We start from the raw sequence: 134,019 nt of genomic DNA, 5'->3' as shown, positions 1-134,019 counted from the left end.
GCTCCGGGAAGCTGGAATTCCAGGAAGGCTCCCTCTGGTCTTCTTTTGCAGACGTTTGCTCTTCTTTCATTTGAGATTGATTGGGATTTTTTTTTAATTTCTGAATGTGTAGGTGTAGAACTCTTCAGTTCCATAGAGCGTTTTGGGAGATTGTGAGTTGACTTTAGATATTTTTTTCCTACTGAAATTAGGGTGTTGCAAAGTGAGTTGAACTTAATTTAACTGTTTTTTGGGGTTTTTTTTTTGTTTTGTTTGTTTTTTTTTTAATGTTGCACTATTTTGGGGAAGCATTTTGCTAAACATATTTAACGAAGTTGCAGATTTGCATGTATTTAATTTATTTTGTATTTTCCAAAGTTTTATATTTTCTTTCGTTACGTGCATGTGCACTGCCAGAAGAATGAACTGTGAACTTGCCATATGCAATCTTTAATAAAATCACTAACTCAGAACTACTCTGTGCTATCTTACCAGCTGGTGAGAGCTGAGCTTTCTACTATGAATTAATAATCCTTGTTTTGGTTCTAGGAAAAGATCCCAAGCTTATTTGCTGTCAACGATTTTTGTACTGCAGGCAAACTTTTTGTTGTGTCTCTCAGAGTTTGGTAGGGAATTCTGTTGTAAATGCAGCATTCATGACCACAGAAAGGTCTGGATTCCTCAAGGCATCTCCAGGAATTTTCTGGGGACAGTTCTGCCAGCTCCCTGCAGCTTGAGGGAGAAGTGAACTTGGACATCTCTTCCCCGTGCTGGTGCTGATCAGCCAGTCAGTGCCACCAGCAGCAAAACGATGAAGTTTCTCCAAGCTCCCTTTTACACCAACGCTGCAGGAGGGCTCTCAGCAATGCCCCAAAGATGCCTTAGGCTAAAATCCTCAAAATGAAATACCTGAGATATTTAATAGTTGGAAATTACGAATTCTCGGTTGAACATGCTCTGCTTGTATCAATTTTTATTTTTGAAGCCTATTTTAATTAGGCAACTTCAGTTTGTACTGCGTGTTGTATATGCAACTTTTGTACCATTTCTAAGGCTTTCACATTTTATATCTGGAAAGGAAAACCACACATCTGCTCTGCAGAGAGCAGAACCTGTCTCTTGCTGTTTCCTGAGCCCATCTTCCTTTCTTTGCTCTTTGAGTGTTGTGTTCTATTTATTCCAGGCTCATTTATAAAGTTGTGGTTTGTACAGCGCAAATGAAATTTCACATCCACAAATGTCATGCATGGGACAAATTGGGGTGGAAATACCATTCCCAAATGGAAAACGGATTTCAGATGGAACTAAAGTGCATATTGTTCTTTTTGCTAGTAATTGAAAAGTATTTCTGGCTCACTTGAGCTTCTCTTATTGATATGTTCAAGTATCTTGTGTTTGTCCTTGAGTTCACGTTTCATCGACTTGTTTTCTGGAAAGCAAGGAAAGTTTTAAGCTTGGAAAGACCTTGGCTGATGCATTTTTAAGTTTTGTATTAAACTCAACAAGGGTGAGAGTTCGATTATCCTGAAGATGCTGAAAACTTAACAATAAGTCACCAAAAAAATTTTGCTACAACAATTCCTGCCCACAGAGCCTTGAGTAGCTTTTCAAATTCACTTTGTAAAGCCTAACAGACTGAGATGCACATTTGTCTGAAATCTTTATAAATTATAGGATCATGGAATGGTTTGCTTGGAAGGGATTTTAAAGATCAGCTGATTGCACTCCCTGCCATGGCAGGAACACTTTCCACTATCCCAGGCTGCTCCAAGCCCTGTCCAGCCTGGCCTTGGACATTCCCAGGGATCCAGGGGCAGCCACAGCTGCTCTGGGCACCCTGTGCCAGGGCCTGCCACCCTCACAGCATTCCTTCTCAATATCCCATCTAACCCTGCCCTAAGGCTTGATAATAAACGAAATCAAGAATTTTAATTAGAACACAGTTTGATTCGAAGAACTGTTTAAATAACGGCGATGAAGGTCCGAAAGAAAAGGGCTCATCAGATCCCCCTTGCTGGAGGAGAAATACCTCACCTAACCATGACTGAAGTACTCCTCCACGGGGGAAAAAGGAGGGAAACAGACGGGCAGGATAATCTGAATCTCCCCTTGCTTTGACTCGAGCCCTGCGGGTGCCTGCAGGAGCCGCGGCGTGCAGCGGCGCCATCCGCTGTGCGGGATGGAGCCCCGGGCTGAGGCACGCTGTAGATTTAGCCCTGTCTAGTTTGTAAAGTGTGTAACGTGTGCTGCAGATGTGTATTCTCTGGGCTCTATGTATCTTTACAGTAGTGTTCCATTTAGGAGAAAAAAAAAAAAAAGAGAAAAACAAAACGAAAAAAAAAAAAAAAGAAATAAATGGTGGACACGTTTTGCTGGTAACAAGGGGAAATTTCTTTTTTTTTTTGCCATTGCATCAAATGATGCTGAACTGTATTAAACCCTTGATAGTAGACCTGAACCCTCCTCCCCGCCCCCAGCCCGTGGAGAGAAGTCTTTTATCTTCGTGCTGAAGTTCTGTCGGAGATGGATGGATACACTGGCAGACTGCATGATGTATCATTCGAAATCCGTTACAGTGGAAAATAAAACTGAACTGAACTCTGCCGTGTGGGCCTGGTGTGACACGGGACAGGGCACTCCGAGCAGCAGTGACAGCTCCCTGAGACAGGCACAGGACTGAGGGAATGGCTGGGCATGTTTAGGGTGGGTGTCAGGGCAAGGCTCTTCCCCCAGAGGGTGCTGGCACTGCCCAGGCTCCCCAAGAGCTCCAGGAGGGTTTGGACAGCGCTGCCAGGGGTGCCCAGGGTGGGGTTTTGGGGTGTCTGTGCAGGGCCAGGAGCTGGATCCATGATCCTTGTGGTACCTTCCAGCTCAGGAGATTCCCAGATTCCCACCCAGTGGAACCACACTCCAAAGTGGGCTGAGTCCACGCTCTGGATTTCAGCTTTCCTTCTGAAACTGTACAAAGGCATTCACAAAATGATAAAATCCCAGACTGGTTTGGGTTGGAAGGGACCTTAAAGCTCACCCCATTCCATCTCTGCCATGGGCAGAGACTCCTCCCACTGTCCCAGGGTGCTCCAAGCCCTGTCCAACCTGGCTTTGGACACTGACAGGGATCCAGGGGCACTAAATAAAAGATTTGGGTGACTGGGGAATGAACACAGCAGAGTTTTAAATCTTTTAAATAAATAATTTCATCATCTCTACTTCCTCTCCATGGATATATTCCTTCTTCCTGCTCTTTTTCATCAGCCTGGAGGATGACAGGGAGACTCTTCCACTTCCCTTGTGCATGTATTTCCATTTTTATAGGAATATTACACTCACTTTATGTAAAATTCGTGTGTCCTTGCCACTTCCCTGAAGTCATACTTGGGAGCTTTAGAAACAGCTTATTTCCAGTAATTATAACTCTGAGCATTTCACAATTAAGTCATTACTTTTCTCCTCAGCAATGCAAATTCCCGTTTCTGTAGGAATGGATTGCTCTCTTTTTTGTTGCTGAGTAGAGTCCTAATGAGGATTATGTGGGTTTTGCACCATAAAAACATGAGCAGACATGGAAATGAGTCCAGTACAATTTGGAGTCGGTTGTTAAAAATGATGAATAAATTGTGGATTGTGATAAATGTTGGTTTTGGTGCGTAAGAGGCACCTCCTCACCCTCTGAGAAGCTCCTTCAGGATGAGGATGGCTCCACCCGGGAAGAAGAGGCTTTCCAGTGGAGATGGTTTGTATTAAGGACAGCAGGTGGGAAGTTCCAAACATTCCCCAAAAGTCCTGCAGAGGAAGGCAAACATTGCAGGGTGCCAGAGCTCTTTCCATGAGTCAAAAACTACTCGCCCTTCAAGATCTCCTCGATAAAGCTCATGCCTGGAGGATGAGCTCAATTAGAGAACAGACTGTTTGCAAGTGTATCCCTACAATTTCGTTTTCGGAATGTGGGATTGCAGCAGTTAATTAACTCTGTGAAAACACAAATTACTGTATCCATTTCCAGGATCCACCTTTCGCAAGAGCGCAGGGAAAACAAAGGAATGGGAGTCGCATCCCTAGAAAAAGACCCACCGCAACGCTGCCGCTATTGATTCAAAGCGAAACCCTTTAAATTCACCTTCCCGCAGAGCTGATCCCAAGGGAAGCTGTATTTACCCTAAAATGAGAATATTCGCTAGTTCGGGATCAAGATCCCTAATGAGCTCTGATGGAAAACCGATGCGTGGCTCCCGGGGCAGGGGGTGTCGGGGAGGTTGAAATTCCAAGGACCCCCGGGGAGGTTGGGGAGCCGCCCCCTGTCCCCGCAGGTGTCCGGGTCCCGCCCTGCCCGCAGGTGCCACCGCCCCGGGGGCGGGCACGGCGTGTCCGAGCCGCCCGCTCCGCCCCGGCCTCGGCCCCGGCCCCTCCTCCGCCGGCGCCGCCCGCACGGCCAGGGGCGAACAACCCGCTGTCCTGCTGTCCTGCTGCTCCCGTGTCCCTCTGTCTCGCTGTCCCGCTGTCCCGGTATCCCGGCGTCCCGGCACGGAGGGTGAGTGCGGGGAAGGGGCCCGGGAGGGGAGCGCGGAGCGGGACGGGCTCGGGGCTGCGGGTCCCGCTCCGCCGCCCCAGGTGATGCTGAGCCGCGTCCCAGCCCCGGCGGCACGGCCAGGTGGCACCGGAATGTGGGTGTCCCCAGCTCCCGGGGACTGGGAGGTGGCACCGGAATGTGAGTGTCCCCAGCTCCCGGGGACTGGGAGGTGGCACCGGAATGTGAGTGTCCCCAGCTCCCGGGGACTGGGAGGTGGCACCGGAATGTGGGTGTCCCCAGCTCCCGGGGACTGGGAGGTGGCACCGGAATGTGAGTGTCCCCAGCTCCCGGGGACTGGGAGGTGGCACCGGAATGTGAGTGTCCCCAGCTCCCGGGGACTGGGAGGTGGCACCGGAATGTGAGTGTCCCCAGCTCCCGGGGACTGGGAGGTGGCACCGGAATGTGAGTGTCCCCGGCTCCCGGGGAGTGGAAGCTGGAACCGAAATCTGGGTGTTTCCAACCCCCTCCGGGAGCGAGAGGTAGTACCAAAATCAGGGTGTCCCCAGCCCCACTGGAGCACGAAATGGCACCAAAATCAGGGTGTCCCCAGCCCCACCCGAGGGCGAAATGGCACCAAAATCTGGGTATCCTCAGCCCCACTGGAGCACGAAATGGCACTGAAATCTGGGTGTCCCCAGCTCCCGGGGAGTGGAAAGTGTCACTGAAATCAGGATGTCTCCAGCCCCAGCGGTTTTGGGGAGTGGGAGGTGACACCAAAAGGGAGTGTCCCCAGGCCTGCTGGTTTCGGGGAACAGGAGGGAACACCAAAATCAGAGTGCCAGCAGCTCTGGTGGTTGTGGGGAGAAGGAGGTGGCACTGAAAACAGGTGTCTCCAACCCTGGCAGTCTTGGGGAGCAGAACGTGGCCCTTAAACCAAGGTGTCCCCAGCCACACAGCAAGCAGGAGGTGTCACCAGAACCAGGGTGTCCCCAGCAGCTGTGGCAGTGGCAGGAAGGAGCCCGGCTGTGGGAAGCGCTGGGTGTGCAGCGTCAAGTGCCTGGGACCCGGTTCACAGCCTGTGTTTAACAGGTCCCTTGTAAAAGTGCAGTTATTACACATCTCCTGATGATTATAGAGCTGTAAAAAGATCTGGGCTCCGTGTTCCACAGGTGTGGACGCCAACCTCGGGCTCTTTAGCAGTGGGGCTTCACCGTAGGAAGTGACAGAACACCATAAAAATTTACTTAGTGCAGCAAAAACTGTGAGTGAGAAATACAAGCTGCCCACCGTGAAGGCTGCTAAGGAATTTTGGATAAGGGCCTGGAGTGGCAGGATAGAGGGAATGGCTTCTCACTGCCAGAGGGCAGGGATGGACGGGATATTGGGAATTAGGAATTCCTGGCTGGGAGGGTGGGCACGCCCTGGCACAGGTGTCTGGAGAAGCTGTGGCTGCCCCTGGATCCTTGGAAGGGTCCCAGGCCAGGTTGGAGCAGCCTGGGACAGTGGAAGGTGTCCCTGCCCATGGCAGGGGGTGGACTGGGATGTGTTTAAGGTCCTCCCAACCCAAACCATCCCATGATCCTATAAGGGCCCATGGGCAGGTGCTGGGGTGACTCTGGCAGGTTGGAAAAGGATGGACACAGGCTTCTGGTCCCTATTCCCCACATCCAGGTGCTTATCCTTGTGCTGAATGAGGCTGTAAATCCCTGGGAACAACACCCAGCAGTGCTGTGGGGATGGTGGGCACCGAGGGCTCGGCTCTGCTGATGCAGGGAGTGAAAACACCTCTGGGGTTGAGGAGTGCACGTGGTTCACGCAGATAGAAGTGGTTTGCAAGACCCAGCTGGTTGATTGCTGAGGGCAGTGTCAGGAAAATGGGATTGTGTGATTTCCCATCTGTCAGAGGCTAAGGCAGCGAGCCGCCAAGGCAGAGATCAGAGCAGCTGCAGAGCCATGTGCTGCAGCCTCCTCCAGGAATGCCGTGCTGCTAATCCCAGATGCTCAGAGAATGAGTCAAGTTTCTCTCCCTCAATCAACATGTTTTTGTCTAAAATCACAAAAATATGAAGTGTTGAGATCTCTGTTTCTCAGGTCAGTTTTGGACCTCTGAGTTTCCAAGCTTCCTCTGTGCCTTCGAACCTCCCCACTGTCACACCTCTGCTTGGATGAGTTTCCAAAAAAAGGACAAAGAGATTAAAATGTTTGTGATGACAGAGAATAAAGTGTGAGAGCACCAAGACCAGCTCAGAGAAGGAGAACTCAGAGCTGACTGTGTCCCTGTTTTGTGTGTCTGTGTCCCCTTGCCCAGCCAGGCCCTGTACCTGCAGCGCAGGTGAATTCCAGAGGTAATTGCAGAGGGATGTTTTATGGCACGGAGCAGGGGAGTTGTCCAGGTTGTTCCACAGCTTGGTGATTCATCAACCTTTGCATGGGGATGTTTTACTCTTCAGTCAGCCCACAATTAACTGGTTTACCAGAGCTCCCCCTCTTCCTTGCTTTAAGTCAATTAGTGCTTCCCAGCGTGATAATGGCTCTGCTCCCGGCCAGCCCCATCCTCTGGTGACATCCCTTCCAGAGGGACAATCTGCAGCCTCTGTCTGGCCTCAGCCTGGCTCTGCAGGGCCCTCTCTCTGAGCTTTGACATCTGGGTGGTGCTCGCTGTCAGGAGCAGGGACATCCCATCATCGGCTTACACGGGATGGATCCCTCCTGCTGATCCTCTTGGGATGAATCCCCTTGGTCTGGCAGGAGGAGGAGGAGGAAGGAAAGCATGGCCAGGGTGGGGGGGATGTGGTCTCTAGGTCAGGGAGGTGATTGCCATTGGCAGCCTGAGATGCTGCAAGGAAAAAAAAGGCACCTGTGCCTTGTTAACTCAAGGTCGAGGCACGTTATCCCAATCTCTTCATGCCTGGTTTTGCATTTTCCCAAGTTTCAGTTGTGGGAGAAGAAAGAGGGAGTATTTCCTTTTTATATGGTTGTGATAATCACGCGGCAGAGCCCTGTTTGGAATCAGGAGTTACAAACTCAGAAGTCACCAAGGGGAAGATTCCCTGCCTGTGGAAGATCCCCTTCCCATGGCAGGGGCTTGCAACAAGATGAGCTTTAAGCTCCCTTCCAACCCAAACCATTCTGTGATTAAAAACTCTAAAAAAGAATACTTCTGACACTTCTGAAAATTCCCCCCTTTTTTTCCCCCCCAAGTCTGTGTTCCTCCATACTTTAATTCCTTTCCCCAGACCTGTTGGCTGGATCTTGTGGACTCAAAGGAAAGGAATGCTTCGGTTATTCCAGTGTGTGCCTCAAAGGCCTCCTGGCTGAGGTGCATGTCCAACAGTTCAGAAGTGGTGAAAAGGCACCTTTGAGAGTTCCCTGCCAATAAACTTCAGAAGGAATTTCGGGTGGCAGCTTTCCTGAAGGATTGAGGCGGATTGAGTGATGCCTGAGATGCTGGCAGCTATTTTTCCAGTAATTGCTGGGAGAATCTTTTAGCCTGAATAAGGAGGTTTCAGCTGGGCTTTGCACGGGATTTCTGCAGATGTTGGATCACCAGGATGCTCATTCCAAGGGCCAGATGCTGAAGGCCAGCTTGGAGCAACCTGGGGCAGTGGAAGGTGTCCCTGCCCGTGGCAGAGGGTGCAGTGGGATCAGTTTAAGGTCCCTCCCCACCCAAACCATCCTGGGATTCTGTGATTTTCAGTGAAGGCTCAGGATAACCTTTGGCATTCCTTGTTTTCTTGCTGTGCCCACGAGCAGGGAGCACAAGCTATGATCCAACAAAACAAGACTGGGATTTCTTGCCTGGAGCCTGGGGCTTTTTGATGTGTCTGGGTTGAGCTACAGGCTTTGGCTTTGGGTAAAATGGTTTTTATTTGGGTTTTGCTTTGATGTTCAAACAAATCTGAACCGTTGTGTGAAAGCTGCTTGGGATAAACTTACAAACCCCATTGCTGGTATCATCTTATAGGTCTGGACATGGTAAAGGATCAGAACCTGAGGGTTTGTCTTAAAAAAACCCCAGAGAATCATCCTGGAATGGTTTGGGTTGGAAGGGCCCTTAAAGCTCATCCCATTCCCAGAGATTCTCCAGAGGCAGAGGTAGAACCCAGTCCTGCCCTCACTGCTCTGCAGGGAAAATTGTGATTTCTTAAATTTAATGTTTCAACTCCCCAGCTCTCAGTCCAGGGGAAGGCCCACTCCACCCTTCATTTTCATCCTTCCTGATCCTGCATTTTTTGTAACAGGAGTACATGACAAAAAACACAGTGGGAAGAGATCCTTGCAGCAACGGGGTGAGAAATCAGGTGTATAAATAGATTGGACATTCTGCTTCTTCAAAATGTTGAAATAGAGTTGTTCTCACACTCCTAATTAGTTTTGCCTACAAATGAGTGTGTCTGTGAGAACAATGTCAAAATGCCTGTGTTTTCCCATAAAGAAATGTGGTTTTCTTCCTTGATGATTATTTCCAAATGTTAGGGGAGCTAAGACTGAAATCCTTCAGCCTACCTTGATTTATATGGATGGAGAGTTAACAAGCTGTAGGAGCAGCCTTGCCTAAGTTTAAATGCAATTTTTGTCTGTTCCTTCAAATGTAACAGGCAAAAAACCTGTGTGAAAAACCATCTTTAGTGGCATCATAACAATTCCTTCCCTGGTGGCCCCATGGAACTTTTCACCCCTTCAATCCCTGCCACAGAGTGCAGGGTGGATGTTGGAATTGTGAGAATTTTAGATTTTTTTGTGTTGATAGGTATTGATTTTTAAGAGAATATTGCATTTGATTTGAGGTTGTAGAAAAACCAGTGTAGAGAAAACTTTTAAAAATACATGTATGTGTTAATTACCATCCTAGTTCCCGTAGTATTTATACCTTGTCTACTTCAGTATATCCAACAAATATTTAACAAAGATGGCAAAACAATGTTCATATTTCAAACAGGAGGGGTTCTGTTGGAACCCTGGCTCCTGCTGGGAATTTCAGATTTCTGTGCTGGCAGGCACTGACCCCAGGAGAGCACTGCACTGACCTGAGGGCCTGGAGAAGCTTCCAGAATGGAATGAGAGAACTGGGATTGTGGGTGTGGAGTGTGGATAGAAGTGTGTGATATCACAGGGTGGGAAACTCAGAGTTTGAGGGTTTAGAATATAGGAATGGATAGAGAGGAAGGTGGAGGGTTTGGGGTGAAGGCTCCTTGTTCTTCTCCTTGTTCTCCTCCTTGTTCTCCTCCTTGTTCTCCTCCTTGTTCTCCTCCTTGTTCTCCTCCTTGTTCTCCTCCTTCTCCTCCTCCTTGTTCTCCTCCTTGTTCTCCTCCTTGTTCTCCTCCTTGTTCTCCTCCTTGTTCTCCTCCTCCTCCTCCTCCTCCTCCTCCTCCTCCTCCCTGGGTTTGGGTGGTTTTGTGTCATTGGATAAAAAGTCCCCATTGCAGCCATGGGTGGTTGGTTTTTGGGTTAAACTGGAAATAATTGAGGTGTCATTTCTTAATGGGACAGCTGATCCTTCAAAGGCCTTGCAGAGAGAGACAGAGCTGCATTTCAGTGTGTCAGAGTGAAGTGCTGTGAACTCAGGGTTTGTGGGACTGGGACAGAGACAAGAGCTGATAAACACCTGAGTCCCAACAAGAAAAAATCTCTCACATATTTCACCCCAACCTCACAAAAAACCCCAAAGAATGCACTCAGGCTGAAGCTGTTTGGGGTTGGAAGGAGCTGCCATCCCAGCCTGGCTCCTCCAGGAGCTGCCTCTGGCTCTGCTGAGCTCCTGGTGCTCCAGGGCGCTTTTCCACCCTCCCTTCCTCACCTTCCCTCTGTCAGAAGCAGCAAGGCAGACAGGAGCTAATCTCCCCAGCCCTGGGGATGTGCCCTGGAGGGTGGTGATTACCTGCTCAGGAGTCTAAACACGCAGATGGAAGCACTTAGCACTTAGCGTCATCTAATCCCTTTTTTTTGGGGAAAAATGCTGCCCCGGTTTTGTCCTGATGTGAAGAAACCTGTTGTGGCAAATTGCACTAATTCAGAGCTCAGCTTAGAGCCTGAAATGGAGCTAAAAGCTTTGAGAGAAGCACAGCCAGGGGCCTCGTGTGCTTCCAGAGTGCCTCAAACCTCATTTTCAGGGGCTGGTTCCGTTTAAATGTCATTTAAGGCTGGGCTTGAGGCGTTTTGGTGCTTGGGATGTGTTTTCATGTGTTAGGTGTGGGCTTGGACAGTGTGGCTGTTCCTTCTTTCAGCTGGCAGCTAAGGAAATCTATTTTATGGAATATACAGAGCTGGAAGGGACCCACAGGATCATGGATCCAGCTCCTGGCCCTGCACAGACACCCCAAAATCCCTCCCTGGGCACCCCTGGCAGCGCTGTCCAAACCCTCCTGGAGCTCTTGGGAATGTGCCATTCCCTGGGGAGCCTGGGCAGTGCCAGCACCCTCTGGGGAAGAGCCTTGCCCTAAAATCCATCCTAAATCTGCCCTGGCCCAGCTCCAGGTGTTCCCTGGTCCACAGAGGTGGGAGGTGCCCCTCAGGAGGAGGCTCCAGGCTGGGATGAGTCTCCCTCCCCTCAGTGTTCTCCCCAGGCTGGACACACCAAAGTCTCTTTGTGCTTTGTCTGATAACATTCCAAATCCTCAGCACAGGAGGGAAGAGTTCTTTCTGTTTCAGGAATGGCTTTTGCTGTGGGTTTTGATGTTTTTTATGGCTTTTCCTTGGCCTTTACTTTCAGAGCATCAGGTGCATGCTCAGGTCCCAGCACTGTTGTCTGGCTGGGATTGGCATTTTCCCTTGGAAGTTCTCTGTCTCCATCTGTTGTGCCTGGCTGGAGAAGTGAAACATCTTCCCAGGCTCATCCTTGTTCCTGTCATTCCCACCTTGGACTCTGTGGGATAATCCCCTCCTTGGCTGTTTCAGCAGCAGCTGCTGGGTCCCAGCTTTGCAGGAAAACCTGGCTGCTCCAAAACTGGAGTTTGCTCCCAGGGCAGCTCCTGTGCCCATCCTTTAAAACTAAGCCTTCACCTCAAAAACCCCAAAAATTAGGATTACAGTGGTACCTGCCTCTTTGGGAAGGTTGAGGGCAGCTCATCTGCCTCCCGTGGATGTAGAGTCAAAGCAGAGGGTGTTAATAGAAATACATAAAAATGAATTTTAATATTAATGAGAGCCAACAGCAGAGTTTCTGCAGCAGTCAGGGAAGCAGAATGTCCCAGCAAAGCCAGGAGATCCTGGCACTGCAGCTGCTCCTCTGGGATGTCAGTTTGTAGAACACCATGTGGGTGTCAGGGCTGGGGAGTCTCCCCGTGCAGACCTAATTCCAGCCCGGGGCTGCTTTCTGTTCCTCATAATTATTTTATTTTTCTCAGATTGTTGCGACACTGCCTGATATCAATCTAGTCTGATAACACTGAAAATCCACAGCACAGAAGGGAAAAACTCTTTCTGTTTCAGGGAGGGCTTTTGCTGTGGGTTTTTATGTTTCACTTTCTTGTTTCTTTATTTCAGCTTTTATTTATTTGTATATATACGTATATATATATATGTATATATATATGTGTGTGTGTATATATATTTGTGTGTATACATAGATAAAGTCTCTATAACATCTCAGAATTTACTATTTGGCTTCATTTCTTCAAATGAAGAAACAGAAATTCCTTCAAATTGAAGAAATTTGAAGAAGTGAAGAAACAGAAATTCCTATCTTTCCTTTCCTTCCCTGCAATAATTCTCACATTTGGAGAGATTTGTGAAACCATGGCTAAAAAACTGACACTGGCACCAATGATCTCTAGTGGAGAAAACCTTAAAAAAGGTGTTCATAAAATCCATGAGGTATCAAAGAGCTGCAGATTTACAGCTGATCTGCACAGACTTGAAGATCTCTTTTCTGTGAAGCAATAAGTGGAGTTAATAATTACAGTCCAATTAGACCAGGAGAGTGATGTGTGGAGCCAGGCAGGATTTCTCCTTCAGTGGTTCCAGGAAATGAGAGATTTGGGGTGCAGGGCTGTGAGTGTCCTTTGACCTGCACTCTCCACTGCAGCTGGATGAAATACTCAGAGTAGTGAGGTTTTGGTTGAATCATCCTGCTAATTTAGCTAAAATCTGCATTTTTTTGTCCTTTAGGAGGCAGAGATGAAGGGCTGTCATTGCCTCCCTGGAGTGCCCCAGGCTCTGTGAGCTCGGTGCTAAATCAAAGTGGAATTTGGGGCATTCAGCACCCAGGAGTGGCCTGGGCTGGAAGGGACCTTAAAGATGATCCTACCCCACCCCTGCCACGGGCAGGAACATCTTCTGCTGCCTCAGGTTCAGCTTTTCTGTGTTCCAGGCTCTGTGCAGCTCTGAGCTTCCCATCCAGCGCTGCTGAGCTCTGTGCCCAGAGCAGGGAGACAAAACAATTCCTGCTCCAGCTGGGCACCAAGGACAAATGAGCCAAATCCCAGCCCAGGAGCACAAACCCCGTGGGCTGGAGAGAGAAAAACAAGCAGGGTGGGAGTGCCTGGGCTAAAGCTGGGCTGGGACAATGAACTGCAAGGTGGGAATGGAGCAGAGCTGATCCCAGGGAGAGACCCCGGGAGCGCTGGTGCATTTTGGGGCCATTTTGGGTCATCTTGGGGGCAGCCCTGGCTGGGCTCTGGTGCTGCCCCAGGTGGGTCCATGGAGGAGATCCTTGAATCAATCCCTGCTTTATTCTGGGACTCTGCCCAGCCCCTGCTCTGGGGCAGCCTCTCAAGGTGTCACTTCCACTGTCCCAGGGTGTTCCAGCCTGGCCTTGGGCACTGCCAGGGATCCAGGGGCAGCCCCAGCTGCTCTGGCAATCCCAGCCCAGCCAGGAATTCCCAATTCCCAGTCTCCCATTCATCCCTGCCCTCTGGCAGTGGGAGCCATTCCCTGTGTCCTGTCCCTCCATCCCATGGAAATCACCTCTCTCCATCTGTCCTGCAGGGCCACAATGAGGTCCCCCCAGAGCTTCTCCTCCCCAGGCTGAGCATTCCCAACTCCCTCAGCCTTTCCTCCTGGGAGAGGTGCAGGATGGTCCCTGTGGGTCCCTTCCAAGTCAGGATATTGGAACCAAACAGATGAAATTTTCGAAACTAGGACACAGCAGTTTATAATATTTATGAATTTGCCTTGTAGAGAATCAAACCACAGCTCATTTGTTTTTACTGTTTTTGTCCCTTTGTGTCCCTCCCTGCCAGCTGCAGTCACTCCTGGCTGCGGCATTGATTGCTTTGAACCAACTCCTCACATTTATTTATCCCTCCCACCCACCTGCCAGGACGGGGAGCCTCAGTTCCTGAGCTCTTGTGAATTCCCCAGGGAATGCTGGAGTAGCCTTGACTCCCTTTCCTGACCAGCCCTGACTCAGAAATGCCCTGCTGGTTTGACAAATGGTGGTTGGCTGCTGGCAAAGGATTGTTTGCTGTGGTTTGAAGCCACATTTCAGAGGCAGAGAAAAATATATCCCTTAAAATTCCCAGCAGAGGAGGGAAAGACCTTTGTTCATGTATTTCAGTGCCCCAGGATTTATTTTTCCCTGGCAGAACTCAGTGAGCCCACCAAGGGCCAGCTCTAAAAAAGGATAATTATGAGATTTGGGTTTTTGATGCAGAGAAGTTCCTTTCCTCTTCTGCTTTTTACCAGAAGGCACACGGGGTGGCTGAAGTCACATCAGATACTGTAAATGCAATTTACTGTAAATGCATTTCTGCTGGGCTATGTGACATCTGAAAGGAGCAGAATTTGTCTTTCTGCATCAGAATTTGGTTCTGTGCATCGACTGGAGCCAGCTGGGACAGCAGATCTGATCTGATCAAAGGCGTTTTCCACTTCATTTCCATACCTTGTCATGTCTTCCCCAGCAATAAAACCTGGGGGTTTGGTCTTTCCAAAGAGGGCTTTTACTCAGGGAATGGTCAGGCATGGATGTGCTGGTCGGAGAGCGTGAGTGATTGCCTTTGCTTCACTTATTAAACTGCTTTTTCTCTTTTTTTAAAAGTTTAAATAATTTTTTAAAATATAATAATATTTATAAAAATTATTAAAAAATATAATAATATTTATAAAAATAATTTAAAAATAATAATATTTATAAAAATTAAAAATATAATAATATTTATAAAAATAATTTAAAAATATAATATTTATAGAAAAAATTTAAAATATAATAATAACTGATCACCCATAATATTATAATCCCATAATAACTGATTATTATTCCATAATAACTGATCGCCCAAACCTCTTGCTTTGTGTTTAGGCTACTCTTGGCTTTTCAGACCTCAAACTCTCACCCCTTCCTTGCAAAAGGCCTTTCAATCCTTCAGGAACTGCAGCTGTAGGGTGGGATGGTGCCTCCCCAAAAGCTGGATGACAGCAGGAGCCTGGGATTGAAAGGAGCTGTGTTTTCCCTTCCCTCCCAAAAAGCCCAGGGCAAACAGCAGCTCCTCTGATGAACTCCATCAAAAATACCCCCAGAGCTGCAGCCTGGCTCAGGTTTTAACCTCAGGTCAGCAGCTGAAGGCAGAGCTCTGTAAAATCCGTGCAGGAATCCCACAGGAGTGGGAGCAGAGAGCCAGGAAGGAGCAGGGACACCTGGAGCTGCTTTTAGGGGTTGTTGTGCCTTGGGAACACCTGTCCTGTGGTGTGCAAACCCAGAAAATGTCCCTGGGCACGGGAATTGATTGAGGAGCACCCTTGGTGTGCCAGGGCAAGCACAGTCAGGGCCAGCCTGGGATTTGCAGGATTTGCTGTCAGGGATGCAGAGAGACAGGGAAGACTGACAGGGGATCAGAATCCCAATTTATTGTGGCCTGCCAGTGCTGATACCCTGCTTGGGGAGACTGGGAATGGTTACTGCAAGGACTGGGGTAAAATCACATGCACCAACTCAGGCATTTTAAACATCTCCTGCTTGCAGAGTTTGATGAAATTTTCTTTTTCTGGCAAACCAGTCTGGTTTAATCTTCCTGCACTCTTGATCTCATTCTCACAGTTCTGTTTGCTCTTGCCAAGGCATTTTGTCCATCAAATCTCTCATCTTAACCAGGTCCAAAGTCCATCCTCTGTCTGCTGTCCCAAGATCCCAGCAGAGTGCACAGATTTTACACATTTTACACTCAATTTCTACATGAATTTTAAACAATTCTTCAATCTGTGGACACAGCCATCTATTTCCACTTGGAGCTGCTTTTAGGGGTTGTTGTGCCTTGGAACAAAAACCTGTCCTGTGGTGTCCAACCCCAGGAAATGTCCCTGGGCACGTGAATTTATTGGTGAGCACCCTTGGTGTGCCAGGGGAAGCCCAGGCAGGGATTTTGCAGGCTGGGTGGGTGCACTGTGGGCAGCCCAGGGGTGCCCAGCAGGTGATTTTTGGCAGCTCAGAGGCAGCAGGAAGAGTTTCCTCTCCTTTCCTTGCCTGGGGCAGCCCCGCTTGAATTCTGGGACAGCTCTGAGAGGAGAATTTGGGAATGAGGGTCACAGTTGGGTTTGGGGTTGACCTCAGGGCCTGGGGGTCCTGGGAAGGATGAGCTGTGGGGTTGTTCCAGTTGTTATCAGGTTGTGTTTAATCCAAAACTCCAGGATATTTCAGGGAAATCACTCAGGCTTGTTGTACATAATATTGCAAAGTGCTTTTTATCTGATTTTATGAATGGTGTTAATATTCCACCTGGGCACTTTAACTGTGGGGTCCTGTGGATGCTTGGTGACTTTTCAGATTAGATAATGTCATTTTTAGGGTCTGGGGATTTTAAACCCACATCTTTTCTTTAATATTGCCAAAAATGTGGTGCTGCCTCTGTGAGGAGGAGAAAATCCAATTTGTGGCTCTCTTCCCACAGAAAGTTTCCTTTATTCTGTGTGGATAGAAACCAACTTATTTCTTCTCAGTTAATACCCAGCTAAGTGCAAAGGGTATATTTATTCAAAATAGAAAAAGGATGTAAATGTATAAAAAGCAGAAAAAATACATTTTATATATTATATTTTACATCAGATGATATGTTATAGATAATATATATTATATAATTATATATTGCATAGTATATATTGTATAATAGGCAATCTATATTCTATATTATAATTATATATTGTATAGTATATATTGTATAATAGGCAATCTATATTCTATATTATAATTATATATAGTATTGTATAATAATAATATTGTTAATATATAATAATAATATTAATATTGTTAATATATATTACAATATTAATATTATTATTATATTATTATAATAATACCAATATAACTATTATATAGTACATAATTCTTATTATTAATATATAATTATACTTATTATCTCTTACCCACTATTTCTATTGTTATCATATAATACTAGTCATATCATCTAGTATGTATATATTGTATACTAGGACATATCTATTATCTCAGCCACATCTATACAAATATATATAATATTGTATTGTCTTATATTATACAATATTATCTATATTTATCTATATTGTTTATATATAAATATATATTTATTCGTAAATATAATATATATTTCTATCTTATATATACATATATATTATATATTTTAAATATATTATCTATATTTATTTAACATGTGTTTCTCTATGTGGCTTTGTGAGCAGTTTAACCACCACAGTGAAGCAATTACACGATAAACCCTTTTAAAAGGAACGTTTAATTGCCAAAGGAATTTTGACTTGTGTGCTCGGCTGCCAGAATAAAGGGAGCTGAGATCTTCTCTGGATTGTCAGGATTGTCTTAACCGGTTAAATGCATGTTTACAACCTTGCCTGTGGTTAACCAGCCCTAGATAAGATCATGGACTGTCTCCCTGTGCTGGAACAGGTTGATGCTACAATTCCCATTTAAATCTCTTTGTGCTTTATTGTTTCCCCCTGTGCCTTTGAGAGGGGTTTGCTGTGCCTGAGGAATGTTATCAGAGTGTGGAGCCTTTCTCCAGACAATCCACTGGGGCTGGGCAGGGAATGCTTTGGCTTCCCCCGTTTTTTCCTGAGGTGCTTCCACTAAAAAAAAAAAAGGCTGCAGTGCTTGAGGATAATGTGTTAAACCACATGTCCGGGCACATGCGGGAGGTGAAACCTGAAACTTGGCACTTCAGACACTGTTAAAGTCAACACAGCCAAAAGCAGCCACAGCACAACTCTTGAACTGCTCCTTAGTTATACAGAAAAGCTGAAAAAAAATGATTTAAGCACTGCTTTCAGGCCAGGTGTTGGTGCAAAGCTGCTTCAGTTGTGTCTGGAGTGTGTCAGGTGAGAGTGAGATTTGAGCTGGGCTCTGCCAGCAGGGTTTGTGTTCTAGTGCTGCTTGTTTTACACCAGAGCAATCACTGAATTCATTCCCAGCTCTCATCCCAGGGCTGCCCCAGGCAAGGAAAGGAGAGGAAACTCTTCCTGCTGCCTCTGTGCTGCCAAAAATCACCTGCTGGGCACCCCTGGGCTGCCCACAGTGCACCCACCCAGCCTGCAAAATCCCTGCCTGGGCTCCCCCTGGCACACCAAGGGTGCTCACCAATAAATTCACGTGCCCAGGGACATTTCCTGGGGTTGGACACCACAGGACAGGTTTTTGTTCCAAGGCACAACAACCCCTAAAAGCAGCTCCAAGTGGAAATAGATGGCTGTGTCCATAGATTGAAGAATTGTTTAAAATTCATGTAGAAATTGAGTGTAAAATGTGTAAAATCTGTGCACTCTGCTGGGATCTTGGGACAGCAGACAGAGGATGGACTTTGGACCTGGTTAAGATGAGAGATTTGATGGACAAAATGCCTTGGCAAGAGCAAACAGAACTGTGAGAATGAGATCAAGAGTGCAGGAAGATTAAACCAGACTGGTTTGCCAGAAAAAGAAAAAGAAAATTTCATCAAACTCTGCAAGCAGGAGATGTTTAAAATGCCTGAGTTGGTGCATGTGATTTTACCCCAGTCCTTGCAGTAACCATTCCCAGTCTCCCCAAGCAGGGTATCAGCACTGGCAGGCCACAATAAATTGGGATTCTGATCCCCTGTCAGTCTTCCCTGTCTCTCTGCATCCCTGACAGCAAATCCTGCAAATCCCAGGCTGGCCCTGACTGTGCTTGCCCTGGCACACCAAGGGTGCTCCTCAATCAATTCCCGTGCCCAGGGACATTTTCTGGGTTTGCACACCACAGGACAGGGTTTCTTCCAAGCACAACAACCCTGAAAACCAGCTCCAAGTGTACATAGATGTCTGTGTCCATAGATTGAAAAATTGTTTGAAATTTACATAGAAATTGAGTATAAAATCTGTTAAAAATTAATTACCAGCAGTCAGATCAGGTAGGCAGAGGAGTCTGTGCTCCCCCAGAATGGAGCTCATTGCAGGTTGTTTGCAGAAGAAATCTGAAAAATACCAAACTTTGCAACTGTGGAGTAAAGCTCTGATGTATTTCCATTTGAAGGTAGCATTTAAAGGAAGGATTTTGTTCTGAGCACCTGCAGGATTTGATTATCCCCCCAAACAAAGGCAGGAGTTGGAATTGTGTGGATTGTGGCAAGTGTCTTTCATTTCCATCCCTCCACTTGCTTGGAGCTTTTTGATGTTTTCTTCGTGTGCTTTGCCAGATAATTTGATTCAGGATTTGCATTTCTTTGGTCAGCCTCAGCACCTGATTTCTAAACAGAGGAGGAACAGCTGGACTGGGATCTGTTCCAAAATCCCTGGATGGAGAACGCTCACTCCCTTGGGATGGGGATAATCTTGGGATTGTCTCTGTTTTTAAAGGTGCTGCCCCACTGGAAACTCGAGGTTCAGACCTGCAGAAAATTGACTTAATTGGAGCTACTGAAAGGGGAGGTCCAGCTCTCCTGGCTGGAGCAAAATTCATTTATTTCTGTCTTAATATGGGATAAAGCAATCCAAAAAGCACAAATCTTGGGAGGAGCAGATGGGAGAGCTGGGAAGGGGCTGGGGAATCCCTGAGGGAGCTGGGATGGGCTCAGCCTGGAGCAAAGGAGGATCCCCAGGGATCTTTTCCCTCTCTGGAATTCCCTGACAGCCCCAGGTTGGGCTCTGCTTCCAGGGAACAGAGACAGGAGGAGAGGGAATGGCCTCAAAGTTCTCCAGGAAAGGTTTAAATTGGATTTTGGGGCAATTCCTTCAGGAAAAGGTGCTCAGGTGGAGTCCCCATCCCTGCAGGGGTTTCACAGCCCTGTGGATGTGGCACTGGGGACAGGGGCAGTGCTGGGGATGGCTGGACTTGGTCTGAGAGGGATTTCCCATCCTTAATTCCAATCTTTATTCCACATCACTAAGATTAGCCTGGATTTCCTGGAGCACCATTCCCTTGGTGGCTTCTCTGCTGTGCCTCATTCCCATCCTATTTTACTTCTCTCCTCGATGGATTTGGACCCAGTCCTTGTGGGGTTTGGCTCCCTGCTGGGAGCATTCCTGATGGGAGATGCCTGGCAAATTCCCAGCTCCTGCTGTTCCCACAGCCAGCCTGGAAATGGGTGGGGCTGAGCAGAGGAGGAGCAAAGGTACAGAGCTGAGATTGCCTGCTGGAATGGCAGCTCATCAAAGGGAAATCCATAAAATGGGCTGTAAAGTTCCTCTGAGAGTTTCAGGTTTGCTCATTTTACTACTGCAGGAAGATGGAGATACACATAAAGCATGGCTTGGTGTGGGGAATCTGGGATTTATTCTCTGGAAAAGGAAATAAGGGGAAATCCCTCCAGGATTTTTCTGACAGCTGTGCCCCTATAAATTGTTATTGTCTTCTGGGAGAATGTTAAACTCCTGTTCATTTGGGTTTCCTTACCTGAGAATGTTAAACTCCTGTTCATTTGGGTTTCTTTACCTGAGGATGTTAAACTCCTGTTGATTTGGGTTTCTTTACCTGACAATGTTAAACTCCTGTTCATTTGGGTTTCTTTACCTGAGGATGTTAAACTCGTGTTCATTTGGGTTTCTTTACCTGAGGATGTTAAACTCCTGTTGATTTGGGTTTCTTTACCTGAGAGTGTTAAACTCCTGTTCATTTGGGTTTCTTTACCTGACAGTGTTAAACTCATGTTCATTTGGGTTTCCTTACCTGACAATGTTAAACTCCTGTTCATTTGGGTTTCTTTACCTGAGAGTGTTAAACTCCTGTTCATTTGGGTTTCTTTACCTGACAGTGTTAAACTCATGTTCATTTGGGTTTCCTTACCTGACAATGTTAAACTCCTGTTCATTTGTGTTTCCTTACCTGAGAATGTTAAACTCGTGTTCATTTGGGTTTCTTTACCTGACAATGTTAAACTCCTGTTCATTTGGGTTTCCTTACCTGAGAATGTTAAACTCCTGTTCATTTGGGTTTCTTTACCCGAGGATGTTAAACTCCTGTTCATTTGGGTTTCTTTACCTGACAATGTTAAACTCGTGTTTATTTGGGTTTCTTTACCTGACAATGTAAAACTCCTGTTTATTTGGGTTTCTTTACCTGACAATGTTAAACTCCTGTAAATTTGGGTTTCTTTACCTGAGGATGTTAAACTCCTGTTCATTTGGGTTTCTTTACCTGAGGATGTTAAACTCGTGTTTATTTGGGTTTCTTTACCTGAGAGTGTTAAACTCGTGTTTATTTGGGTTTCTTTACCTGAGAATGTTAAACTCGTGTTCATTTGGGTTTCTTTACCTGAGGATGTTAAACTCGTGTTTATTTGGGTTTCTTTCCCTGAGTTGTCCCTTTCTGCACCAAGGCTGCAGTGGTTAATCCATGGTGAGTCTGACTGGAGGAGGGTGAATTGTTAATCAGGGTCAGAAGTGCTGAGCTCATGAAATGCATTTTCCCTGCTCTGACAGTCATTGATTGCCCAGCTCTGAGCCCCTGAAAACTCTGACACATTTGAAAGCAGCCCTTAACACAGCAGGGAAATCCAGGGAAGGCCACGTTTTAGGGACCCTCAAATCCGTGTTTGGGATTCTTTGCTGATGGCAGGGAATTCACAGCAGCTGCCAGGGGCCTCCTCCTACCTGTGGGAAGCTGCCTGGGGCTGTGGAGAGGGAGGAGAGGGAAAAACAACCTTTAAATCCACCTCTCTCTGGAAATGGGGAGCTTTGTCCTGCTTTACCAGAGGCCTTGGTGCTGCCTGGGAATGCCAGGATGTTTTATGTGCCTGGGAATGCCAGGATGTTTTAGGTGCCTGGGAATGCCAGGATGTTTTAGGTGCCTGGGAATGCCAGGATGTTTTTTAGATGCCTGGGAATGCCAGGATGTTTTAGGTGCCTGGGAATGCCAGGATGTTTTTTGTGCCTGGGAATGCCAGGATGTTTTAGGTGCCTGGGAATGCCAGGATGTTTTCTGTGCCTGGGAATGCCAGGATGTGCCTGGGATGCAGGATGTTTCTGTGCTGGAAGCCGGATGTTTATGTGCCTGGGAATGCCAGGATGTTTTTTAGGTGCCTGGGAATGCCAGGATGTTTTAGTGCCTGGGAATGCCAGGATGTTTTTTTGGTGCCTGGGAATGCCAGGATGTTTTATGTGCCACAGTCCCTGGAGAAAAGAGCTGGGAAAGGGAACCCAAGCCTGCAGTGCAGGTGCTGCTCCCCTGCCAGGGGATGCTGGGCTCTCTGTGCAGCCTGGAGGCTTTTTGGGGTGTGGGGGGGGTCTCTGTGTCAGTGTGGGGCTTTTCTGTGGGTGAGGGTGGAATCTCTTTGGGGAGGTGTGGAGACTTTTCCTGTGTGTGATTTCTGTGTATGTGTGATTTCTGTGTGGGTGTGATTTCTGTGTGGATGTGTGATTTCTGTGTGTGTAGAATCTCTGTGCAGTCTGTGTGAGTGTAGAATATTTTTTGGGGGTGTGTGGAGCTTTTCTCTGTGTGTAGAATATTTGTGCAATCTGTGGAATCTTCTTAGGGGTGTGTGGAGCCTTTTCCTGTGTGATTTCTGTGTGTGTGTGTGATTTTTGTGTCTGATTTTGTGTGTGTGTGTGTGTGATTTCTGTGTGTAGAATCTGTGCAGTCTGTGGAATCTTTTTAGGGGTTTGTGGAGCCTTTTCCTGTGTGATTTCTGTGTGTGTAGAATCTCTGTCCAGTCTGTGTGAGTGTAGAATATTTTGGGGGGTGTGTGGAGCTTTTCTGTGTGTGATTTCTCTGTGTGTGTGTGTGTGTGTGATTTTCATGTGTGTGTGATTTTCATGTGTGTGTGATTTTCGTGTGTGTGTGATTTTTCGTGTGTGTGTGATTTTTCTGTGTGTGTGATTTTTCTGTGTGTGTGATTTTTCTGTGTGTGTGATTTTTGTGTGTGTGTGATTTTCGTGTGTGTGTGATTTTCTGTGTGTGTGATTTTCGTGTGTGTGTGATTTTCGTGTGTGTGTGATTTTCGTGTGTGTGTGATTTTTCTGTGTGTGTGATTTTTCTGTGGGTGTGATTTTTCTGTGGGTGTGATTTTTCTGTGGGTGTGATTTTTCTGTGGGTGTGATTTTTCTGTGGGTGAGATTTTTATGTGTGTGTGTGTGATTTCTGTGTGTGCAGAATCTCTGTGTAGTCTGTGTGAGTGGAGAATATTTTTAGGGGTGTGTGGAGCCTCTTCCTGTGTGATTTCTGTGTGTGTGTGGGTGGGTTTGTGATTTTTGTGTGTGTAGAGTGTGTAGTCTGTGTGAGTGTAGAATATTTTTGGGGGTGTGTGGAGCTTTTCTCTGTGTGTGATTTCCGTGTGTAGAATCAGTGTGCAGTCTGTGGAATCTTTTTGGGGGTGTGTGGAGCCTTTTCCTGTGTGTGTCTTTCTGGGAGTAATTTCTCTGTCTGTGAGTCTGTGTGAGTGTGAGCCTTTTTGGGGGGTGTGTGAGGTCTGTGTGTGAATCTTTCAGAGTCTTTGTGTGTGTGTGTCTGTGTCTGTGTGCCTGTGTGCCTGTGTGGGTGTCTTGTGTGACAGGGTCATTTTGTGTGTGTCTTCCTCTGTGTGTGTGAGTGTGTTTCTGCATGCGTGTTTCTGTGTGTGATTTCTGTGAGTGTGTTTGTGTCTGATTGTGTTTCTGTGTTTGGGTGTGTGATTTCTGTGTGTGAGAGTGTGTTTGTGTCTGTTTGGGTGTCTGATTGTGTTTGTGTGAGTAATTTCTGTGTATGAGTGTTTCTGCATGTGACTTCTGTGTCAGCTTCTGTGTGTGGTTTCTCTGTATGTTTGTATTTGATTGTGTGTGTGTGTGATTTGTGTTTCTGTGTGTGTGCTTTTTCTGTGTGTGTGATTGAGTGTGTTTGTGTCTGTGTTTGTGTGTGATTTTTCTGTGTGTGAGTGTGTGTGTCTGATTGTGTTTCTGTGTGTGTGATTTGTGTTTCTGTGTGTGATTTTTCTGTGTGTGTGATTGTGTTTGTATCTGTGTTTCTGTGTGTGTGCTTTTTCTGTGTGTGTGATTGAGTGTGTTTGTATCTGATTGTGTTTCTGTGTGTGTGATTTTTCTGTGTGTGAGTGTGTGTCTGATTGTGTTTGTGTGATTTTTCTGTGTGTGTGATTTGTGTTTCTGTATGTGATTTTTCTGTGTGTGTGATTGTGTGCGTCTGATTGTGTTTCCGTGTGTGTGATTTCTCTGTGTGTGTGAGTGTGTTTGTGTCTGATTGTGTTTGTGTGAGTGTGTCTCTGTGTTTCTGTGTGTGTGATTGTGTTTCTGTGTGTGTGATTTTTTTGTGTGTGAGTGTTTGTGTCTGATTGTGTTTGTGTGTGATTTTTCTGTGTGTGAGTGTGTGGTCTGATTGTGTTTCTCTGTGTGTGATTTGTGTTTCTCTGTGTGTGATTTGTGTTTCTCTGTGTGTGATTTTTCTGTGTGTGAGTGTGTGTGTCTGATTGTGTTTGTGTGTGATTGAGTGTGTTTGTGTCTGATTGTGTTTCTCTGTGTGATTTTTCTGTCTTTGTGTCTGTGTCTGTGTGATTTCTGTGTCTGTGTGATTTCTGTGTGTGAGTCAGTGTGGGTGTCATTCTCGGAGTCTGTCTGTGAGTGAGTGAGAGGTTTTCTGTGTGTGTGAGTCCCTGGGTGTGTGTGAGTCTCTCTGTGTGTCTCTCTGTGTGTTTTCCTCTCTTTCTCTGAGTGTTTGTGTGGATCAGAGCTGGGAATGGCTGCATGTGATGATCTGAGGAGGACTTTCCATCCTTGACAATTCCAGTCTTTATTCCACACCACTAAGATTAGCCTGGGTTTCCTGGAGCACCATTCCCTTGGTGGCTTCTCTGCTGTGCCTCATTCCCATCTGTATGTGAGACTTGCTCTGTGTGACTTTTTGTGGGTGTCTTTTTGTATTAATTTTTCTCTGTGTGTGATTCTCTCTGTGTTTCTGGGCCCTTCCTGTTTGCAGGATGGATCTTTGTTGTTTCCTACAAGTTGTCTCAGTTTCCATAAATAAAATCCCATAATTATATTATTTATTTATACTCCTATAAATAGGAATTTATTCCGTGGTGTTTGATAGAACACTGCCTTGGAGAAACCACACAAATCCAGCAGGAATTCCCTGACATCTCCCACACCTGAGTGTTGTTGAACTCCTTTGGGTGGAGCTCCCAGGAGGGACAGAGCCCCTTCACCAGTTATTCCCTCAGGTTCAGCTTTTCCTAATTTTCAGGCTCTGTGCTGCTTCAGTGGAAAAGGGATCATGTTTGAGGGATGGTGAGCTCTGTGCCCAGAGCAGGGAGACAAAACAATTCCTGCTCCAGCTGGGCACCAAGGACAAATGAGCCAAATCCCAGCCCAGGAGCACAAACCCCGTGGGCTGGAGAGAGAAAAACAAGCAGGGTGGGAGTGCCTGGGCTAAAGCTGGGCTGGGACAATGAACTGCAAGGTGGGAATGGAGCAGAGCTGATCCCAGGGAGAGACCCCGGGAGCGCTGGTGCATTTTGGGGCCATTTTGGGTCATCTTGGGGGCAGCCCTGGCTGGGCTCTGGTGCTGCCCCAGGTGGGTCCATGGAGGAGATCCTTGAATCAATCCCTGCTTTATTCTGGGACTCTGCCCAGCCCCTGCTCTGGAGCAGCCTCCCAAGGCATCTCTCCAGCCTGGATCTGTCCCGGGGCCATCGGGATCAGCCCCGATGGAGCCCTGGAAGGGCCTGTGAGCACAGGCAGGAGGCTGAGCTGGGAGAGGGGTGGGAGCTGCTCAGACCTGCCAGCTCTGGGTGTGCCTGGGATCTGAATTTCGTGTGATTACAGCATGGAAAACTTCGAGGTGCCTGGAGAATCCTGGTAGGAACTGAGAGGGTGAATGTGGAGTTGGCACTTTTTCGTTGCTCTGAGTTTTTTCCTGTTTTTTAAAAACATAAATTCCTTTTGTGGATATAAACCCAGGTGCTTGTAAAGAATTGCTGTTTAATATCTGTAAAAAACCATCCTGTGATCGTGGGTCACTCACCTGAGAGCTGGCCCTGATGATCCTGGTAGGTCCCTCCCAGCTGAGAACATTCTGTGCTCTCCAGACCAGCTCCACTCCCCAAGTCCAACCCCAGCAATAATTCCTGCTGCTGGATTGATGTCTGGGAATGCCATGGAGGTCAGGACTCGGGTCTGGAGTGGTTCCACTGCAGTTCAGGGGTTTTTCAGCCTCTCTGCTGGTGGGAAAGGACTGGAATGGGAAGGATTGGCAGCCTGGCTGCATTTTGCCCTCCTGGGTGTGCACAAAACCCCCAGAGCCCTCCCTGCCAGAGGGCTGACCTGTCCCTGCAGTGACCAGTGGTTTGGAAAGCTGGAATTGTTATTTTCTGGTTCAATGGGAGAGCCTGAGGCTGTGAATATTCACTGTGCACTGCAATCCCCCAGTGCAGCAGGCAGAGAACATTCCCTGTGCCTGTAGCTATGCCAGGCTGGTAAATGCCAGGGTTGTTAATCTTTCCTCACCTCAGCAGCTCTTAGGACACAATTAATGTGTTTTCTGTGGGAGATTTAATTGCTCAGGCTTGTAACAACTCAAAACCTTAAGATCCTGTTTCCCCCTGTGACTTCAGTGCTGAGAAATTGGCTCTGGAAAATTGGCTCTGGAAATTCTCTGGAAAAGCAGCAGGATGGTTGTTTGGACTGAATTCCATTTTCCGTGGCACAGGGAGGCTCCTCTGTGGGTGATGGATCAGTGCAGGGCAGGGCTCAGGCTGGGGCAGGGGTTTTCCAGAAGCAAACAGCAGCCAGGAGTGATGCTGGGCTGGGAATTCCAAAGCCAGGCCTTGCTGTGCTCAGCCTGAATTGTGTCAGCTCCACGTTGGCTGTCTTGGAGGAATTACCACAATGAAACACCTGAATGTTTACATTAGCCTAATGAAAAAAGGTGTTTCTATAAATAAAATCAGATTACACCCCTGAAATAAGAAACAAGAGTTGCTAAATAAACCTCAGATGAAAGCCAAGTGTGTTTTGGATTCCAGGGCTTTGGCTTTCACATTGCCTAAGCTCCAAGCAGCCAAGCTTATTTTTAAGAGTTTTTTTAAAAAAAATTAAATAGTTAGGAAAAAATGTAAAAGGTCTTGACATCCAATCTGTCATCGTTGTCTCCTCAAGAATGTTCAACAGAAAAGGCAAAAGGTTTTGTTGAATGACATTGATCTTTGGAGTTCTTGTTTGGTTTTCTGCTCATTAAGCTCCTGACATGGAAACAGATTTGAAAAGGCCAAGAACTGTGACAGGGGTGCAGATTTTAGCCTGTCAGCAGGAATGGCAATAAAATGTGCCCTGAAATTGATTTTATTGCCTTTTCTTTGAACAGCAGGGACCAATATTTGGAAATGATAGACCTCAGTGCAGTGATGGGAGCGACAGCAAGGGGACATAAATCAAACCCTGTGGATTTTCCTGTTTAAAAAGGGCAGCTTTGGAAGTATTTGGGGATTTTATTTGTGGATTCCAGGCCTTCATTTGTATTATGGGCATGGGAGCAAATTGGGGCAATTAAAATATTTTAAATGTGCACCTGCTTGTTTTTTTGGAGGGCAGGGAAAAAAACCCAAGCCAAACCAGCACCAGAAACTTTTCTTTGTTTGGAAAATCTGGGAAATCTTTGCCAGAAATGAAATTCCAGGCGATTTTTATTCTGTGACAGAGTGAGACCCAGCCAATGTTTGCAGTGAAATTTATTTCAGAGCAGAGGAAGGAGCAGGAGAATTCCCTGGAAGCTGCCAGGGGCAAATGGGGCCTCAGCAGGTGCCTGGATGGAACCTGGGAAATGAGAAGAGACACCTGAGAACATGAGAGGTTTAAACATTATTTTAAATTTTTTAAATTAACTTGTTCCATCCATCCATCCATCCATCCATCCATCCATCCATCCATCCCTCCATCCATCCCTCCATCCATCCCTCCCTCCATCCCTCCCTCCATCCCTCCCTCCATCCCTCCCTCCATCCACCCACGGTGGGGGTTCTGGATTTGAGGCTGAATGTCAGTTGGAGCTGGGAAGGGAATGATGCCCTTTTCACTCCCTGTTTCCAGCTCCCTCACCCCAGCGGTGCTCCCCAGGTTTATCGTGTCCATCAGGGATTATTTTCCTGCTGAAATCATCTCCTGGGCTCGGTGCACTCAGACACCTCCCGTGCCAGCATCCTCCCCCGAGCTAAAACCTCACTTCTACAAGATCTCAGATAAGGAGCTCGGTAATTTCTGGTGATTGAGGCCAAATTTTCCTTCCAAACGGGGCTCTGGGTGCAGCCAGAGGAAATTGTGGTGCTCAAAGATGCCGAGGGTGAGTTCACTTGGATTCTGTCGCTGCTGCTCCTTGCAGATGTCTGTCAGTGGGATGTCAAATCCATTTTCTGGGGTGTGTTGTGCTGATGATAACGTGCTGGGAGGCAAGAGGTGAAAAAAAAATACAGACTTAACTCAGCAGGGGGAAAAAAAAAGATGAAACTTCTGTGGCAAAGAGTTTAAAAATTTGCAGGTCTGCGATAATTTTTGGGGTGCTTTAATCTTTAGTTAATTATTTAATTATTAATCTTTATTTAATTAAGTCCAAATATTCACTTTTCCCCACCTTTTCATTTTTAACGTGTCTGCTTGTTTCCTAAAGAAGATTTGGGGGTTTTTATAAATTTGTCTTGAGCACTTGTTTTCTGGCTGGGTTTTCAGGAATTAAATGGTGTCCAGAGGAGAACACGAGGTCGGGGCAGCCAGGGAGCTCTTTGTGCCCTTTCAGCCAAACTGAATTTCCTCTGTGGCCTTTGGGATTTGTGGCAGAGCTGGGTCAGGTGTTGGGTTTTACCTCTCCAGCCCCAAAGAGAAAATTCCTTTCTGCCTGTGGAGCTCCCGTGTCCTGAAATGCAATTTACCAACCTCAGCAGAGGCGTTTGCAGTTGTCTGACAGCACCTGAAAACTGCTCACCTCTAAATGCCAGCAGGAAGCTGCATTTGCATTCCATATCTGGTGTTCCATCTGCTAATCCTCCACCGAGCCTGCCAGCAAAAACAGGCTGGAATTTTTCTGGGATGCTGCTTCCCACTTTTCCATCCCACCCTGCATGTCCCAGACCTCTGGAATATTTGAATTCCTTCAGCCACTGCACTCCTGGTGGTTTTCTTGAGCTGGGTTTTGGTCAAAGGGGTTTTTAGAGCAGCCAGCCCTTCCCTTTTGGGTCGTGTTCCCTCCCCCAGGAAAGCTGGAGCTCCCTGCTTGCTCCTGTTTATATAAAGTTAATCTTCCATGTTGTGACATCCCCCCCACCCCTCATTAATGAGAGCTCCTAATTGGGCCTAATGAAACATTTAATCACTCTGCTAGATAATATTATCTGCCAGCTCGACAGAGGTAAGGTTTGGGGAAGAAAATAAGCTTTTGGAAGGTCCTGGGGGAGAGGTGAAAGCCGTTTTTGGGCCAATATTTCCTTGTTTGCCTGTTTGTGGTGCAGCTGTGTAACCAAGCCACGGCAAACAGCATCCATAATTTATTGGCCTGCCTGGCAAACAGGGACACCTCTGACTGCAGCAGGTTGGGAGCTCGATTTACTGAGCCCTGCCCCCAGCCAGAGTCACCTTTTTTGTGTTTATATTCCCTCAGATTTTCCATTTGGCACGAGGGAAAGCCAGAGGAGCCTCGGGGAGGGAGCAGGGGGGAGCAGCAAACTGGCCCGAGTGGAATTGTGCCTTTTCTTCTGCCCAGGTGCTTCAGATCCCGTTACAGCCCAGAAAGGCAGAGTTTCCTCGAGCCAGCAGCAAACACAGGGCAAGGAGAGAAGCCTTGGAAATGCTGGGGTGATTCAATTCCCTCCCTTCCTGCAGAGTGAAATGGGAATCATTTACAAACGCTCGAAATGTGCTGTAATTTTGGGAAGTTCTTGATCAAACTGGGTTGTTTGAGCTGTTCCAAGGATATAATCAGGATATTCCAAGGATTTAAATGTCCCAGGCCAGGTTGGAAGGGCTTGGAGCATGCTGAAGGTGTGGAAGTGGAAGGGAAGTGGAACTAGGTGAGCTTTAAATTCCCTTCCACCCCAGACCATCCTGGAATTCCAGGATAAACAGTTGTTTGCAAGGGCTCCAGGAAGGAGAGCGAGGACTTGAGGCACAGAAGAGACTCCTCTCCTCTGGTCACCAGCATCCCTCGGGCATTTTTAAGGTTTGGAGCCCTCTTGGAGTCAGGAAATCTGCACCCTGATGGTGCAGGCGCACGAGGATGAGGTGATGGGGATCAGGAACGTGGCTCTGGAGATTGCAGCCTTGGAATTACCTGGAATTCCAGGAGTTGGGTCAGCTCCACACGCTGGGAGGACCAGTTTGTTCACCAGCCTCTCACTGGTTTGTGTTCACTCCCTCAGGTTTCCCTTGCTGCCGACCTGTGCTGCTGTTTTGGGCAGAATCCTGGGGAAAGTTGGGGAATCTGTGGAATGGGAATGTTCACTGCTGTGGTCCCACCCAGGCCACCCCCTCAGTTGTGGTTTTCCTGGAGGAAACTTCACTTTTTGTCTTCTATTTGTCTTTTATGGCCCTGGACTGTCCCAGGAAGGAGGGAATCTCAATTTCTGCATTGCCACAGCGCTCAGGGAGAGCCACATTGTGTAGCTCAAGTGCTTCTGCAAATATTTCATTGTAAAATCCTGATTTTTACCTAAATCTAATGCTAGTTTGTGTCTTGAAAACGGAATTTTGATGATCTCTTGCTGTTTGTTCTCCACAGATTCTTCTGCCTAATCCTTCTGATCCTGGGCTGCAGCCAGAGGAAATCTGGACCATCCTATGGAAAAGAGAGTTGGAAGTGCACAGGGAGCAGAGGTGGGCTGGGACTTTGGGATATCTCCTGAAATATATCCACAAAGCCAAGGTTTGATTGAGCAGATCTCAGGCAGTGTGGTTAAATTCACAGTAAAATTCAGAATTCCTGACATTCTGCTGTTTGCTTGGCTGGCAAAAGCATCTCCACTGGAAAAGGAAAAACCCCAACCAATCCAAAAAAACTCAAGGAAAAGAGGGAAATTCCTGGAATTTCCTGCTGAGCACCATTTCCAGCCTGGCCAGGCTGTGCCTAGAAGTTTGGAGGGAATGCCTTTGGCTCTGGTTTGGCAGGAGCCTCCACTCCAGCTTGTTTGTCCTGCTGGGAATTTGCATGGGAGGAGCGAGGTTGTGGTTTGTAATATCTGAACCAGGCTCCAGGGTCGCTGGGATTTGCCACAATTCCCTGGTTTTGTCTGGAGGTGTGGGAGTCTGAACACCAACCTGAGCAAAATGTTCAGTTCTTCTCTCTGAAGCCTTGGCAGAGCAGCCGGGGGGGCCCCAAATAAATTTTTGGGTGTTTGCATCTCATCCCTGTGAACTTTCCACCCTGCCCTTGTCCAAAACGTCTGTGCCACCTTCCTCGGCGTTCCCTTGGGATGCACTTCAAAGGAAATAAATTGAGTTTACACTTACAAATTTTAATGGTGTGACAGTGCCAAGTGCACTTAAAATTCAGGTGATGCAGCTTGAGTGAAGTGAAATTTGTTTATCTCGGGTGAGGGGTTGGTTGTTGGTGTTGAAATTGAGATTTCTCTGCGTTTGGTGCTGTTTGTCCCACGCTGTCTCAAGCTGGATCTCAAGGTCCTCAATCCTGCTGGTTTTTGAGGAATTTTCAGGGCTCAGGAGGACAAATAGGTGAAAGGAATAAGCTTGAGTTTATTGTGCAAGTCCCAGCCCTCGGTGAGGGGTTCTGGCCAGCAGAAGGCACCACCAGCTCAGCTTTGCTCCGCTCGCCGGCGCTCCCGGCTGCATCCCCACGCTCCCGGCAGGATTGGGCAGCAAATCCATCATCCCACAGCCCAGATCCTCACCGTTCCCACTGAGCAGTGCCCACCATGTGTTCCCTTGCTGTTGCAGGCCTGAGGGCTGGGGCTCTCCCTGTGCAGCGATGGGCGCGGTGCGGCGCGCGCTGGCCGCAGCCCTCCTCCCGCTCCTCATCCTCTCGGGACCTTGGGCTGCAGCTGAGAACATCAACTTCTACAACATCAGGCCTCCACCAGACCGTGAGTGGCTTTCTTTTTGTGGAATTCTGGCCTTTTCTGTATTTTCTACCTCAAAACTGTCATTTTTGCCCCCTCCTACCCAAGTTCTTTGCGTTTCAGCTGTTTGGTCTCCACAGGAGCTTTAAAACAAAGATTCTCCTTCTCACCCCACAGCGCTTTGCCCTTCATGTTTGACAAGCTGAATAAATGGAAATAAATCAAATCCTCGCCAAATTAAAGAGTGCACAAGGACTTTGGCACTTTAAGGGCTTTTTTGTATTGTTTTCTGTCTCCCTGCCGAGGAAACGATTTCCTTGTAAATAATCCAGAGCAGGTGGTTCTGCTCTTTTATCTTGCTGGGGGTTTTGTAAGGGGAGGAATAGGTGTTGCTGCATGCAATTAATTCACTCTGAAGGTAATTAAAAACGCCGTGGGACCTGTGAGGCCAGTTGGCACTAATGGCATCATTTATTTATTTATTTATTTATTTATTTATTTATTTATTTTTTGCCTCTTATCTGGCATCACCAGTGTTCCATCCCTTCATTTGCATTACCTGCACGGTTAGAGCAGCCAGGATATAACAGCTGGAATTAATAAAAGTGAAATACCTGCCCCTAATGAACCCTGCACCTTCCAAGAATCCACTGAAATGATGGAAATGAGGTTTTAAAAGAGCTTTTGTTTAAAGGATCCGACTTCTCCTTCCGAGTGGGAGATCAAGATCTGGGAATGCAGTTTTTCCATCAAAGGAAAATGTAGATTTATGTTTGCTCCACGAGGAGGGAGATAAACTCTTCCCTCTTCCCTGCTTTCCTCAGCACTGCCTCAGTTTTGGGTTATGAGAGTGAAAACACGAGGAGATATTTCGAGTTCAAGCCCAGAGAGAAAAGAAAAATCTTTCTGCAAAGCTCGTTTTATTTGTCTAGCAGTGAAAAGATGTAAACATCTATAATTTATTCCTGTAAACACCTGCCTGCACAAGCACGACTTGGAACATTTTGGTTTTTTTCTCAGTGCTTCCCACCTGGCTGTATTCTAATGCCTTTTTAACCCTTTCCAAGCCACCCCATTCCCAAACAGTTTCAAGTGCTTCACCTGTGACAACGCCGTGGACAACTACGACTGCAACCGCTGGGCTGAGGACAGGTGGTGTCCTGCAAGTGAGTACGGCTGGACCAGGAACATCCTGATCCTGATCCCCACTGAAACACTGGGACAGTTAAACACTGGGACAGTTAAACCTTTCCCTCCCTCCCCCTTGGAGAAGTCTGGCTCAGGCATGGCGTTGGTGACATCCAGGTTTTGTTGTTGGGAATGCTGAGCCAGGAATTTTCTGCTGGCGTGACAGTTTTGGCCATTCCAGAGTGTAAAGTGACAGGGAAAAGTTATTTATCTCCATCTCTGTCTGTTTTATATAATATATACCAAAATATTGATATACAGGCATTTAAAATAGGGATAGTATTTTATTATTAAATTCAATACTAATATTGAATTTAATACTAATATTTAATATAGCATTTTTAAAAATAATTGCAATATTTTATAATACATCAGTGTTAATTACCTATTATTAACATATTATTATAAATATAATATAACATAACTAACATAATAATATAACATAATATAACACAATAAATCATATCATATCATATCATATCGTATAAATATATATTTCCCTGTGTATATATAGATAATGATGTGCCTCCCAAGAGTTAATTTTAATCTTGTTTAAAACATCTGAAGAATTTCCTCTGTAGCTTTATTCTCTTCAGAGTGTAAAGCAACAGTGAAAAATTATTTATTTCCATCTCCCAGTTTTATATAACAACAAAAAAAATTAATATTCGAGCAGATTTTTAATAATACATCCATATTAATTCCCTCTGTCTGTTTCTCTGTGTATGTTCACATCATTTTGTGCTTCCCAGGAGTTAATTTAAAGATGTTGTTTAAATAAACCTGAAGAGTTTCCTCTGTAGCTTTATTCCCTTCCCTTTGGATGCCATCCCAAAATTTCCTGTTCTTGGGGAGCAGCAGGACCTGCCTGACTGGGGCTCCCACCCGTGCTGGGGAGGAGAGAGCTCAGAAGGATGGAAATGGTTCCTCATTTTTCACCCGGTGACGGGAACGGTGGGAAAGGGGAAGAGGCAGAGCAGAGGAATGAGGAAACCAGCCTGAAACCAAGCAGGAACCTGCTGCTGAAAGAGGAGAGAAACAAAAATACACGGGGGGATGATGCTGCTAATTAGGAATTCCAATCAAAGCAGCCCTGCTGGGGGTTGGGAGGGTCAGCTCAGTTTCACAGGAGTTAATTTCTTGCCAAATGCTCTTTTCATCGAGCAGCAGGTGATTCTGTAGGGGCATTTTCTGGGATGGTTTCCTGAGCTGTGTGTGGGTGTGAGAGGCTGTTCTGAGGGATCACTGATGGCAGCCAAATTCCAGATTCCTTTAATGATGCCAGTCAAACTCCAGAATTGCTTTTAATGATGGCAGCCAAACTCCAGATTCCTTTAATGATGGCAAACTCCAGGTTCCTTTAATGATGGCAGTCCAACTCCAGATTCCTTTAATGATGGCAAACTCCAGATTCCTTTAATGATGGCAGCCAAACTCCAGATTCCTTTAATGATGGCAAACTCCAGATTCCTTTAATGATGGCAAACTCCAGATTCCTTTAATGATGGCAGCCAAACTCCATGTTCCTTTAGTGATGGCACTCAAACTCCAGATTCCTTTAATGATGGAAGCCAAACTCCAGAATTGCTTTTAATGTTGGCAAACTCCAGATTCCTTTAATAGCGCCAGTCCAACTCCAGATTCCTTTTAGTGATGGCAGTCAAACTCCAGAATTGCTTTTAATGATGGCAGCCAGACTCCAGAATTCCTTTAATGATGGCAAACTCCAGATTCCTTTAATGATGGCAGCCAAACTCCAGATTCCTTTATTGATGGCAGCCAAACTCCAAAATTCCTTTTAGTGATGGCAAACTCCAGATTCCTTTAATGATGGCAGCCAAACTCCAGATTCCTTTAATGATGGCAGCCAAACTCCAGAATTGCTTTTAGTGATGGCAAACTCCAGAATTGCTTTTAGTGATGGCAAACTCCAAAATTGCTTTTAGTGATGGCAAACTCCAAAATTGCTTTTAGTGATGGCAAACTCCAGAATTGCTTTTAGTGATGGCAAACTCCAGAATTCCTTTTGCAGGCACCCGGTACTGCCTGACCGCTCACCTGTTCACGGCACGCGGGGAGAGCACCTCGGTCACCAAGAGATGTGCCACGGGCGAGGAGTGTCACCTGGTGGGCTGCCACCGCAGCGGGGACAGCGGCCACACGGTCAGTGCTGGCTGCCTGCTCCTGCTCTGCTCCTGCTCTGCTCATGCTCTGCTCATGCTCAACTCATGCTCTGCTCATGCTGTACTCCTGCTCTGCGCTGCCTGCCTGTGTCCTGCTCGTATTCTACTCCTGCTCTACTCCTGCTCTGCTTTGCCCTGCTCGTGTTCTATTCATACTCTGTTCCTCCTCTGCTCTGCTCTACTCCTGCCCTATTCATGTCCTACTCCTGCTCTACTCCTGCCCTGCTCCTGCTCTGCTCTCATCTGCTCTGCCCTGCTCCTGCCCTGCTCCTGGGGCTGGAGGTGGCCATTCCAGGGCTGGTTTTTCCAGGAGAATGTGCCAGGAGCTGCTCTGCACTGGGAACAATGGGATTTCTGCATGCTCTGCACTGGGAGCAATGGGATTTCTGCATGCTCTGCACTGGGAGCAATGGGATTTCTGCATGCTCTGCACTGGGAGCAATGGGATTTCTGCATGCTCTGCACTGGGAGCAGTGGGATTTCTGCATGCTCTGCACTGGGAGCAATGGGATTTCTGCATGCTCTGCACTGGGAGCAATGGGATTTCTGCATGCTCTGCACTGGGAACAGTGGGATTTCTGCATGCTCTGCACTGGGAGCAGTGGGATTTCTGCATGCTCTGCACTGGGAGCAGTGGGATTTCTGCATGCTCTGCACTGGGAGCAATGGGATTTCTGCATGCTCTGCACTGGGAGCAGTGGGATTTCTGCATGCTCTGCACTGGGAGCAGTGGGATTTCTGCATGCTCTGCACTGGGAGCAATGGGATTTCTGCATGCTCTGCACTGGGAGCAATGGGATTTTTGCATGCTCTGCACCGAACACAGAACCTCGAGGGGAAAGCTGAGTGGGAACAAAGTTTTTAGAGTCAGAAGTTTTTCAGCTTGAAAAAAGCTGAAACCTGAAAGGTTGCAGAGCAGATTTAGAGTTGAGGTGTTGGAAGCTCTGTTTTCTGCAGTGCCAGTGTGGCTCTGTGACATCCCACCTCCTCCTGGGGACACACCTGGGGATGAGGACTCCAGGAAAAACCTGCACTCCTGATCTGGAGAATTGATTCATGGATAAATTGGAATTTAGGATGATTTTTAGCATACCTGCTCCCCCTTCTGCCCTGGCCAGGATGGGTCTGTTGAGCTCAGCTTTGCGAACCTAATGGCGCATTTCTCCCTTAAAACCGCCGTGAATTAACTCCCTTGCATTAATTACCGTGGGTTAATGACCCTTTTGTCCCTTTTGGCAGGAGTGTGTTTCCTGCTGCGAAGGCATGATCTGCAACGTGGAGATCCCCACCAACGCCACCAACGCGGTGTTGGCCGTGCTGCAGGCGCGCAGGACGGCCGCGGGCAGCCGCGCCCTGCCCCGCCCGGCGACACTGCTGGCACTGCTGGCACTGCTGGCACTGGTGACACTGGCACTGTCCTGACGGAGCTGCTGGGACAGCCCCCGGGCCGGGAGCCTGCAGGGTCTCCAAGGAGAAGTGGCTGATGTTCCCTGATCCCGGCAAATTGATGGGAAGGCGCATCCGGCTCTCCCTGGGTGTTTAGTGGGAATCCTCCCCGTCAGTACCCCACAGAAACCCCCCAGTGAGGAGGACTCAAGTTTAATCCCCCGTTTTCTGAGGAAAATGAACATTTTTTTTGGATTCTGGGACAGAGCTGTGACAATCACAACCAAAAGGAGCTCTGGGTGGGTGATGTGGAAAGGTGGGAACTGGATTTAAACCTTTAATGTGCATAAACAGCTCAGAGTTTCTTACCAGGGTGTGTTTGAGCTTGTCTTGGTTCCATAGAGAGCACCTCTGGTTTTCATAGGGAACAAACATGAGGTTGGGTTTTTTCCTGCTTGATCAGAGCTCTTATTTCTGCTGGCAGTTATACAAAAATAATTCTTTTCTTTCTATAAAATGCCTCACCCTCCTCCTGTTTTGAAGCTGTTGGAAATGTAGAATTCCTAAAAATGCTGTTGGAGCACCCAGAGCAGAATTCCTGATCTTGCCAAGCAAAGGGATTGTTTCCTTGCAATTGAGTGTCCCCTCAGAATATCACAAAAATATGATTTTTGTGTTATTGGGATATTACCACTTCCAAATCACAGCTATGGTTAAGGAGCTTCATTGTCCTAAAAATTCCAGGTGGGCTCTTGGAATAAATAAGAAGGGAATTCTGCTGTGTTCTCTCTTGGTTTGCACAGGTTTTTTTCCAGGATTTTTATTGCCTGATGGATGTTTTCAGGCAGGATGGATCACTTAAACTGCCTCAAAAAAGAGATTTGGAGCTGTTCCCTGAAGAATTCGAGTAGCTCAAATTTGGCTTCCTTCACACCAACATTGCCTTAATTATTTGCTGGTTTGTGTCACTAATTGTATTCAGTTGTAAAAAATACTTTGAAGTATTTCCAAGCTTGTTGACATTCCCAGATTTCCTCCACAATGTTCTTAGAATGCAGAAAGGTGTCTGAATTCAGTCTGTGGCTCCTGGACGGGCGATTGTGCAGCGACAAAATTTGGATGGAAAAGATTTTACCTTGGTGAAGGAGAACAGTTCTGGATGTCTGAGTCAAGGTTTTCCAGGATCTGGATTCCCATGGATCTCTCATCCCTCAAGATCTGGATTCTCTCTTTCCATATCTGGGTTCTGTGCCATCCAAGAGGGCTGGAATTCTGCTCTGGAGCCAGGCTGGGAGAGCTGGGAATGTTCCCCTGGAGAAGGGAAGGATCCAGGGAGATCTCAGAGCCCCTGGCAGGGCCTGAAGGGGCTCCAGGAGAGGACAAGGGATGGAGGGACAGGACACAGGGAATGGCTTCCACGGGGAAAGGGGAGATTGGAGTGGGATATTGGGAAGGAATTCCTGGCTGGGAAGGTGGGGAGGGGCTGGGCTGGAATTCCAAGAGCAGCTGTGCCCTGGATCCCTGGCAGTGTCCAATGTGAGGTTGGATGGGGCTTGGAGCAGCCTTGTTCAGGCTGCCCCGGAGCAGGGGCTGGGCAGAGTCCCAGAATAAAGCAGGGATTGATTCAAGGATCTCCTCCATGGATCCACCTGGGGCAGCACCAGAGCCCAGCCAGGGCTGCCCCCAAGATGACCCAAAATGGCCCCAAAATGCACCAGCGCTCCCGGGGTCTCTCCCTGGGATCAGCTCTGCTCCATTCCCACCTTGCAGTTCATTGTCCCAGCCCAGCTTTAGCCCAGGCACTCCCACCCTGCTTGTTTTTCTCTCTCCAGCCCACGGGGTTTGTGCTCCTGGCCTGGGATTTGGCTCATTTGTCCTTGGTGCCCAGCTGGAGCAGGAATTGTTTTGTCTCCCTGCTCTGGGCACAGAGCTCAGCAGCGCTGGATGGGAAGCTCAGAGCTGCACAGAGCCTGGAACACAGAAAAGCTGAACCTGAGGCAGCAGGGGGACAGTGGGAAGTGTCCCTGGGTGATCTGGGTGGGCTTTGAGGTCCTTCCCAACCCAAACCATTCCAGGATTCCCTGATGGTTCCATAATTCCCTTCATCCTTCTGCTCCATGAAGGATCTTTCCAGGTGAAATAATTTTTTTTTCTGGTGGACAAACCATTCCAGGTTTCTCTCTGCTCCGCAGGGAATTCCTTAGTCAGGTGGAAGTTGGCTCCCACAGTTTGGGTCATTGGATTTTTCCTGCACAAATTGCTCCTAAATTCAATTTCTGGGAATAATTCTTGCAATCCCAACGAGGCCTCCAGGAGCTCTGTGCTCTGGTAGGAGTTGCTGCCAATAATCTGCAATAATCTCAATTTGCATTAATTTTTATAGTGGAAATGCCATTCCAGAGCTTTTGGGAATGGCAGGGAGCCCCTAAAGAACTGCTGCAGCAATGAAAAATGACATTTCAGGAGGGAAAATCTGTGGGTTTTTTTTTTTTTTTCCTTGGATGAATGATTTATTTTTCCCCCCTGACTGGAAAGTGAAGAAATTCTGAAATGAAGATTTTAATCCTCATGAAATGCCTCTGCTTTTGGGAAAGGATGGTTTGGGATAAACCCCAAAAATCACCTGAAGGTTCAAGGGTGCCACCTGGGCACGGGAAGGGATTTGATCTTGGATTTTATGTTTTAAAATCAGAATTTTAGAATGCCAAGAGTGGGGGATGTTGATGGTGAGTTGTGATGGTTTGGATGCACCAATCCCTTTGGTTTTGCCAATCCTGGGATTATTTTTAATGGGGAATTCAATATGCAAATGCTCTTAATGCCAAGCACAAAGAGGCACCTGCTGGATGAAATATGGAATTTAAGAGGGAATTCCGGTTTTTCCCTTTGCTTCATCTCTTTTTATGGAAAACCCTGCTTGGATTTGATGGTAAATGCTGATTTTGTAGGAAAAACCTGCTGAGAAAAGAGTCTTAAAATTCACTGTATTTTTAGCAGGATTAATGGCTGTGCAGAAATCCGACCTTAATTTATGGCAGAGGTTTTATATGAAATATTTTCAGGTATCAGAATTTTCAGATCTCTGTCTGAAGAACTTAAAAAAGTATTATTTGATTTGATAAAACCAATTTTCGGTGGTGTCCTTGTCTCAGTTTGGGTTCAGATGTTGTAATTTAAATTACAGATGTTGTAGTTTAAATATATTCATCTTTTCATTTGATAAACCCAATTTTCAGTGATGTCTTTGTCTCAGTTCAGGTTCACAGATGTTGTAATTTAAATATATTCATTTTTCTTTTGATAAACCCAATTTTCAGTCACGCCTTTATCTCAGTTTGGATTCACAGATGTAGTAATTTAAATATATTCAATTTTTCATTGCCTAAATCCACCCCAAAACTTTGGGAATGCTGTTTCTGTAAATCCATAAATCTTTGAACCTGAAAATAATTCAGAAGTAATGGCAAATCCACCCTTTTGTGCAGTTAAATGTATTTTTTATGATATATAGATGTGTGTAAGATGATTTTTATTTCCTTTGCACTGGCCAGCCTATAGAAGGTTTATTTTTAAAACTTAACTCCAGATAAATTCTTCATTATTCAGTGTTTGGATGTTTTCTTATTGCTGTGTAACTGCTTTAAATCTTCTCCAGAGATGGCACTTTTAATAAAAAAATATTCAAATATTTTCTGGTGGGGAACGTTTCTGGTGACAAATGTTGCTCAGTGAAATCTTAATTTAAATTAAATTCTGCCCTGACTCCAGCATAATTTAAATTCCATCTTCTCTGCTGCATTCCAGGATTATTTGGGGGAATATTTACCCTCCCTTTTTGAGGATAATTTATCCTCTTAGAGACCCTCAGTGCCCAGGGATACATAAGAAGCTTGAAGGAATATTAATTTTATTTGCTTTTTTAAAAATTTCTGATTGCTGAAATCATGGCTGAAAGAATTTTAATTGTAGTTTTGTGGTGTTGTAATGAAAATAAGAAGAAATCTGATTTATTCTGCTGTTGGCATCGAGGAGAGGCAGAAAAAGCAGCTGCAGGTTGGGGGGAGAGAGGGGGAAAACAAAAGAAAAAATATATTGAATATTCTTTTTTTTTTTAATATTTAAAAGGGAAATTCTTTAAGGCTTTAAAGTTCACCTCAGAAAGTTCTTTTGGGGTAATTTGTCCCAATTTCAGTGTGAGTTGTTGGGGACTTTTGAGTTTTGTGAGGGGAGTTGCAATCTTTGTCTGGGTGCAGGAATTCCCAGGGCTCAGCTCAGTGACAGACACCCAGCTCAGGATTGATTTATTCCTTCTGGAGTTTGCTCCTTTCTGGGTGCAGGAGTTGATGGCTCAGTTCAGGATTTATTTATTTATTTATTTATTTATTTATTTATTTATTTATTTATTTATTCATTCATTCCTTTCTGGAACCCTGCTCAGGGTTGATTTATTTATTTATTCCTTCTGGAGTTTTTGCTCCTTTCTGTGTGCAGGATTTGAGGGCTCAGCTCAGTGACAGACACCCTGCTCAAGGTTGATTTATTTATTTATTCCTTCTGGAATAAATAATAAATAAATTTCTGTGTGCAGGATTTGAGGGCTCAGCTCAGGATTTATCTATCTATCTATTTATTTATTTATTCCTTTCTGGAGCTGGCTCCTTTCTGGATGCAGGAATTCCCAGGGCTGAGCTCAGTGACAGACACCCTGCTCAGAGTTGATTTATTTATTTATTCCTCTGGAGTTTGCTCCTTTCTGGATGCAGGATTTGATGGCTCAGCTCATGATTTATTTATTGATTTATTTATTCCTTCTGGAGTTTGCTCCTTTCTGTGTGCAGGATTTGAAGGCTCAGCTCAGTGACAGACACCCAGCTCAGGGTTGATTTATTTATTTATTCCTTCTGGAACTGGCTCCTTTCTGGGGAAGGATTTTTGAAGCTCAGCTGAGTGACAGAGACACCCTGCTCAGGATTGTTTTATTTATTTATTGATTTATTCCTTCTGGAATTTGTTCCTTTCTGTGTGCAGGATTTGATGGCTCAGCTCAGGATTTATCTATCTATTTATTTATTTATTCCTTTCTGGAGCTGGCTCCTTTCTGGGTGCAGGATTTGATGGCTCAGCTCAGTGACAGCCACCCACCTCAGGATTTATCTATTTATTTATTTATTTATTTACTTACTTACTTATTTATTTATTTGTTCATTCATTCCTTTCTGGAACCCTGCTCAGGGTTGATTTATTTATTTATTCCTTTCTGGAGTTTGCTCCTTTCTGGGGAAGGATTTTTGTGGGCTCAGCTCAGTGGCAGATACCCAGCTCAGGATTGATTTATTCCTTCTGGAGTTTGCTCCTTTCTGTGTGCAGGATTTGATGGCTCAGCTCAGGATTTATTTATTTATTTATTTATTTATTTACTTATTTATTCCTTCTGGAATTTGTTCCTTTCTGTGTGCAGGAGTTGATGGCTCAGCTAAAGATTTATTTATTTATTTATTCCTTCTGGATCTGGCTCTTTTCTGGGTGCAAGATTTGATGGCTCAGCTCAGTGACAGACACCCACCTCAGGATTTATCTATTTATTTATTTATTCCTTCTGGAATAAATAAATAAATAAATAAATAAATAAATAAATAAATTTCTGTGTGCAGGATTTGAGGGCTCAGCTCAGGATTTATCTATTTATTTATTCCTTCTGGAGTTTGCTCCTTTCTGTGTGCAGGATTTGAGGGCTCAGCTCAGTGACAGACACCCTGCTCAGGGTTGATTTATTGATTTATTGATTTATTGATTTATTCCTTCTGGAGTTTTTGCTCCTCTCTGGGTGCAGGATTTCCCCCCGTGCTGCTGCAGCCATAAATTCCACCCAGCCTGTCAGGATTTCCCAGCCTGGCTCCTGGCAGGCAGCAATTCCCCTTTTCTGCACTGTTCATCCTGATGACTGAAGGCTCTAAATCACTGCAGCTGGAATGTGCAACTCTCAAATGGAAACCTTTCAAAATATCAAAAATGTCATGGAACACACAATCCCAGAGTGGTTTGGGTTGGAGGGACCTTAAAACCCAATTTAGTCCCCTCCCTCCAGGGCATGGACACCTCCCACAACCCCAGGTTGCTCCAAAATGTTGAATTACCCTTAATTTATTAATATTTATTAATTAATTTATTAATATTTACTAATATTCCTCAAATTTTAAGCAAATTATCCAGGGATTTTCCACTATAATTCCTATTCTAACTTGTCAGGCCGTTAGGTTTCTCTGCCTCCAGCAGCTCTGTTTCAGTTTTATTTCAATTTCCAAAAGCTCCTGGGATCCCCCCTGTGAACATTCCTGAAAAGTTTTGTGTTCAGCCAAAATGTCACCATCAGTGACCTTTGTAATTTCATTTCATGGGCTTTATATTTTTAATTCAAATGCTCCATTTCCTTATCCATTTTCCTTATCCTTTATTCTTAATCCATTTCCTTAATACCTCTTTATATTAAATTTCTTTCAGGCCAGACAGGGAACTTTAAAAAATCCACAGAAAAATATTGGATGCACTTTTTTGCATCAAGAATTGGCCTCAGCCTCTGTCTGTAAATTAAACTTGAAAATCTGTGGGCTTCAGAGGAGAATTGAAATAGAGATTTTTTTTTACTGGGAAATGGGAAGATTAGTTTTGTTCAGCTCAAGTTAGACCTAAGAAAAAAAAATCTAAAATAAGTGTGAAAAGAAGGGAAATCCTGCTGAAAAAGGAGGATTGGGAAAGTGCAGGAATTAGGAGAGAAGGAGCAAGGAATGAGCTGTCCCTGCACAGCCTGGGGAGGAGGCTCTGGAAGAGCCAATGCCAGGGAAATTTGGGAATTCTCGGGGAGAGGAAAGGAAAAACACGTGAGGAAACTTGATTTGGGGAAATGTTCCTTAAAGCCAGTGTGGGGAATGGAAATGGCCAGGGATTCATCCTGGAATCCCAGGGTGGGAGCTGCTGTGGGACCTGAAACTGGGAGGGAAGAACTTTGGGAAGGGGAGAGGATGGAGGGCCCAGCTGGGACTGGGATCTGGCTTTGCCCATCCCAGTTTGGGATCTGGCTTTGCCCATCCCAGTTTGGGACCTGGGTTTGCCCATCCCAGTTTGGGATCTGGCTTTGCCCATCCCAGTTTGGGATCTGGCTTTGCCCATCCCAGTCTGGGATCTGGGTTTGCCCATCCCAGTTTGGGGTCTGGCTTTGCCCATCCCAGTTTGGGATCAGGATTTGCCCATCCCAGTTTGGGATCTGGGTTTGCCCATCCCAGTTTGGGATCTGGCTTTGCCCATCCCAGTTTGGGATCTGGCTTTGCCCATCCCAGTTTGGGATCTGGCTTTGCCCATCCCAGTTTGGGAACTGGCTTTGCCCATCCCAGTTTGGGATCGGGATTTGCCCATCCCAGTTTGGGATCTGGCTTTGCCCATCCCAGTTTGGGATCTGGCTTTGCCCATCCCAGTTTGGGGTCTGGCTTTGCCCATCCCGGTTTGGGATCTGGCTTTGCCCATCCCAGTTTGGGATCTGGCTTTGCCCATCCCAGTTTGGGATCTGGCTTTGCCCATCCCAGTTTGGGATCTGGCTTTGCCCATCCCAGTTTGGGATCTGGCTTTGCCCATCCCAGTTTGGGATCTGGCTTTGCCCATCCCAGTTTGGGATCTGGCTTTGCCCATCCCAGTTTGGGATCAGGATTTGCCCATCCCAGTTTGGGATCTGGGTTTGCCCATCCCGGTTTGGGATCTGGCTTTGCCCATCCCAGTTTGGGATCGGGATTTGCCCATCCCAGTTTGGGATCTCAGAGGAGCAGAGTGCAGCTGCTGCTGCTTGCAGGGACACCTGAATTCCCAAATCCCTCACTCAGGGGAATTCCTGCTGGCAGCAGGGAGCTGGCAGGGGCAGCAGCACAATTCCCATCTGTCAGCAGCCATTCCAGGGCTGTCATTGCCCCTCAGCTCCTGCAGCTGCTCTGGAATGTGCTGTCCTGGGGCCAGGAATTCCAGAGCTCCCCCTGTGACCCCCAGCCCTGGCTGCCATCATCCTGTGAATCTCTCTGCCCTCAATCCAGATGATTTTGGAGATAGTAAAAGTGCCTGCATTTCTGTGGGCTTGGGGCTTTTTTTGGTGTTTTACTGTTAAAAAAAGATAAATAAAAAAGGTGAGGAGTATCTGTTTGGAGAAGGGTATCAGTGGTGGATGAAAGGATATTCTGATGGATGGAAAAAAAGGAAAAAGCTTCCATAAATATGCAGAGTGCTGCTGAAATGGAGCCTAAACACCATTCCAGGCATCTTGGGGTCCATCTGGGAGCCTGATCCCAGAGCAGCTCCATCCCCCTCCTCCTCGAGGCTCCCCACCTCTCCCTCTCCTCATTCCCTTCGTTTCTGTGCCTCATTCCCAGGTGAGGATTGATTATTCCAATTTTTGATCTTTTGTTGTTGTGGTTGTCGTCAGAAATCCTTGCAGGGTTATTCTGGGCTGGTTTTTGGTTCTTTTTGGGCTGGTTTTGAGCTCTTTTTGGGCCCTATTCAGGCCTTTTTCACTCCCTTTTTAGACTTTTTCCAGGTTCTTTTTATGCCCTTCTCAGCCCCTTTTTAGGCTCTTTTTGGGATCTTCTTAGATTCTTTTCTGCCTCTTTTCTGCCTCTTTTCTGCCTCTTTTCTGCCTCTTTTCTGCCTCTTTTCTGCCTGTTTTCTGCCTGTTTTCTGCCTCTTTTCTGCCTCTTTTCTGCCTCTTTTCTGCCTCTTTTCTGCCTCTTTTCTGCCTCTTTTCTGCCTCTTTCTAGGCTCTTTTTATGCCCTTCTCAGCCCCTTTTTAGGCTCTTTCCAGGCTCTTCTTAGATTCTTTTCTGCCTCTTTTCTGCCTCTTTCTGGGCTCTTTTCAGGCTCTTTTTATGCCCTTCTCAGGCTCTTTTCACTCCCTTTTTAGACCTTTTTCAGGTTCTTTTTAAGGTCTTTTCAGGCTCTTTCTATGCCCTTTTCAGGCCTTTTTTAGGCCATTTTTAGGCCCATTTTAGGCTCTTTCCAGGCTCTTTCCAAGCTCTTTTCAGCCTTTCTGGGCTCCTTTCAGGCTCTTTCCAGACTCCTTTTAGGCCCTTTTTAAGCCCTTTTTAAGCCCTTTTCAGGCCCTTTTTAGGCCTTTTCTGTCTCTTTTTAGGCTCTTTTTAGGCTCTTTTGGTGCTCTTCTTATGCCTTTTTTAGGCTCTTTTCAGCCTCTTTCTAGACTCATTTCTGGTTCTTTTTAAGCTCTTTTCCAGGCTCTTTCCAGGCTCTTTTTAAGCTCTTTTCAGGCTTTTTAAAGGCTCTTTTTGGACTTCTTTCAGGCCATTTTTAGGCCCTTTTCAGGCTCTTTTAAAGCTTTTTTTCATCCTCTTTCCAGGCTCTTTTTGGGGTCCTTTCAGGCCCTTTTAAGTTTCTTTTTAAGCTCTTTCCAGGCTCTTTCCAGGCTCATTTTGGACTGGTTTTAGGCCCTTTTAAGGCCCTTTTTAGGCTCTTTTTAGGTTCTTTTTGGGCTGTCTTTAGGCTCTTTTTAGGCCCTTTTCAGGACCTTTTTGGGACCTTTTTGGGACCTTTTAAGGCTCTTTTCAGGCTCTTTTGGGGTTCCTTTTCAAGCTCTTTTCAGCCTCTTTCCAGACACATTTCTGGTTCTTTTCAGGCTTTTTTAGGCTCTTTCCAGGCCCTTTTCAGTCATTTTAGGGCTCCTTTTGGACTATTTTTAGGCTCTTTTGGTGCTCTTCTTATGCCTTTTTTAGGCTCTTTTCAGCCTCTTTCTAGACTCATTTCTGGTTCTTTTTAAGCTCTTTTCCAGGCTCTTTCCAGGCTCTTTTTAAGCTCTTTTCAGGCTTTTTAAAGGCTCTTTTTGGACTTCTTTCAGGCCATTTTTAGGCCCTTTTCAGGCTCTTTTAAAGCTTTTTTTCATCCTCTTTCCAGGCTCTTTTTGGGGTCCTTTCAGGCCCTTTTAAGTTTCTTTTTAAGCTCTTTCCAGGCTCTTTCCAGGCTCATTTTGGACTGGTTTTAGGCCCTTTTAAGGCCCTTTTTAGGGTCTTTTTAGGTTCTTTTTGGGCTGTCTTTAGGCTCTTTTTAGGCCATTTTCAGGCCCTTTTTGGGCCCTTTTTGGGACCTTTTCAGTCTCTTTTCAGGCTCTTTTGGGGTTCCTTTTCAAGCTCTTTTCAGCCTCTTTCCAGACACTTTTCTGGTTCTTTTCAGGCTTTTTTAGGCTCTTTCCAGGCCCTTTTCAATATTTTAAAGGCTCTTTTTGGACTTCTTTCAGGCCATTTTCAGGCTCTTTTTAGGGTCTTTTTAGGTTCTTTTTGGGTTCTTTTTAGGCCCTTTTCAGGACCTTTTAAGGTCCTTTTCAGGCTCTTTTTATTCCTTTTTCAGGCCCTTTTCAGTTTCTTTTTAAGCCCTTTTCAGGCTCTTTCCAGGCTCATTTTGGACTGGTTTTAGGCCCTTTTAAGGCCCTTTTTAGGTTCTTTTTAGGTTCTTTTTGGGCTGTCTTTAGGCTCTTTTTAGGCCCTTTTCAGGCCCTTTTTGGGCCCTTTTTGGGACCTTTTCAGTCTCTTTTCAGTCTCTTTTGGGGTTCCTTTTCAAGCTCTTTTCAGCCTCTTTCCAGACACTTTTCTGGTTCTTTTCAGGCTTTTTTAGGCTCTTTCCAGGCCCTTTTCAGTCATTTTAGGGCTCCTTTTGGACTATTTTTAGGCTCTTTTGGTGCTCTTCTTATGCCTTTTTTAGGCTCTTTTCAGCCTCTTTCTAGACTCATTTCTGGTTCTTTTTAAGCTCTTTTTCAGGCTCTCTCCAGGCTCTTTTTAAGCTCTTTTCAGGCTTTTTAAAGGCTCTTTTTGGACTTCTTTCAGGCCATTTTTAGGCCCTTTTCAGGCTCTTTTAAAGCTTTTTTTCATCCTCTTTCCAGGCTCTTTTTGGGGTCCTTTCAGGCCCTTTTCAGTTTCTTTTTAAGCTCTTTTCAGGCTCTTTCCAGGCTCATTTTTGACTGGTTTTAGGCCCTTTTAAGGCCCTTTTTAGGCTCTTTTTAGGTTCTTTTTGGGCTGTCTTTAGGCTCTTTTTAGGCCCTTTTCAGGACCTTTTTGGGACCTTTTTGGGACCTTTTCAGTCTCTTTTCAGTCTCTTTTGGGGTTCCTTTTCAGCCTCTTTCTAGACACATTTCTGGTTCTTTTCAGGCTTTTTTAGGCTCTTTCCAGGCCCTTTTCAGGCTTTTTAAAGGCTCTTTTTGGACTTATTTCAGGCCCTTTTCAGGCTCTTTTTAGGCTCTTTTTAGGTTCTTTTTGGGTTCTCTTTAGGCTCTTTTCAGGACCTTTTAAGGTCCTTTTTAGGCTCTTTTTAGGTTCTTTTTGGGTTCTCTTTAGGCCCTTTTCAGGACCTTTTAAGGTCCTTTTCAGGCTCTTTTTATTCCTTTTTCAGGCCCTTTTCAGTTTCTTTTTAAGCCCTTTCCAGGCTCTTTTTGGGCTGTTTTTAGCCCCTTTTAAGGCCCCTTTTAGGCTCTTTTTGGGTTCTTTTTGTGTTCCCTTTAGGCTCTTTTTAGGCCCCTTTCAGGACCTTTTAAGGTCCTTTTCAGGCTGTTTTTATGCCTTTTTCAGGCTGTTTTCAGGCTGTTTTCAGGCCCTTTTCAGTTTCTTTTTAAGCCCTTTCCAGGCTCTTTTTGGGCTGATTTCAGCCCCTTTTGAGGCCCCTTTCAGGCTCTTTTTGGGGTCTCTGTTCCCCAAATCCCAAGCCCTCCATGCACCAAGGACACGTGGCCTTGCTCCTGCTTTATTCCCTGGCCAAAACCTGGGGCCAGCATCTCTCAGAAAGGGGAGAATTCAAATGTGGGGCTGGGGCTGAACCCTCTCAGGTTTCCTTCTGCCTCCCTCCGTGCAGCAAAAGGATCCACCTGCCAAAAAAACCCCAAATTTCAGAGCAGAAACTGGGAGGGTTGTCATGGAAACCACTTTGGAGGGGGGGAAAAATTCTATTTTAGTTTTATTCTCATGGCTTGCTTTTAAATTGTAGAAATGCTATAAATTATAAGAAAAGAAAAAGAATGTAAATGAAATATAAATATGAACAACACACAATATTTTGTTTTATATATTTATATTATTTACATATAATTTATATATAGTGTGGTTTTCCTCCTGCCCAGACACTCCAAATCTGTATTTTTAGTTCTCATTAGAGGTTCAATAATTATTCTTTATATTATATATCATTTTATTTATCTATTATTATATGATATAGATTATTTTATTTATATATTATTATCTTATATAATAATAGAAATAGTTATAGATAATAAATGATAATTATTATAAATATTATATAATTTATTAAAAATAAAGCTATTATAAATAAAATATAAATATAATCAACACATACTATTTTTAATTTAATTATTTACATAATTTATATATAATTTCTATATAGTGTGTTTTTCCTCCTGCCCAGCCACTCCAAATCTTTATTTTTAGTTCTAATTAGAGGTTCAATAATTTTGGTCTCTCTTATTTATTATTTTATTAATATATTATTATATAATAATATAGAAATAATAATAATAATAATAATAATAATAATAATAATAATAATAATAATAATAATAATAATAATAATAAACATTATAGAAATTATATCAAGTATATAAAAATAAAAGTATTATAAATAAAATGTAAATATAACCAACACATACTATTTTTAATTTATCTATTTATGTAATTTCTATATAGTGTGTTTTTCCTCCTGCCCAGCCACTCCAAATCTGTATTTTTAGTTCTCATTAGAGGTTCAATATTTTATTTATCTTATCTATTATTTTATTTATATAGTATTATATAGTAAATAATTATAAGTAAAGAAAATAAATAATAAATAAATATTGCATAAGTTATAAAAATTACATAAAAATAAATAGATATTATACATTAAATAGAACTATAAATGATATAAATAACAGGTAATAATAATGAATAACATAAATATAATGTGATGCTTTACATTGAATAATATAAATATATATAATGATATTATAAATATATATAATGTGATGTATTGCATTGAATAATATAAATATATATAATGAATAACAGCAATATATATAATGTGATGTATTACATTGAATAATATAAATATATATTATGAATAACATAAATATATAAAATGTGATGTGTTGCATTGAATAATAGAAATATATATAATGAATAACAGAAATATATATAATGGGATGTATTACATTGAATAATATAAAGATATATAATGAATAACATAAATATATATAATGTGATGTTTTACACTGAATAATATAAATATATATAATGAATAACAGAAATATATATAATGTGTTGTATTGCTTTGAATACATTCAATATATATAATGAATAACACAAATATCTATAATGTGATGTATTACATTGAATAATATAAATATATATCATGAATAACATAAATATATAAAATGTGATGTATTGCATTGAATACATTCAATATATATATATAGTGAATAACAAATATATATAATGTGATGTTTTACATTGAATAATAGAAATTTATATAATGTGATGTATTACACTGAATAATATAAATATATATAATGAATAACAGCAATATCTATAGTGTGATGTATGGCATTGAACCCATTCAATATAAATAATGAATAACAGCAATATCTATAGCGTGATGTATGGCATTGAACCCATTCAATATATATAATGAATAACAGCAATATCTATAGCGTGATGTATGGCATTGAACCCATTCAATAATCTGCTGGAGCCATAGGCATTGGTGTTGATCCTCTGTGCTTCCAAGGAGCTTTGTGGGATGTGATCCTTTGGGATGTCCCTGAGCCAGACCTCCTGCTGTCACCCTGCCTGGTGGCCCCACCGCTGCCTTCCCTCCCCCTGGGAACCCAGGCTGGATCCCCACGCTGTGAGTTCCAGGGTTCCCTGGGAATGAGCATTTCCTGCTGCTGGCAGGCTGGGGGCTCACACACCTGCAGAAGGGGAGGAACATTTTCCCCCCGGAATTCCTTGCCACGGGAAGTTTGTGCTCAGCTCAGCCCAGCTTTGCTAAGCTCAGGCTCTGGCTCTGCAGGAATTGCTTTGCTCAGAGCCTGATTTGCAAAGAGGGAAGAGTAAAACCCTCTTTGACAGCTCTCTGGCAGTTCCCAGGGGATTTTGGGAGCACCAAAACCTTCACCTCTAAATCAGCTCGGGCTGAGGGAAGGATTATTTTGATTTGCAGGTGCTGCAAATGTTGATTATGGGACAATCTCTCCCCTCTCTTAAAATGCCCCTCCCTTTGTGGCCCAGGAAAATAGGATTGACTCCTAAACCTCGCAAGAACACCTCCATAAATCCCCCCACCAATATAATATCAGCCATAAATCATTTTGCAGGAGCAAATTGCTCTTGGAGGCATTTTTGTTTCATGTTCCCCTTCCCCCCCTCCAGTTTCTGCCATCAATCTTGAAGACAGTGATCTCTTTCCAGCCTTTCAGATTAACAAGATAAATTATTCACTAATGTGTTGGGAAAACAAGTCAGAACTCCCAAACGCTGCTTGGAGAGTCCTGCACTCCTGCAGAAGGGCTGGCACTGCTGATCCCTGTCAAGCTGCTCCCAAAGTCGGGTTTGAGGAGTTTTTGGGGTGTCCAAGTCCGGCCTGGACGGGGTTTGGAGGAAGCTGGGGTGGTGGAAAGTGTCCCTGCCATGGCAGGGGGGGACTGGGATGAGCTCCAAGGTCCTTTCCAACCCACCCCATTCCATGGATCTGCTGTGCCCGGGCTGAACTGATTGTCCCTTTGGGGGGGGGGACAGCTTTAAGGACCCTTCCAGCCTTGAGGGGGCTTTGATTGTGGCAGGGAACGTCCGTGGGTCGAGCAGCTCCACCCTTGGCCCTCTCTCTGATGTTGTGGGGCTGGAGCTCTGCTCTCTCTCCTCCCTCCCTCCCTCGGAGCTTTTCCCTTCTCTGCTGGCTGAGCCCCTTGGTCCCTCTCCCTTTCCCGCCCCAAATCCCTGCTGTGGGAGGGTGGGGGGGCTGCAGGGGGCTCTGGGAGGCAGGACAGGGAAAAGCAGGAGGAGGAATGTGAGGCTGAAGGGCTTGGGGAGGATCAGGATCCACCAGAGCTTCTCTCCCTTTCCAGTGAATCCATTCCCATTGAACTGGATTGAATCCCAATCCCAAACCACGCTGGGAGCATGGAATGGTTGGGTTGGGTTGGGTTGGGTTGGGTTGGGTTGGGTTGGGTTGGGTTGGAAGGGACCTAAAGCTCATCCCAAGCCACCCCTGCCATGGCAGGGACATTTCCACTGTCCCAGGCTGCTCCAAGCCCTGTCCAGCCTGGGACACTTCCAGGAGACCTGGGAAGCTTCATCTGATCCCCATTCCTGATTAAAATCCTTGCCTCTCCCACTCCTGAGCCACGGCTCCTGCTGTCTGCCAGAGCATTCATGAGCCTTGAACAGGGAATTATTTCCTCAGCCTTTCTGTTTTTCATGCAATGAAGTCATCTTGGTGATGAAAATTTTTCTGGGATGAAAATAGTCTGGAGAAAATGAGTTTCCACCGGGCTATTTTGGGAACAGGATCATTGGAGTGGCAGCTAATGAGCTTGAAAATGTGCCAAAAGAAATTATCAGCAGGAAAAAGTGCAAAAAGGGGCTCGACTCCCACAGGTTTCCACTTCCAAGGAAGCAATAAATCATACTCACCATTTGAGATCCGTGGTGAAGATTTGAAAAAAAAAAAAGAAAAGTAATCTGAATTTTTAATTTTGCAGGAAGAACCGCAAAGGCACCTTTAGAATTTTTTCAGGATATCTGTGCATTCCAAGAGGGGGAAAAAAAAAAAGAAAAATAATTGGGAAAGCAGCACTTTTGCAAATGCTCTGCAGGGCTGGGGCTGGATTTCAGTGGGTTGTGCAGGCTGTGTGTTGCCCAGTTACTATCGGGGAGCGTTTGTGGGAGATCTCATCTCGCATTCCTCCTGCTCCTGGGCATCCCTGCTTCTCCCAGCCCAGGATTTATCTCTGCCCTGATGCAATTTTCCAGCTCCTCTGGTTTCTGTGAGGAGCAGACAGCTCGGCTCCGAGCCTGGGACACGGAAGGGTCCTGGGGAGGGAGCAGAGAGCAGAAATTGTGTTTATTCTTTGTAGAAATCCTTCCACGTGTTGCCTGCTCGGCTGGCAGATGAGAGGATTCCTTGGGACAGCTGGAATGCCACGACTCTCCTTGGAAATTCCCTGGGAATTGCTGTTCATTGAGGGAAAAATGAGAAGTTTGTTGTTATAAATGGTTTACATGGTATTTAATATTGTATCTTTGAAAGGGGTGGAGGGGCAGGACCCAGGGAATGGCTCCCACTGCTGGAAGGCAGGGAGGGGTGGGAGATTGGGAATTCCTGGGTGGGATGGAATTCCCAGAGCAGCTGGGGCTGGCCCTGGATCCCTGGAAGGGTCCAAGGCCAGGCTGGAGCAGCCTGGGACAGAGGGAGGTGTCCCTGCCATGGCAGAGGGGAGGGATGGGATGGAATGGGATGGGATGGGATGGGATAATGGGATGGGATAATGGGATGGGATGATGGGATGGGATGATGGGATGGGATGGGATGGGATGGGATGGGATGGGATGGGATGGGATGGGATGGGATGGGATGGGATGGGATGGGATGGGATGGGATGGGATGGGATGGGATGGGATGGGATGGGATGGGATGGGATGGGATGAGCTTTAAGGTCCCTCTGAACCCAAACCAGGAATTGTGTTCAGAGCCGGGCTGGCAGCAAGGGCTCAGTGAACTCTGGAATGAATGAACCCTGCCCTCCAGCCTGGTTTGGTGGCAGTGCCAGGAGCCAAGGGGACCCACAGGGGACACTGGAGCTCTGAGCCTGGGATTGGGAACAAGGAGCACGTTGGGCATGTCCTGGATCCCAGGAGTGAGCGAGGAAAAGGGAATGGCCACGGAATCTGGGGTCAAACCCTGCTGGGGGCGCTGCTGGCAGCAGCTCAGCCTGGATTGCATCACTTCCACCACAGAATGTTCCAGGCTGGAAAAGCCCTCTGAGGTCATCGAGCCAAGGTCACCCCTTGTGTCCCCAAGTGCCACGTGCACCTGGCTTTGAGATCCCTGCAGGGATGGGGACTCCAGTGCTCCTGGATCGTTGGATTTGTGTCCCAGGAGCTCTCTGCTCATCCCAAAGAGGGGCTGGAACAGCAGGAAGGAAGCACAGCTGGGCTTTCCAAACTCTGCCACAGTCAGTTCCCACCCCAGGAGGGAAAGAACTGCATCAAATCTGCCCAGGCCACCTCTGCCTTCAAACTCCCAAAGTTTATCCCACCCTCCCCCACCAGGATTCCTTTTCAGCCAGCTTGGGAGCAGCTCAAGGGAAAATGAAGGAAACAAAGATGGGATCTTGGAGTGGCATCTCCTAAGGAGACCTCTGGAGCTTCCTCATTATCCCACAGCAAATGCAGCATCCCAAATTCCACCAGGAATTCCTCCTGGGCCCACCAAAGCTCTGTGCTCAGGTCCCCCACCCTGTCTCCACCTTCTTGGCTTCCTCCCAGAGCAGCTTCTCTTGGCAGGCTGGAGCTGCTGGGAATGATCCTGCAGGGAGAACAAAGTGCATTTTTTTTCCCAAAGGAAATAATAAATCTGCTGTGGGCTTTCAAAGCCAGCTGATAGCATCAGCAGGGGAGGCTTTGTATGTGTTTTGGGAATGCAGGAAGAGCACAGGTGTCAGTTTGGACACCTTAACTCTAAAGAGGTGCAAAGATTTCCCCAATGGATTTTCCTCTTTCTTTTGTTTCTTTTCTTTTTCTTTTTTTTTTTTAATTAATCTCAAAAAAAAATGTGGATGGAATTTAATTATAGGGAAAAAATGGATTTATTTATTTTATTTTCACAGAATCCCAGGATGGTTTGGGGTGGAAGGGAAGTTAAAGCTGATCCCATTCTATCCCTGCCATTCCCACTATCCCAGGTTGCCCCCAGCCCTGTCCAACCTGGCCTTGGAGACACTTCCAGGCCTGGAACATCCACAGCTGTGGGTGATAATTGAATTTTACTGGAAAACCAGCAAGAAATCCTCAAAAGCTGCCCAAAGCCCCTTAGGAGCTCTCTGGTGTTTCCAGTTTCTGCCAGTCTGAGAGGAAAGAGTGGCTGGAATACAGAGCCATTGGATTCTGAATTCTCCAGCAGAAATTCCACAAAGCCTCCAACCCCACCTCTCCTTAGGCTCCTTCTGAGTTTCCACTCAGGAATTAAAGCCCTGGTGCTCCTGGCAGACAATCAGAGGCAAACAGGGTCTCTTGCATTCCTGACATTTGGCAAAAAAAAAAAAAAAAGATTGTGGGGGAAAAAAAAATTAACCCCTTTTTACACCATGAATTAGCTTTTTTTAATATTCTTCATTCCACGTTTTTCCAGCTGCTGCTGCTCCAGGAGTGCTCCTTCTGGGGAGCATTTTCCATCCAGGAAAAGGTCTCACAGCTGGAGTTTCCACATTCAATCCCTGCCTCTGGAATTTTCTGCCTGGCCCAGCCAAGCCTGGCAGAGCAGGAAAAACACCCTGTGAGTTGTTGGCTGAAATCTTGTTCTCCTTGGGCCCATTAAAAGCGGAGTTTGGAAATTGTGGGGTGTTGTTCAAACAGACCACACACCTCCAAACCTCCATCCCTGAACGCTGCCACCTTCCCACACCTTCCCTGGGCAGCCTGGAATTGTTTCTCCCTGTTATGTTGCCCCTTTGCCTTTGAAATATTCCTGGTTTTCCCCTCCACCTTTCCTTCACTGCCCATCTTTCTTACCTCACTCTTCCCTGGAATTGATTTATCTTATTGTCTTTTTTGTCTATTTTATAGTTTATCTTACTGTCTTCCTTATTTATTTTATAATTTATCTTATTTTCTCCCTTGTTCATTTTATATTTTATCTTATTGTCTTCCTTATTTATTTTATAGTTTATCTTATTTTCTTCCTTGTTCATTTTATATTTATCTTATTGTCTTCCTTGTTCATTTATAGTTTATCTTATTATCTTCCTTGTTTATTTTATAGTTTATCTTATTGTCTTCCTTATTTTATAATTTATCTTATTGTCTTCCTTATTTATTTTATAGTTTATCTTACTGTCTTCCTTGTTTATTTCATAGTTTATCTTATTGTCTTCCTTATTTATCTTATTGTCTTCCTTCTCTATTTTATAGTTTATGTTATTTTCTTCCTTGTCATTTTATAATTTATCTTATTGTCTCCCTTGTTTATTTTATATTTTTTCTTATTGTCTTCCTTGTCTATTTTATAGTTTATCTTATTGTCTTCCTTATTTATTTTATAATTTATCTTATTGTCTTCCTTGTCTATTTTATAGTTTATCTTATTGTCTTCCTTATTTATCTTATTGTCTTCCTTGTCTATTTTATATTTTATCTTATTTTCTTCCTTGTTCATTTTATAGTTTATCTTATTGTCTTCTTATTTATTTTATAGTTTATATTATTTTCTTCCTTGTTTATTTTATATTTTATCTTATTGTCTTCCTTGTTTCTCTTATTGTCTTCCTTGTTTATTTCATAGTTTATCTTATTGTCTTCCTTATTTATTTTATAGTTTATCTTATTGTCTTCCTTGTTCATTTTATAGTTTATCTTATTATCTTCCTTGTTTATTTTATATTTTATCTTATTGTCTCCCTTGTTCATTTTATAATTTATCTCATTGTCTTCCTTATTTATTTTATAGTTTATCTTATTGTCTCCCTTATTTATTTTATATTTTATCTTATTTTCTTCCTTGTTCATTTTATAGTTTATCTTATTATCTTCCTTGTCTATTTTATATTTTATCTTATTGTCTCCCTTGTCTATTTGAGGTTTTTGTTGTTTTTCTGTTTTAAATTGAACTAGAGATGTGTTAAGTTTTCTTCTATCACCCAGTTTCTCTCCCAGGGATGTCCAAGAGGAATTGCTTTTGGGAATTATCATGGAAAATTAAGGGATGTGCTGAAATCCTTTTATTTTTGAGGTGCTTTGCTGGTTGGGGTGTCGAACTGGCTGGAATTAGAATTCCTAATTATCACATTTTTTCCCTCTGTTCCAATGATTCTTACAGCAGGAAGAGGGCTGAGGGAGACAGGAATTCCCAGTTGATCCCGTTCTTCCTAAAATGCTGGGATTGAATGACACCTTTCCAGTTTTACCACAGGGAAAGCAGTCAGATGCTGGAGACCAGCAGCACCAGGGATTTTCCCCCTCATTCCTTCTGCAGGAGTGGAAAATTCATCCTTTGCCCTGCTCCTGCTGGCTGTGAGTCCCTGTGGAAGGTGATGAAATGTTAATTACGTCCCTAATCCCAGGGGACACCCAGGGCTGTTGGGGCACGCAGGAACCTCAACCCCACCTCTGCAATTCCCCTGGAGAGCACCAGGAGCTTGGGATTCATCTCCATTCCATGTTCTTGGGGCACCTTCTCCCAGAGGACTTCCCTGGGTGGGGAATTTTGAGCTCCAAGAGTCCGAACTCCGCGTTTTGATGGCGTTCCTTGGATGGAAATTTTGGTGTTTTGATGTTGGTTCTGGGCTCTTTCTTGCTGGCACTGCTGGGGTTTGGTGATGCTCCCTCAATTCAGCACACAAACACCTCAGCTCCTGAGGTTTGCAGGAATCAGGGGGTGCCCTGAGGGTCATAATTTGGAAAATCTCAGGATGCAGCTCTGGGATTTCTGGGATTCCATTAGCACCTAGGGCTGGGTCATATCCATCCTCTTATCCACCAAATCCTTCTCCTCAGGGCTGCTCCAACACCCAGCCCCAATCCTACCAGCCCAGAGGTGCTTGGTGCTCCAAAATCTTGGTCCAAATCCAGGAGTTTACAGAAAATTAATGCCCCTTCAGGGACTGGCTGAAACAACCAAACTGTTTTTCCAGAAACACCAAATGCTGGCTGCTCTTTGCTTCAGCAAAGGCTTAAATGGGATTAAAAGCAGCAGAAGGCTTTTAAAAACGAGGATGCAGCAAAATTTCATTTAGTCAGGCCTGTTCTGTTTGATGCTGATAGTGGAGAGCTATAAATAGTAATAAAAAGTTCTACTTAGCAGCAGAAGGACTGATCTGAGGCACAGATAAAGCCCAGCTTTGTGCTGGACCAGACTGGGTCTGGCAAGCAGGGAATGAAATGATTGCAGTCCCAGTTTAGCTCTTTCCCCAGCGTTTATGGGGAGTTTGAGGAATCATTTCCAGCAGATGATTGTGCTAAAAAAAAATCAGCTTTCATCTGGCTGGGCCATGAGCTGGGCATTGCTGAACCAGCCCGAGGCAGAAATGAATGCAGAGCATTGAGGGAGCCAAGGGCTGAGCTGCAGATCCCAGGAGACACCGGGGGTTCATTCCTGGCCTGTTAGGGAGCGTCTGCAGAGGTGAGAAATGAAAATCTATTTTTGCTGAGTGCCCCCAGGCAGAGGCACAGCCCCCCAAGCCATTCCTGGAGGAGCAGATGTCCCTCAGCAGGACAACCCCAGGGTTTGTTATCAGCAGAGCTGGAGCTGCCCTCTCTGAGAGCTCATTCTCTCGTGTGATATTTTTAAATTAATGAGTTCATAATTGCTGTTAATCACTGGGGTTTGGTGCTGCAGGATTTCCCAGCTTCACCCCAGCACTTTCTTGTGGATTCTTTGCTTCTTCTTTTCTTTCTTTTCTTTGCTTTTTCTTTTCTTTGCTTCTTCTTTTCTGCCAGGGTCAGGATTAAATGTGTGAGAGGGTGTTTCCTGTTGGACTCAGGTGTTTATCAGCTCTTATCTCTGTCCCAGTCCCACAAACCCTGAGTTCACAGCACTTCACTCTGACACACTGAAATGCAGCTCTGTCTCTCTCTGCAAGGCCTTTGAAGGATCAGCTGTCCCATTAAGAAATGACACCTCAATTATTTCCAGTTTAACCCAAAAACCAACCACCCATGGCTGCAATGGGGACTTTTTATCCAATGACACAAAACCACCCAAACCCAGGGAGGAGAAGGAGGAGGAGAAGGAGAAGGAGAAGGAGAAGGAGGAGGAGAAGGAGAAGGAGGAGGAGGAGGAGGAGAAGGAAGAGAAGAAGGAGGAGAAGGAGAAGAACAAGGAGAAGAAGAAGGAGAAGAACAAGGAGAAGAAGGAGCAGCCTCCACCCCAAACCCTCCACCTTCCTCTCTATCCATTCCTATATTCTAAACCTTTAAACTCTGAGTTTCCCACCTGTGATATCACACACTTCTATCCACACTCCACACCCACAATCCCAGTTCTCTCATTCCATTCTGGAAGTTTCTCCACAGCCTTAGGTCAGTGCAGTGCTCTCCTGGGGTCAGTGCCTGCCAGCACAGAAATCTGAAATTCCCAGCAGGAGCCAGGGTTCCAGCATTTCCTGGGCTGCTCTGGTCAGTGCTGCCCCAAACACCCCAAAGCCGGGCTCAGACTCAGCACGTGAGGCCTGGCTGCTCCTCAGGGGAAGAGAGAAATCTCTGCCCCAAAGAATCACCCACCCAGATTTTTGGTTTTTTTAATGCTTGGCATCAATTACTCCTTTAATCCTCCCCTCTGCATGGGAGTCTTGAAAGGATTCACAGTTTATTCCAGGACTGAGGTGATTTTATGAGCTCTTTTCACCACAGGGCTTCCCACCAAGGTTTGGGATCTCTCTGTGCGTGCACACCCAGGCAGGGGGGGTTCACTCTGTGGATCCTGATGGGATGAACTGATCCATCCAAACCCCTTCTCAACGGGACATTCTGACCCCCTGATCTCCCTGCAGGTCCACAGGGCTTTGGTAGCCTTGCCCAAGACTTGCAGCCCTTCCAATCCTGATTCTGGGCTGGGATTTTGGGATTTTGGGATTTCTGTCAGAATTTCACCTTCCTGATGCTGTCTCACTGCTCCTTTTGACTGAAGCTCCCTGATTTGTTCTGATGGATTCCTGGGGGTGATTCACAGGCTCTGTGAGAGCAGACAGGTTCTGTTCTATTCATGGGGATAAATATGGAAATAATTATGGTTTGCTATTAAATCCCATGTGTCAGGTGAGGGTTTGGGGTCTGATGGTTGGGTCTGAACCTTCTCAACGGGACATTCTGACCCCCTGATCTCCCTGCAGGACCACAGGGCTTTGGTAGCCTTGCCCAAGACTTGCAGCCCTTCCAATCCTGATTCTGGGCTGGGATTCTGGGATTTCTGTCAGAATTTCACCTTCCTGATGCTGTCTCACTGCTCCTTTTGACTGAAGCTCCCTGATTTGTTCTGATGGATTCCTGGGGGTGATTCACAGGCTGTGAGAGCAGACAGGTTCTGTTCTATTCATGGGGATAAATATGGAAATAATTATGGTTTGCTATTAAATCCCATGTGTCAGGTGAGGGTTTTGGGCCTGGTGGGTGATTTGAGCTGAGTCAGGAGGGTGTCCACCCTCTGGTAGCAATGCTCAGGGTCTGTTCCACTCCTCCTATCTCTGGAAGGAGATTTCTTTCCCTGCCCATCTATTTTTGGGATGGGTTGGCTGCCACCTCCCTCTGTAGAAAACCGCTGGATATTTGCTGTGCCTCAGCCACTTCCACAGTGCCACCTGATAAAACCCAGGGGGGGCTTCCTCTAACTCAGAGAGGGGAGATTAAATTGGATTTTAGGAAGGATTTCTTCTCTGTGAGGGTGGGGAGGCACAGGGTGCCCAGAGCAGCTGGGGCTCTCCCTGGATCCCTGGCAGTGCCCAAGGCCAGGCTGGAGCAGCCTGGGACAGTGGGGAGTGTCCCTGTCATGGCAGGGTGGAATGGGATGAGCTTTAGGGTCTCTTCCAACCCAGCCCCTGTCTCTGGGGCTGCTGTTCCTTCTTTCCCACAGGGAATTCCCAGCTCCTGCCCTCTCCATCCCAGTGCCTGCTCAGCACTGAGCTCTGGCCTCCACGCCCAGCCCTGACTCAGGCCTGACACCCAGATCTGGTTTTTAGATCTCCTGCCCCAGCAGTTCCTGCTCCTGCAGCAGGGCCAGGACAGGGATCCCTCCCTGCCCTCACAGAGATTTGCTCCTTGCTCCCTTAAAGCTTTTCCCAAAACTTCTCATTTATTGCCTGTTCTTCTGGGCCTCATTCCAGTGATTTTTTCCAGCTTCTATCTGAATTTTGGGACACAGTGCTCTGAGGAGATCTGTCCTTGACCCTGACTCAGTGCTCAATTCCACAGCAATTTTCATGCTAAAGCCTAAGGAATTTTTAAAATTAACATTTATGCTCTAATAACCCTGAGAGGAAAACATGGGCGTCTCCGAGATGCTGTGTAGGTAAATAATGACTGATTAAGTCATTAATTTTGTGATTAATTAAGTGATTAACGTGATTCATTAAGGGAATAATTGTGATTAATTAATTAATTTTCTGGCTCACAGGTTTGAGTCAGACTTTGCAGCTTCTTCAGGGAGTCTTTATGTCAACAGAGCAAATGTTAGGAAAATGTTTTTCCTCCAGAGGGTTGTGGGGCTCTGGAACTGCTCCCCAGGGAATGGGCAAAGCCCCAGGGCTGCCAGAGCTCCAGGAAGGTTTGGGCAGCACCCTCAGGAAGGGTTTTTGGGGTGTCCTCTGCAGGGCCAGGGGTTGGACTGGGTGATCCTCGTGGATCCCTTCCAGCTCAGGGAATTTTGGGATTCTGTGATGGTAAATGAAATCATGGAGGGGAGGGAGAGGGAGAGGGAGAGGGAGAGGGAGAAGGAGAAGGAGAGGGAGAGGGAGAGGAGAAGGAGAGGGAGAGGAGAGGAGAAGGAGAGGGAGAAGGAGAGGGAGAAGGAGAGGAAGAGGGAGAGGACACAGCGCTCACAACCCAGAGGTCAGGACGGTCTCAGACCCGTCTGAGGGAGGTTCCATTGTGGAGATGCTCTTCCCAGAAGCACTGGAAGAGGAAGCAGGAGCAGCAGGGAACAGGAAAGACCGGTGGTGCCCCCTGATTTGTGTGCTGGGAGCGAGGATGGCAGTGGGAGAGAGGAGCTGCAGCTTCTCCCAAGAGCTTTCCTGCCTTTCTCAGCAGCCAGGGCTGATTTCATAGTAATGAAATTTTATGAATTGGTGCTCGGGCTGGTTTGAATACTTTCTGGTTTGAATCCTTGGTGCTTTGAATACTTTCTGCATGACTAATTAATGTCCCGAAATGAATTAAGCTGTGCTGTTAAACCTCACCCTACGTGTGCAAACCGCCCCTCTCCGGCGTTTTTATCTCGGAATTCTCAGGGAGAGGGGGCATTCCCTGTTATCTGAAGGCCACTTAGCCGAGCTGAGATGTGATGTCACGCTCTGGAAATACGCGGGGGTTTTCGAGCTCAGCCTGCCGGGACACAGACGTGACTTGGCTGCGATAAACCTCATTAACGTCCTTAAAAGCTGCGAGATAACAGCAGAGATCCCAAAGGGCGCTGGGGCTGGCCCGAGATGAATCCCCGCGGGCTGGCGGCCGCGCTTAGGCTCGGGTGAAGCTTTCGGGAGCGCTGAGCCGGGCTCAGCCGCTGATCCAGCCCAAGGGAGACGCTCCCGGCTGGAGCAGGGAGCTGGAGCTCCCCGTCACCCTCGGCAGCACCCCGCGGAACCGGGGCAAAAACGGGAATAGGGAAATCCCACAGGCTGGAATGTTCGTGCTTCCCTCTGGGATGGTGCTCGCTCCTGGCTCGCAGGATTCCTCTCCTTCCCTCTGGTTTTGAACTCATCCTCTGCTATCCATAGATTTTTTTGTCTTCCCTCCTGGAACGAAGCCGAGCAGGATAACCCGCTGATTGTCTGATCTGTCCAGCCTGGAATAAAATCTTGTTTTTAATGAAGCGCCAAGGAAAGCCGGAGCTCAGCACAATTCCCTGCCCGCCGGAGATCCTAATCTCGCCTTGCCAGCAGAGCAGAGCGGGCACTGCCGCTCCATGAGCCGGCCCCGGCACGGAGGCGAGCCCAGCCTGCTCCCGCACCCCTGGATCCGGCATTCCCGGCTCCAGCACCCCTGGATCCGGCATTCCCGGATCCGGCATTCCCGGCTCCAGCATTCCCGGATCCCGCTTTCCCTGCTCCAGCATTCCCGGATCCCGCTTTCCCTGCTCCAGCATTCCCGGATCCCGCATTCCCGGCTCCCGGGCTGCCCCGGCCGCCGAGGGAGCGATGGAAAATCCCTGAGCCAGCGCCTGGAAAATCCGTGCGGCAAAGGTACGTCCCTGTCTCTGTTTAACCGCCCCAACCCCTTCTTTCTACCCCTTTTCCCTATTGTTTTCCCTTTTCTTTTCCCTATTGTTTTCTCTCTTGTTTTCCCCATTCTTTTCCCTATTGTTTTCTCCATTGTTACAGCGGAAAAAGCGATTATTATTTTTTTTTGCTCCAGAAGTCACTGGGGCTGACACGTGCTCAGCAAAACAAACCCGTGCCTGTGTGGGGTTCAGGGGGAAATGTCCATTCTGCCTTCGCTCAGCCCTGGCTCGGCGATTCCGGCCGGATTTGGGGACCCCTCGCTCCCCTCCAGGAGCAGAACCCCGCGGGACGAGCCCCGGGATGAGCCCCGGGGGGAGCCGGAGGGGTTTTCCAGGAGTTCCCCTGTTTGGAACCCGCCCTTCCCTTCCAAACACCCCCTTGTCGCCCCAAATTCCCGTTTTTTCGGGGTCCCGGGGTGTTTGTGGCTCCCGAGGGCGATGGAGGCGCTCCCGGGCCGGTCCTGCCCCGCTCCAGGCGGAGCTCCGGGCTCCGGCAGGAGGCTGCAGTGTGGTTATAGACATATTTTAATTATGTTTTTTTTCTGAGAGCCTCTTCATGGAAACGGGGCTCTTCACAAAGCTGTTTTCCGGATGAAAGCAAAGGGAATAATTCTGTTTGCTGGGAGTAAAAGAGAGTCACGGTGCTAAAGAGCTTCCTGCTCTTCTTCCCTGTTCATTACAAATGCTGCTCTCGAAAAAATCATGGAATATTTTGGGTTGGAAAGGAGCTTAAAGCTCATCCTATTCCAATCTCTGCCGTGGGCAGGGACACCTTCCACTGGCTGCTCCAAGCCCCACCCAGCCTAGCTTTGGATTAAATTAAATTAAAAATGCAGTGAATTTCATAGATAAATAATTGTGTTTCCAGTTGTAGCCGGTGTATGTGCTCTTTCCTGCTTCAGGGGAGGGAATATTACCAATTTCTTAATAATTATTACATTCTGTTCCTGAACATCACTCGCCAATACAATGAGCTGGGCAATTCTTTTCTGTATCCACATAATTTCTCCTGTGTTTTGGGAATTTTTACTTGGCAACGGGCAGGGGCAGGTATGAAAACCTGCCCAAAGTGTGGGAGTCCCTGCAGGAATATCCATCATTTTTGGTTGATTTTTCCAGTGTCAGGAGCCCAGGCTGTGGTTCATTTTTTAAAATCACTTCCAGGTTCATTGTCAGGCTGATGGATTGGGAACTTCCAGTGGGCAGAACTGGCAGAATAAATGCAATTTCTATATAAAAAAACAACTATTCTGTTGCTTCAGAGAGCTCGTTCAGTGGGAGTTGGTGTAAACCACAGAGATCCCAGTGGGAAGAGGGTGGAAATCCCGGGTGTGACTATTAGCACACCTTCAGAACAACCTGTGCTGGATTTTTCCCTGCTTTTATTGCCGTGGAAAAGCCGTTTTGCAGCGAGATGGGAGGACCTGGCTGGCTCAGAGCTGGCGCTGGTGGTGTCAGGAGGTCAGGCTGGCTCCAGCCCCCCGGGATCCCGCGGATCTCAGAGCCCTGCGTTATTTTCCCGCTGTGGAAACTCAGTGGAGCCCTTCCCTCTGCAAGCAGTGCTGGAAGCAGCACAGGAAAACACAAATGTTGATATTTTTGCCTGGTTGTGGTCAGTGCTGAGCTTGCAGGGCCCAGCTCCGAGAGGAACGAGGGGCAAGGATGAGGTTTCTCCACCAGAACGAGCTGAAAACAAATCCTGGGTGAGACAAACGATCCCGAAACGATTTAGCTCATTAGGACAGCTGGGATAAAATGATTCCCAACATCCACTCATTAGTTATGCAAACAAGGACGGGCTTTAACCAGGCCTGCCCTCGGGTCTAACCCCGCTGCCTCCCTACAGCCCCGGGAGGTGCCAGCAGGGAGGGAATCCAACCCTTCCCATTCCCACTGGATAATTTTTTAGGCCAGTGCTGCCATCGAACCATCTGAGAAGTCCCCCTGGCCGTGTTACAGTGGGAGGTTTGTTCCCTGCAAACCTAAAACTTTATTTATGCGTCAGCGATCCGCCGGCTCCATTATTTGGCGCTCGCCTGTCTGATCTCAGGGCTGATTTCCTGCCACTCTCTGGTGTAAAAGTGAAGGATAAGTTACCACACAGCTTGGACATGGAATCAATTATTTCCTTTCAGCCCTGCTCATCCACAGGGCTGGGCTTTTCCAATGGAAACCCAAGTTGCACCCCACGATTTATCGGTCAGTCCAGTTTCTCACGGCCTGGATGAATACAGGGGTTTAAGGAGCACTAAAAATAAACCCTGGATGTCCCTCAAGGTGATTTTTAGGACCTGAGGGCAGGAAGTTCTGACCTTTTCCTGCTGCTCGTGTCTGTCAGATTGATGTGATGGAATGGGCAGAGCGAGTCCTTGGGGTCAGGGATCCAAGGGCCGAGCTCATGGAGAGCTCATGGAGAGCTGGAAGTGTCTGCTGGAGCTGCTGGTGCTCTGGCTCCAGAAAACTCACTCAGGCAGAGCTGTTTGGTGGAAATGAACTCATTTAGCTCAAAAGAAGCTGTTATTGCAGCCCTGGGGCGGCCAGGTGCCGTGTGTGCCTGGCTGGTTGGGATCTGCCTCTGGAAGGGATCTTGGCTCGCTGGGAGCACCAGGAGCAGGTGGCAGGGTGGGATTTCTGGTGGCTCCTTGCCACTCTGGAGAGATTTTTCCCTCAGACAATCCCTCCTTGGGGTGTAATGGGAGAGCAAGAGCAAAAGCACAAATAAACCCCATGGTTATCCCACCACTTTTTAAAAACTATTTTGAATTCCCTAATTTTTTTTTTTTTTTGCTGGAAATCCATCTTTTTTCCCTACAAAGTGAACAATTCCTCATTTTATTTCCCCTGTCCTAGACCCGTTTTGCCCCTGGTGAGTTTTCTGTGGTTTTTGTGGCGTGGTGTGACCTGCTCAGAGGGGAGCAGAGCCCTTATCCCTCCATATGTGGCCATATGTTCCCACAAACAATCATTTTTCCATCAGGGCTGCTCTTTGGGCTCTCCCCTGTCCACTCTGTTGTCCCTGGCTGAGATTTTTACAAACCTGATGAGGAAATTTTATGGTTTTCACCGGAGCACTGTGTGTCTGGAGGCAGCACTCCTTCCCCACCAACAATCAAGTATTGTCAACCCCATAAAAATCTATTTTGGACATCTGGGCCCCCAATAAACCCCCAGTTTATCCCTTGGCACGTGTTAAAACGGGGGAAAATCCGGAATAAACGGCTGTTTGTTCACTACCCAGCGGTGCCTACGTGATCCCAGCTCCAGAGGCTCCCTGTGAATCCACAATATTCCCATTTATGGGGCTGCCAGCGGTGCCAGGGCAGCGGGTGAAGAGGGGCTCTCTGCCAGGGGGGCTGCGCCTCCTCCCTGGCCTTGGCTTCCCTTGGGAACCCTCAGAGCTGGGATGGATTTGGGATGATGGCATAAACCATCCCTCCTGCTGCTCCTTCCCTCTGCACTCCTGGCAAGGCGCCAGGCCCTCCGAATTTTTATAGCCATTGGTATATTCTACAATAATTTAGTATGGGTAATTCTCGTCCCTTAATTTTATCATCATTGGTAAATATTCTATATATATTTTTATATCAATTGGTAATCTTCTATAGATGTTTAGATATTGGGTAAATAGCTCTCCCTAATTTTTAAATAGCAATTGGTAAATATTCTACATATAAGTTTTAGCTATTGGTAAATATCTCTTCCCGAATTTTATATCAATTGGGTAATTGTCTTCCACGGTTTCCTCCTAATTTTTATATCAATAGTAAATATTCTATAGAAAGTTTTATCTTCAATTGGTAAATATTCTCTTCCTTACTTTTATATCAATTGGTAAATATTCTACATATAGTTTTAGATATTGGTAATAATTCCCCTCTTCCCTAATTTTATATAATTGGTAAATATTCTATAGATGTTTATATATGGTAAAATATTCTCTTCGCACAGGTTTCCTGTTTTATATCATTGGTAAATATTCTATAGATCAGTTTTTAAGATTGGTAAATTTCTCGTCCTGTTTTATATCAATTGGAAATATTCTATATAAGTTTTACATATTGGTAAATATTCTCTTCCCTGTATTTTAATGCAATTGGGAAAATAATTCTATATAAGTTTTACTATTTGTGTGTAATATTGTCTTCCACGGTTTTTTCCTATTTTTATATCAATTGTAAATATTCTTATAGATAATTTGAGCATATTGGAAATATGCTCTTCCCTAATTTATTCATTGGTAAATATTCTAGATATAAGTTTTACCTATTGGTAAATATCTCTTCCACGTTTTTCCGTACTTTTATATCAATTGGGTAACTATTCTATATAATCTGCTAATATGCTAAGAAATTGCTATCCTTCTATAGCAATAATTAACTATTCTATATCAATTGCTAACTCTTCTTAATAGTTGCTAATATTCTACATAATCTGCTAAATATGCTATAGAAATAGCTAAATATTCTATAGAAATTGCTAATTATTCTATGTAGGTTGCTAAATATTCTATACAAATTGTTACATAGTCTATGTAAATTGCTAATTATTCCATATAATCTGCTAAATATGCTATAGAAATAACAAAAATATTCTATATAAGTTCTAATTATTCTATAAAATTGCTACATATTCTATGTGAATTGCTAAATATTCTATATAAGCAGCTAAATATGCTATAGAAATAGCTAAATATTCTATATAAATTGCTACATATTCTATATAAATTGGTAAATATTCTCTATTACTTGCTAATATGCTATAGAAATAGCTAAATATCCTATATAAGTTGCTAATTATTCTATATAAATTGCTACATATTCTATGTGAATTGCTAATATTCTATATAAACAGCTAAATATGCTATAGACATAACTAAATATTCTATATAAATTGCTAAATATTCTATATAGGTTGCTAAATATTCTATATAATCTGCTACATATTCTATTTAAATGCAATTGCTTAAATGCTAAATATTCTTTATAAATTGCTAAATATTCTTTATAAATTGCTAAATATTCTATATAATCTGCTAAATATGCCATATAAATAGCTAAATACGCAATAGAAATAGCTAAATATTCTATATAATCTGCTACATATTCTATGTAAGCTGCTAAGTGTTCTATTTAAATTGCTAAACATTCTACATGAACTGCTAAATATGATAGGAAAAGATGAATCACCTCAAATATAATTAAAATTTTATCATGTTTTCCTTTTATGGTTTTTATTTGTTTAATGCCAATTATCCCTGTGGAAATCCATCTTTTTTCCCTACAAAGTGAACAATTCCTCATTTTATTTCCCTGTCTAGACCCGTTTTGCCCCTGGTGAGTTCTCTGTGGTTTTTGTGGCGTGGTGTGACCTGCTCAGAGGGGAGCAGAGCCCTTATCCCTCCATATGTGGCCATATGTTCCCACAAACAATCATTTTTCCATCAGGGCTGCTCTTTGGGCTCTCCCCTGTCCACTCTGTTGTCCCTGGCTGAGATTTTTACAAACCTGATGAGGAAATTTTATGGTTTTCACCGGAGCACTGTGTGTCTGGAGGCAGCACTCCTTCCCCACCAACAATCAAGTATTGTCAACCCCATAAAAATCTATTTTGGACATCTGGGCCCCCAAGAAACCCCCGGTTTATCCCTTGGCACGTGTTAAAACGGGGGAAAATCCGGAATAAACGGCTGTTTGTTCACTACCCAGCGGTGCCTACGTGATCCCAGCTCCAGAGGCTCCCTGTGAATCCACAATATTCCCATTTATGGGGCTGCCAGCGGTGCCAGGGCAGCGGGTGAAGAGGGGCTCTCTGCCAGGGGGGCTGCGCCTCCTCCCTGGCCTTGGCTTCCCTTGGGAACCCTCAGAGCTGGGATGGATTTGGGATGATGGCATAAACCATCCCTCCTGCTGCTCCTTCCCTCTGCACTCCTGGGCAAGGCCGCCAGGCCCTCCGAATTTTATAGCCATTGGTAAATATTCTACAGATAAGTTTTAGATATTGGTAAATATTCTCTTCCCTAGTTTTATATCAATTGGTAAATATTCTATATATAAGTTTTATCAATTGGTAAATTTTAAGATAAGTTTTAGATATTGGTAAATATTCTCTTCCCTAATTTAATATCAATTGGTAAATATTCTAGATATAAGTTTTACATATTGGTAAATATTCTCTTCCACGGGTTTCCTAATTTTATATCAATTGGTAAATATTCTATATAATCTGCTAAATATGCTATAGAAATAGCTAATTATTCTATATAAATTGCTAATTATTCTATAGAAATAATTAAATATTCTATATAAATTGCTAAATCTTCTATATAGGTTGCTAAATATTCTACATAATCTGCTAAATATGCTATAGAAATAGCTAAATATTCTATAGAAATTGCTAATTATTCTATGTAGGTTGCTAAATATTCTATACAAATTGTTACATAGTCTATGTAAATTGCTAATTATTCCATATAATCTGCAAAATATGCTATAGAAATAACAAAAATATTCTATATAAGTTTCTAATTATTCTATAAAATTGCTACATATTCTGTGTGAATTGCTAAATATTCTATATAAGCAGCTAAATATGCTATAGAAATAGCTAAATATTCTATAGAAATTGCTACATATTCTATATAAATTGGTAAATATTCTCTATTACTTGCTAAATATGCTATAGAAATAGCTAAATATCCTATATAAGTTGCTAATTATTCTATATAAATTGCTACATATTCTATGTGAATTGCTAAATATTCTATATAAAACAGCTAAATATGCTATAGAAATAACTAAATATTCTATATAAATTGCTAAATATTCTATATAGGTTGCTAAATATTCTATATAATCTGCTACATATTCTATTTAAATTGCTAAATATTCTTTATAAATTGCTAAATATTCTTTATAAATTGCTAAATATTCTTTATAAATTGCTAAATATTCTATATAATCTGCTAAATATGCCATATAAATAGCTAAATACGCAATAGAAATAGCTAAATATTCTATATAATCTGCTACATATTCTATGTAAGCTGCTAAGTGTTCTATTTAAATTGCTAAACATTCTACATGAACTGCTAAATATGATAGGAAAAGATGAATCACCTCAAATATAATTAAAATTTTATCATGTTTTCCTTTTATGGTTTTTATTTGTTTAATGCCAATTATCCCTGTATTTTATCAAATTCTGGGTGGGGTTTTTTTGGGGTTTTTTTTTTTGCGTTCTCTTCCTCTACAAGTGCCTTGAACAGAAGAACAGAAATTCCTCTCATGGAATTCTGGCTGCCATTATTTCCTCCCAGCCAGCCCCGAGCTTTTGTGTGGCTCTGCTTTCATCCCCTGAGCTCTGAGCAGACAAATCTCCACTCCCAGGCAGGTGCCTGCCTCGCTGGGGGATGATCCCTGCGGATACTGCCGGGATCTGGCTGGAAAAATGGAAATATTTCAGCACCAGGCAGGTGGCAGAATTCCTGGGGGCCATCCCGAGGAGGGAGTGAAGTGCTAAAAGAGAAAAAAAATGAGTATAAAACCAGGTTAACAGAGGAGATGGTTGGGATTTGGGATTGGTTTGCAGGGCAGGGAATAGAAGACTCTGGAAAAGGGGAAGTCATGGAAGGAGAGTGTTTTCCTGGTGGTTTAGATCCAGAGGTGCTGAGGGCTGCACACTCCTAATCTTGATGAATTTCGAGCTTATTAAATGTGAGGTTTAAGTGCCCTGAGGCAATTTCAAACAAATTCCTCCAAAATTTATTTTCTCAGGAAATTTCATCAACTGCTGCTGTTCGTCCTTATTAATTAATTAATTAATTAACTTACTGATTATGTTCCGCTCCGAAATAGTTGGAAATTTTATACCCAGCCCCTGCTGCCTTTCACTGTTCCCATTCCTTGATCCAGGCAGAGATTCCCAGCTGGAATCACTCCTCAGGGTGAGTGCAGTGTTTGCCAGCTCTGCTCCTGGAGTGCCCTCGGGGTGATTTCAGCCCACTGTCCTCCTGTGCCACAAAATTCACACTCCTGCTAGGGAAATCAGGAATTTTGGGGTCTGGCTGGTGGAGGGAAGGGCTTGACGAGCTCGTTTTTGGAGATTAATCAGCTGTTGGGTGGATTTTTAATGTAAATATTGTGTGTCTGGAGGAGAAGGTGAAGTGAGGCCACAAATGCATCCACAAAGTCACCTGAAAATGGGGTTGGCAGGAAGGAGAAGGACAAACAAACCAAAATATTTTCCATTACAAACCAAAATATTCTCCATGAAACCCCTGGACTTCTCTTTGCCAGCTCCTGCAGATTTCAATTGATTTGTTGTTTTGAAAAAAATTTTTGAATAAACGGAGCAAATTCAGGTTGCTCTTCCGAAGGTATTTTTGAGGAATTGAAGAAAACACCTAAAAAACCCTTGAAGAAACACTTATTAAAATTTATTAATGAAATAAATTTGGGCAGATGTGCTGCAGCAGTGTCCCCAAAGAGCCCTGGTGGGACAGGGAACAATGGCTCTTGTCCCCAGAAGAATGGGAGCCCTTGATGAGACATCAGCAGCTCCAGACCTCGCTCTGAGCATCTGCTGCTCCTTTCACGGGGTCTGGGGGGCTCTGAACCCCCACGGCAGCACTTCCACCCCCCAAATATTGATCAGTCTATTTGGAGCCGGTTGGTGTGTTTGTAGAGGTGATATTTGTTGGAGTGTCTCCACAGAAGGCTCGTGGTGAATCTAAATATATGAAATAAAAATAGGCCATTTTAACTTTTAGATCTTTAAATATTTTTTTTATGTCTCACTCTGTTTTTTATACAAATCTGGCCAGATTTGTTGTGCTGTTATGCATATTTAAATATTTAACGGGGTTGAATTTATTTTTGTTTCTATTTATTTATATATTTCTTTTGTTGATGTTATTTTTATTTGTTTTATTTTTGCTACACCAACCAAGCTCTTTGTTTCGTGTGCAAGACCAGCCTTTCCCAACCTCCAGGGAGTTTTTTTCCCTGGGATTCCTGTGCTCATCTAACAAGATTCTAAAGGCAAACCAGTGCAGGGCTGGATTTCATAGAAATCCCTCCTGCTTTTAGGGCTCTCCTCCTTCCCAGACGTACATTTGGGGCTAAACTGCCGGGGAAGCAGATGCCAGACTGCAGATATTAAGAGTTAAAACCTCTTGAGATGTCTTCATGCTCTTAAGGAGCTTCCAGCCCTCTCCAGGGAGATCCAAAGGGGCGGCGCCGGCGCCGGAGGAGAGGGTGAGCGCGGGGTTGGGATCCAGCCTTGGGAGCCAGCCCTGAACACCAAATCCGGACCTTGGGATGCCCGCTGGGGTTTTGTGGGGGTGTTTTCCCAGGAGGTTGGTTGGTGGTTAAGAGGTTTTTGGGGTATCCATGGAGTAGGAGTGGGGAGAGGTTTGTGGGGAGGGAAAACGTCGCGGGTTCCTCACGCCCCGAGGAAAGGTGAAGTGGCCTCGTCGTCCTCGTTTTACCTCCTGTCTCTGCTGGGTGATGGTGTCTGCCCATCCAGAGATAAAGACACAAAAAATACATCTAAAATATCCGCTTTATCCACCCAAAAGATCTGTTTCATCCACCTAAAATATCTGTTTTCTATAAAACCTGTTCACAAATACAGACATCTCCACATGGGTCAGCTGTTCACAAATACAGACATCTCCACTTCAAGGGTGGAGAAGTTTTAAAGTTGTTTTTCCTGCTGCATTCTAAGGACTGGAAAAAAAAAAGGTTTCACTGCTATTAAGTTGTTTTCAGCTTGCATCCACCAAGCCATGCTCTGCTTAAATGTTTAATAGGGTACAAAGCATCTTCGGGGCATTTTACAATGTTTGAGAAATTATTATCACCATCTTCTTATTTTTTCCAGATAACAGAGATTTTAAACAGCTTTTAGTTGGGGTTTGGATCAAATGTTCAAGTGGGAAAAGGGAAAGAGGTGATTTTCCAGTGGTTTTTGTCTTTGGGAGTGGTTTTTTGTGGAATTGCTTTATGGAGCAAATTTTAATTGAGGCAAACAAGAATGTTGTTAAATGGATGAATATTTACCTGCTCTGAGTTTTATATCCACTAAAATATTTTATCTGGACATGACATTTGGTGGTGTTGGGTTTGGTGTTCAGACAGCAAGGCCTTGGCTTTTTGGAGCTGGCAAAATGAAAATCTTGATCATGACCCAATTTAACAGCAAATTCCCAGCAACATTCCTGGCTCCAAGTGCACCACGAGCCCCACGTCTGAGGAAGTTGATTTTTATAACTTTGGGTCTTATCCTGGTTTGTAACTCCATTTTTTTTTCCATGGTTGGGACACTTAGAAGTTCTTTCTTTCTTTTCTTTCTCTTTTCTTTTCTTTTCTTTTCTTTTCTTTTCTTTTCTTTTCTTTTCTTTTCTTTCTTTTCTTTTCTTTTCTTTTCTTTTCTTTTCTTTTCTTTCGTTTCTTTTCTTTCTTTTCTTTTCTTTGTCTTTTCTCTTCTTTTCTTTTCTCTTCTCTTTCTTTTCTCTTCTCTTTCCCTTCTTTTCTTTCCTCTTCTTTTCTTTCCCTTCTTTTCTTTTCCTTCTTTTCTTTCCCTTCTTTTCTTTCCCTTCTTTCTCTCTTTCCTCTTCTTTCCTCTCTTTCCCTTCCTTTTCCTTTCCCTTCTTTTCTTTTCCCTTCTTTCTTTTCCCTTCTTTCCTTCTTTCCTTCTTTCCTTCTTTCTTCCTTTCTCTTTCTTCCTTCTTCTTTCCTTTTCCTTCTCTGTTGGATTTTGGGGTTTTTTGGTGTCTGGCAGGGTCCTGATGGGAGTGCAGGGTTTCCTTGCCTGAGGCAGCTGGAGGATGTTCCCATCATGGAACCTTCACTGCCTTCCCATCCTTCCCTTCCATTCCAGCCTGGCCAAACGCCCTGATGGATCCCAGGGAGAAGCTGTGTAACTTGACAAAATCCTCTTTTCCCTCGGAAACCATCCTGAACATGGGATCTGAAGGATGAAAAAGGGGAAAATAAACAACAGCACAGGCTGGGTCCCGTTGGTTTTTTCCCTGTCTGCAGTGAAAGGGCACTGGGGGACCCTGGGCTGGGGTTTGGGGCTGGGATTTGAGGTGGGAACCCCCACGGGTGGAGCTGGGCCTTGCTTCCCCCCTCACCTTGAAATTCTGCTGGCAGGAAAACTTTCCAGCACTTGTAATAATTGAAAAGTCCTGATTTCCTCGCTGGAATTAAATGCCTTTTAATGGATTAGTTTGAATCGCATCCACTAAGAGCTTGATCATCTGCCAGCCCCCAGAGTTGGGCCAAAGCTTTGTAAATTAATGAGCTCAAGGTGATTAGGACAGGTTGGGTGCTTTGGACCCAGCACCCAATTGTCCCCAATTGTGCAAGGTGTGGAGCTCTGGGCGTCTGTCACTTCTTTGTCCCATTTTCATTTGGATTCCTGGGCTGGGAGGGGGTTTGGGGAAGGGATTTTCCTGGCTTGGCTGCCAAAACCATGAAGGGAACCCTGTGATGGCACATGAAAAATGATGTTGAGGTGCCAAAAGTAGAAGTGACATTATAACCACGCTTGTTGCTGGGATAATTCCAATTCCAGAGCTGGTGGGGTGACAGGATGGGAGCTGTGCCTGCAGCTGGACATTGAGGTTCCTATGAACCCTCAGGCAGCACTGGAAAAATGCTCTTTTGTTCCCAGTTTTGCACAGGAAGCTCATTTTGGCTTCTTTTAATATCACAGCTCCATCTGGCAGGGAGTCAGAGCTCCAGCTCCATGACCTCACATCTCTGGCACAGAGCAGGGCTCGCAGCTCCACAGAGCAGCCCCTGATCATAAATGAAAAATGTGAATTATCTGCGAGTCTGTCACAACAGGAGAAGGTTGTACAGCACATTTTTTATTTCTTCTCTTCCCCTTCGAGGTGAAAAATGAATTTTTCTGAGCTGTGATCAGGATTCCAGAGGATGAGCAAGACCAGGGGGGTGAGTTCTGGGTTTTGCTCTGTCCCCTCTGTGGCTGTCAGGGCTGAAAATCCACCTGATCTCCCTGAGTGGTGCCTCCACCTCCCCAGGGATCAGGGAATTGGAGCCATGAGGGGTGAATGAATGGATATTTTCATAGCTGTGGCTGCCTTCCATAAATTTAGGAAGGGATCTTAAAGCTCATCCCATTCCAGCCCCAGACACAGGCACCTTCCACTGTCCCAGGCTGCTCCAAGCTCCGTCCAACCTGGCCTTGGAATTTCACTTTATTTTTTTCCTTCTGGTATTTTAAAAATATTAATTACTGAAAAACTCTAAAGCAAAGACTTAAAACATTGATTTTTTCCTATTCTGAGGCAAACAATTTTCATGGTCAGGCTGGGTGAAATTTTAGGATTTAAAGTGTGGAAGAAACAAATTCCCTGTGGAGGGATGAGACTTTTCCTGCTTATCTGTTAATTCTGTGGCATAGAGAAGAAGGCCTGGATTATAAACACAAAACCAACTTGTTCAAACTTCTCTTTGTTATTTTTGTTTTTTAAAATTTAATTTTTCTGGCATTTTGACCTGGAGCAATGCTTTTGGCCAGGTGATTCTGGTAAACAAAGAGCACACACCTGAGCAGAGGGTGGGAAGCTGTTCCCTAATTAACTCCTGGTGCTCCTCCCACTGCTGGGTGACTCTAAAGGAGCTCCAGGAGCTCCTGCTCCCTGGTTTGCTCCTGCTGACCTTATCCTGCTGCTCTGGAGCCCTTTGGTGCCCTGCCCTCTACAGAAAGGTAGATTTTAAAGTCACTTTTTGATTTTTGAAGGGTTTTTATGGAGAAGATGAGGGAGCTGGATGACAAAGGAGGAGTTGGGACTGTTCTGGTTAGACTACAAAGCTTTGGAGCCCAAATTAATCAATTTAGGAATTGTGGTGCTCAGAGCTGTGGCCTCAGCTCTGAGTTTGTGTGCAGAGCTGCACTGGGGAAGGGAGGGGTCAGGTTTTGGATGGATTCCAAGATTTCTGCAGGGTCTGGGTCCTGCTCCCACTCAGGCTTTGCAGGAGGATGCTCCTCTCTCCCTGATCCCACAGGTTTTGGCTTTTATTTGATTTTTCAGGCTCTGTGCTGCTGCAGTGTGCAGCTCTGAGCTTCCCATCCAGCGCTGCTGAGCTCTGTGCCCAGAGCAGGGAGACAAAACAATTCCTGCTCCAGCTGGGCACCAAGGACAAATGAGCCAAATCCCAGGCCAGGAGCACAAACCCCGTGGGCTGGAGAGAGAAAAACAAGCAGGGTGGGAGTGCCTGGGCTAAAGCTGGGCTGGGACAATGAACTGCAAGGTGGGAATGGAGCAGAGCTGATCCCAGGGAGAGACCCCGGGAGCGCTGGGGCATTTTGGGGCCATTTTGGGTCATCTTGGGGGCAGCCCTGGCTGGGCTCTGGTGCTGCCCCAGGTGGGTCCATGGAGGAGATCCTTGAATCAATCCCTGCTTTATTCTGGGACTCTGCCCAGCCCCTGCTCTGGGGCAGCCTGAACAAGACATTGTCCCCACTCAGGGCCTCAGGGTCCCTCTGGAGCTGGGCTTTGAGGCCAGTGGGAGCTTTCCTGCTGATTTCAGGGAAAACAGAGCAGCTGAAGTGTCTGCTCCTGGGAATTCCAGGTTTTCACCTGGTTCTGGAGTCACTTACTTTGGAATATGTTAGTAAATCATCCTGACTTTCAACTGGGCAGCCTGGGCCAGGGCCTCACCACCCTCACAGGGGAGGATTTCTCCCAATATCCCATTTACTCCTCCTCTCTCCCAGCTTAAAGCCAAAAGCTGGGGCTGCCCCTGGATCCCTGGCAGTGCCCAAGGCCAGGTTGGGTCCTGGGGCTTGGAGCACCCTGGGAAAGTGGGAGGGGTCCCTGCCATGGCAGGGGTGGATTGGGATGAATTTTAAGTCCCTTCCAACCCAAACATTCCATGATTCCTTGGATTTTATATTATAATATGAATAACAATGTTCAAATATAGGATAGCTATAATAATATGCAGTTAGATGTACCAAAAAATTGTAATATTTTCATCTATAACCACTGCAACCAGCTCTGACACACTGGCACTGCCTTCATTTCCAGCTGTGACCAGAGCTGACTTCTGACCTCCTGAGCTGGCTGGAAGTGCTCAATGCTCACAGAAAGAAGGAAATTTATTTTTCTAAATATTTTTCTTCTCATATTATTTTGAGATATTTACATAATTAAACTTCATGGAAATTAAAGCAGTGTTCCAGTGCCAAAAACTCTGCCTGCTGGTGGGCCTGGTCACTGTATTAGCAACTGATCTATATTTTTATCTATAATATCCCTGGAAAGGCCATCGTTCCCTAAAGGAATCCTGACCTGACTGATTTTTTCTATGAGGCCTCAGTGACATGTAAAAAAAAATTAATTAAATAGTGGCACAAAAATAATTTGGAATTCCTTTTGTTGCACCTGTTTCCATGTATCCTCTGAACCAGTTGGATTTTTGAATTTCCAGCCTATTTTCTAGTTAGTCTGTTGGCTTTAGGGAGCAAATTTTCATCATGCTTTAATCTAGGCTGTTTTAATTTAATTTAATTTAATTTTTTTTTCTTTTCTGTATTGTTGTGGACTGGCCAGGTTGTGCTCTCTGCTCTGTCTTGCTGATCCAGGGGCAATCCTTTGATATTCCCAAGATTCCTGCACCCTTCTGGAGGTGGTTTCTCAATGGTTAGGGAGCTAAAAAATAAATATAGTAAAATATAATTATGTCATAAGTCAGGAAAAAAACTGCACAAAGCTTTGGTTCAAATATTTTAAATTTAAATGGGTTTATTTTGTCTTGAATATCCCTTTGTGTTTGTTGTGGTGAAGCAATGGAATGTGGAATGACTTTCTTGGAAGCCTCTTTTCTCTCAAGGAAAAGCAGGGAGAGGTGCCCTTGGAGGGTCATTATTTACAGTATTTGTTACTGTCAGCCTGGAAATCATTGGCAGAAAAGATCAATTTGTGAGAAATCAGCGGCTGAAAAATCTGTGTGCTTTCAACCTCTCCCTGGTGAGACACAAACCCCTGCAGAACCTGGGGCAGGGTGAGAGCAGAGATCAGATCTGATGGAAAGCTGTGGATGGTGGCCTGTGGAATTCCAGGTGATTCACGGGGGAAATGAAGCCATGGTGAAACCAGGGGGGCACATTTTGGGAAGCTTTTGTGCTTTTTTAGCGTGTTCTGGAGGTGAGTGTTTGAGGCAGATGAGTTGGAGCACGATTTTGAGGGATGCTTCATGGAAGATAACATCTCTGAGCTGGCAGACTCCTGAATTCCTGGTGAAGTTCCAAAAAATCCTTGGGAAAGTGGACTTGGTCATGCCAAGGGGATGAGGCATCCAGATCTAGCACGGGGCAGGGAGATGAGGAGAGGTTTAAAGTTTAATTAACACCAAGGAGGGGTTTGGTTTTAATTGATGTGCCACAAAAAGCTTCTGTTTTCCTCCTTTGGTTATGGGGTGAGGTGGAAAGAGATGTGGGGGCCTGGAGGGGCTCCAGGAGAGCTGGAGAGGGAATTTGGATAAGGGATGGAGGGACAGGACACTGGGAATGGCTCCCAGTGCCAGAGGGCAGGGATGGATGGGAGATTGGGAATTCCTGGCTGGGAGGGTGGGGAGGGGCTGGGCTGGAATTCCCAGAGAAGTTGTGGTTTCTCCTGGATTCCTGGAAGTGTTCAAGGCCAGGTTGGAGCAGCCTGGGATGGTGGCAGGGGGTGGAACTGAGGCCTTGTTCAGGCTGCCCTGGAGCAGAGTCCCAGAATGAAGCAGGGATTGATTCAAGGATCTCCTCCATGGATCCACCTGGGGCAGCACCAGAGCCCAGCCAGGGCTGCCCCCAAGATGACCCAAAATGGCCCCAAAATGCACCAGCGCTCCCGGGGTCTCTCCCTGGGATCAGCTCTGCTCCATTCCCACCTTGCAGTTCATTGTCCCAGCCCAGCTTTAGCCCAGGCACTCCCACCCTTGTTTTTCTCTCTCCAGCCCACGGGGTTTGTGCTCCTGGGCTGGGATTTGGCTCATTTGTCCTTGGTGCCCAGCTGGAGCAGGAATTGTTTTGTCTCCCTGCTCTGGGCACAGAGCTCAGCAGCGCTGGATGGGAAGCTCAGAGCTGCACAGAGCCTGGAACACAGAAAAGCTGAACCTGAGACATCAGAAAGGGATCACCTTTAAGGTCCTCTCACCTTTAAGGTCCTCCCACCTTTAGGGTCCTTTCACCTTTAGGGTCCTTTCACCTTTAGGGTCCTCTCACCTTTAGGGTCCTTCCACGTTTAAGGTCCTCTCACCTTTAAGGTCCTCCCACCTTTAGGGTCCTTTCACCTTTAGGGTCCTTTCACCTTTAGGGTCCTCTCACCTTTAGGGTCCTCTCACCTTTAGGGTCCTCTCACCTTTAGGGTCCTCTCACCTTTAAGGTCCTCTCACCTTTAAGGTCCTTCCACCTTTAAGGTCCTCTCACCTTTAAGGTCCTCTCACCTTTAAGGTCCTCTCACCTTTAAGGTCCTTCCACCTTTAAGGTCCCTCCAACCCAAAGCAGTCTGGGATTCCATCAAAATTGTCCCAAGCTCTTGGCTTTGTCTCCATCCCATTCCCTTCCCAGCTCAGCTCCTGCTCCTCTCTGTGTCCAGCCCTTTGTCCTGGCTCCTGGGTGTGTTTATGGTCCTTCACTCCCCTGATTTTTATGTTTATTTTCATTTTTTATGTCTATATTACCCAAACCATGGTTTTCCATTCTTCTGGGCACTGGGTGATGGCCCCGTGGCCCCCAGGATTTATCTCACGATCCTCAGTTATTTTCCTGCCCCTTTTCATCTGAGCTCATTTTTAGGAAGCTTTATTCATGCCAGCATGATTTCTGCCACAAAACAGAAATATTCTGCTCATTGTGAATAAAATGATGTTGTTTTGGAAACATTTCTGCTATCCAGGCACTGTATTTTCAGGGAAATTCACTTTTTCTATCCTTGGGCCCTGTTGTTGTTTGCATTTAACCCTGAATAAAAACAGCAATTAATCCATGAGCTCCAGGGAATTATTTCTGGTGGCTTGAAGCAACAATTGGATGAAAAAAAAATTAACAACCCCAAAAAACCCTTAAACCCCACCAAAATAACCAAAAAACAGCAACATAATAATCCTTTTGTGACATTGTTTAAAAATTATAAGGTTTGTTTTGAGGTGAAATCCATGAGGATGAGAGCCTGGCTCTCTGCTGGCAGAACTGTTGAGTAGCTTGGGTTTGTTTTATTTATTAAATACATATAAAATTATCTATTTATTCTCACTAAAAATAAATTTAGCTTGAGTAGCTTGAGTTTATTTTATTTATTAAATACATATAAAATTATCTATTCATTCTCACTAAAAATAAATTTATGCCTCAGCTTTCTGACCTGCTGACAGACAGTTGTAGATCACAGGGATATTTTCCTGTTTAGCTGTGGAACATAACAGGATTTTTCATTGTAATGTTGTGATGTGCCCATACTTTTCATTGTGTGATAAATCAGAATTAAAATGGATTGACAGTGTTTATCTACAAGGGAAATGCAGGGAGGGTAATGAACTCGTGTAAAAATTGAATTAAAAATTAAATTTATCTACAAGGGAAATGCAGGGAGGGTAATGAACTTGTGTAAAAATTGAATTAAAAATTAAATATACAAGGAAATGGGTGCTGGGGGAGTGAAACATCCCTGCTTTATTCCTGGAGTTTTCTGCAGTTAATGCACTTTATAAATAGTTTCCTCCAAACTGAACTTGGAACAGCAAATTTGTGCATTTTAGGATAGGAAAAATAAATTAATTCAGATTCAGTTCATTGAATATTTGAATTCAGTTTATATGAATTATTTGAATTAATTATTCTGATTAATTCAAATAATTCAGTTATTCAGAGCATTCTGTCCATCTGTACATTGTAATGACATGGGTAAAGAATTTTCTGTGGGAAGGCACCAGGACTGAGCTTTCCAGGACATTTATGTGATCAAAACCAGGGAGAAATCCAGAATTCCCATCTCAGGAATATCCACTGAGACCCTCACTGTGGTGTTGGAGGTTTGAAACCATCCTGGGAGCAGTGGCTGAAATGGGGAAGGAGTTTCACAGCGTCCCATCGTGCTGGGGATGAGTCTTCCCTTTACAAGTCTTTTTTTCATCACCAAGTTGGAAAAATAAAGGAATTAAATTTTTTTTCTGGGAGGAAAAGTGGCAATTAATTGGCCAGGGAATTCAAATGACACTGGAAATTCTTACGGAGCAGAGGGGGGTTTTTTGGGGTTCTGCTGGGTTTTGTTTTTCTGGAAAAACAAATGAAAATCATCATGAATTAAGGATTTGTTCACTCAGTGGATTAACCAGACAGCTGCAAGTGCATTAATTAGTCAGTTCTCATTTGGGTTTATTGCATAATTTTTAATGATATGTCGATTTTCTAATTTGTAATAAAGCATACATTAAAACTGGACTAGGATAACTTTGAGTAAAGCTTTTGGAGGAAAATACCTGAAATTTGGTGTCACAGGATGGAAAATTCAAAATCAGATGAATTTTGCTCTTTAAAATTAACTAATCATGGCAATTTCTGCCAAGGGATTTCCGGAAAAATCCGTTACAGTCCTTGTGGAGCAAAGGGTGGCAGCAGAAATGATCAAATAGAACAAGGAACTCTTGTTTATTTGGATTCACAGAACCATGAGCTACTTTATCAGGATAGAAATGAGAAGGAGGTACTTATCTAAAGGATCCTTGGACGAGGCTCGGGTCCTTGGTCCTTAGATTTTACGGAGGTGTCGGAATTGTACAGCTGGGAATGGCCAGGACGTTCCCAGTTCCCAGTTATCTCCCCGTGGGTTGCTGTGGCGTCTTCTCCAGCCTGGTTGGAGATTTGCTCTTTGGAAATGTGGAGAGCAGAGGTGTTGTCCTCCTAAGTGTCCTCTCCTTTTGTGCCTTCCCTGGATTTTTGGTGCCTCGCGCCAACGGGAATTCGCGTGCGGGTCAGGAAATAAGAGATGGGATGAACTCTGGGTGAACTGTCATGGGAAGGGAGCCCTTCCATGGCCTCATCCCTGCGTGTCCAGGGCTGGAGCAATGACCCAGGGTGTTCATTAACTGCTCCGTGCATGTGTTAAATGGTCTGGGGGAAAACCGCGGCGTTCCAGCGGGAATTGGGAAAACGGGATTCGCTAATACGGCGTAACTGAGGAGAGGCAAGGAGCAACGAGGGTGCAATCAGTGATGGCTCAAAACTCTCCTCAGAGGGGAGAGGGCTGAAATTTCGGCTGTGTTGATAACAATGAAGCCTCATTTGCATGGGGTGACGTCGGCGGGGCCGAGCCTGGCGCCGCACAAAGCTGGCTCCGGGCGCGGCTGTGGCTCGGTGCCTAATCTAGCATGGCAAATGTGCGAGGTGATGTCCCAGAGGAACTGTCACAAATCCCGCCACAGAGGCATCGGGAGAGTGGGCACACAATGGTGCAGATTGATGTCTGGCTTTATTAAAGCACAGTTTGGCGCAGGAGGGACAAACTCCCTCTTTCATGTCCCCGTCAGCCTCTAATCAAAGAGTTTCTTATCAATACTTCTGGCGCAGAGATACTGAATGCGGAATTGCAGGGAAACGGGGGGGAAAAATATCTTTTGGAGGTGCCCTTTTCACCAATTAGATCTGGAGATGTCACTAGGCTGGGGTTTAATTTGGCCCGAGCGCGCTGGGTTAATTGGGTAGAACTCATTTTTGTAATCAGGAGGGTTTGGTGCTCTGCTTTGGTGTCCCCCCAATTATTCCCTGTAACAGTCTCACAGCCAGAGCCAGAATCCTGCCTGCTGGAAAACCATGGGATTGTTTGGAGGCCTATTTTCCCCATCATCCCAACAACCCTTGCCATTTTTTACTGCTGGAAATATTTGTTGCTGTAGCACAAATAAAATGCTCCAGGGGTTTACCCAGGATGACCTTGGGCTCAGTGGTTGTTCCTTTGATCCTTTAAAAATACCGAGGATCCTCCTGCTCCCAAGGTTGTCACAATTTTCTAGGCATAATAAAAATTTAACCTTAAAACCTCATCCCATTCTGTTAAAAATGCTCCAGTCTGAAACATGGACTAGAAAAATGTGTTCTTGATGGGTTTCATGTCTTGGTTGCAGCTTAGATGATTTTCCAGCTCTTGTCATAAATGCAGAATACATTCTCCTGGGTTTTTTTTATTTCCCTTGTTTCTTTGGCATTGTTTTGGCTGCATTTTATTTGCTCACACTGCAGTATTCTTTCCCTTTTCCCCGGTAATGGGAGAGCTCTTGCTTGGGTTAAGTAGGAAAGATGGTCCAGGATGATCCCAGCTGTTGTTTCCACAGGGAGCAGAATTTGATTTCATGCATAGACTCTGTTCCTTGGGACTTCATTTTGCTTGTCCCCAGGAGAACATCACCACCCTGCCCCCTGCCAGCGCTGTCACCAACCCTGGACCAGCAGTCACAGCCTCCGTGTCCTGAAATTCCTTCCCTGTGTGTTCCCCTTCCTCCTTTTGCCACCAGAGTTTCCCTGGGAGGAGGAAGGCAACGTGTGATCCTCAGAAATCTCATCCCTGCCTTGGGAAGAGGAGCCCTTTCAGCTGCCCCAGTGAACTCAAATATTTATTTAGGGAATAATTTAGCTGCCCTTGGCCGCTGGAACTCAGCAACTGAGGGTCTTTGCTTCTTATTAGCGGGAAAATCCCAGGATTTCTGTGCTCACGCATGGTTTCCTTATCCTGTCTGTGTGGAGCCAGGCTGTCTGGGGGCTCTCCATGCACTGAGGTCAGCCCGTGTGCTCAGGGGCTTCCAGAATTCCCAAACTGAGCAAAATCCTGATCCCCCACATCCCCCCAGGCTTTCTGCCCTTGCTGCCTCTACTGCAGGCCCTGCAGAAACCCAGGAATAGGTCTTGAAATGATTTGTTGGATCATCCATGTCCATTTTCCTGCTGATTCAGAGCCGTTCATGGACACAGGTTTGAATATTCTGTGTGATTTAAAGGGAGGAAAAGTGGTGTCTCTGCACCACACTCATGGAGTAAAATGGGAATGAATTATGTCTAACTTGGAATTTTTCACCTGCTAAACTTGACAATTAACTTGCAGAAATTGCATTTTCTTATATCACGGCTTGGCTAAATTGTAAGTTCAATTTTTGCCCTTGCCATTAATGCCAAATATTAAGTGTCTTAGATATTCCAGTAAAATATATTTATCCCATCCCGGTGTTTTTCTGAAGCCTAACCATCCTGAGGATAAATGGAAGTGACATTTTACCCCAAATCATTAAAAGATGGAAGGATTTAGGAAAAGTTTCACTGGTGGGACTGAAAATATGAGTGATTCATGTTGAAAACAGAGGCCAAGTGCTGGCTGTAAAGTACCCTTGGGATCACATCCTGTGAAAGATTAAATTGCATCCGAGGGAAGGCGGCGTGAGAGGGAACATATTGTCCCCCCCTTCACTTCCCCAGGTCCGGGGCTTTTAGCTCAATGAACTCCAGGCTTTGTAATTAGCAGCAAGGCGATTAGATGGGCCACGTTCCTGGGAGTAATTAGTGCACTAATTGTGTTTGATTGTTTAATTACTCTTGCTCGCTGTAATTGAGGAGAGGCAGCGAACCCCTCTGCCAGAGCTCCGAGAGGTTCCTTGGATACAAGAGATTTACTACATCCCATTTTATGGGGAGGGGGATGCACATTTAACCATTCCTGGGGTGAAACTCCCAAGAAAATCCCCCAAACAGCACGTGGAAAAAATCTGGATTTGGAGGGAATTCATAAAAATTCCAGGTTTTTTTCATAACCTTTTGAAAAGTTATGTGTGTGGTGGGAGCCAAAAGAAATAAATAGAATAGCCACAAAGAGGCTGAGCAGGATAAAGGAGAAGGGAGAAAAAGGCAATTAGAGCTGGAGAAGTTGCAAATAGTCCTTGGGATTGTTGTCTGGGATCTGTCCCAGCTGCCAGATGGAAAACGTTCCGTCGCCATTCCGATTTGTCTTTGGACAGTGATGACACAGGCAGAGAGCTGGGCTTGGGTTTGGAAGCTGGAGGGAGATGAAAACTCAACCCAAATATTGTAAATTCAGCCGTGGAAAGTCCAACCTGTAGCTTTGTTCGACCTGGGAGAAAGGCAGGAGGAAAACCTGCGGAGTTACTTGGGAAAGCCACGCTGGGGATGTGCACGAGGGAATTCCTGAGGAGCAGCTCTTCCAGCCTCGTCAGGCTGCTGGGAGTTGCCATGGCTTGGTTTTCCACTGAGGAATAATCCCCCTGGGCAGAGGAAGGATGGCCCAGCGGATCAGACACAGCCCCTGCTCGGGCCCTGGTTTCTCCCAGATGGCCGACGCTGCCTGGCCCTGCTGGCACTGCTGCCTTGGGCCTCACAAAGCCTCCTGCCCATGGAGAGGGAACTTTCCCTGGCTTTTGCTGCCTCGTTTCACTCAAGGAAGAGTTGATTTAGGGAGCTCTGAGATGGAGGTCCTTCCAAGGGGAGGATGAGAGGGAATGTCAGGATGAAATTAGCTGGGACCTTGTAGGAACTTGGAGGTGCGGCCCAGACAGCGAGGAGGAGATGGAGGAGGAAGGCTGAGATGAGCTGTCAGCGGAATCATCGTCCTCCTGTGAGGGACAATCACCAGCCTGCCACCCACCAGGCAACTTCCCACTGCACTGGAAATCCAGGGAGAGCAGGGAAATGCTCCATCCACCCGGGAGCAAGGTGGAGGGCCCTGAGCGCCACAACCTGTGCCACGCTTGCGTGAGGAGAACCACAGAAACACCCGTGAATCGGGAACTCCTTCCTGCCTGGCTTTGGCTGAGTGTTTGCCTGGGAAGATTTGGTGTCTGGCTGCCTTTTTCCCCCCTTTTTTATCCTTCTTGGAATGGTGTTTTTACCGCAAACTGGCAGCTGGCCCAGCTCGTGGGTTTGGCCATGGTCAGCCAGCTGAGCCGGAGGAGGACAGAAGGGACAAAGCCATCCTTGAAAATAACTGTCCCCTCCATCAACGCTTCTCCCCTAACCCAGAGCCCTGATATCCGGGGAGGGTTGGACCTTCCATTGTCCCCAGCGAGGCCGAGATGTCCCCTCCCTAATGAGACCTGACACGTGGGCAACTGGGCTGCTGCTCCGGGCCTCCCGTGGCTCCTTTGCTCAGGCTGGAGTAATCCGGAATGGGAGCTGTGGGAGAGGCAGTTTGTGCTGTCCCTGTGAGCCAGCAAAGGCCTCCTGATGGTGAGGAAAGCCCCGTGTCTCTCCCGAGGAAGACACCGAGGTTGTCACCGTGGAGATGTGATGAAGGAGAGAAAGTTAAGAGATGCAGACTCTGGCTGGCTCACGGAGTGATGTGACTCCTTGGTCACCCACTGAGAACTTGGTTTCTTTCTTCTGACCAATGGGCAGTGAATGTGTTTGTCAAGTAAATGTAAATATCTTGAAAGCAACACGGGTCTGTAATAAATCGCTCTGGGTCAGGGAATGGCCTTCCTGGCTCCGAGGTGCTGCTGGAGCGGGGCAGATGGAGTTTACAGGGGTGGATTTCTGTGCAGCGCCCAGGCCCTCTCACAAACTGAGAGGCTGCATGACCCAAATGATCCAAACTCAAACATGGGACTCATTCTCGGATTCTCTGCTGCTCACAGTGACCCCCAGATGTGGCACAAAGTCTCTTTTCCCAGCTGGGTGCTCGAAGGAGGACTCAGAGCTCTTAGTTCTCGTTCTCAAGGTTGTTTATTGTTCCTTATCTATAAAATTTTTTCTCTTGTCCAGCCAAGTTCCGCTCAGCAGGACAGTCCAGGCTCTCTGCCTGCCCCCAGGGCAGTGTTATGTCTTTATACTAAAAACTGCCTGTACAATATTTGCAATTACTTCCCAATACCCATCATCTGTGTTAGTGTGTCACCATCATGTTTTATGAAAAGTCCTTTCCTTAGGATTTTTCCTCCTGGGAAGCTGAGAGGCCTCAGGAACAAAATGTAGACAATGATTCTCTGCTGCTGTGGGATGCAGCAGGTGGGGCTGGGATTGGTCTCTGTGGTTGTTTCTCATTAATGCCAATCCCAGCTCAGCTGGTTTGGACTGTCTTGGTCAGTCACAAACCTTTGTTGTTCATTCCTTTTCTATTCTTAGCCAGCCTTCTGATGAAATCCTTTCTTCTGTTCTTTTAGTATAGTTTTAACATAATATATATCATAAAATAATAAATCAGCTTTCTGAACATAGAGTCAACTTTCTTCCCTCATCCTGGGATCACTGTCACAACAGTGAGCTTCTACCCTAAACCCATCCCAAAGTGCCACCATCCCAGCAGAAGGTGGAGGCCAAGAAGAAGAAGGAGAAAGGTTGGACACACCCAGATCCCTCCATCTTGCCTCCTGAACCCCCATTCTAAAAACCCCAAAATATCTATTTTTCACCCTGTGATAAATTCACTCTCATTCTGCTTATACTGTCATAGCTTGTAATCCCTCATATAAAGGTTGGGAATTGGTTTTTCCAAGGGTTAATCAAAGGCCCAGGGGTCTGGGGCTCTGTGCCAGGGTCTCTGAGCCCCCTGGGCAGGGTCTGGAGCCCTCCAGGGCAGCCAGAGGGATTCCCTGGGTTCCCACAGCTCGTGTGACCCTGTCCCACCCCCGCGTTCCGAGGGGGCCGCGCCAGCTGCCCTTAGGTTGGGATGAGCGCTCGGCTCCGCGTGAGGAGCCGAGGGAATTCTGAGAGGAAAAATATCAGCCCGTGCCTCAGATCTGCCCTGCCAGCAGAGGTTTGGCCCTGGGGTGGATGGAACGCCACCAATAATGCTCGAAAATAAAAGTTTTGTGCCAAGTTTGGCTGTTTGGGCTGAAAGTCCTGGATAAAAGGGGCTTGGGAGTGAACGAAAAACCCTTTAGGCCCTTGGTGAAGCTTCTTAGGGCTCATAGGATTCCTAAAGAGAAGCCAGCATTGCAGAAAATTCAAATTTTGTAGGATTTTGGGAACCAAACCAACTTTTTGCAGGTTTTAAGACAGTGCATCCATATCTATATTTACATTTCCTTCCTTACATTTTATTTTTATGTGTGAGTGTAACACCAGAGAAAATGAGCATGCTGAACATTGAATTAATATAGAATTAATTGAGTATTTAATATGTGATTATTGGATATTGAGTTTTTAAGTATTTCATATTACTTTAATGCAAAATATTTTGCTGCTCCACTCTCTGTGAAATATCCTCATTTCCTTAAAAGTCACCCAGTATTTGTCCCCCACGAAAGACAGAACTGTGTGTACCCCTGTGTTCATACTCAAAATATTCACGGAATATTAAATATTTAGGTTTGTGGCACTGGGGATTTCCATGTTTGCAGAATTTCCTGGTTTTACCCTACCTGTGTATACAGAACGAGCCAGTGGAGTGTGCTCATGGTGACAAATGGTGACAAAAAGGGTGGCAGGAGGACTTCCCTAAATTCCACAGTTTAAGATTTTGGCCCTGCTTGCCTTGTTCTGGAGAATTTTCTGACCCAGAGGATTTTAAAATGGTAATTCTTTGCCTGTAATTAAACCTGTGTCAGACAGAAAAGGGAGGCGGGCGGGGAATTCTCTCCGATCCTTCACGGTTTCTTGCCGCTCATTAGGAGCTGGCAATTAAGGTCCTTGCAATTACCAGAGGAAGGATGTGGATGTTTTCAGGGAGCAGCTGGAGGGTTTCTGACACCAGCCACTTTTCCAGACTGATGGCTGAGTGCTGCCACAGAGGATTTGGAGAGGGGTCCCACCAAAGGGGCACTGGGAAAACCAAGGTCCCCAAGTGGAAGGCTTTGATCCGTTCTGCAAAAAACAAAAGAGTTTTGTGCTTGGGATGAGCAAACCCAGCAAATTCTTTGGGAGGAATTCCTGCCGTTATTTCGACCTTGCTGAACTTTAAATATTGCTGTAATGGTTGGATGTGGTGATATTGGAACTCTTTTCCAGCCTTGATTCCGTGACTGTTGGTGTTGATGATTTGATAATTATTGATGAGAGCTGGAGTTGAGCTGCGATGAGCTCCTCTTTTTGGGATGTGAATCCTCGTTTTTTGGTGCTGTAGCTCAGGATCAAATCCTCATTTTTTGCTCCTGCTGATGTCTTAAAATGAAGAGCGGGGCTTATGAAACCTTCCTGGTGTTGTTTGGGATAAAAATAGTCCCAAATTCTGCCTCCAGATCCCACATGGACCCATCTCTTTCATCTTCCACGTGGTTGGGAGAGGTTTGTTTTATTTCCTGTCTGCTTCTAATCAGGATTTCATTCTCCCCTGGCTGAGAGGGATCAATGGAGTAAATCCCAAATTCCCTCCTCAAAATGTTAAAGCAACAAAGTTTAAAGCACCGGGCTGTGCGTTATCTTTTTTCCTCATGTTTTTTTATGGATTTCACCGTGTTTTAATAAAAAAGGTGTTTGCAGATAACAGCAGGAACAATGACAACCTTTGTGCTGCTGGTCCTGGGGGGATTTCTGCTGTGGGACAAATGTTTGGAGGTGACATCTTCAACCCCATCATATCTTTCCTTTAAAAAAACCCAAAACAAAACAAAAAAAAAAATATTTATTAGATAATAACCACCACATATTCAGAGCTGCTTAGGAATTATCTGGGTGTTGCAGGTTGATCAGGATGGAAAAGCTCATCCCAACTCTGTGTGTTCTGGATGGATTCCAAAGGAAACCATCGGCTCCAGCCGGGCTCAGCAGCTGCATCCTTTCAGGATTTCCCTGTCCCGTTGGATTTTTGAGGCACTTTCACCATTTTTAAGGGTTTCTCATCATCTGGGCTGTGTGTTTAGGGATTTTTTGAGCCTTGTCTGCCCCTGGTGGCTCCCCACAGCCTGGGGCTGGGGTGGTCTCAGGAATGGTACCACAGAGGTTATTGGGTTCTGCTTTCATGAGCTCCCATCACTCAGGGACTTGGGAAAAACGCACCAAATTCTTTATTAATGGCATAATAAAGGGAATAAACCCCTCTGGAGCATGGATGAGGAAAATCCAGGGGTGACTTTGTCTGCAGCTCTGAGATGGAGGCTTTTCCAAGAGGAAATGCCAAGATAAAGTCAGAAGGATTGTGGAGATGTGGCCCAGGCAGTGAGGAGGAGTCAGGAGGAAGGTGGAGATGAGGTGTCAGCAGGAGCCCCAACCTCCTGTGGGACCAGCCGGATTCCCACTGCGCTGGGAATCCAGGGAGATCCTTTGTCCACCTTTTCCAGCAACATAAACGTGCTGTGGGGGACGGGGTTTTACAAATCAGAGCCAACCCACTGACACTGACAGGAAAATTGGAGAAATTTGGATCCAAAGAGAAAAAATGTTGCTGTTTTCTCCTGAAAAGCGGCATAGAACCAGAGTAATGGGGTCATTTTAACTCCATTCCTTTTAACTCCAGTTTATCCATTCCTTCAAACTCCATTTTATCCATTCCTTTTAACTCCATCTTTTCCATTCCTTTCAGCCACACCGTATCCTCATGGATTTGTGTTTCACCTGTGAAAAGGCCTCAGATAATTACAATTTTGGTGTTTGTTGATGCCAAAATCACCAGAGGAGAGGGAGGCTCCAGGGTTGGGTCATGGGCACGAGGTGGTGGCCAGGTCCTTGTGGGTTTGCTCTGCTCATCCCTGCTCCCTGCCAGAAAAGAGGGATTTGCCATGGGAATGGCTGCCCAGGGAGGTGCTGGAGTCACGGTCCTGGAGGTTTGTAAGGACAGCCTGGATGTGGCCCTCAGTGCCATGGTTCACCATCTGGCTTTGAGGAGGTGGCAGCACCTTGAGGAGGGATTGAAAGTGCCCCCGGAGAGCTGCCAGGAGAGCAATTAAGGAATTGGGCCTCGTTTGGGGAGATCAATCAGGACAGGGGCTGCTGTTGAGAGCTGGGGCTGCAGCAAAGGGGTTTTGTTCCCTCTGGGGCCGTGAGCCTGCCTGGAGCAGGAGCAGCTCTTTCCCTCCCTGGGACAAGGGGGTGTGGGTCACGGGCTGGACTGGATGCTCTCCGAGGTGTTTTCCAGCCTGGATAATTCTGGCATTCTGTGACTCTGCCCAGGTGGGGATTCTCGGCCGCCGCATGAGCAGGTCCTGGCCGGGCCATGGCCTGGCCACCGGGGCTGCTCCTGCTCCAGCTCCTGCTCCTGCTCCTGCTGTTCCTGCCCGGCCGCGCTCCGGCCGCGCGCAGCCGCGACTTCACCGCCAAGGACATCGTCTACCTCCACCCCTCCAGTAAGTCACCTCCCCTGCTGCCCTGAGCTGTTGTGAGGGTCCCCAGGAGGAGGTGAGAGAGGAGAATTGACTCCAGTTTCTCTGAAGGCTGGTTTATTATTTTATGATATTATATGATATTAAAAGAAATTGTGTACTAAAACTGTACTAAAGAAAGAGAAAGGAGGCGTCAGAAGGTGTCAGGGACATATTTTATGAAAAGTCCTTTTGCTAGGATCTTTTCTTCTGAGCCTTGAGCTTCTGGATTTACACTCAAACTCTCACAGGAGCCCAACCCAAAAGCCATTCCCTGTGTCATCATTTCCATGGTCCTCAGAGGCACTGGAGTAAGATCCAGCAAGGCACTGGGCTGCTCTGTTTCTCTGTGCCACATTTAGCCCTGTCACACGTTTCCTTCATTTTTCCCACTTCTTCTTGAACCATGGCTGTGTTTGTTCGATTTGGCTCTGCCTTTAACCTGGTTTTACATGGAATCATGGGATGGTTTGGGAATGGAGGTTTTACATGGAATCATGGGATGGTTTGGGAATGGAGGTTTTACGTGGAATCATGGGATGGTTTGGGAATGGAGGTTTTACATGGAATCATGGGATGGTTTGGGAATGGAGGTTTTACGTGGAATCATGGGATGGTTTGGGCTGGGAGGGATCTGGTTTGTACAGTCCCCACTCCCACAGGGCTGAGTTGATGTGGAAGAAAACATCAACTTGGTTTTTGTGGGAGGTGTCCCTGCCCATGGCAGAGGGTGGGACAACACCGGCTTTAAGGTCCTTCCCAAGTCAAACCATTCCATGGTTCTGTGTAAAACTGGACCAAAAGGGTTTAAAGGACTCATGGGGTTATGAGCAGCTGCTGAGGCACAGACAGCTCCTGCCTTGGCCCCAGTAACCCCTGAGGCAATGGAGTTGGGCATCTTTGGGTCTTCCCTGCACCCTCACCAGTCATGGAATCATGGAATGGTTTGGGAATGGAGGTTTTTACGTGGAATCATGGGATGGTTTGGGCTGGGAGGGACCTGGTTTGTGCAGTCCCTGCTCCCACAGGGCCGAGTTGATGTGGAAGAAAACCCAAGTTTCTGTGGGAGGTGTCCCTGCCCATGGCTTTAAGGTCCTTCCCAAGCCAAACCATTCCATGGTTCTGTGTAAAACTGGACCAAAATGGTTTAAGGGATACATGGAGGCATCTGCTGAGGCACAGACAGCTCCTGCCTTTGCTCCAGTAACCCCTGGAGCAATGGAGTTGTGCGTCTTTGCATTTCCCTGCACCCTCACAGTCTGCTGACTTTATCAGACACAGGCTCACCCAATTCCATGAGAACAGGCTGCCCCTGGAGCTCTCCCTGCCTTCTCTTCCCCCAGAAAACTCACTGCTTCACAGGCTGAAAAATTCCTGTTCTGTGCTAGCAGGATGAAATTCCTGTTTTCTATCATAACTCTGACCTGTCAGAGGGGCAGGGTGAGACGGATTAATTTAATTATTGTGCTGTCCCAGCCCCACCAGAGCTGCTCCTGGGTGATTTCTTGTTCCCTAAAAGCTGAAAGGAAACAAGCAGTGAAATCCTCTTGCTTCACCTCATTCCCACACAGGATCCAGAGCCAGGGGAGGAGGTGACGAGGAGGAGGGTGAGGATGTGGCCCTTGGGGCTGTAGTGACCTGTTCACCATCTGGCTTTGAGGAGGTGGCAGCACCTTGAGGAGGGATTGAAAGTGCCCCCGAAGTGCTGCCAGGAGAGCAATTAAGGAATTGGGGAGATCAATCAGGACAGGGGCTGCTGTTGAGAGCTGGGGGTGCAGCAAAGGGGTTTTGTTCCCTCTGGGGCCGTGAGCCTGCCTGGAACAGGAGCAGCTCTTTCCCTCCATGGGACAATTCCCAGAGTGTTTCAATCCACCTGATATTTTGTTATCAGCACTGATAAAGCCGCAGTGCTGGATGTGAGCTCTGATTCCAGGGGAATGAGCACTCCCAGCTCCCATTAGCTCCCTTTGAAGTCAGCACTGGGCACTTTGGCTGGGTAAACACAGCTGGAACGAGTCCACAGCGACCCAAACGTGCTCTGGGGGATGGGGATTTACAAATCAGGACCAACCCGCTGACACTGGCAGGAAAAGCTGGAGAAATTTGGGTTTAAAATGAAAAAATATTGCTTTTTTTCTCCCAAAAAAGCAGCAGAGAACCAGATTAACAGGAACATTTTAACTCCATCATCATTCCTTCTAACCCCATATTCTGCATTCCTTTCAGCCACGCCGTACCCTCATGGATTTAAGTGTTTCACCTGTGAAAAGGCCTCAGATAATTACGAGTGCAACCGCTGGGCTCCAGATGTTTACTGCCCCCGAGGTAACCAGCCCCACCCAGCCCAGCTGTCCCTGCCAGGGCGCCCCTTCCTTCCCAGAAATGTGGGATATGGCATCCTGCAGCTCAGCCCTGCAGCTTTTCTGGCTCCTTGCAGTGCGTGAGGTTGAGGATTGGAGATATTCCCTGTTTTCCTCTGGCTCTGCTGGGGGGGTTCAATCAGGCTGGTGTTGCTTTCCTAAAATTCCAGACTGGTTTGGGTGGGAAGGGACCTTCAAGCGCATCCCATTCCATGGGCAGGGACACCTTCCACGATCCCAGGGTGCTTCAAGCATCCAGCCTGGCCTTGGACTCTTCCAATCCAGCATTTCCTTCCTATTTCTCCTGCTGGTGGAATCTCAGGGATCCAGGGGCAGCCAGAGCTGCTCTGGGAATTCCATCCCAAGCCCTCCCCACCCTCCCAGGGAAGGAATTTGAAGAGTTTTATTGCTCCTCCTGGTGAATCCAGGACAGTTCTGGCTGTGTTCAGCTCCCTCCCCTGTGACACAAATCCACATTCAGGGCAGCCAGAGCTGGAATTTTGGTGTTTTCAGCAGTTTGATCCCATAAATCCCCGTGGAGTCTGAAACTGGGAACAGCTCAGGAAAACCCTTTAATAACACACTCAAATATCAGATCTGAGCTGCCCAGATCTCCCTGCCCTTCAGCAGCTCTCTGGGACACAGAAGAGAAACAAAACCCTCACAGAACATGGGGATTATCCACAGCCCCAGCAGATCCCCTTTGGCCGGGTTCTTTTGGGATTTTGCCTTTGGGAAATATTTACTTGGGAAGGAGATGGCCCAGCCTGGGTCAGGCTCGTTATCAGCCCCAGAATTTGCTTCCTCTGAGCTCAGATCAGCAGCAGTAAAACCCCCCAGGCTGGCTGGCATTCCAGCCCAGCATTCCCAGATATTCCTGGTTGGGCAGGAGAAAGGGGCAATGGGGAATTGGGCAGATAAAGATTTCCCATGGTTTTTTAGGGACAAGGTACAGCTTCAGCCAGCAATCTACAATCTGCTTTTTAAAATGATCTGCAATAAATACATTTTAAAAATGGCATTTTAAAAAAAATCCTCTTATTTGATATAAAAATCCAGCATTTTTTTCCAATTTCTCCTGCTGGTGGGGTCTCAGGGAAAGGGAATTGAGCAGATAAAGATTGTCCCATGTTTTTTAGGGACCAGGTACTGCTTCAGCCAGCACATGAGCTACAAGAAATGCATCAAAAATTGGTATTTTTTAAAAATTCACTGATTTGATAAAAATCCAGTATTTCTTTTCTATTTCTCCTGCTGGTGGACTTTCAGGGAATGGGAATTGGGCAGATGGAGACTTTTCCATGTTTTTTAGGGATCAGGTTCTGCTTCAGCCAGCCCATGATCTACAAGAAATGCATCAAAAATTTCTTATTTTTTAATAATCCTGTGATTTGATAAAAATGCAGCATTTCTTTCCAATTTCTCCTGCTGCTGGAATCTCAGGGAAAGGAATTGGGCAGATAAAGGCTTTCCATGTTTTTTAAAAACAAAATACTGTTTCAGCCAACACATGATCTACAATAAATACATCAAAACTTGCAATTTTTTTTCAGAATCCCATGATTTGATAAAATCCAGCATTTCTTTCCAATTTCTCCTGCTGGTGGGGTCTCAGGGAACAGGAAGAGCAGAAATTTTTCTCCAGGTGTCTCAGGGATGAGCGATAAGATTTCCTGTGTTTCAGGGACTAGGTACTGCTTCAGCCAGCACATGATCTGCAATAAATATATCAAAAATTGATATTTTTTAAAAGATGCCATGATTTGATAAAAATCCAGCTTTTTTTTCCAATTTCTCCTGCTGCTGGAATCTCAGGGAACAGGAATTGAGCAGATAAAGGCTTTCCATGTTTTTTAAAAACAAGGTACTGCTTCAGCCAGCACATGAACTACAAGAAGTGCATCAAAAATTGCAATTTTTTTAAGAATCCCGTGATTTAATAGAATCCAGCATTTCTTTGCAATTTCTCCTGCTGGTGGGCTCTCAGGGAACAGGAATGGAGCAGATAAAGATTTTCCCTGTGTTTCAGGGACCAGGTACTGCTTCAGCCAGCACATGATGAGGGCCAGCGGGGAGAGCGTGTCGGTCACCAAGCGCTGCGTGGCCCTGGAGGAGTGCCTGAGCACGGGCTGCACCTACACCCGCCACGAGGAGTACAAGGTGGGACACCCTGGGAATGTGACATTGCCAGGGCTGGGGGGGATCGGGGGGGCACAGAGAGATAAACTGCAGGAAATATTATAGAATGTCAGAGAATGTGAGATGTATACAATATAATACCATATAATACTAAATAATAACATATAATACAATATAACATATAATATAATGCAATATAACATATATAACATAATATAATGTAATGTAATATAATGTAATTTGTATAATATAATATAATAAATATAATAAATTTATTAAATTCAATTAATATAATATGATATAATATGATATAATATGATATAATATAATATGATATAATATAATATAATATAACGTTATGTTATGTGTATATAATATAATATAATAAAATATCTATATAATTTATATAATACAATATAATATTATATTATAGACATATTATAATATAAACATATAAACCAATATAATATAATAAAATATAATATAATATAATAATAATATATATTTTTATATATATAAAACAATACATGCAATATTGTAATATATACTATTACAATACATTATACTATTATAATGTATAATAGTACAATGTATATATAATTATAATGTATAGTATAATTATACATTATACTATACATTATACTATTACTATTACATTATTGACATATAATATAATAATATGTATAGAATAATATAATAATATATATTACATATATAATACAATACTATATTGTGTTATATACAGATAAGTTAATATTATATCATTATATATATTAGATGATATTAATTATAATAAATGTAATATAATATAATAATATAATATAATATACTATAATATAATAATATGTTATAGAATAATATAATAATATATACATATATAATACAATACTATATTGTTTATATACAATAATTATATATTATATTTATTATATTATATTATATTATATTATATTATATTATATTATATTATATTATATAGTATATATTGTCTATATTTATTATTATTATTATATAGCATTCTGGGATATATTTTAATGTTCTATGTATATAATACATATTATCATGTATGCTAGTATATGGAATATAATATATAATATAATGGATCATATGTATAATATATATACTGTATATATTATACCTACAATGTATATAAAATGTATAAATTATATATACATAATATATTGTATATAATATATATACATATTGCAAATGTACTGTCATTTCCCCTTCTTTTTTCTCCCTGGAATTCCGCATTCCTTGGTTTTTTTCCCTTGGAACTCCCCATTCCCATTTTCCCCTGGAATTCCTCATTCCTTGTTTCCCCTGAAATTCCCCACTCCCATTTTCCCCTGGGATTCCCCATTCCCTGTTTTGTTTCCCTGGAATTCCCCATTCCCATTTCCCCCTGGAATTCCCCATTCCCTCTTTCTCCTGGAATTCTCCATTCCCTCTTTCTCTGAAATTCTCCATTCCCTTTTCCCCCTGGAATTCCCCATTCCCATTTCCCCCTGGAACTCCCCATTCCCTGTTCCCTTGGAATTCCCCATTCCCTGTTCCCCTGGAATTCCTCATTCCTTTTTTCCCCTGGAATTCCCCATTCCCTGTTTTGTTCCCCTGTATTCCCCACTCCCATTTCCCCCGGAATGCCTCATTCCCTGTCTGTCTGTCTGTGTGTCTGTGTGTCCCAGGTGTGCACGTCCTGCTGCGAGGGCAGTATCTGTAACCTGCCGCTGCCGCGGAACGCCTCGGACGCCGTGTTCGCCACGCTGTCCCCGCTCGGCGCCGCCGCGCCGCTGTCCCTGCCCCGCCTGGCGACACCCGCGGGGATCGGCCTGGCGGTGCTGGCACAGCGCTGGCTCGCGGCCACTGCCACCGGACCCTGACCGCCACAGCGACAGCGAGAGGGACAGAGACCGGACAGGGACCGCGACAGCGAGAGTGACCGAGACAGCAAGAGTGACAGAGACCGCGACAGAGACAGGGACAGCGGCCGGACAGTGACTGCGACAGGGACAGCGAGATTGACAGAGACAGGGACAGAAACCGGACAGTGACCGCGACAGAAACAGAGATCTCAACCGGACAGCAACAGCGAGAGTGACAGAGACCGGACAGTGACAGAGACGGCGACAGGCACAGTGATAGAGACAGCGAGAGCGACGGGACAGTGACAGAGACCAGACAGTGACAGCGACCGCGACAGAGACAGCGAGAGCGACGGGACAGCGACAGGACAGGGACGGTGATAGGGAGGGTAACAATGTCAGCGACAGGACGGTGACGGTGACAACGACAGGACAGGGACGGGACAGTGATGGTGACAACGACAGTGACAGGGACCGCCACAGGACAGGGACAGTGAAAGGGACAGCGACAGGGACGGTGACAGTGCCAAGGACGGTGACAGCACAGGGACAGCGCCCCGCTGGCGCAGCCGGGCCGGACTCTGAGCTGCCGCCTGGTTCTGGCTGATTCCCCCGAGCAGAATTCCCGGCCTGCCCCGATCGCTGCGGGAGCTCCGGGGAGGATCCCGGGACCGCTCCGGGAAAACCTCCGGGGCTGGAAGAGCCGCCAAGCCCAGCCTAACTCGGGTAAAGCCTGGCTTAGCTGGCCAAGAACCGGCCCTGGAAGTGCTGGGTCCGTATCCCCTCGGGAACAGCCGCGGGCTCTCCCCGCTCATTAACACCCCCTGCTCATTAACCGCGGTAATTAACGCAGGAGCGGCTGCGGCTCCTGCTCCTCCGGGATGGGCAGCGAGGAAGAGAAGGAGGAGATCCCATCACCCGGGACACGCGGAAAACAGCTGGAATTCCCGAATTCCACCGGAGAAATCCCTAAAAATCTGCATTTCCTGCAGGAAACCGCTGGAATTCCTAAATTCAACAAGAGAAATCCCTAAAAATCCGCATTTCCAGCAGAAAAACTCTGGAATTCCCAAACTCCAGCAGAAAAATCCCCCCCCCCAAAAAAAAAATTAAATTCCACATTTCCAGCAGAAAACTGTTGGAATTCATAAATTCCACCAGAGAAATCCCCGAAAAAATCCTCATTTCCAGTGGAAAATCGCTGGAATTCCTAAATTCAACCAGAGAAATCCCTAGAATTCCTCATTTCCAGCAGAAAACATTTGGAACCCCCAAACTCCACCAGAGAAATCCCTAAATATCTTCATTTCCAGCAGAACACTGCTGGGATTTTAAATCCCCTACCAGAGAAATCCCTAAAAAAATCCTCATTTCCAGCAGAAAGCCACTGGAATTCCACCAGAGAAACCCCTAAAAATCCTCATTTCCAGTGGGAAACAGCTGGAATTCCCAAACTCCAGCAGAGAAATCCCTAAAAATTCCTCATTTCCATTCCCACCCTCAGCAGGAGGATGAGGAGCTGCTGCTCCCCTGATTCCCGCTGGTTCAGGGGGAATATTCCCAATATTTTCCCATTTTAGCCCCAAAGCCTGACAGAGAGGAAATGGATCCCAAACATCTCCTGGGGTTTTTATTCCCTGGATTCTGGGCTGGTTTGCTGGGAAATCAGGAATGCAATATTTATTTTTTGTAGGTCAAGGAAGGTTTGGAAATGCTGGAAAAAAAAAAATTCCCCAAATCCACTGATCTTGCCAGGAAAAAAAGGATGGTTTGCAAGTCAGTGAGCCTGTAATATAGAAATGATCCAAAATTTATATAAATATAAATATAAATATATATTAAATAATGGTTTACATCGCTTTTAAAAAAGAATCAACTTCATCTTGCAAAGTCAGTAATAAAAGCAGGGTGTCATGGACTTGCTTTAAATTGGTTTTTAATTAATTTTTTTAAAAGAATCATTAATTATTGTGTCAGGAGTTAATTTTTTCCTATTCCTGCTCCCAGGTAAATTGAGCTCTATCCAATTCTGGTGTTTTTAAAGCTCAAAATGCTTTTTTGGGGGGGAATTACAGGGAAATGCAGAGTCCTGGAGAGCTCACAGAATCCACCTGGGATATTCTGGAAAATCAGGAATCTGCTCCTGAGTTTTGTGGCCTTGGGATGAATTTTCCAGGGAGATTTTTTGGAGGTTCAGGAGCGGCCCTTGCTCCCTGTTTAATTCCAGGGGATTTCTCCAGGGAAGGAAAAGCTCAGTGTGTTTTACAGGGGATGTTATTTTAAAAAAAATATATAAATAAATTCTAGATCAACATCTTTATAAAAATTGTTCTTCACTGCTGTTTGTCTGGAATGATTTTTAATATAAAATCAACATTTTTTTTGGTCTCACCCCCAGCCAAACCTGGAATTTTTCTCTCCTTTCCCCCCTCTCTGGTTTGATTTTCTTTTTCTATGCAAATCCCACCTGGCTCTGGAGATTCCCAAACCAATCCAAGGCTGTTCCTCCTCTGGCATCTCCCTGGATATTTAAAAAAAGGAAATTCCAGTGTCTGACCCCCCTGCAGGAGTTTGGGGTTCCCTGAGCTCCGGGGGGTCCCATAAATTATCAATTTATTTCTTGGGGGTCTCACCTTGAAATGCTGAATTGTTTTAACAGCTGTAAATTCTTGTACATTTGTATAAATAAAGGGAAAAATTGAAATATTCTCTGTGAGGTGTCTGATGAAATTCCAGCCATGGAATTCGAGGGAAAGCCAGGGAAAAACCCAGGGCAGGATCAATGTGAGAAAATGATGGAAAATATGGAATTTTCCTACAACAGAGAGGGAAAACAGAACCCAGGGAGCCCAAAATAAACAGGAACTCCTCAGATCTGTGTCCAGTGTAAAACAATTTATACCCAATTTACCAATACAAATACATTTATAAATAATAAATTTACCAGTAAATTTTACAATTTAATAAATAATAATTGGTATTTTATTAATGAAATAACAATTTATACCTGGAGCTCAACATGAGGAAAACATGGGAATGGTTCATTATTTATGAAGGGAATTTTTTAAAATGAAATTCCCTGAACACAGCTCAGTTTGTATAAATAAAAGGGTTAAATGTAAATATATTTTAAAATGAAATTCCCTGAACACAGCTCAGTTTGTATAAATAAAAGGGATAAATTTAAATATATTTTTAAATGAAATTCCCTGAGCTCAGCTCAGTTTGTATAAATAAAAGGGATAAATTTAAATATATTTTTAAATGAAATTCCCTGAGCTCAGCTCAGTTTTGGGGATTTTTTGGCTACTGGGACATAAAGCAAAGGGGACAGGGACCAGTCAGGTGTTGCTGAGGATGAGGTCCATAAATAAGAGGAAAATAAATATAATAAAGGAATTAATAAAGAATTGAAATCCTGCATTTCTTGGATTCCTGCCTGCAGGGATTATCCACGTTTTGTCCCTAAATTCTGAATTTTCCTGATTTTTCCTCACTCCACATTGCCAGCCAGGATCCCCCCTCTCCCTCAGTCCCAAATTTCCTTTTCCTCACTCCTGCAGCCCCTCAATTCCCTGGAATTTTCTGCATTTCAAACACAGGGAGCAAAGAGCAGAAGAAAAGGAGGAAGAAATTGGAATTCCTGCAGGTGACCAGAGCAACCCCAAGAACTGCCCTGCAGTGTTCATTCTGCCCCAATTAATTCATTAATCATTAATTAATTTCTGATTTCAGCTCCAGGTTTTTGGGGCTGAGACACAAAACCTGAAGGAATCCCTTCCCTCCTGTTCTGGTGTTTTTAAAGCTGAAAATGCTTTTTTTGGGGGAATTAAAGGGAATTGCAGAGTCCTGGGGATCTCCCCAGCAGAGAGAAATCTGGATTTTCCACCTGGAAAATCGGGAATTGCTCATGGAGGGGCTGCCCTGGGATTTGAATTTGGTGCCCTTGGGATTGAATTTCCCAGGGAGGTTTCTTGGAGGATGGAATTCCTGCTGGAGCAGGAAATCCCAGCTGGCACAAAACCTTTAAGCCTTCAGTTCAGGGATTTATATAGATATACATATAAAATAACATATATATTATATATATATATATACATAATGTGCATCTTTTATAGAGAAAATTTTAATATAATTGTATATTATATATATTTTATATAAGAGATATTAGATTTTTATATAGAAGATATGGTTAATATTAGATATTTTTCTATTTACATATAGAAGATATGGTTTATATTAGTTATATTTAAATATATAAGATATTCGGGTTTATATAGGTTTATATATAAAGGTTTATATGAGATATGTAGATATTTATATTAGATATATAAAATATTTATATTAGATATTTTTATGTTTACATATATAAGATATTAAGGTTTATATAGGTTTATATATAAAGGTTTATATGAGATATGTAGATATTTATATTAGATATATAAAAGATTTATATTAGATATTTTTATGTTTACATATATAAGATATTAAGGTTTATATTAGTTATATTTCCATATATAAGATATTAAGGTTTATATAGGTTTATATATAAAGGTTTATATATGTCGATATTTATATTAGATATATATGAGATTTATTTTAGATATTTTTATGTTTACATATATAAGGTATGGTTTATGTTTTTATCAATGATATATTTTTAATATGAATAAATCCTCAGAGCCCAGCTCCAGAAGAAGGGAAGGAATTAATTTCACTTTGCTCACTCAGGGCTTGATTTCCTCCCTGGTTCTAAGTGGGAACAGGGGGGGTTTGAAAGTCACTTTATTTTTAAAGTATAGGATTTCAGAAATGCATTTTGTATATTTTATATATATATACACACACAAGATTTTTATATCTATTTTAATGTTATATATAATAAATTTATATAAAATATATTTATATAAAATATATAAAATATATCTAAGATCTATTTTTATATTTACATAACTGTTTTATGTTTTCATCTACACTATATATTTAATATCTATAAATACTCAACAGCTTAAGAGCAAGGGAAGGAATGAATTTAGCATTAATTTAGCATTAATTTAGCATTAATTTAACATGAATTTAACATTATTTAACATGAATTTAACATTACACAGTCATGATTTGTTGGCCTCCACCTTTTAAGTGGTAACTGGAATTCCTGGATGGTTTTAAAAGTCATTTCATTTTTAAAGTACAGGATTTCAGAAATATTTTTATATATATTGTATATTTTATATGTTTGTATATATAATGAAAATTTTTATATAGATGAGAATTTTCTACAGATATGAGATTTATAGAGATATAATTTTATATATCGATATTTTAAAATATTTTAATATTTGTATTTTTATATCTAAAGGGGATTTTTATATAGATGAGATTTATAGATGTATACTTTTATATATAGATACATATTTTTATATATTTTAATATTCACATATATATGAAGGGGATTTTTATATAGATGAGATTTATAGAGATATAAATTTATATATAGATACATATTCTTAAATATTTACATATTTATATATATATAAAAAGGGGATTTTTATATATATTATAGAGATACACTTTTATACATAGATATTTTGTATATTTATATGTATTTTTATATATAAAGGAGTTTTTAATATAAGTGAGATTTATACTTTTATTTATAGATATGAATTTTGATTTCTTTAGATACTTTATCCATAAAGACGTATTTTTATAGATTTATAGATTTTATCTACACAAGGGAGGTTTTTTATAGATGAGATTTATAGAGATCTCTGCTTTCACAAATAGATTTTAATGGATTTATATACAAGAAATATTGGCTTTTTTTAAAATTCCCTTTCTCCAGTCCCAGGCCCGTTGGGCTCAGCAGTTTCCCCATTTCCCCCAGTGCAGCAGGAAAATCCCAGAGTTCTCTCCCTTGGATCCCACAGATTCTCCCAGGAATAAAACCTCTATTTCCACTCCCTAATTATTCCCAATTATTTCAGCACCAACCCCTGCACATTGATTTTTCCAAATGTTTTCCCACATTTCTTCTGCAGGATTTTGACTCCCCCCACCTGGCAGAATGCTGAGGATTAATTTGAATTTATTTATTTTTTAATCTCAGTTTATTTGCTCTCTCCCAAGTTAAGCACAGCTTAATAAAAATATGAATATATAAATATTTATGAGGAAGTAAATACATATAAAATATGTCTTGTTTATAAATATTATATTTATGTATAAAAATGTACCCTGGAAATGCTGCACTTGCTGCAGGAGCACGTCAGGAATAAAGCACTGAACTCCCAAGGGCTGAGGAGAAAAATTTGGATTAGAACCCTCCAGATCCATCCCAGAATATTTCCCCTGGTGTTAATTAGCTAAGCAGAGATAATGAGCTGGGAGTGCAGCACCTCAACATCAACAATCCTCAAAATCCTCTTTCCACTGGCTGAAAACTTCCGTGGCATTTGCTACTTTAACTTCCACTTATTCATTCATTTATTCATTCATTTATTTATTAATTAATTTATTCATTTATTTATTCATTTATTCATTAATTTATTATCATAATTTTAATTATTATTATTATATTTTTATTTTATTGTAGTTTATTTTAATTTTGTGTTGCTGAAGTTCAGTCTGGCTCTGGTGGAGGGAGGAAAACCCAACTGGAGGAGCTCCACTGAGCTGTTTTTGGGGATTAATAATGAGAAGGTTCTAGTTAGGAAAAGATCAGGAATTGGAGCTCCCCTCAAACCCTGACACAAAACATTATTATTCATTCATCTGAATATTATGAATGTTAATGGTCATGAGGTCAAGGTAAAATTCCCAATATTCCAGGGAGATTTCAGGAAAAGCCACAGGAAAATGGGATTTCTTTGTCCTTTACAGGGCAAAACTTCAAGAACCTGAAGTCAAAAATGAACATCTCTCTCTTAACTGGAATAACAGGAAGGCAGCTGAAGGTAAAACATCACATCTTGAAGAATTCCACAACTTTTCCAATATTTATCCAGGAAAATTCCCCCAAGTGTCCAGTGAGAGCCCTGGGGTGTGGGTTTTGCAAACACGACACGACACACTGCAGTTCAAAACTTCTTTAATCCTCCTGAGAAGGAAAAAACCAGGAATAAAATCCTTGGAGGAAGAGATTTATGGAGAGCAGAGGGCAGGGATGGGCTCTGGAATCACAGCACAAATTCCACAGCCCCACAATGCAGAGCCAGCACTGCAGGGAGCAGCAGAATTTGGGAATGGGAACTCTGGGCCATGGATGAGCAGTGGTGACAGGGACAGAGAGAGGCTCCTAAAGCCACCAAAGCTTTGCTGGGCCTGGCTTAGAGCCTGAGGAGGGAGCAGGAGAGCCTGGGCCAGGCCTGCAATCCATGGGGTGGGAAAACACTGGGAAAACACCAAAGGTCAAGGCAAAATCCCTGGATCCTCACCCACACTGAGCTGGAATAAAGCCTGAAGGATTCCCAGTGCTCCATGAAAATGGCCCCAAAGTGCCTGGGACAACACCAAAGGTCAAGGTAAAATCCCTGGATGTTCACCCAGACTGAGCTGGAATAAAGCCTGAGGGATTCCCACTGCTCCATAAAAATGGCTCCAAAACTGTTATCCCAGGATAACACCAAAGGTCAAGGTTCAATCCCTGGATGTTCACCCAGACTGAGCAGGAATAAAGCCTGAAGGATTCCCACTGCTCCATAAAAATGGCTCCAAAACTGTTATCCCAGGATAATATCAAAGGTCAAGGTACAATCCCTGGATGCTCACCCACACTGAGCTGGAATAAAGCCTGAGGGATTCCCACTGCTCCATGAAAATGGCCCCAAAGTGCCTGGGACAACACCAAAGGTCAAGGTAAAATCCCTGGACCCTCACCCAGACTGAGCTGCTGCACATTCCCATGGATTAAAGCCTGAAGGATTCCCACTGCTCCATGAAAATGGCCCCAAAGTGCCCGGGGCGAGATCCAAATCTGCTTTATTGCTTCATCCCTGGAGCCCAACTGCAATTCCAGGTGTTCCAGGGATCCCTGCCCTGCTGCTCCCCATCGAGCTGAGTGTTTTTGGGAGAGCTGAGGAGCCTGGAACCTTCCTGTTGAAACATCTTTCTAATTGCAATAATTGATCCTAATTGCTCTTTGCATTTCCAAATTCCACAGGCAAGTCTAGATTGCATCCAAGTCCAGGAAAACAATGATGAGATCCAACATTGCCCCATTATCTCTCTTTTTTTTTTTCTTTTTTTGGTATTTAATGACCTAAGAAAGTTACAAAAGCAACTTTAAATTACATTTAGGTATATAAACTAATTAAATATATTTAGCTAATACTGAGAAAATAAATCCCAAGCACCATGAAGACAAAAACCAGTAAGAGATGAGTAATTCCAGGGTAATTAAGGACTTTTTATGGAGTCTCTGGATGAGTTGGAGACCACTGGAAGTTGACCTCACTCTCATTTTCCAACAGCAAATGAGTGATTAGCCCAGATTTCATTAAGTTCTCTATTCTGGGAGAACAATTTTATGACTCATTCCATTTTTTTGCCAATTCCTAATGTCAGGAATGGCAGATTTGTTGGGAATTTCAGTGGCATTTTCAGAGGATGCCGAGTACTAAATCGAGCGGGGAAAGACAGAATTGAAGGAGAAGAGAAAATGGAGAATTTAAAAAGGAAACGCTCACTCCTCTGCTTCTCAAGGCTGTCAATCCCCACTCCAAGCCACCTGTGGTGAACACACATTCCCAAAAGACTAGAAATAAATCCCAGCTACTTTTATTCTCTAAGAACACTTGGAAGCGAGGAACTCCCAACGTCACCGAGGGAGAATCACCCAAGGACTGAAGGAGGCTGGGAGGGCTCAGTTGCCACTGAGTTTCCTCATGATGGGGCTGTCGGGCTCGGCGTTGGTGAAGATGGTGCCCACCACCACGTGGGTGCCCCAGAGGTTGTGCCTGATCACCTTGCAGCAGCCCAGGTCGTCCACGGCAAAGCCCAAGTGCCGGTAGCGCTCGTCGGTCTCCAGCAGGGGATTGTTGGTGTAAGGCCCGAAAAACTGAAGGGAAAACAACAACTAAAGGAAAGATTTCCCACAAGGATTTCAAATCCTGATGGGTGGCTGACAGCTAAGGCTGAGCTCAGCTGCGTGGAGTTTGAAAGGTTTTCCTTTCCTTTCCAATCCCACCCTCAGCTTTGTGAGGAACTGAGGGCAGAACCCTGCCAGAAACAGCACAAACAGGACAGGGGCTAAGGACACAAACTGCAAACTTTAACTACTCAACCTTGCAGCTAGACCCTAAAGAAAGATGGTCAGAGGAGCAAAAATGGGAGTAAATTGCAAACAGTCATTTAAATGAGACTGGTATTTAAGTATTTAAATTAAACTGGTAATTAAGTTGCAAACAGGTATTTAAATTAAACTGATATTAAAATTAAACTGGTATTTAAGGTTTGAAATTAAACTGGTATTAATGTTTGAAATTAAACTGGTATTTAAGGTTTGAAATTAAACTGGTATGTAAGGTTTGAAATTAAACTGGTATTTAAGGTTTGAAATTAAACTGGTATTAATGTTTGAAATTAAACTGGTATGCAAGGTTTGAAATTAAACTGGTATTTAAGGTGTACACAGATATTTCAGTTTTTTATCTCAGGAGGAAGTTTCTGATTTAACCCGCTCCTGATCCTGGGCCAGGATGTTCCTGCTGGAGTCTGAAGACAAAACCCCACTTCCATCGATCCCTAATTCCTCCAATACATGGAATTCTGGGAAGCTTTTCCCCCCCTGACCTGCCTGTTCTGCCTTACAATCAGGCCCTGTTTGCCTCTGTTGGCACAATAAATCCCTGCTTTTTGGGGTGTTCTTAAATAAGACCCCACTAAGCCGAGCTTTGCCAGCGTCCCCTTGAACTATGATACGGTTTTAGCAGAGCTCAGACTAAAACTCACCTCCCACTGAAAGCTCCCAGTGTTGCACAGGAACAAAAAGTTCATTTTTTGGGCACAAAGGGATCATGAACAGGTGCAAAGAGGTTTTTTACAGCCTTCACCTGCACAGGTGTCAGGGATCCCAAGTTACCTGGGCAGGGCAGAAAGCGCCCAAGGGATTTGGGCCATAAAACTTCTCCAGTTCCCTAAAACCCAATTTCATTTCCTGACACAGCTGAGCTCATCCACCTTCATTTATTCAAGGAATTACCCCGAAAAGGTTGGGCTGAAGCCAAATTCCATACAGCAAGAGAGAACTTACTGCCAGTCCTGAGGTGGGATCAATGAAATCAGCCCAGTAGCCCTCAGAAGAAATTGCATAGCAGATTTCCTTGGCACCATTGATGAACTGGAAGGGGAAAAATTGGGAAAAGAAAGGCATCAAATGAGCTCATCACACAAAATAAAATCAGTAAAATCATTTGCTTACTTACAGTTGTAAAAATTGGATTTTTCTCTGCAATTAGTGCCCTAAGAAGCTCAAGGTTCCAAATTTAGAAAAATATGATTTATGCAGCTTCAGATCCTTACAGGTCCAAATTAAGGGAATTTTACCTTCTAGAGCAAATTCTGTGTTAGTTCAAAATAAGGGAATTTTACCCTTATTTTGAATTAATAAGAGAAATGTACAGTACATTCTAAATTAGTTCAAAATAAGGAAAACTTATCCTTTACAGCAAATTCTGTATTAGTTCAAAATGAGGGAATTTTCCCCTTGACAGCAAATTCTGTGTTAGTTCAAAATAAGGGAATTTTATCCTTTTCAATACAAAATGAGGGAATTTTACCCTTGACAGCAAATTCTGTACTAGTTTAAAATGAGGGAAATTTACCCTTTACAATAAATTCTGTATTAATTCAAAATAAGGGAATTTTACCCTTTACAGTAAATTCTGTACTAGTTTAAAATGAGGGAAATTTACCCTTTAAAGTAAATTCTGTATTAATTTAAAATAAGGGAATTTTACCCTTACAATAAAAAATGAGGGAATTTTACCCTTGACAGCAAATTCTGTGTTAGCTCAAAATAAGGAAAATTTACCCTTAACAGTAAATTCTGTGTTAGTTCAAAATAAGGGAATTTTACCCTTATTTTGAATTAATAAGAGAAATTTACAGTACATTCTAAATTAGTTCAAAATAAGGAAAACTTATCCTTTACAGCAAATTCTGTATTAGTTCAAAATGAGGGAATTTTCCCTTTTTACAGTAAATTCTGTATTAGTCCAAAATAAGGAAAATTTATCCTTTACAATACAAAATGAGGGAATTTTCCCCTTGACAGCAAATTCTGTATTAGTTCAAAATGATGAAAATTTCCCCCAGTAAATTCTGTATTTTGAAGTCTGATGGTTCTGATGATTAATTACATCCAAACTGTAAATTAAATCCCAAATTTCCCAATTTTAGGCACAACATTTCTGATCCAGGATCTCTTCTGGTCCCTCAGAGTGAGGTGAATGAACACCTGAGCTGGGTTCATGTAAATATTCAGGTTTGGCTGTATAACCTCATTTTTCACCCTGAAATGAAGATATTTCAGGTGAATTCTGCAAGATTTCCCTGTGAATTTGCTGGTTTGAACCTCACACCCCCCAGTGACTGGATTAGACTTGACAGGGAGGTGCCTGAGGAAGAAAGATGCCAATTAACACATAATTAAAACACCAGAGAGCAGCAGGGCAGAAAGAATTCAAAGAGAGGAATGCACTGAAATGAAGGGAATTTTAATTTCTGTGTCATTTTGTGTTGATTCCTTTTTTTGTGGGTGATTTAGAGAGCCCACATTTGGGTTTTGGGGCATTCCCAGATTAATTTCAGGCATAAATAGGATTTATTTCCAGATGAAATGCTGGGTTTGGGGATATTTTACAAGGAATAGGTAGAAATGTTCTTTTTTTGGGGTGCTAAGGGCAGTGAACAGCGACCCTTGGTGGGGAAATGGTAAAACTGTGGAAAAGGGGAAATAAAGGGATTTTCAGAGCCCTCTAGAGGTAAAAGAACAAGGCAAAGTTAACATGAAAAAACAGAACTGAAATTCAGTTAAAAGAATTAAAACCATTCATTAAAGCGGAAAAAACCCCAGAGAAATTGGTGATTTTTGCATTTTTGACCAGTAAAAAATGCAGTGGAATCTTAATTAAATGAGTTAAATAGTAAATGATGATTAATAATGAAGAATTGTTATAGAATTGTATTATAAATAATATTAAAAATAAAATATATATTATATTACATTTAATCGTAATATAGATCTATATTATATAGAGATCTACATTATATATAGAAAATATAATATAGATACATATAGATCTATATTTTATATATACCTCTTTACATAGAATATAGATCTATATTATATATATCTATAGAATATGGATCTATATCATATATATCTATATGATATAGATCCATATTCTATAAATTCTAATCCATTCTTCAATAAATATATTGAAGATATGGATCTATATTCTATATATAGCTATATATATAATATGGATCTATATTATATGTATCTATATATAGAATATGGATCTACATTATAAATATCTACATACATATATAGATCTACATTATATAGATATATATCCATATATAGAATATGGATCTATATTATATCTCTATATATATACAGAATAGGGATCTATATTATATATATCACTACATATATATAGATAGATGTATATTATATATATCTATATAATAAGGATCTATATAATGTATATATTTATATATATAATATGGATCTATTATATATATTTCTATATATATAGAATACAGATGTATATTATATATATCTCTATATATACAGAATAAGGATCTATATTATATATCCATATATATTTGCAATATAGATCTATATTAGAAATCCATATATATATATAAGGAAAATATATACATATATAACATGGATCTATATAATATAAATTAGAAATACGAAGATATATTATATATATCTACATATATATAGGATATAAATATAATATCTACACCTCTCTATGTATTTTTGGAATATAGATCTGTATTATATATATCTCTCTCTATATATATAGAACATGGATCTATATTATGGTTATCTCTATAATATAGAATATAGATCTATATTATACATTTATCTATTTAGAATATTAATGTATATTATATATACATTAAAATATAGATCTATATAATATATATCTCTATATATAGAGTAAGATCTATAGTAAATATTAAATATATAAATATACACACACACACATATGTATGTATGTATATATGTGTATATATATATGGAATGCAATATGATATAACAATTTAAAACCCCCAAAGTGCAGAAGTGCCCCCAGGTGAGGAGCAGGTCTGAGCTGCAGTTTGTTCAGCGAGTGCCCTCACGTTCTCCAGGAGCAGCTCCCTCTCCTCCTCCACCTCCTGGCTCCAGACGCTCATGTCGTGCTGGCTCCTCTGCGTGACCGTGAGCACCGTCAGGCGCCGGGGGCTGGCCTCGGGGAACAGCGCCTGCACGTCTGGGCACGGGAGGGAACAGCGCCACCGTTACAGGCTGCACTGCGCCCAAACACTGACAGACAGAACATCTGTACTGCACACAGCACTCAAACACTGACAGATATCATATACATACTGTATGGAGCACTGAAACACTGACAGAATACATATATACTGTACACAGCACTCAAACACTGTTAGAACATATATACTGTATGGAGCACTGAAACACTGACAGATAGAACATATATACTGTATGGAGCACTGAAACACTGACAGATAGAACATATATACTGTATGGAGCACTGAAACACTGACAGATAGAACATATATACTGTATGGAGCACTGAAACACTGACAGATAGAACATATATACTGTATGGAGCACTGAAACACTGACAGATAGAACATATATACTGTATGGAGCACTGAAACACTGCTAGATAGAACATATATACTGTATAGAGCACTGAAACACTGACAGATAGAACATATATACTGTATGGAGCACTGAAACACTGACAGATAGAACATATATACTGTATGGAGCACTGAAACACTGACAGAATACATATATACTGTACACAGCACTCAAACACTGTTAGAACATATATACTGTATGGAGCACTGAAACACTGATAGATATCATATATATACTGTACACAGCACTGAGACACTGCTAGATAGAACATATATATACTGTATGGAGCACTGAAACACTGATAGATAGAACATATATACTGTATGGAGCACTGAAACACTGACAGATAGAACATATATACTGCACACAGCACTGAAACACTGATAGATATCATATATATACTGTAAACAGCACTGAGACACTGCTAGATAGAACATATATATACTGTATGGAGCACTGAAACACTGACAGATAGAACATATATACTGTATGGAGCACTGAAACACTGATAGATAGAACATATATACTGTATGGAGAACTGAAACACTGACAGATAGAACATATATACTGTATAGAGCACTGAAACACTGACAGATAGAACATATATACTGTACACAGCACTGAAACACTGACAGATAGAACATATATACTGTATAGAGCACTGAAACACTGACAGATAGAACATATATACTGTATAGAGCACTGAAACACTGCTAGATAGAACATATATACTGTAAAGAGCACTGAAACACTGTCAGATAGAACATATATACTGTATGGAGCACTGAAACACTGACAGATAGAACATATATACTGTATGGAGCACTGAAACACTGACAGATAGAACATATATACTGTATAGAGCACTGAAACACTGTCAGATAGAACATATATACTGTATGGAGCACTGAAACACTGACAGATAGAACATATATACTGTATGGAGCACTGAAACACTGACAGATAGAACATATATACTGTATAGAGCACTGAAACACTGTCAGATAGAACATATATACTGTATGGAGCACTGAAACACTGACAGATAGAACATATATACTGTATAGAGCACTGAAACACTGTCAGATAGAACATATATACTGTATAGAGCACTGAAACACTGTCAGATAGAACATATATACTGTATAGAGCACTGAAACAGTGTTAGATATCATATATATACTGTATAGAGCACTGAACTGCTGTTAGATAGAACATATATACTGTATAGAGCACTGAAACAGTGTTAGAATATGTATATTGTATAGAGCACTGAAACAGTGTTCGATAGAATATGTATATTGTATAGAGCACTGAAACAGTGTTAGATAGAATATGTATATTGTATAGAGCACTGAAACAGTGTTAGATATCATATATATACTGTATAGAGCACTGAAACACTGTTAGATATCATATATATACTGTATAGAGCACTGAAACAGTGTTAGATATCATATATATACTGTATAGAGCACTGAAACAGTGTTAGATAGAATATGTATCTTGTATAGAGCACTGAAACGCTGTTCCATATAAATACTGAATATACCACCCACAGACCATGGATATTTAGGTATGTTCTGTCTGTATACAGAGGTGCAGTTACATTGTACACAGCACTGCACTGCTGTCAGACAGAACAGAAACACACAGTGTCACATACACAGAACATATAGCTACGTTCTATCTGTATACAGAGATAGAACATATATGAATATATAGATATAAAATATAAATGCAGAGTGTTTCATCCTGCTCTGCCATGGTGGCCTTCCCCTCCCACCCACACCAACTCCTCAGGGACACTGCCCTTCTTAAACTGCTTCTACTTCTACCTTTTTATTTATTATTATAATTTATATAGAATAAATAGAAACATAATTCTATTTAATTTAATATAACGAGGAAAATATTTCCATATTAAAATATATACATGTACTTATATAATTTATATAAACATCTACTTCAACAATTGATATATTAAAATATATAAATATATTCATATTATTATGAATTAAATATTATTATCATAATTATTATTTATTTTTATTAATTTTACTTTTTATTTAGTTAAATTGTTCCCATTTCATTCCCTATTTGGTTATTATTTTTACTTTTTTATTTAATTACATTGTTCCCATTTAATCTCCTATTTGGTTCTTATTTTTACTTTTTATCTAATTTAATTGGTCCTACTTAATTTCTTATTTGGTTCTTATTTTTATTTTTTATATAACTCAATAGTTCCCATTTAATTAAATATAGTTTAATTTAATAATTAATTAAATTTAATTAAATACACTCAAGCAGTTTCAGGTGATTTGCAGTGGCACTTCACACTTTTCATATTAAATATTGAAATAATAGTATTATTATCAATATTAAGAGATATTAAAAGTTATTTAAGATCTGAAGAGATATTAAATGGTTCCCATTTAATTTTGGTCATTTCCTTCCTAAATAAATTAAAAACAAAAATTTAGGAGTTTAATGATTCCCATTCTTGTTTGGTTTAGCAATTCCAAAGGAATTTTGGATAAGGAATTAACTCCAGAATTTCTCAATCAAACAACAACTAAAAATGCCATTTTAAATGAAATATTGAATATTTTCAGCAGCAAAGCTTTGGTTTCCATTCTGCTCTGGTTTATTCCCATTTAATTTTGGTCATTTCTGTCCTGAATTAATTAAAAACACAACTTCAGAAGTTTCCTGATTCCCATTTGTTGTTTTGTTCAGCAATTCAATTCCAAAGGAATTCTGGATTTTAGATAAGGAATTAACTCCAGAATTTCCCAGTTAAAAAACAACTAAAAATGGCATTTTAAATGAAATATTAAAACTTGTCAACAGTAAATTTTAAAGAATTGTTTAAAATTCAAAATATGGAATGAGATATTAAATATTGCCAAGAGCAATTGGTTTCCTTGGCATCCAAAGGGGTTTTTGTGAACTTGGGATGAACCTTTCCTGCAGCACATTCTGAGGGAGAGCACTGCCAGGCACTGGGAAAATCTGGAATTTCCTGGCTGGAAATAACACGGAACCTTTTCTCAGCAGCTCAGGACAGGCTTGCACGGCACACTCCACCTTGGCATTCTCAAAGTAGGTTTCAGCATTATTGACCTGCTGCTTCTGGGGAGCTTCAGAACCCTACAAACACCAAAAAATGGAATTTTCACAGTGAATATCAAACAGCAATAACATCAAAACAGGGCTCAGGGAGCAGGAACTCCAGCAGTTGCAGGTGATTTGCACCTCACACTTTTCACATTAAATACTGACAGAATAATCGTATTAACAATACTGAAAATTACCAACTTAAAATCTGAACAGATGAAAATATAAGATATGAAAAGATATGAAATAAGAAAACCTATAAAAATATATTAAAAATTATACAAAAAGTAAAACAGATTTTGTTGTTACTTAAAATACACAAAAATATTTATATTTTATAGAAATACCAAAATTTTCTGTATTATGTTAAACCAGAATACATATAAATCCTGAAACAGTATTATATATCATATTAATATAAATACAGAACATATAAATACATATAGATATATAAATAGATAAAGTTATAAAGTATATAAATATATATAGATATAAAATATAAGTACTAAAATTTTAATTAATTACTTAAAAGAACTATTATTTAATACAACACTAACTGATAGATTTCAGCTATTTCCTGATTCTAAAAGTTGCACTAAATTAACTAAAGTTGGATTTTCTGGTGGCTTTTTAGTGCAAAAAAAGCTTTTTTTTTTTTTTTTTTAAGGGCTTTTTATGATCCAAAGGAGCTGCAAACAGAACCTGGGGAGCTGCCAGGAGCTGATATTTCCCAAAATGATTTTCTCACTGAATCCCAAAATTTCAGCATTTCCCAAAGCCAGAGCCTGCAAAGCTGAGGCAGCAGCACTGAAAACCTGAGGGAATGTTGGGATCATGCTGCCATTATAAATTGATTTTTAAATTTTTTATTAATATTTTATTAATATATTTTTATTGTTTATTAATTTTATTAATCAAAATTTATTTTGTTTTTATTATATCTGAATGGCTGCCAGAATCCTCTCCCTGTGAGGCTGAGGGATTCCTGGGGGAACTGCCTGGTTTTTAGAACTAAACATTGCCCAAAGTTTGCAAATCCATGAGATAAAATTCGGAAGGAAAATTCAGTTTTACTGGGTGCATTCATAATGATGAATCTCTCATTGTGAGCTTGAGGGATTCCTGGGTGAATTTTGTGGTTTTCAGAACTAAACATTGCCCAACCTTTGCAAATCAGATCCATAAAATAAAACACTGAAGGGAATTTCAATTTTGCATTGAAATGATGATTACAATGATGAATCTCTCATTGTGAGCTTGGGGGATTTCTGGGTGAATTTTATGGTTTTTAGAACTAAACACTGCCCAACCTTAGCAAATCAGAGCCATAAAATAAAACACTGAAAGAAATTCCAATTTGACTGGGTAAAAGGTGGTGAGACTTGGCCAACAGCATGTTTGAGGGCTGAAATCCTCCCGTTAATCACTCCTAAAATGCTGCTTCAAAACAGCCTGAAATCTTTTTCTCCTAAAAAAGAACCACCTTGAGGCAGATTCTGTGGCAGAAAAGTGGGCAGAAAATCATTTTTGAGGAAGAAGAGAGTTGTGCTTGCTATGGAGGAGAGGAGAGGGGAGAGGAAAGGAAAAAGGGAAGGGGAAAAAGGGAAGGGGGAAAAGGGAAGCGGGAAAGGAAGGGGTGGAAAAGGGAAGGGGGAAAAGGAGGAAGGCGGGGAAAAAAGGGAAGGAGGGAAAGGGAAGGGGAAAAGAGGAAGGGGGAAAAGGAAGGGGGGAAAAGGGAAGGGGGAAAGGGACGGGGGAAAAGGGAAGGGGGAAAAGGGAGGGGGAAAAAGGGAAGGGGGAAAAGGGAAGGGGGAAAAGGGAAGGGGAAAGGGAAAGGGGGAAAAGGCGAAGGGGGGAAAAGGGAAGGGGGAAAAGGGAGTGGAAGGGGAAAAGGGAGGGGGGAAAAGTGGAAGGGGGAAAGGGAAGGGGGAAACGGAAGGGGGAGGAAAAGGGAAGGGGAAAAGGGCAGGGGGAAAAGGGAAGGGGAAGGAAGGGGAAAGGGAAGGGGGAAAAGGGAGGGGAAAAGGCAAGGAGGAAAAAAGGAAGGGGACGGAAACGGGAAGGGGGAAAAGGGAAGGGAAAGGGAAGGGGGGAAAAGAGGAGGGGGAAAAGGGAAGGGGGGGGAAAAGGGAAGGGGGAAAAGGGAAGGGGGAGGAAAAGGGAAGGGGGAAAGGAAGGGGGGAAAAGGAAGGGGGAAAAGGGAAGGGGGAGAAAAAAGGGAAGGGGGAAAAGGGAAGGGGGAAAAGGGAAAGGGGAAAAGGGAAAGGGGAAAAGGGAAAGGGGAAAAGGGAAAGGGGAAAAGGGAAAGGGGAAAAGGGAAAGGGGAGGAAAAAGGGAAAGGGGAAAAGGGAAAGGGGAAAAGGGAAAGGGGAAAAGGGAAAGGGGAAAAGGGAAAGGGGAAAAGGGAAAGGGGAAAAGGGAAAGGGAAAGGAAAGGATCTGACTCCATGTTTTCAAAAGGCCAATTTATTATTTTATGATACTATATAATAATGAAACTGGTGACTCTCTTCAACACAGCTTGGCCCTGACTGGCCAAAGAGACAAAACAATTCCCACAAAACCAATGGAACAATCACCTGTGGGTAACAATCCCCACACACATTCCAGAGCAGCAAAACACAGGAGCAGCAATCAGAAAATCTTATTTTCCTTTCCTTGAGAATTCTCAGCTTGCCAGGAGAAAACCCCTGGGCAAAGAGGATTTCTCAGAAAACCTGGGTGGCACAGGCTGCTCTCACCTGGAACTCGTTGATGTACTGGGCCATGACAAACTCGTGCCTCTCGCTGGCCGAGGGCTCGGCCAGCAGGTCGGGCAGGCTCTGGGCAGGGGGGGCTCTCTGGGTGGCAGTGCCATGCAGGTGGCACCCGAAGCCCATGTTCCCTGGCAGCTGGAAGCGCTGGTCCTGCGGCCCAAAGGGCCCCATCAGCTCGTCCGGCCACACCGTCCTGGGACCTGGGGGCCACGGAACACAGAGCACTCAGCCAACGCCAAAAACTGCCAGCAAAGCCCCAAAATCTGCCAGCAAAGCCCCAAAAACTGCCAGCAAAGCCCCAAAAACTGCCAGCAAAGCCCCAAAAACTGCCAGCAAAGCCCCAAACGTGGCCAGGAAAGGTCAAAAATGGCCAGAAAAGCCCAAATGTGGCCAGAAAAGCCCAAAAGCAGATGGGAAATCCCAAACAGCTGGGAAACCCAAAAATGCCAGGAAAATCCCAAAAATGGCTAGGAAATCCCAAAGACAGCAGGGAATCCCAAAAATTGCCAGGAAATCCCAAAGCGAGCAGGGAAATCCCAAAACCAGCAGAGAAATCTCAAAACCAGCAGGGAATCCCAAAAATGGCCAGGAAAACCCAAAAATGGCCAGGAAAACCCAAAAATGGCCAGGAAAACCCAAAAATGGCCAGGAAAACCCAAAAACGGCCAGGAAAACCCAAAAATGTCAGGAAAATCCCAAAGACAGCAGGGAATCCCAAAGATGGCCAGGGAACCCCAAAGCGGCCAGGAAATCCCCAAACCAGCAGGGAATCCCAAAAGCAGCCAGGGAATCCCAAAAACGGTCAGAAAATCCCAAAAATGGCCGGGAATGTCAAAAACAGCCAGGAAAGCCCAAAAGTGGTCAGGGAAACCCAAAGTCAGGAAACTCCCAAAACCAGGAGGGAAACCCGAAAACGGCCAAGGAAAACCCAAAAACGGCCAAGGAAAACCCCAAAAACGGCCAAGGAAAACCCCAAAAACGGCCAAGGAAAACCCCAAAAACGGCCAGGAAAACCCCAAAAACGGCCAGGGAAAACCCCAAAAACGGCCAGGAAAACCCCAAAAAAGATCAAGGAAAACCCCAAAAATGGCAAGGAAAACCCTCAAAAAGGTCAAGGAAAACCCCAAAAATGGCCAAGGAAAACCCCCAAAAATGGCCAAGAAAACCCAAAAATGGCCAAGGAAAACCCAAAAATGGCTGGGAAACCCCAAAAAAGGTCAAGGAAAACCCCAAAAAAGGTCAAGGAAAACCCCAAAAAATGGCCAAGGAAAACCCCCCAAAACAAAGCCAGGAAACCCAAAAATGGCCAAGGAAAACCCAAAAATGGCCAGGAAACTCAAGGGAAAACCCCTCTGCCACAGGAGGATTTAATCCCAAATGTCAGACAAACATCCCACTTCCAAACTGGGATTTTAAAGGAATAAATCTGCTCTTTGTTTTTTATAAATTTGCTTCTTCTTAAATTTGCTTTTACTTGTCTGCCAAGTGAAAAATCCCAATTCTAAATTCAGATCCCAAAGGAATAAATTTGCTTTTTCTTTTTTCTAAATGTGTTTTTTTATCCTTAAATTCGCATTTTCTTCTTACATGTGATTTTTCTCTTCTACCAAGGCAAGAATCCCAGTTCCAAAGTGGGATTTTTCAGGGAATAAAATTGCTTTTTCTTACATAAATCAGGAGGTGCAGCAGCCACGTGAGGCTCATCTGAGCCAGAGGATCCTGCAGTGGAAAAAGCCTTGGCATTCCCAACTCTTCTGAGCAAGGAATAAAAGCCTGGCAGGTAGGTGACCAATCTTGCTCTGTTACAGAGCACCTGAGGAGAGAAAAAGAATTTAAAATAATAAATTATGAATCAAATAAAAGAATAATTTCATAATAGAAATCCAAAGAATCATTTAAACACAATTCTGTGAGTCACGAGAAAAATCCTCCCTCAATAATTCTATTAAAATTTGAATTATGACCAGCTGTAACATCAAACTGGAGAAATGTTTTATTGTTGTTTTTAGATTTTGCTGTTCCAATAATTCTATTAAAATTAGAATTATAACCAGCTGTAACATCAAACTGGAGAAAAATTTTATTGTTTTTATATTTTGTTGTTCCAAGCACCGAAAAAGCCTTGAAGTGGTTTTAGTGTTGATTAAAGGCCTCTCACGTGAGGGAAAAGCCCTGAAAAATTAAAATTTAAATTAAATTATGGACAGGGATTGTCTCCATGATTATCTCCTGGAAAACACAAATCCCACCTGGCACAGTGTGGGTGTTTTTTGGAAAATTCAACTTTTTAGGTAAGGAATAACAATTCTTTTGAGAAAATAACATAAAAGGATTTTCCTCAAGCGCTGCACCTTTGATTCTATAAAAATTGATGCAGTTTTACATCAAAAGAGGCACTTCAGAAGTCATTTACTTTTAAAGGAAGAGAATAAATGGTGCTATTTGGATGTTTAATATAAAATTGCATTTAAAGCATCACCTAAGGCACTTTTTCATCCAGCATTTCTGTGTCAAGACAAAATAATTTCTACCAAAATTATTTATAAAAACTCAAATGCTTCAAGACACATTGAATTTATGACTTAAATCCATTATTATTAATTATTTATTTATTTTAATTATTTATTTTATTATTTATTTTATTATTTTTTTACAGCTTAAGCCTGGAGCTGTCTCCTCCTAAAACAGCTTTAAAAGGTTCCTGTACCAAAACAAAAATCGGATTCCACTCAAACCTTTTTTCTTTATCACCTCAAATCGCTACTGAAATTAAAGCTGGCAGGATGATGATGTTGTAAACAGATGTAAACAATTATAGCCAACATCTAATTAGCAGAAAAGAGAATTTTTCCTTATTACCAGCCTCACTTAACGCGGAGATGTCACTAATTGCAGCTCTCTGATGCAAATATTTACACACCTGGCGTGACACGAGAGCCACCGGCGAGGGAGCTCATGAATGATTCATGTCCCCACGGCGGCAGCAATAAAAACAATCAATAAAAAGGGTTGGATGCTCCAGCCTCAAATCAGCTGAGTGCTCCAAAACACGGAACTCCTCCGTGCCCGAGCCCGCGATGACAGAAAAAATTAATTTAAGCCTTAATAACGTTGTTATTCCTGGGATATTTGAACTGGAGGAGGGCTGGATTGGGATTTTAGGGAGAAATTGTTCCCCCCGTGGCTGCCTCGGAATCCCTGCAAGCTTCCAAGCCTTGGAGCACACTGGCAGTTGTGCCTGCCCACGGCACGGAGTCGGAATTAAAGGATTTTTTAAGGTGTTTTTCCCCACCCAAACCTGTTTGTAATTCCATTTAATCCTCAATTCCGCCGTTCCCGGGGTATCCGCAAACTCTGGTGTCACTCACTCACATTGGCCATGGCAGACGCTGCTCTCCCCCCGCTGACAGGCCCGGACACCCCTGTAAAAGAGAAGGGAAGAGGGCAGAGAACAGGAAGGGAACGAGGAAAGAGAAGGGAGAAGGAAAGGGAGAAGGAAAGGGAGAAGGAAAGGGAGAAGGAAAGGGAGAAGGAAAGGGAAAAGAAGGAGCTGAACTCCCCGGCCCCGGAGCCCCCTCACAGCCCGCCCGCCCCGCACGGCCTCCCCGCCTCCCAGGAGCGGCGCTGCCGCGGACAGACAGCAGCAGCTGACGGGAAGGGAGCAGGAAACGAGAAATCGGGAGAAAAAAACGGGAAAAGGGAGAAGGAAGCGGGAAAAGAGGAAAAGGAGCCCCCGGCCCCCCTCACCTCTTCCTGCAAAATGGCGGCGCCCACCCGCCCCCGCCGCGCCCTCGCCGCGCGCCCCCAGGCCGAGCCAACCGATCCGCCGATAACTCGATGAGCGCGGCTCCGCACCGCGCGGAATCCGCCGCTCGGCGTTCGGTTGCTCGGGGCTGCGGAAGGGGCGGTGGAGGCCGTGAGGGGGAGGCGGTGATGGCGGCGGGGCCGGCAGGGCCGGGGAGGTTCCCGTGGGAGCGGCGGGGCCGGGATCGGTCGTGGCGGGGCCGGGATGTCCCCTCGGTGCTCCCAAGTCGGTGTTGCCCCGTGTGAGGGGCGCAGAAGGGCGGCCCTGGGTGCTGTTCCTGCGTGGGGCACCAGGGGGCAGCCACGGAGCGTCAGCCGCCCTCATCGCCCTCATCATTCCCGGGGATCCGGCAAGGGGAACATGGGGAGAAAAAGTGGAAAATGGGGAGAAAAAGGGGGAAAAGGGTTTTGTTGGAGGGAATTGAAAGGAGGAGGGGTTGATTCCTTTAAGGAAAAGCGCAAAGCCAGGTGTTCGCTGGGAATGGGGAGCATCAGTGGCGCTTCTGCCACAAAACTCCACGGGCAATACCTCAAATAACTTCAGAAAATAATAATAAAAGTATTTAAAACCTGCTTCAATGGCTTCCCATCCTGTTGATTTTGTTGGTTTTTTAATGGAAGAGCTCTGGAAAGGCTCCCCAGGGAGTGGTCACAGCCCCAAAGATTAAAATACTTCTTTTTTTGCCATTTCTTTGCTGTCTATTCCTGTTCCAAGCAGCGTTGCTGGTGAAGAAAAAGGAATTTTAATCTCTCCCAAATAAAAGTTTGGGCGTTCCCATCCCTCGGTGACCTTGCACAAGGCCTTGAATTTATTTTCCTTCTAAACCAGAGGTTTCTGCACATTTATTTTGCTTTGTCAGTGGTTTATTAGCAGAAATTTATTAACACAAAGCAGTGCCAGAGGTTCCCACAGTTCAGAATCAGAGCAGGACATTGGGTTTGTGGCCAGGCTAATAATATCCAGCCTTACAATGTTCTTGCTGCATTTAATAAAGTCTTGGCCTTATTTTATCAGGAGGAAATGGTGATATCCATTCCTAAACAATGTGATGTATTAAGTAGCTCTAAGGTTGCAATTTTGATTTTTGGACTTTTTCATGAGCACATTTGCTCCCTATTGGGTGCCACTCAACTCTTTTATTAATTCGATGTTAGCACGCTTGATTCTCGTTTCCTTTTGAATTAAATATTCATGTGGAACCTTGAACTTCAGAAAAAAAAAAAAAGAGAAATGAGAAATCAGAGAATTTAAACTCTTTACAGAATGTGATTTCTGTCCTCCAGTAGGAAGCACTGTGGATTAAATCCAGCCTGTATTGACTTGTCCTTAGGCAATCCCAATTTCTCTCCAGGGCTGCCACTTCCAGATACTCCAATCAATCCTGGAGTTATCAGCCCCTCAAGTTTGTGGCCTGAATTCATAAAGATTCATTTCAATAAAGCTCCTGTTCAAAGGAGGCTGCGGAATCAAACGATCCAATTACAGATTTATCAAATATTAATAAGGAAAAAATCTTCCAGATCTTTTGGATGCCAACATCCTTCTCCCCTGGTGTCAGGAAAGTAATTAGCAGCTGGCTTTGATTGAATTCTCCCCTCGGAGATTGCTGCTCTCAGTTTGAGGGAGAGGAAGGGATGCACACGACAGAATTCCTAATTCCTCCTTGGAAAGCCTTTTTGGAAAAATCCTCGTGCCCTCAGCTCAGGGAGACTCCTCAGTGTCCAGAACCTCCAGCTGGAAGCTGAAGGTCGTGCCCAGGTTTTGTTGGGTTTTTTCCTGTTGTTACTGAGATGATTTTTTTCCTCAGGGATCTCCAGCGTGGAAAGGACCTGGAGCTGCTGGAGAGTCCATGGAGATGATCAGAGGGAAAGGCTGGGAGAGCTGGGAATGTTCCCCTGGAGAAGGGAAGGCTCCAGGCAGAGCTCAGAGCCCCTGGCAGGGCCTGGAGGGGCTCCAGGAGAGCTGGAGAGGGACTGGGGACAAGGATGGAGGGACAGGAGCCAGGGAATGGCTCCCAGTGCCAGAGGGCAGGGATGGGTGGGAGATTGGGAACTGGGAATTCCTGGCTGGGCTGGGATTGCCAGAGCAGCTGGGGCTGCCCTGGATCCCTGGCAGTGCCCAAGGCCAGGCTGGAGCAGCCTGGGACAGTGGGAGTGTCCCTGCCATGGCAGGGGTGGCACTGGATGGGCTTTAAGCTCCTTTCCAACCCAAACCATTCCATGATTCCAGAATTCTCTGTCTTTCTTTGGAACACTGCTTTCTTCTTTTCACCGGGAAGAGCTGGTCACAATTCCAGAACTCCAGACCTCATCTGGGATTCTCCTTCCGTGCCCAGCCCTGCTGGATTCCCTGCTCTGGGAGCAGAGGAGCCAGAGGTGCCCCCGGGAAGCTGCTTTGGTGCCCAAGACAAGCAGAAAGGGAATTTTCAGCTGTTTCCTCTCAGCTCTTCCAGCAGCCCGGAGAAGCTGTGCAAACTCCATCTTGGAGTCTTCAAATCCCTGGGATGAGGTCCTGGAATTGGGCTGGAAGCCCCAAACCAGGGTTCCATCCTTAGTGTGGGAATGTGCTGGTTTTACTCCCAGTTCCAGCCTGGGAACTGTGGGAAAGAGCAAAGGGAAGAAGATTTGCAGGAAGCTGGGAGAGCACAAACAGCAAGAGCAGAAAACTTGGAGCTGCTGCAGCTGCCAAGTCTGAAAGCAGAAAAAGTTCCAGCAGCACAGCGAGCTATGAAACAATAGCCTGAGTTTTAGGAATTTCCCGGGTGGTTTTCCCTTTGGATGGAGAAGATGCTGGTGAAGTGGTGCTAAAACCCCCCAGCCATTCTTTATTCCCATTTCCCATTCATCTGTGCCATGATGGATTGTGCTGGTGCTCCCAATTTTCCTAATGGCACCCATTAAACTTCATTAGGGCCCCGTTAAACCCCGGTTCCAATCGTTGCCATTGATTTTCCATCTCTAAAAGCTGCTGGGAGCACATCGGGCACCGAGCATTCCAAAGGGCAGCAGAGGCACTGGGATCCCAGCCTGTGATCCAGGGGATATCCAGGATCAGCTCTCAGCCAGGGAATTTTCAGCCTCCACACTCCAGCTCAGCTATTTTGTTTCTCCATTTCATTCCCTGTGTTTATTTTTCCTCACATTTCCCCCTTCCCTTGAGCTGCCAAAGCTGGGGAATGAGCAATGAGGAATCCCTGAGTGCCAGGGATGCAGGAGAAGGGAGGGAAGGTTTTAACGTGCTCTTTTCCCCACAAAATAAACATCCTCTGGCTCTAGGAAGAGTAAACTTCCCCTGGAAATGGATGTGTTTGTAGGAGCAATCCCTCTCCTCTGGCATTCCCAGAGATTTGCTGGCTACCACTGGGAAATGAGGCTTTTAGGGGAGCGGTGCCATTACACCAGATCAGTCTTGGCACCATTTGTTTTCTTTTTGGGAAGACATTCCCCCCCTGGATGGATTGCTGTGAACCTGACAGGGATTTCTCCTTTATCTCCTGCCCTCTGGAATGTCCCCCAAAAGGACAGGGCAGGAAAAGGCCTTTTCCCACCAAACTGCTGGGCCTGGACTCTGCTTTGCTGGGGATTTTCTGGGAATCCCTTACCAGCACAGCCCCCTCTGCATCTGTAATCTCCCAGTTTTTCACCCAAAAAGAGAATTTTCCCAACCTTCCCAAACTGGGGTGGGCCATGTCCAGGGACATCCTTCCAACAGCAGCCCTGATGCAGGATTATCCAGGTGGATCTGAGCTGAGGCAGGCACTAACTCACCTCAGTTTGGTTTAAAACAGAGAAATCCAGTTTTAAAAGCTTTATAATTACCTTAAACAGGAATATTTTAAATATAATTTAATATATAATATATTCTATAATAATATAATAATTTAAATATATTTTATATAATTTGATTGAACAGGAATATTTTTCCTGGGAAGCACGAGCTGCTCCTTGTTGCTGACGTGGGTGAGTGAGGAGATTCCCAACTCCCTCCTTTTTCCCCAGGTCCCTTCCAGCAGCCCCTCAGGGATGCTGCCACACCCAACACGGCCATCAATTCCCAGATTTGCCACCAAATTCAGGCCCCATGAAATTTAATCCAGATTATTTCTGGGCTCCATTTTAGGTGGCAGCCTCAGCATTAAATTATTGGCACCTGAATTCCACAAATTCCCAGATTTGCCACCAAATTCAGGCCAGATTAAACTTAATCCAGATTATTTCTGGCCTCCGGCGTTGGTGGCAGCCTCAGCACTAAATTATTGGTAACTAAATTCCATCAATTCCCAGATTTGGAACCACATTGTGCAGCATGCTGCCATGCCATGGATGCTGGAAATCCCTGAATATTCCTCTTTTCCCCACGTTTTAGGAGCAAATCTTAACTTAGCTCTGTGAAAAGGGAGGTCAGAAGCCCCAGAATTCCAGAACACTGCCCAGAAATCTTCTTGCAAACTCCTCAGGATTCTCCTTACCCCCATCCTGAGCTCAATAAAGTTGATGGAACACTTCCCAAGGCCTTCAGTGCAAACTGGGATAAAAATTCCCATGGGAGGTGTTACATATCAGGAATTCCCAGATGTTTCCCCCTCTAAATCCAGGTGGGAGCTCCCTCTCTGGGCTTTCCAGCCCTGATTTGGTACTTGGGGGGTAAAACTATTGCAGTAGAGAGGCCTTGGGTGGAGTCAGGAGGTAAAGGATTACTCCAATTGCTGCATTTTGCTCTGTCAGATATTTAAAATTAAACCTCTAAACTCGAGAGTGTGGAGAACAAAACCCTTCTGCTGACAAACCTGGTCAGGTGCTGCCACCTGATTCTGTCACCTGACAGAATTTGTTAATTCTGTCCCCAAACTCTTGTTCCTAATTTGCTTTTTCTGCTGATTTACCTCATTCCATGGCACGAGACTCCTTTGTCCTTCAGGAAGAGCAAGGAACAGTGGGATTTGCAGAACACCTTCCTGGTGGGTTCAATATTCTCTTTTTTTACCAGCTCATGAATAACAAACAACCTCCTGACTTGTCACTGACAGATTCTTTTCCTTTTTTATTCCGTGCTGGAATGACTCAAACAAAGGAGTGAGAACTCCATTCTGCACGTGTCAACCTCCTCCTCTCTAAAGGTGCCTTCAAACAAAGGCTCTTCTCTTTCTCACACGGGCTCCAGAAGAAAACACCCAACATTCCTCTTGGAAAAGTCCTGGTAGGAGCAGCTGAGAGCTGGGAGATGCTCAGAGGGAGAGGGGAGTTTGCTGAGATCCCTCGGGGTGGGATGGAGCCATGGGAGGCTCGGGGCTCCCATCCTGCAGATTTCAGCCTGCAAAGAGCAGCCAAGAGCTTCTTTGGGGCACCCTGTTGTGGGAAGTCAGGACATCCCTCTGGGAGTCTGGAGTTTCCTGGGACCCTTGCCAGGGGGCTCAGAGACCCTGGCACACAGCCCAGAACACCATCGGGTTCGAGTGCGGGCCATGGAACAGCTTGGCACCTTTGCATGAGGAGATGGAGACCATGGCAGTTTAGACAATATAAAAATAAAGCACTCACAGGGTGTAAATGTAGGTTTTGGGATTTTTGGTCTAGGGGTTTCTGGTGACAAGATGGAGGGATTTGGGCTTGTCCAGCCTTTCTTCTTCTTCTCTACCTCCATCCTGTCTGGTGATGTTGGCACTTTTGGATTGGTCTAGAGTAGAATCTCACAGTCTAGCGTAGATGATAGGTATTGGAAAATAACTGTAAATATTGTACAGGTAGTTTGTAGTATAAAAAGATAACACCGCCCTGGGGGTGGGCAGAGTGCCTCTGACTGTCCTGCTGAACAGATCTCGGCTGGACAGGGAGAAAGAATTTTATAGATAAGATGTAATAAACAACCTTGAGACCGAAAAATGAAGAGCCCTGACTCCTTCTTCAAGCACCGGGCTGGGAAAAGAAACTTTCAAACTTTTTCGGGGTCACTCTGACCAGCTAGAGAGAGAGACCCCGGCAACTGGGGTCCCTGGGTGGGCCACAAAAGGTGGGCCGAAGAAAAGGTGCCTAAGCGTGTGTGGGGACAGAGACAAACAGCCGGACTCCACACCCTGTTTGCGTTTTCAGCTGCCAGGGCCTTCCAAACGGCTGAAAAAAGGAAAAGCAGAGGGGTGAATCTGTGGGATTAAGCAGTATTTTCCTCTGGGATAAATAAATCAGGAGAAATGGGATCATTCCTGCTCCGTTTTGCTGATTTTTTTTTTAATTTTAAATTTCACTTACCTCCCAGGCTGATGCACAATTTTGACAGCCCCAGCTCATTTAGCTGGACTTGAATTAATATTTCCTTCCACCTTGGAGCTGAACCACAAAAACCCAGAGATGCAGCAATGTGCACAATTGATTTTCCTCAATTTTTAGTTTTGTTGTTTTTTTTTCCCAACTCCAGACAGCAGACCCAACATTTTGTGCTGTCTCCCAAATCTTTAGCTCTGACAGAAGGTACAAATCAGTGTCTGCTGTGTCTAACAAAAGGCAGCATCAACACATCTCTGTGCACTCGAATATTCAAACTCACTTCTTTATTCACCTCCCCAAACTCATCCCCAGCCCTGGGCATGAAGAGCTGGGAGCTCAGGAGAGGATTCTCCACAAGGTGATGGTGAGAGAATCATTTCAGCCCCCAAACCTCAGCCCCAGCTGCTCCCAGCCAAGCCTGAACAGGAGGGAAAGAGGATCCCCCTGGCTCTGCCCGTCCTTTCTGCTCCTGGAGGGAATCGCTCTGAGGGAGGAGAGCCCCGGGGCTGAGGGAATGGTTCGGTGAGGAAAAGCAGCAGAAGGGCTGAATCTCTCTCAAAACTTCCCTTCCTCTGTCGGGCTCACTTTATTCACCGGGGAGAGGCTGCCTGCAGGGGACCCAGCCTGGGATCTGGCTGCACCCATTCCCTGTTCCTTAAATATTGGCATTTCTCCTTAATTTGGGCTCAGGCTACACCAGTGGCTGCAGCTATTCCCTGTTCCCTTTGGGAGTGAGTGAACTTGTGTTAAAAATGGCTTTTCTCCTTATTCTGGGCTCAGGCTACACCAGTGGCTGCAGCCATTCCCTGTTCCCTTTGGGAGCCTTTTGGGAGTGAATGAATTTGTGGAAAAATTGGCATTTCTCCTTATTTTGAGCTCAGGTTACACCAGTGGCTACAGCTATTCCCTGTTCCTTAAATATTGGCATTTCTCCTTATTTTGGGCTCTGGCTACTCCAGTGGCTGGAGCTATTCCCTGTTCCCTTGGGAGCCTTTTGGGAGTGAGTGAATTTGTGGGAAAATGCCATTTCTGGTTGGTTTGGGCTCTGCAGAGCTGCTGGAGTGAGTGGGTTTGGGCAGGTGACCGAGGCAGGGTGGCTCTGGGCTGTGCCTTCTCCTTTGTAGCCCTGCTGGGAGCACTGCTGTCCCTCCAGACCTCCCGAGGCTGCTGGGGCACTGTGGTGGCTCCAGAGCTGTCACCCTGCCAGCAGGGCAGAGGAAATGAAGGCACAGCTCCTGGGGCACCTCCTGAATATTCATGGTGGCAGTGGGGAGGATTTCATGGAGCTGCTCAGCCCGGGGGGGATCTGGAGCTGATTTTGCTGTTGCTGTTTGATTTGCAAGCTGCCAGGAATTGTCCTGAAAGCCAGATGAGACCCCTGGGTGCACAGCAGTGACAGGGCTGTGACAGCCACCCCAGCCAAGGCCACACGTCCCTCGCCAGGCTGTGACAGCTGCAGCTCCTCAGGAGCTCCAGGGCTGGGGACAGCAGGGCAGAGCTGATCATAACTCACTGATCACCCCAAAAACACCCCAGGGGCGAGGGAGAGGGGGAAAGGATCAGCTCAGATCATCCAGGGGTGAGGAAAAGGGGAAAGAATCAGCTCAGATCATCCAGGGGTGAGGAAAAGGGGGAAAGGATCAGCTCAGATCATCCAGGGGTGAGGAAAAGGGGAAAGAATCAGCTCAGATCATCCAGGGGTGAGGAAAAGGGGGAAAGGATCAGCTCAGATCATCCAGGGGTGAGGAAAAGGGGGAAAGGATCAACTCAGACCATCCAAGGAGCTGCTTGGCCAACCCTGAACTCTGGTGCTGGTCACAGGGGTCCCAGGACGAGGGAAGAGATGAGAATCTTGACTCCATGTTTCAGAAGGCTGATTGATTATTTTATGATATGTATTATATTAAAACTGTACTGAAAGAACAGAAGGAAGGATTTCATCAGAACGCTGGAAAGGAAAGGAAAGGAATGATAATAAAATCTTGTGAGTGACCAGAGAGTCCGAGCCAGCTGGGCTGGGATTGGCCATTGATTAGAAACAACCACATGGAGCAATCCCAGATGCACCTGGTGCATCCCACAGCAGCAGAGAATTATTGTTTTTCTTTTCCTCTGAGGCGTCTCAGCTTCTCAGGAGAACAAATCCTAACAAAAGGATTTTTCATGGGATCTCATGGCTACACTGAACTCTTGGGAGAGTGCCAGCTGTGGCACAGGGTGCCCAGAGCAGCTGTGGCTGCCCTGGATCCTTGGAAGTGTCCAAAGCCAGGTTGGAACAGCCTGGGACAGTGGAAGCTGTACCTTCAATGGACTTTAGGGTCCCAACCCAACCATCTGCTGGCTCTGTGACTCCCCTGCTGCCCCTGCCCCTCTCTGGCCCTTCCAGCCCCTCTCCATGCCTGTGCAGTGGTCAAACCCTGGCCAGCCTTTAGGCTGAGCCCAGCAGCCCTGAGCAGCAGCCAAAGGCCTGGCTGTGTGTCTGTGCACTGCCTGCTGATTGCCTGGGTCACACAAAGGGGGTTAGATCAGATCAGTGCCTGGGTCACACAGGAGGGGTTAGATCAGATCAGTGCCTGGGTCACACAGAAGGGTTAGATCAGATCAGTGCCTGGGTCACACAAACAGGGTTAGATCAGATCAGTGCCTGGGTCACACAAAGGGGGTTAGATCAGATCAGTGCCTGGGTCACACAAACGGGGTTAGATCAGATCAGTGCCTGGGTCACACAGACAGGGTTAGATCAGATCAGTGCCTGGGTCACACAGGAGTGGGTTAGATCAGATCAGTGCCTGGGTCACACAAACAGAGTTAGATCAGATCAGTGCCTGGGTCACACAGACAGGGTTAGATCAGATCAGTGCCTGGGTCACACAAACAGGGTTAGATCAGATCAGTGCCTGGGTCACACAGGAGTGGGTTAGATCAGATCAGTGCCTGGGTCACACAAAGGGGTTAGATCAGATCAGTGCCTGGGTCACACAGACAGGGTTAGATCAGATCAGTGCCTGGGTCACACAAAGGGGGTTAGATCAGATCAGTGCCTGGGTCACACAAACAGGGTTAGATCAGATCAGTGCCTGGGTCACACAGGAGGGGGTTAGATCAGATCAGTGCCTGGGTCACACAAAGGGGGTTAGATCAGATCAGATCAGTGCCTGGGTCACACAAGGGGGGTTAGATCAGATCAGTGCCTGGGTCACACAGACAGGGTTAGATCAGATCAGTGCCTGGGTCCACCTCCCTGACCTCCTGCCCCACATCTTGATTGGCCCGTGGGCAGAGGAAGGGGGATTAAAGGTTAAGAAACCTCTCTTGAAAGAGTTAGGAGGGCCTAAATGTTTAAAATGTTTCCTCTCCCCAGTAATTCCAATCTATATTAAAGCTAAAACCCTTCTGAGAGGTAATAAAGCAGAGCAGTGGAGGAGATCATTGGGAAGATTAGGAAGGAGAGACTTAAGGGCTTACTCTTGATGCTTCTGGGTTTGTGCTTTGTTCTTGTTTTACTCTGTCAGTCTCTCCCAGTGATTTTATTGTGTTTTTAAGGAGCAGGGATGGTGCTGCAAACTAGCAGGGAAAAGCTTGTTGTTGCTGAGAGGAGGGGGAAGAACATTCCTTTGCACATTTTTCGGTGTTCCTGTTATATCTCAAATTTAGAAAGTAACAAGAAGCAGCATCCAGTTTTCATTAATGCTTCAGGGTTTGGGGTTTTTTCTTTTTTTTTTTTTTGGTGGGTTTTTTATTTTTATTTTTTTGGCACATATGTTTTCATTTCCAGGCATCCAAAGGAGGAGATGAAATTCCTCCTTCCCAGCCAGGACCAGCAGATTCCCTGGATTTTGGTGCCAGCTAGGAGCCTGGTAACCTCCTTTGTCCTAAAGCCAGCAGAGTGGGAAGTGTAGTGATGGTTTTTTTTGGGACAAAGGGTCGTGCTTTGACTGCTTCCCTTATGTGAACATTCCTCCTGACACAGCCTGGCTGCTAGCCCACGGTAATTTGGCTCCAAAAAAATTAAAAAAAAAAAAAAAAAAAAAAAGGGAAAAAATACATGATATTCACGTTCTTGGAGGAGTTGTGTGTTCCATCTGGATACTGCAAACCTGTGAATCCTGTCCAAATAACTCCTGTGTTCTGGGTTTTTTGTGCATCTTGTCAGTTAAATATATCCGAGAGCTCCCGGGCAGGAGCCCGAGGGGGGCTCGTGCCCACCAGAGCCAAGGAATGCCCTTGGGAGCTGCTCCCACGGAGCATTTGCTCCCTGACTCAACCCCAGCAGTGTGGAATTCTGTCTGGGGTGGCCGGTGGTGGCAGGAATTCTGTGGAATTCCATGGAAATATGTTCTGGCAGCTGGGCTGTGAGCAGGCCCCGGAGCTGGGGGCACTGGGGGTGCTGGGAGGCTCCTCTCCCTCCTAATTTTGGTGTTTCTATGGAAACAGCTCCCCAACAGGAATCCTGCTTGGCTGCTTTGTCTCATCCTTTGCTTTGGGAAAGTGGGAAAAGTGAAGGTTGGGATGAAAGCCAGGGCAGGCAGCAGGAGGTGTTGCAGTGGGAGCAGGACCAGGTCCTTGCTGCTCACCCTCCTCTTCATTCCAAACCAAACTGCGTGGAAAGAGGGACTCCAAAAGCTTCAGTTCTTACCTGGGAGATGATTTCCGAGTTTTATTCCAAAAGTGACTTCAGGCAGAGCATTGCCTGAAGGGAAGGAAGGGAAGGGAAGGAAGCTGCAGGTTTTCCAGATTTCTCCTAACCCCCCTGACCTGGAGCACCTCCAGCTTGGGTTTCAGGAATAAAAACCCAAACTCTGAGCGCTGTGATAGTATGAGAATAAAATATTCTTTTTGGGAAAGAGAATTTGGATGAAAAGAGCTTGGGGCCTGGCTTGTGTTTGTCAGGGAGATGAAAACCAGCAGCTTTTTTGCTGTCTGAGGCATTTGGGTCTTGTCTTCATCACCACCAGAAGTGCAGGAGAAGGAGGTGCAAGCTGGGGCTGAAGGCTGGGAAGAGAAATCCCTCCACATGTCATCAGTGAAGCAGCTTCTTGGCAATAAAAACTCCAGGAATTGTTTTCCCTAAACTTGGAAGTCTGGACAATGAGGGCTTGGCTGGAGAGGGAGCCCTGGGGGTGGCAGGACCTGGTGCACTCAGTGGGTTTGGTGCTTTTGAGGTATTTCTGAAGCTGCTGGTGGCTGTCCCTCGGTGTCACAGCAGGGTCACGGGTTCCACCCTGCCCCAGGTGTTCCTTGTCTTTTCTCAGAGCTGTCTCCACGTTTTGTTTCACACCTGTCTGGGTGAATCCTTCAGGCCCAGCTATCCCAGCACCTGGCAAAAAAGGAGGAATAACTCCAATCATTCAGGTTGTTACTGGTCAAACTGGGCTGAGCCTCTGGCTGTGTGAAAAGGGAGGGAGGATGGTGAGCACGAGCTCGGGTTCAATCTCAAACCCGACAGGGGAGTCTCTCACAGGTTGGCCTGGGAATAATTCCCTTTTTGGGAGATGACTCCTCTCTCTGCTGTCAGAGCTCAGGGAGATGATCTGTCCTGGTGTCTGTGACAGGAGGGAGAGCTGGCCTTGCCCTGCTTGTCACCCTGAGAAGGGAAAGCAGAACTGTCCAAGGATTTTGAGGCTTTTCCCAAATCTCCCCATCCAAAGCCCCTGATGGGATCTAAGCTGGGTGTAGCTTTCAAGTTCAGCCCCTTGCCATGGTCTCTGTCCCTGCTCCCATCCTCTCAGATCGAAGGGAGACTTCACTAGAAACATCTCTGCTGCATTATTCACACAGAGAAGAAAGAGTTAAACTTCATTTTTTTCCCTTTTTTTTTTTTTTTTAAGGGCCTGCCTTGCTGTAAGTTTTGGTATTTAAAATTAATGAAGAAAATGAGAAAATAATGTGGCTCGGATTACTCCTCCTCAGCTGTTTTGCTTTTCCTGGCAAATTGCTGCTCGCAGACGTCTGGCATTTTATTTCTTTTTGGGATTTTCTTTTTTTTTGTTTTAAGCACTGACATCTCTCATCATGCTCTATATAACTCTTTCTTGGGAATTATGTGACGGGTGGATGGCCCCTCGCTCCTGGTCCTGCTCCTCGGGGCATCCTTTTGCAAAGCCCTTCTCCCCCTCTTCCTTCCCTCCTCCAACCTGTGGGCGTCTGACTCAGAGAGCTGGAGACTCATCCTGCAGCTTTCACGTGTAGCTTCTCATTAATTAACTTGTGACTCAACGTGTTCACATTAGAAAAGACGGAATTTGCAGTCTTGCTTTTGCTTTCCCTGTTTTTGATGCCTCTTGGGTGCCTGGTAGAATTCCTCTGGAGATGGTAACATTTGTGGGATGGATCGGGTTGTGGTTGTCCCATCCCTGGAAATGTTCCAGATCAGGTTTGGAGCAACCTGGCCTAGTGGGAGGGGCTGGAATGGGATGGTTTTGAGATCCCTTTCCACCCAAACCAGTCTGGGATTCTCATTGTAGGGCTAAAGAAGGTTCTGGCACTGGACCCAGGCTTGAAAGGAAAAGATCTTCTGGCAGCAGCGAGGTTCTTGCATGAGGGCAGCTGCACTGGTGGGAGCCCCTCTGCCCACATTGCCCTGCTCAGCGGGGTTGGCCCTGCCCCCCAAATTCTCCAGGTCAAAATCCTGGCGCTGAGCTGGCTGTGCCAGCGTGGCTGGGTTGGGCATCTCCCACCACGTTGGGTTGGGTGTCTTCATTCTTCTTGTGGTGGGCATCTTCCATTGTGTTGGGCTGGGCATCTGCTGTCACATTGGGTTGGGTGTCTCCCATCATATTGGGCATCTT

At 44.5% G+C, this 134,019-nt stretch overlaps 3 protein-coding genes and 1 long non-coding RNA gene across 5 annotated transcripts; 3 read left to right on the top strand and 1 right to left on the bottom strand.

Moving 5' to 3' along the window:
• Positions 1-30,167: 30,167 nt before the first annotated feature.
• Positions 30,168-40,275, top strand: LYPD6B (LY6/PLAUR domain containing 6B). Of its 2 annotated transcripts, XM_009088234.4 has the most exons (6): positions 30,168-30,448; positions 30,537-30,631; positions 31,709-31,854; positions 32,898-32,996; positions 35,051-35,181; positions 36,441-40,275. In XM_009088234.4, exons 3-6 carry the CDS (start codon positions 31,740-31,742, stop codon positions 36,621-36,623), a joined length of 528 nt encoding a protein of 175 aa, XP_009086482.1. In that variant the 5' UTR covers positions 30,168-30,448; positions 30,537-30,631; positions 31,709-31,739; the 3' UTR covers positions 36,624-40,275. The 2 variants fall into 2 exon arrangements, with proteins under 2 accessions (XP_009086482.1, XP_018766793.1); XM_018911248.3 differs by lacking the exon at positions 32,898-32,996.
• Positions 40,276-61,718: 21,443 nt separating this feature from the next.
• On the top strand, positions 61,719-100,103 carry LYPD6 (LY6/PLAUR domain containing 6). The gene is made up of 5 exons (XM_009088233.4): positions 61,719-62,754; positions 90,846-91,018; positions 93,260-93,358; positions 95,423-95,553; positions 97,221-100,103. The coding sequence occupies exons 2-5, from the start codon at positions 90,889-90,891 to the stop codon at positions 97,413-97,415; spliced, it is 555 nt and encodes a 184-aa protein (XP_009086481.2). The 5' UTR covers positions 61,719-62,754; positions 90,846-90,888; the 3' UTR covers positions 97,416-100,103.
• Positions 100,104-102,962: 2,859 nt separating this feature from the next.
• On the top strand, positions 102,963-105,674 carry LOC127059796 (uncharacterized). The gene is made up of 2 exons (XR_007777948.1): positions 102,963-104,920; positions 105,034-105,674. It is a non-coding gene; the product is annotated as an uncharacterized LOC127059796 (long non-coding RNA).
• A 485-nt stretch (positions 105,675-106,159) lies between these two features.
• MMADHC (metabolism of cobalamin associated D) lies at positions 106,160-120,966 on the bottom strand. Its single transcript, XM_009087768.4, has 8 exons — positions 120,917-120,966; positions 120,542-120,591; positions 118,838-118,982; positions 117,155-117,369; positions 114,342-114,447; positions 110,760-110,890; positions 107,650-107,736; positions 106,160-106,455 (listed from the first exon to the last, which is right to left on the bottom strand). The coding sequence occupies exons 2-8, from the start codon at positions 120,548-120,550 to the stop codon at positions 106,261-106,263; spliced, it is 888 nt and encodes a 295-aa protein (XP_009086016.1). The 5' UTR covers positions 120,551-120,591; positions 120,917-120,966; the 3' UTR covers positions 106,160-106,260.
• Positions 120,967-134,019: the final 13,053 nt, after the last annotated feature.

Source organism: Serinus canaria, chromosome 7 (genome assembly GCF_022539315.1).
Source record: "Serinus canaria isolate serCan28SL12 chromosome 7, serCan2020, whole genome shotgun sequence".
Classification (NCBI taxonomy): Eukaryota; Metazoa; Chordata; class Aves; order Passeriformes; family Fringillidae; genus Serinus; species Serinus canaria.
This window is presented reverse-complemented; position numbering and strand designations above follow the sequence as displayed.

Coding starts and splice junctions, on each gene's coding strand:
- LYPD6 (XM_009088233.4), top strand. CDS start 90,889: ATGGCCTGGCCACCGGGGCTGCTCCTGCTCCAGCTCCTGCTCCTGCTC. Junction 91,019..93,259: donor CGTCTACCTCCACCCCTCCA/GTAAGTCACCTC, acceptor CATTCCTTTCAG/CCACGCCGTACCCTCATGGA. Junction 93,359..95,422: donor AGATGTTTACTGCCCCCGAG/GTAACCAGCCCC, acceptor CCTGTGTTTCAG/GGACCAGGTACTGCTTCAGC.
- LYPD6B (XM_009088234.4), top strand. CDS start 31,740: ATGGGCGCGGTGCGGCGCGCGCTGGCCGCAGCCCTCCTCCCGCTCCTC. Junction 31,855..32,897: donor CATCAGGCCTCCACCAGACC/GTGAGTGGCTTT, acceptor ACCCTTTCCAAG/CCACCCCATTCCCAAACAGT. Junction 32,997..35,050: donor GGACAGGTGGTGTCCTGCAA/GTGAGTACGGCT, acceptor TTCCTTTTGCAG/GCACCCGGTACTGCCTGACC.
- MMADHC (XM_009087768.4), bottom strand. Junction 110,891..114,341: donor TCCTGAGCTGCTGAGAAAAG/GTTCCGTGTTAT, acceptor TCCCGTGCCCAG/ACGTGCAGGCGCTGTTCCCC. Junction 107,737..110,759: donor GGGAGCTGCTCCTGGAGAAC/GTGAGGGCACTC, acceptor TTCCCCTTCCAG/TTCATCAATGGTGCCAAGGA.